This window comes from Crinia signifera, chromosome 4, assembly GCF_055691185.1.
Source record: "Crinia signifera chromosome 4, ASM5569118v1, whole genome shotgun sequence".
Classification (NCBI taxonomy): domain Eukaryota; kingdom Metazoa; phylum Chordata; class Amphibia; order Anura; family Myobatrachidae; genus Crinia; species Crinia signifera.
This window is the reverse complement of record NC_139220.1, coordinates 277,617,263-277,750,286: the sequence shown is the minus strand read 5'-3', so window position 1 is coordinate 277,750,286 and position 133,024 is coordinate 277,617,263. Positions and strand designations below refer to the sequence as shown.

The 133,024-nt window shown below is 45.2% G+C and overlaps 4 protein-coding genes and 1 long non-coding RNA gene across 7 annotated transcripts; 2 read left to right on the top strand and 3 right to left on the bottom strand.

Moving 5' to 3' along the window:
* Nucleotides 1-11,938: 11,938 nt before the first annotated feature.
* LOC146075435 (5'-nucleotidase domain-containing protein 4-like) lies at nucleotides 11,939-58,179 on the top strand. The gene is made up of 18 exons (XM_083184664.1): nucleotides 11,939-12,190; nucleotides 18,780-18,853; nucleotides 19,308-19,425; nucleotides 22,884-22,979; nucleotides 26,938-27,029; nucleotides 27,120-27,177; nucleotides 30,268-30,361; nucleotides 33,558-33,611; nucleotides 35,756-35,839; nucleotides 35,929-35,970; nucleotides 41,394-41,504; nucleotides 41,752-41,818; nucleotides 42,620-42,790; nucleotides 45,006-45,057; nucleotides 46,516-46,576; nucleotides 48,431-48,607; nucleotides 50,535-50,630; nucleotides 53,694-58,179. The coding sequence occupies exons 1-18, from the start codon at nucleotides 12,066-12,068 to the stop codon at nucleotides 53,802-53,804; spliced, it is 1,683 nt and encodes a 560-aa protein (XP_083040790.1). The 5' UTR covers nucleotides 11,939-12,065; the 3' UTR covers nucleotides 53,805-58,179.
* On the bottom strand, nucleotides 56,228-80,528 carry CKAP2L (cytoskeleton associated protein 2 like). Its single transcript, XM_083184663.1, has 10 exons — nucleotides 80,378-80,528; nucleotides 75,303-75,372; nucleotides 66,635-66,695; nucleotides 64,920-66,046; nucleotides 61,990-62,197; nucleotides 61,325-61,480; nucleotides 61,029-61,092; nucleotides 60,750-60,927; nucleotides 59,590-59,954; nucleotides 56,228-58,623 (listed from the first exon to the last, which is right to left on the bottom strand). Exons 1-9 carry the CDS (start codon nucleotides 80,406-80,408, stop codon nucleotides 59,681-59,683), a joined length of 2,169 nt encoding a protein of 722 aa, XP_083040789.1. The 5' UTR covers nucleotides 80,409-80,528; the 3' UTR covers nucleotides 56,228-58,623; nucleotides 59,590-59,680.
* A 5,542-nt stretch (nucleotides 80,529-86,070) lies between these two features.
* LOC146072611 (uncharacterized) lies at nucleotides 86,071-110,367 on the top strand. Of its 3 annotated transcripts, none has more exons than XR_014473213.1 (6): nucleotides 86,071-86,229; nucleotides 89,610-89,668; nucleotides 95,073-95,156; nucleotides 100,313-100,461; nucleotides 103,679-103,798; nucleotides 108,457-110,367. It is a non-coding gene; the product is annotated as an uncharacterized LOC146072611 (long non-coding RNA). The 3 variants fall into 3 exon arrangements; XR_014473214.1 differs by having other exon boundaries at nucleotides 89,563-89,668; XR_014473215.1 differs by lacking the exons at nucleotides 89,610-89,668; nucleotides 95,073-95,156.
* A 157-nt stretch (nucleotides 110,368-110,524) lies between these two features.
* On the bottom strand, nucleotides 110,525-117,338 carry LOC146072610 (interleukin-1 beta-like). The gene is made up of 7 exons (XM_083179819.1): nucleotides 117,257-117,338; nucleotides 117,085-117,139; nucleotides 116,188-116,233; nucleotides 115,638-115,857; nucleotides 113,201-113,380; nucleotides 112,031-112,173; nucleotides 110,525-110,911 (listed from the first exon to the last, which is right to left on the bottom strand). Exons 2-7 carry the CDS (start codon nucleotides 117,129-117,131, stop codon nucleotides 110,696-110,698), a joined length of 852 nt encoding a protein of 283 aa, XP_083035945.1. The 5' UTR covers nucleotides 117,132-117,139; nucleotides 117,257-117,338; the 3' UTR covers nucleotides 110,525-110,695.
* A 4,536-nt stretch (nucleotides 117,339-121,874) lies between these two features.
* LOC146072609 (interleukin-1 beta-like) lies at nucleotides 121,875-128,640 on the bottom strand. Its single transcript, XM_083179818.1, has 7 exons — nucleotides 128,559-128,640; nucleotides 128,388-128,442; nucleotides 127,392-127,437; nucleotides 126,825-127,035; nucleotides 124,509-124,688; nucleotides 123,774-123,916; nucleotides 121,875-122,322 (listed from the first exon to the last, which is right to left on the bottom strand). Exons 2-7 carry the CDS (start codon nucleotides 128,432-128,434, stop codon nucleotides 122,107-122,109), a joined length of 843 nt encoding a protein of 280 aa, XP_083035944.1. The 5' UTR covers nucleotides 128,435-128,442; nucleotides 128,559-128,640; the 3' UTR covers nucleotides 121,875-122,106.
* Between the last annotated feature and the right edge of the window lie 4,384 nt (nucleotides 128,641-133,024).

Below are 133,024 nucleotides of genomic sequence, written 5' to 3'. Positions count from 1 at the left end.
AACTGCTCAAATTTCCTACCCAACCGGCAGTGATGCAGGGCAGGTTAAAAAGAGTTTGGACATCTGGTTCGGACTGAAGGACCTGCCAACGATTGCTGACATGTCTACTGTCGTTGCATACGATGCTGTCACCATTGAAAAAATGGTGGAGGATTATATTGGTGACAGCAACCAATTAGGCATGGAAAAAGAAGCTATATTTTACCTGAGTTGTCACCCCTCCAGTGTGTACTCCATAAGAGTTTTTAGTGCACCCAGGAACCTGATCAGCGAGTGGCATAAGAGGTTGCTTCCGCAAAATGTGGAGAAGATGATGTTCATCGAAATGAGACCAGCCATTGCCTCCAGAGACTACAGAGGGACCTGTGATTGTGGAGTCCAGCGAGGATGAATTGATAATCTGGGAGGATGAGGAAGTACACACTGAAGGGGTGAGGAATTGGAGAATGACGACGACGACATCATGCCCCTGTAGAGCCGTTTGTACAGGAAGAGAGTTAAATTGCTTCTTTTTTTGTGGGGGCCCAAACAAACCAATCATTTCAGCCACAGCCATGTGACAGGCCCTGTGGCTGAAATGATTGGTTTGTTAAAGACAGTGTGCATGTCCTATTTACGCAACATAAGGGTGGGTCCCAAAGAGCATTATGTGCTCTTTGCGGGCTAGTTTTTCAAACTGCCATCCTGTCTGCCACTGCAGTGCCACTCCTAGATGGGCCATGTGTTTGTGCCACCCACTTGTGTCGCTTAGCAAAGTCATCCAGCTACCTCAGTGCAACCTTTTGGCCTAAAAACAACATTATGAGATGTAAGGTGTCCAGGATAGACTGTAAATGCTTAGAAATTAATGTTATTGAGGTTAATAATAGCATAGAAGCAAAAAATAAATAATCCAGATCCTGAACACAAAACACGAAACACAGTGTTTTTTAAAAGATACAGACCCAAAACACGGCCGGAGATACAGACCCAAAGCTCGGCCGGAGATAAAAACATGAAACATGAAAAGTGCCTGGTGCACACCACCACAATACTCATTATTTTCATGTTTGCATCACAAACCACCTGCACATTAATTCAGTAGGCATGATCGTATATTCAGGTATAGAAAAAAGAATAAAAACCGCAGGCACGGCCAAAGCTGCTGTACAGGGAGTGTGTAATTCTCCCAATAATATAAGTGAAAAAAAGGAATGGATGTACAGCGCTAGGTTATCTGAAAAAGTATGTACTACCACATGTTGATATTCATAACATTTATTAATGAAAATACAATTTAATGAGAGCTCTCATAATAATTCATAACAATAGAAATATATAAAAAAAATATAAAAATATATAAAAACATATATTAGAACAGAGGCTCTCTGATATAGGTATCTCCACAGTATTGGCACCAATATGTTTATATTTACCAAGGAGAGACGGGGGGGGGAGGTCTCCTTAATGACCTGGCTGCATAGATAGTGTCCCAATCCGGATGAATGCCCAGTATATCCAGGTAATCCAAGCAGGTATTTTTATGGCAGTCCTTTTGGTATATGTATACCTGGCATGACACTGCTGCTGTCTGCTGGTTAAAAGAGATCCTGGAAGCAATTGATGAACCGGTCCGGATTAAAGTGCGGGATATAGTGCAGTCCTTGGTATTGTGCAAAATAGCAAATGGCAGTTGGGTGCGGTGGAGAGATGCTGGATACTGCTCAATGCGTTTCGACGCTGGCTCGCGTCTTCATCAGGAGCTTGGGTATGGGGTCTTATCCAGGGACCCTGTATAAATACCCTGGTTTGATTGTTCCCATGATTGCAGGTGTGGGAACTTCAGTAATCATTACAATCAATATTAATCAAAATGCATAACAAGTACATTAAAAACAAACATGTGGTAGGTATGCACAAGAGGGGTGCATATAAATCTATTTATTATCTACAGTAAGTAGAAAAAAAACAGGTTTTAAAAAACGACTATATGATCGTGATCATGTCACATGATCGGAGTTAATCACATGACTCCGGGTTTCACAATTTTACTTAAGTGTTATGGGTTCAGGGATAGTCCAGAGAGTCCATTCCTTATGATCGTATATTCAGTAGTATATTCAATATGTGCCCGGATCTTAGGTGGTTTCAACCTAAACATTAGGACATTAGGTATGCCTGACATACAATAAAAAGCTACCCTGACTGCATGCCACTGTGACTCCTGGCTAAGGAAGCAGATAAAGATATATATTATGGGGGTTTGTGAGATTGACACTGCGCTCACTGATGTGATCTCTAGGTAGCTGCTGGTCTCCAAAGGGAGGGGGGCCACCCTCCAAAAACAGTATGAAAACGGGGGTTGCGGAGACCTGCGCTTGTGTATGTTCTCTATATTTGGTGCGATAATGATGTACAGCACTATATGCTGGATGATATCTAAATGCCCCTGTGTGCTGATCCTGCAGGTGAAATTAAGGTGCTGTAACGAGTGAGATAAAAATTAAGTACTTTATTTGCTGGATTGCAAAGAAAAAATAAACAAAAGGAGGTGGTGTGGGACTTGGGCTGAGGACAGGGGTGGAGCGTGAGGGCAGGGGGGGCAAAGTCACTCAGTGGGGCTAATGGAGGAAAAAGTTCCACTGCTGATGAAAAGTTACAATGCTTAGGTACCGTGGCGCGGGAGGCTGGCGTCCCGTCCTCCACGCGGTACACGCTTACCTTGTTTCCTAGGTCCCTCGATGTTAAGCTCTCGTGCCTGTGTCAGTAGATGTTCCCCACGGCTCTCACGGATCAGGAGCGGCTTGCAGAACAGGACGGCGTCATTGGACTCCGCCTGCTTGCTGACCGGATCCCGGGCCGGGTGCTGTGCGCTCGACTCCAAGGATGGAGGATACTTAATCAGGAAGTAGGCTGTGGGCTGTGTGTCTCCTTTTTTAACGCGTATCGACCTTCCGGTCTTCTTCAGGGAGTAGCTGTGTTCTGAATGAGATGGCCGGGGGTGTTTTAAGGGAATCCTGTGGGCGTGTGGTATAGATCTCAGGCGGCCATCTTATTTGTGGGTGAACATGCCCTTAGGTCCGTTGCGGACCCTGCTAAGTCAGCAAAGTCTTTATCATCAACAAAAAATTTTTGTGTATGCGCTTGGTATTGCAACATATATATTGTCTTTTGTATGTGGGACTCTCAGCGATGTTCTAACATGTGTACATCCGATAGGTGAAATCATGATTCTACACTGCTGCGTCCGCCATATTAGTTGTGGGCACCAATGCCCTTTTCCATGTATTGTCATATATGGATGGCTGTCTTATGTACCATATATATTGTCTCTCGTGTGTGGGACTCTCAGCAATGTTCTAACATGTGTTCAGTCTGATAGGAGAACTCATGATTCTACATTGCTGCGTCCGCCGTATTAGTTGTGGGCACCAATGTTCTTTTCCATGTTCAGTCATATATTGCGGGCTGCCTTATGTGGTACTGGATCTTACTTCATTGTCCACATTGAGGCCTCTGGGTGTTAGGGTTCTAAGGTTGAAAATCCATCTGAGTTCTTCCTTATTTATCAGTTTTAGGTAATCCCCTCCCCTCCAGTTTTTGGTTACTGTTTTTATCCCAATAACTGTGAGGCTTTTTGGGTTGCAGTCATGTTTTTCTTTGAAATTTCTAATGATGCTGTGTGTATCAGAACCCTTTGCGATGTTTCGCATGTGTTCGCCCACCCTGACTCTGAGCTTCCTAATGGTCCTCCCTACGTATTGCAGCCCACAGGGGCAGTTGGCCAGGTATATTACCCCTGTGTGGTTGCATGTAATGTGGTTATAGATCTTATATTCTACACCTTTTACTGTTGAGGTGAAGTTGTCAATTTTCTTGGTTGTCATATTATGGCTTGTGCAATATTTGCATGATCCACAGTGAAAGAAACCTTTACTGTCTTGGATCTGTGTTCTCTGTTTTATATGGTTGTGTGTAAGCTGTTGCTTCAAATCTGTAGATTTTTTATAAATGATCTTGGGTTTCTGTGGTAGGATGTCACCTAGGGTTTCATCCTCTAATAGTAGATGCCAGTGTCTTTGTAAGATTCTTTGGAACAGTCTATTGTCATCGTTGTATTTTGTAACGAATGCTAGTTTGTAATCTTCTTTTTGGCTTGTGTTTTTGGTCTTTGGTATAAGCAGGGTTTCTCTGTCTATTTTCTCTATTTTTTTGTAGGCCTCTTGTACTCTCGTCATACCCTTTGTCAGTAAATTGTGTGCTGAGGTCTCTCGCTTGTGTTTGATAGTCTGTCAGGTTTGTGCAGTTGCGTCGTAATCTTTGGAATTGACTGGTGGGGATGCTAGTGAGCCAGTTGGGGTGATGTCCGCTTGTGGATAAAATGTAACTGTTGACGTCTACGGATTTTTGATATGTTCTGGTGTTGATTTTATTGTCCTGTATGAAAATGGTAATAATGTCTAAGAAGTTTATTGATTCCTGAATGCATTCTGTGGTGAAAGTTAGGTTGTTGCTATTGTTGTTCAGGCTGTTGTTAAATGTGTCAAGGTCTTCTTTATTGCCCCTCCATATGTAGACAATGTCATCAATGTAGCGTCGCCAGAGCACCAGGTTCGTCCCGAGTTCCCCCCCCCCTCCATATGTTGTCCTCCTCCCACTTACTCATGAAGAGGTTCGCGAAACTCGGGGCGAACCTGGTGCCCATGGCGGTGCCTGTTGTCTGTCTGTAGTACTTGTCATTAAACCAAAAGAAATTATGTTCCAGTATATATCTGATGCAGTCTGTTATGAAGTTGGTTTGTTCTGTTTGTATGTCATTGTCCTGTTCTAGGTAGTGTTTTATTGCTTGTATGCCCTGGTCGTGTCCTATTACGGAGTAAAGGGAAGTGATGTCGCTTGTGCATAGCCAGTAAATATCTTGCCATTCTATTGTTTGTAGTGTCCTCAAAATGTCGGTTGTGTCTTTTATGTATGATTTTTGGGATTTAACGTATGTCTGTAGAAAACTGTTCAAATATTGCGAAAGGTTTGAGGTGAGTGAGCCTATCGCGGATATTATCGGGCGTCCTGGTGGGTGTTGTGTGTTTTTATGGATTTTTGGCAGATGGTAAAAAACTGGGATGACTGGGTTGAAGTTGTCTATGTAGGAGTGTTCTTTTTCAGTGAGTATACCTAAATTCTTTCCTTTTTGTAGTAATTGTTTTAGTTCTTCTTGATATGTATGGCTTGGGTTGGATGGTAGTGTTTGATATGTGTCTGTGTCAGTGTCATTAATCCAGCAAATAAAGTACTTAATTTTTATCTCACTCGTTACAGCACCTTAATTTCACCTGCAGGATCAGCACACAGGGGCATTTAGATATCATCCAGCATATAGTGCTGTACATCATTATCGCACCAAATATAGAGAACATACACAAGCGCAGGTCTCCACAACCCCCGTTTTCAAAGATATATATTAGCATCCCCGGAAAGCTGCAAGGACCTGTGTGAGGTATCAAGAGAAGGTGGCCGGTGAGATCTCAATAACTCTACCAATTATAGACTTAAAATTCCCAGTAGCCACAAAGGAGCATGTTTTCTTGGAGTATAGGTCCAGCTTGACAAGGTCATACTCATGAAGTTATTACAATTGAGCCCGAAAATCTGTATTACCTCACTATCGACCAATGCGTTCAGCTTCAAACACCCCCTAAGTCTGCGCAGACTCCATGGAACCTGAAGAGCCTACTAAAACTCTCTATCTCCTGGATCCCTTCAGCTTGGTGGTAGAGCCTCAGAAATCCCACAGTGTTCAGCATCAAAGCTACACTTTGGTATTCTGCATGGTGTCATCCGAGAAATAGATGCAACTGCTTGGTCCGCCTCTTATAGACATCATCATTTTGCACACAGCGTTTGTAAGTAGGTGGCTTATTTGAAATTTCTATTTTGGCCCAAATTGGCTACATTTATTCTCACACCCAGCGTATGCACATGATGCGCAGAAATGCTCATTAGCAAAACATCTCTCCCCCGTGCAAACGTTCAGGGGAGCGAGCACATTAGAATAAGGCCCTATGTTTCATAGCATGAGAAGGGTGCAAGATAAGATGACATTGCCGGCATTTAAACTCCATGGCAACAGCACCTCGCACCCTTCGCATTTAATATGATCAACCCCTATGATTGAAAAAAAGACCAAATACGCCCAAGAAAGCAAACACGGACATTCACAAATCTTAGCAAATTTCATGTGTTCCCCCTTAAAAATGGATGTGTTTTTTACAAAGTAGAATTTGCATTTGATGATTTGCATGGTTGTAAATGATTCTGAGTAATTCTGCTATTATGACACATACATGTAGGCTTAAAGAAGATGTCATCAGATTATAGTTATGATTTATGGAGCATGTTCCACTGTGTATTCTAAATAAAACCACTTTTACAAACGGGAAGCCTGGCAGTTCGATGCCTCTTTGAACAGTTTCCCAGGATCTGATTCAGGGATGAATGGATAATGCTGCCCAACTGCGATTCTGTATTCAGTTAAAGTAGGAAGATATGCAAATGGTAGTTTAGGCATTCCCTGCGTGTATGAGTGTGAGCTGGACTGTGTAAATCGTGACATGCCCACTTTTCTTATCTGTGCACCATGCAGATTCATGCTCAATGCACTCTTACATCGCACAACATCAGACAAGTATCGACTGCTTGAGTAAGTCCGGGGACCCGCAGATTCAAATGAACACCTTGCAATAAATATGGCCACTGCGACTGCGGTACTACGAGAAAGAACTCAGCCCCATGCATTAACATGCCCATGACACGCCCTTTATACATCCATGACACGCCCACAACACAGCCTTGTTTTGCATTGAAGTTTGGTTGCCTCTCAGTCTCGACCCAGATATGCAAGTCCTTTGCAGTAGTCTTGTCATATCATTGCAAATTAGTACGCAGGTTACGAGGATATCCGCGCCTGCACAGAAGAAATATATCACCTATTTGCTAAAACATCAGCATTGCCTGAATATTATCCAAAGCCCAGTGCATATGGGGTGTGGTATAGCGGGCCGACAGTCAGGATTCCGATGATCAGTATACTGACATCTAAACAGCATTTAAACAGTTGGGATTCCGATGTTGGAGTACTGACCAACATCCGTGCATAAGAGACAACAAACTATACTGGTAATGTGTTTCTTTTAATTATTATTATTGCTTTTTTTTATAGAGCACAACAAGCGCCTAATAAAGTGAGTAGAGATATGCTGTGCAAACATAACAAGAAACTGATTCCGCAGCTAGCATGAACTGGGGCAGATTTCGATGTTGTGTCCGATGATTGCAACCAAAGATGTACAAAGTGAGATGGCTGCAACTGCAGCTGCTCAAAGTGCTCTACTCAGCCCTAGCACATCCACATGCACCAGAGGAAGGGTATATATATACTAGCACAGTGTCATAGTAGTGTCACAGCAGCTCAAGCAGTGGCGGGAGGCGGGAGCGCCGGTGCCGTGTAGACACATAGTATCGGAAAATTCCATGGGATCTGGTTGTCCACATGAAATCTATTACCTACAGAAAGACCTCCAGTGACTGTCAGGGGAGTTCCTGATTCCAGGAGCACGGGTGTACTGTGAGCACTAAACCCCTGGCAATGAGCATGCAGCCCCTTGACAGCAATCAAGAAATATCTGGCAATGAGCAAGAAACCCCTGGCAACAAGAATGAAACCCCCCCCCCCCCCCATTAACGAGCAAATAAACCCTGGCAACGAATATGTAACCCCTGACAATGAGAATGTAGCCCCTTGGCAACAAGCAAGAAATCCCTGGCAATGAGAAAAAAACCTCTGCCAATAAGCATGTACCCCCACCCCCATCCCGTTAACAAGCAAAAAACCCCTGACAACGAGCATGTAACCCCACGTTAACAGGCATGTAACCCCAGGCAATGAGCATGAAACACCTGGCAATGAGCATATAACACCAACAAGCATGCACCCAGGGATGGATTTGCCATAGACCTCGCAGGGAAGATTCCCAGTAGGCCAGTTCACATGTGAGGCCACTGTCATCCACTGAAAAAAAAGTGTCTCTGTCCAGAGTAAGTTCCCATCTACTGTATATACACTGTGACAACTTTTAAAGGGGCAGGAGTGGGTGCTAGTTGGGGGAATAATCATTTCTGGGTTCCTCTGGGGCAGGAAGTGGGGATATTTGTAATATTTGGGGATCTTTGTAATTAATTGTTTGTCTCCTTGATGGAGGTCTTGGGGTTTGTAGTCAGTCTCAGTGGGGGAAGTAGTGTAGGGTTAGGTTTGTAGTTTGTCACAACAGTTTAAAGGTCTGGGGGCCACTAGACTGCCAAGCATATTGAAACCAGCTGCTTCCACACAGGTGGAGTGATGTATTTATTTTACCTATTTTGCTGTTGTCCCACCTACATTTGATTTGGTGCCGCCCATATGAGACCACTTCTTTAAAAAGTTCCAGGGCCACTTTCAGTTCCCAATCCACCCCTGCATGTATCCCCTGGCAACGAGCATGTAGGTAAAGACAATTATAATTATTGTATGGGAAGGGTGTAGAAACATTTTTGTCAGGGAGGCATGCAATTTCTAGTTACGTCACTGTATTAGCATTAGCATAAAGTAGGGATGGGGAACCTCTGGCTCTCCAGCTGTTGTCTAACTTCACATCCCAGCATGCCCTGCTACAGTTTTACTATTTGGCCATGCTATAAGGTTCCCCATTGCTGGCATAAAGGCACAGATCTACCTACCGCAACAGAGGCTAGTGCGATCAGGTTCTATATTTGCCATTTCATTGTGGTTAGAGACATAACCAAAGTACATAACTCAGCAGGATATACTAAGTTTGTATTCAGCAAATTGATGCTTGTTCTTTCCTCACCCATCACATTGCACAGTGCAAACACAGAAGATGAGGCATATGACACCCATAACCCATTAGATTTAGTTTGCCTGTATCCTGAAGCAGCACCCGACCTGCGGGCCAGATGTATCAAGCTTCCAACAGTGATAAAGCGGAGAGTGATAAACAGCCAGGCAATCAGCTCTAACCTGCTATGTTACAGACTGTGTACAGGTAGGCGCTGATTGGCTGGTTGTTTATCACTGTCCACTTTATCACTTTTTGAAGCTTGACAGGCAATGGTATAGGAAGACTCCCACTGAATTTTTAAAGGCAGTGCTCTGATTTATTTACATTATAATAGAACATAATTTGTATATATTAACACGTTACTATTCCCTCTCCTGACTCCTGTACATAACGCTTCATTATATTATATTGTGCTTTAGCAGATAAAGCTCTGCACACACGGATTGTCGCTGATGAAAATGAGACACTCTGCCGGGGGAAGCCGCTGGTCGCAGGAGCACGCTCCCGACTACAGTTGGCCTGTACGCACAGGGATATGGGGCTTTTCTGCTGGCATTGTAAGCCGCATCACTACACTGTCATTAGGCATAAGCATGCACACGTGTATGTCAGCTGTAAATACTGCGCTGTTTTATTGTCTCGTGTATCTGATTTCACATAAACAAGTAGAATAACGTAATGTCTGCAATAGGCATGGAGTGGGTTAAACATCCAAGACTGTTGTGTGACCTAGGGAAGCATGTGACTCAGTGGTCCAATAAGGACTTAGGGAAGGGCAGTGTTAGCTGGGATATCAGGGCAGGAAAGGGAGGAGTATTTCTCTCTTTCCTGAAAGTTTTCCCGCCCTCCCTCCCTTGTGTTATTATGGTTGGGTGGGTGTTAATCGCGTTGGCTGATAGGCGGGAAAGAACGGCAGGTGAATAGAATTAGTTCTTATTCAAATGATGATGCTACGTATATGTTTGCTTTTCGGTGCGCTCGCCTCTCATTGGCTTAGGCCTTTGCTCGATCACCCGCTCCGGGGGCAGCGAACCCATCAGATGGGTGGGTAGTCAATGCAGTAGGTCGAGCGGATACCGCTTGTTAGGGTAGGCTTGATTACGTATGCAGATTGTGTGGGTGGAGCTTAGTTAATTAGCCTTCCTTTCTGGGCCACCATTAATTAATTAATTATTAATAAATTAATCTAGCTTAAAAGTGCTAAAACAAATCAGCTAACAATTTCTGCCAAACCTAAGTCTCTGAGTCTTTATTTCAGGTTTAGTTTGTAAGTTTTGAAATGTGATGTATATACATGCTAGAGGGCACACACATCAGATGCTAGGATGTTTAAGTATTTATCTTGTGCTTACATCTTTATCTACATATGTTCAATGGGCAAATGCATCAGACTATAAGGCTACAAGTTGATAGCTGTCCAGGTTGGAAACCTGGTAGGAAGAGAGTGTGTGTGTGTGTACGTCTTTTTTTGCTTTAAATGCTTTAGTCATTGATGGGATCAGGGGCATCTTATGAGAGGAGAGGCAGGCCACTGCAGCCCAAGCAGTGGCTGTGGGGGAGCCAGCACTGTGGGGGTGCATGGTCTCTGCAGATGTCTGCCTGGAATCTGCTGATAATGCCCCTACAAAAATGTCCACCCCCTTGGAGGAGAGAGATGCCCCTGGAATATAGATATTGCATCTGGCAATTAACATGTAAAACCCCTGGCAATGAGCATGTAACTCCCTGGCAATGAGCACGTAACCCCTGGCAATGAATAAGAAAAACCTGGAAACAAGCATCTAAGCCCCTGGCAACGAGCAAAAAAACACTGGCAAGGATTAAGAAATACCTGGAAATGAGCATGGAACCCCTATCAACGAGCATTTAAGTAAAGACATTTTTAATAAAGTATGCAGGTAGGTGCCATCATTTTTTGGGTAGGGAGACACAATTATTATTAGTTATGCCACTGAGAGGGTGCCAGTGTCCTTGTGCCAGAGCAGGTGCACTGTGCCAGATTATACTGTACATGGGCATATTGTACACGTTCACTTTCCTTGTTTTACCTGTATTGCATTTGCACAAATCTCTGGGCTGATGCCCCAGCACCATTATCCCGGAGCCGTCTTCAGTACCAGTCACAATGTGAGTATATTTAAAGGATGCAAAGGGTACGGTGTGGGCCCCACCATGCATTAATATACGCTATTGGGTTTGCGGAGTTAATAATTTTACGCATTTTAACTTTGTACACAGTGGAGGAAAATGGCGACTTGCTCTAGTTTTGCATAACACAGGTGATATCTCTGTATGTAAAATAGATCTGTATGTAGGCTGCGTCTAACTAGCAATTGAGATGCCTATATACTCTTGTACAGTCAGATGAATTTTAAACAGCGCATGAAAAGTTTTTAGCAGTTTACTGTTCGAAGCATACACAGCATACACACCTTGACAATCCAAGGGCTGTTTATGTGGGATCGAGAGACCGACCCCACATTTATACGCAGGGCTGCCAATAGGGGGGGTGCTGTGGGTACAGCTGTGCCGGGCAGCTCATTTTGCCCACCGCTACCCCCCTCCTCAGCTGTGCTCAGTTTGCTGAACAAAGTCCCGGAGCACAGGCTGCAGGTACGCGAGCTCTGATTGGCTCACAGTCGGTGCTGCATTTTAATTGGCCACCGGCATTCTGAGTTGAAGAAGCCTCCACTCCAGGACCTCCGGGTTGCAGCTCAGCGGAAGAGGAGATGGGGGAGCAGGAGCTGGGTTATGGTAAGTCAAGTGAGGAGGGGGGCACCTGGACTGGAAATGTGTCCCGGGCTCCAAAATTCCTGATGGCAGCACTGTTTGTACGTGTGTACCCAACTTAAGAAATTAACAGGAAATGTAAAATCCTTGACATCCTTTACTATACAGCAGAGATGGAGCAGTAATAAAACATAACAGTAGTAATGATAGATGCATAAGTAGCAACAGACTCTGGGGATGAGGGAAAGAAGCGGAATGGGTGTCAGGCAGAGAATTGGGAACAGGAGGGATTGGAGGGAGGGGGGCCTGCTAGAAGAGGAGTAGGAGGGAGGGATGAGGCAGCGGCTGTCCTGTTCTGATAACATAATCTGCAGCATAAGATAGACCCTTGGACCTGTAGCTTTAGGGATATGACACTCAGAGCAGGCAGAGATCAGCACTGAACTGGCAGACAGCACAGTAGCCATGGGCAGCATCAGCAAGGAGCATAGCCTGGGCACAGATGGTCTACAGGTGTCTGACCAGCATCCCAGCTCCATAGACCAAAGCACTGAGGATTTCCGAACACTGAGCAGGGACTATGACCACAGGTGAGTAGCAGTGACTGCAAATCTCTACACTCTGATACATATATACGTGTGTGTATAAATCTACAAAGTATGGTGTCTGTAAGTGCTGTGGAATGTGTGCGCTATATAAATAACTGGTAATAAATAAATAATAATATAAGTCATTCTCCTCATGCATAAACTCATTCTGGGCTCTGTACTATCTACTGATGTTGGTATACAGTATTTTGTTTCTTTCACTTCTCTTCCTCGCAACGCTCTTCTTTTCCCGGTTACTGCAAAATGCGCATCTGCATCAGATGCTTTGTCTGCCATTGCGGGTATGGGTAAAAACCCGACCCAGATGCAGAATCCTGGTGTCCTGTCCGGGTCTGTGTAGTGCTGCAGGTGAGTGTGTGGGGTGCTGTTGGTGTGTGCAACAAGCTGATAATGTCTATATGTGTGTGTGAGACAAGCTGCTAGTGTCTGTATGTGTGGGATGCTGCTGGTGTGTGTGACAAGCTGCTAATGTCTCTATATATGTGGGGTGCTGCAGGTGAGTGTGTGGGGTGATGCTGGTGTGTGCTACAAGCAGATAATGTCTATATGTATGTGGTGCTGCTAGTGCGTGCGTGACAAGCTGCTAGTGTCTATATGTGTGGTGCTGCAGGTGAGTGTGTGGGGTGCTGCTGGTGTGTGTGACAAGCTGCTAGTGTCTGTATGTGTGGGGTGCTGCAGGTGAGTGTGTGGGGTGCTGCTGGTGTGTGTGACAAGCTGCTAGTGTCTGTATATGTGGGGTGCTGCAGGTGAGTGTGTGTGGTGCTGTTGGTGTGTGCAACAAGCTGATAATGTCCATATGTGTGGGGTCCTGCAAAGTGTGTGTGTGTGAGACAAGCTGCCAATGTCTGTATATGTGGGGTGCTGCAGGTGAGTGTGTGGGATGATGCTGGTGCATACTTGCCTACTTTTGAAAACTAGTTTCAGGGAGATTATAGTTGGTAATAGAATTTTGCAAGGCGCCCCATTGAGGGGGTGTGTCATGCTCCACCCAAAGGGCGTGTCTAGTTCCATATATGGAGAGATTGTGAAAAGAGATTGTGAACGTGGCACCTAGAAGCGTGGGTGTGTACTGCTACATCTGAGAGGAATCTTGTAAAATGACTTACAGTATATACAAATGTAGATGATCTCCAGAGCAGTTAGTAAGAGATACTATACTAAAGTGCTGGGAAACGGTGCTGATGATTCAATATAACTGTATCTATTTCTCATTCCTTTTTCCCCCAAAAATGTAACAGTGTAATGTGGGCTAGGTGAAATGAGGGAGATTGGTAGACTAATGAGGGAGAGAGGGAGATTGCTGCTATTTCAGGGAGTCTCCTGCAGAATGCAGGAGGGTAGGCAGCTATGTGCTGGTGTGTGCTACAAGCAGATAATGGGCGGGATGTTGTAATATCCGCGCCCATTATCGCCGGCTACCGCATTCTTAATAACGGCATATGCTGTAACATATGCCGTTATTAACGCAAGGGACAGCTCTTGCGATAAGAGCTGTCCCTTGTGATGGGGTGCCGGCACTGGACTTCCGGGTCTGTGACCCGGGATTCCATCTGCGCAAGCGCAGACCCCGGCGCCGGCCGCAGGGCACGCTTGGAGGGATCCGTGACGGATCCCTCAAACAGCGCTGCGGTAAGAAGCCCATAGGCTTCTGCAGGGAATCGCCAGCTTTTGCTGGCGATTCCCTTCGCAGCGCTGGCACTGCGGAGGTGCCATATAGCATATGGAAATGCGGTAAAAACCCCGAAAACTGGGTTTTTACCGCTTTTCTGCTTAACAGAATCTCCCCCAATGTCTATATGTATGTGGTGCTGCTAGTGTGTGCGTGACAAGCTGCTAGTGTCTATATGTGTGGTGCTGATGAGTGTGTGGGATGCTGCTTATGCGTGTGGCAAGCTGCTAGTGTCTGTGTGTGTGTCTGTGTGTGTGTGGGGTGGGGGTGCTGCAGGTGAGGTAATGCTGGTTTCTTTGTGTGTACAGTGCCGATTGTGAGTGTGTGGGTTGCTGTTAGTGTGTGTGTGTGTGTGTTTGTGTGTGTGTGTGAGACAAGCTGCTAGTGCCTGTGTGTGGGGTGCTGCAGGTGAGTGTGAGGGGTGCTGCTGGTGTGTGTGAGGTAATACCATACCTCCCAACTGTCCCGCTTTTCGCGGGGAACTTCACGGTTTTTGGGGACGTTCCAGCATCCCGCCTGGGGCTGGCAGTGTCCTGCGGCACGGTGGGCAGTTGGGAGTCCCCCAAGCCTGAAGGGAATAGAAGCTGTGCCCTGCCAACAGTGAAGTGTCAGAATGATCACTTTCTTCAGCAAAACTTTTAATAAGGAGAGGCAGCACCCAAGCCTTTTTCTGGAGTATACAGTGACAAAATGACTCGTTATCTGCTTGACAAATAAAGCAGATCCAGAAAAACAAAATCATTATTCCTTTAATCTGCAAATCTCCATAACTATGCTGTGGTCTCCCTGCCATGCAGCAGAATACCAGTCAGCCTTATCATAATCTCCCGTCTGCCCACAGAATCACTGATATCCCACAGTATGGCCCAGTCACATGGAGGATTGTACGTAAGGCTGTATTCCCCACCACTGCACGTTGTTATGCAGATATCGTCTCCTTCATTTGTATGCACATGGCTGCGTGTGAGTATTGGGTAGAGTATAGCCTGGCGCAGGGAATACAAGATCCGCAAGCCATTGATCCTACTCATAAACAATCTTTACATATGTTATGTAGATCTGATTTTTCAGTGTATGTCAGAGCAATACATTAGGTCAGTGGTTCGCAAACTTGGTCCTCAGTCATGACCCCACACAGATCAGGTTTTCCAGATCTCCCAGCAGGTGCACAGGTGTATTCATTGGTCACTGACTCATTTTAAAAGGTCCAGCGGTAGAAAATATGAACTGTTTGGGAGCCCAAGGACTGAGGTTAGAAACCTGTGTTTTACCCGATAGTTATAGCATGTTATTGCTAATAATATACAGTAGTCTGGCAGGCAGCACTTTACGCTATTCTTCTATAGCAAAATCTTCACATTATATCAGAGGCACATTAACAACTGGTGAGAGGGAGGGCTGTGTGCAGATTGGTCTGTCAATTAGGATGTACAACATGTAGGCTTACCATACCACGATGTGATACTGTTCAAGGTTCTGGCACCAATCTTCTGATAGCTGTCAGGATGCCAGCATCTGTATCCTGAACAAGCATGCTATGCAGGAATGACCTCCCGTGGGCTCATTCAACATTGGCATTTGTGGTGTCAGACTGGCTGCCCCTTTTTGGTGCGACCCTAAATGGAGATGCTCAAAAGGGGAAGTGGGAAAACCGGACAACACATATACACAAATTACACGAGTAACATGAATATTCTCACCAGATGTTATCCTTCTTCTGGAACCTGCAATAGAACACTGATGTGGCGCTGCTCCACTTCTCATATACTTCTGGCCTGCACATTAACACAAGCTCTTCAATGGGAAACACAGTGCAATAGTTGTTACATGCCATAATTATACAATTCCAACCATAAAATACTCACCAGCGAGGGACACTGACTTACCTCAGCCTTTCTTTTAATGGGGGCCTGACTGCTTACCATAATTCTAAGAGCCTGTCACTTGAAAACAGTGCCTATTGCCTAGCACTGGATCCTAAGATGCCATGGCCTAGCAGCGGCTTACCACACCTGCAGCCTAGCACTGGATCATGTAATGCTACAGACTAGCCCCGAGTTACTGTCACTATAGCTTAGTGACGGATCACATGATGCCATGGCCAAGCGCACCTTCACCTGGGGAGTATCCCTTTTGCAATGGCCACCACCCTTATGCAATTTGCGGCGCCTCTGCTTTGTTCTATCTTCTCTCTTACGGAGCTCTTCACTGCTCCTTCTTGGTCAACAAAATTGAGCTCTCGCATCCCATGTTTCCTAGAATAAGCCATTGCCAGGGGGCAAGGCTATGACATGTTGAGCCACAATTGGCTCATCACTGGATCCAAATGAAAAAAAAGACGCACTGTGATTAGCGGGATCTGAATCCTTTCATATTCCGCCATTATACACGTGGAGCGGTGGAGGTGATCCACTGCTACCTCCACGGCTGCTGGCAAACTCTGCTATCATGGGGGTAAGTGGGGACTGGACCAGCCATGGTCCAGGTCCTAGCACTGCCTGGTGCTCCCACTGGGCCCAACTGCATGAGCACCCAAGTCCAGGTTCCCTATAGTCCCTGTCCTGCTGCCATGTCTGTGGCCTCTCCAGTCATGGGAGGGGAGGTGGCACACAGTATCAAGGCCAGTGACTGTCGCCATGCTATAGTACACTGGCATTTGCTACATATTGTGTGCTCCTCATACTTATTCCAGCTGGCAGTTACTCCAAAAGCTCTACCCTTCAGTGTTGACTATCTTGTTGCTGGACATTAATGAATCAGTCACCAAATTCCAAGTAACTGTCTCTCAGTAGATAGGGGGTTGGAACAGCCCAGAGAGATACAAAAGTCCTTTTAGAGGTGATGTTCTCATAACCTATGGAATTACACTTCTTGACCTGGTCTGAAAGATTCAGTTATTTAGGAGTGTGGAATGAAGCTTTCGCACACAACATTTACAACTGACACAGTATTGTTATCTCATTCCCTGACTCCAAAGAAAAGCATAAACTATCTCTCCCCAGGTCAGATTCAGGACACATCATAATAATAGCCATTTTGATACACAAAATCAAGTGACATCCAGGACAACAGAATACAATTGTTTTATACATACAACTTGTATAAATGATCATTTCTGTTATACCTTACTACAATAATAAATTAATAAATTGATATTGGCGGCTTAATAAATAAAGGATTACACGCAAAATTATAATTTTTTTTAAATCTCTTTATATTTCAAAAATAAAACAGTCACATGTACAGATAATTAAGGATAGATGTACCGTGCTCTATGTTTGTGGCTGCTTCAGTAAATTATAGGTTAATGATAAGTGTTAGGAGCGTTCTGTGAGAAATAACAAATATATCAAAAAGAGTGAACACCTGTGATTTTTTTTTTATGTTTAAACAATGTTTACACTCCTTTGAAGTGGTGGAGTCCCCAGTTGAAGTTACCTGACTGTCCCTATCTCCCGGAAGCACGCGGCACAGCTCGGCGGCGTCCTGGCGTGTTGTCTTCTTTGTCGGCTGTAAATTATAGCGGGGTGTCCTCCTCTGCACCAATGCGTTTTGTGCCATTTGCCACTTTTTCAAAGCTGCAGTTAGATTTTAAAATTAGTCTTTTATTTGAAAAACTTTATTCTCCATACAGGAAGTTGGTCATCCGGATATATTAAAAAAGGTGGGAACCACATGTTTCCTTTTTTTGGTTCCAGTAAAAAAGGTGTCAATATTATTTGATGAATATGATGAAGCTAGGAATCTCAGTATGTATAAAAGGTGTACTAAAAATATCTTTTGAAAAAAAGAGTGTATATTGTGTATTTTATGTTTATTTATTTAATTCTAAAAAGGCATTTACATCAATTTCTATATTAAGTCAACGCGGGGAGAGAGTTTTCGTTTCAAAGATCCATTTTATTTTGTTTATTAACAACTCTTACCAGATCCCCAGATAACGGAAAAGGGGTTTTTAAACTACGCTAAAACTATATACATGCAACAGGTGTTATAGTTATTTTCGAATGTTAATTTATTTAGTATCTTCAGAATAAGACAATTGCATAAAATGAATGACCGGTCAGGGGGTTATTGCTTTGGCCGGGGGGACTTGTATAAAAGTCTCCCCCCGGCAGTGGCATTATCCTGCTGGCTGGTTAGGCCTGGTTCACAAAATACGGGGTACCCCTAATTATTTTGTCCCCCGTATGTTAGGAACCAGGACTGGCCCTTGGGCCTGGTGCAGGTTTTACAAAAAAAGGGGAACCCCTATTTAAATTGTTCCCTGATTTTTTAAAACCAGGACCGGCTCTTTGAGCCCAGGGCTGGTTATGGGGCTGGATCTAAATGATCCGTGTAGGCTTCTGACAAATAGGCCTGGAAAACGAAGTGTATTTTCCAGGCATATTTTACCGGCAATTAGCAGCCATATAAAGAAATAAATAATAAATAAATAAATACCGCCCGTATATTATATACGGGGTGCTAAGTAAATTAGGAATCACCATTCTTTTGAATGTTGATTCCTATTCTTATTCTTTCAATGGCGTATACCATCGTATTCGTAAATACGAATAGGAATGTGCCATGAATACGAACTGCGGTATTTTCGGCATCGTACATGCTGAAAATACTAATGCGCATAAAATACGTGTATTTTTTATACGAATATGCCTATTTTATGCATATTTTTGTTAGTACATTTCCCCCTATTTTTTTCTGTACTGATAGCCCAGATACCTGAAACTGGTAGTTCAGTCCAATCCAGCAGTGTATCATGCTGTTTTATAAACACCTGTATCATTTTGCCTTTAGTAAATTGCGCAGTTTACAAAGCTGCACAAGAAATACTCTTTTGCATATAGTAACTGCACTTTAGTGTGGAAAGTTTTTCAATATTAACTCCATATTTTCCCATAGGATATTTGTTAATCGGAGTTTGGGATTGGAGAAGATAAAATGCTTTGGCTTTGATATGGATTATACATTGGCCAGTAAGTCAAATATCTTTCTCACTTCTAAATGTATTATTGGGAAAAAATTACCTTCAGGACTTTACCTTCAGGAGTGCACAGGGTGATGACATACAGTAGGGGATATTATTAGTGTAATATATGACGTATCCACACCGTTGGTGCAAGTACAGTATTGAAATATTATTTATTTTAAAAACAGTACATGGTCTGCTGCCTGCATGTATTACATGTAGAAGCAGCTTTTACTGTACCATCATATATTGCTTGGTAACGCAATATCTATCATTTACTACATTTAGATCACCTAGATTTTATATTTGTATTGCAATTTTAATATATTAATTAAAATGGGATTGTATTTTATATTCACAGTGGTTGTTGTAAGGGGCTCTGAATTGTTTGCAATATCTTGTTTCTCGGTTATATATATATATGCATATATATTTATACATATTTACTGCACACACTACAGTGTACCGTTCCCCTGACTACGAGCAGCTTGGCTTTGATCTGCTTCTGGATAGACTGGTCTGCATTGGATACCCTCATGAAATCCTTGCATATAAGTATGACCCAACCTTCCCCACAAGGTTTGTCCATTAGACGTACAGTATTTACTGAATAATATACAACTTTATATTATGTGTTTTTAAATGCCTATAACATGCCTATTAATGACTTTTTCAAGATCCACCTGCAGAGATGTGTGTGAAATTAGGCAGACAGGATATTATTCTTATCACCCCGCCCACTGTGGCCAGGCATGGGAATTGGGTTGCCATGCCACCGTGGACAGAAGAAAGTGGTCATGCAAATCACATGGTGTTTCGAAGAGCATGATCTAGTGAACTGTCAGAAGACCCTTTGCCTTCTCTACTGTACATATTTCTGTAGTACTACATTGTTAATATATATTTTTGTAAATAGCACAGCTATTGAATATAATACTGAGGAAAGGTCTGAATGTGAGGATGTGGGTTGGACTGAGTAGCATTGAGGGCATGTGGGGAAGTCTGAGTGTCATGGAGGGAATGTGGGAAGGTCTGTGTAGCATAAGAGAGGATGTGGGGATGTCTGAGTGGAATAATGGGGATGTGGGAAGGTCTGAGTGTCATGGTTGGTATGTAGGGAGGTCTGAGTAGCATGAAGGGGAAGTGGAGAGAACTGAATGACATAGAGGGTATATGTGGGAGATCTGAGTGGCAAAGAGGGGATGTGGGGAGATCTGAGTGGCATAGAGGGTATGTAGGAACATCTAAGTGGCATAGATGATATGTGGGGAGATCTGAGTGACTTCAGGGTGATAGGGGGAGGTCTAAGTGGCATGATTGAGATGTAGGAGGTTCGAAGGAAATGAATGGGATATGGGGAGATCAGAGTAGAATTGAGGGAATATCTGTGGAGCATGGTGATCATGTAGGGAGGTCTGGTAGCATTGGGTAGATGTGGGTAGGTATGAGTAGCATTGGGAGGAATGTGGGAAGGTTGAAGTTGCATGATTTGGATGTGGGGAGGTCTGAGAAGCATTGGGGGGATGTGGGGAGGTCTGAGTGTCATGGTTGGGATGGGGTGAGGTCTGAGTGGCATGAAGGAGATGTGGGGAGGTCTGAGTGGCATGATGTGGATGTGAGAAGGTCTAAGCAGCATTATGAGGGATGTGAGAAGATCTGAGATACGACTCAAGTAAATTATCATTGCGTTTCATTCAGCCTCAATGAGGATACAGACAAGAACAATTTTGTTTGCATTGAAAATTATTCTTAAAGATTAAATTATTCCTTATCTCTGAGTATGTTCGGGATGTCGGAAGATTGGGAGGGGGATGTTGGGAGGTCTGGGTAGCATTGGGAGGGATGTGGGGAGGTTGGGGTGCAGGTGTCAAGGTTACTTTTAGAATATTTTTCTGAATCTTGAATGTAAGTGTAAAGTGCAGTTGTTTTGAATGCTGGAGTACCATACAAGAAGTGTGCTGGTCACTGTTAACATAACATTAATAATATTTTTTTTTTTTGCATAATTAAACAGCAATCCTCCAAAAAAGGTATGTTTTCCCCTATAAATTGGCATACAATAAGAATTTTGGTACTTGTTTCCTAGAACGGCCACAACGATTTAGATCGTTGTGGTCGTAAGATAAAAAATCGGATCGATCGCATCGCATGCGATTTGGTCGCATGCGATGCGACCGATCCGACCGACCGATTTTTCACCCGATTTTTTTTTTTTTCACATGATTATTTTCAATTGCCCCCCCAAATGTTACTAAGTGGGCTAGACCCCACGATAGACGTCAACCCGAAGCGTGGCGAGCGCAGCGAGCCCGCGAGGGGCGGCGGTGCGCGTCCTCCGACCTTTTCATTCCCCTACTATCCACTAGGGCGTGGAGTGAGAATAGAATAGTGTGGCGAGCGCAGCGAGCCACCGAGCCCGAAGCGTGGCGAGCGCAGCGAGCCCCGCGAGGGGACGCGTATAACTTCACACTATTCTATTCGCGTATAACTTCACACTATTCTATTCTCACTCCACGCCCTAGTGGATAGTAGGGGAATGAAAAGGTCGGAGGACGCGCACCGCCGCCCCTCGCGGGCTCGCTGCGCTCGCCACGCTTCGGGTTGACGTCTATCGTGGGGTCATGGCGGGCACATAAAAAATGTGAAATGGGTCATATTGGCCCATTTCACCTTTTTTATCATTTTTCCCTATGTGAGATGGACTTAATCAAGCCCATCTCATCTTGTGCCATTATAATGGCACAAGACCGACCGATTTCAATGTTAAAAGATTTTTTAACATTGAAGTCTATGGAAAAATCGGGTCAATCGGTCGGTCGCATCGCGGCCGATTTTAATTGGTCGCGACCGACCGATTGACCCGATTTCTGTCAATCAAAGGGAAAAAATTGTAAAAAATCGGCCACATCGTGAGGATCGTGTCCCTTAATTAAGAGCCACGATCACTCACGATTGTGGCCGTTCTAGGAAACAAGTACCAGAATTTTGATATTTAGAATTTTCCCTTGTATTTCAGGTTGCTATTAATGATTTATAATACTGGACTACCATGGCACCACAGTTATATTTCACATGAAATCTTGAGCAGAGTGGCTTTGGAATACCCCTCTGAGATCTGTCTGCACTGTGATATTCTCTCACTCCCTCCTCCTCCCATTTGGCATCAATTGACATCCCGGGAGCTGTGTACATCTGTGCAGGAGACTCACAGGGATGAATTTACTAAGAAGGGATATATATTGAAGACACAATGTTGACCATAGCAACCAATAATATTTGACGTTTTATTTATATGTTTAGCACCTTCTAGAAGATAATATATAGAATCTGATTGGATGCTACTGGCAACATCCCATCTTCCATAGAACTCCTCTCTTAGTAAATTTATCCCACTGTGTCGATGTCTGGTATAAATTGTTATTTGCCGTCCAGAAATTTTTGGAAAAAGGAGATAATGATTGACAGGAGGATAGCAAAAATGATCAGATGCAAACTTAAAAAGTACTTAGCAAGCTATTAAAATAAAAAAGGGTAAAAAATGTTATTTGTAGGATTTCTACTTTAATAACAGAGGGTCCGATTCAGATTTGTTCGGAGGGCTGCGGATTTCTGCTACTGGACACAGTAGGAGAAATCATTTGATGGTAAGTTATCTTCGAATGATGTGGCCACATGTGAAAACATGCAGCCAAGTCTAAATCGGGTTCTAGCTGATGGCGGGTGTAGTACTATATCATGCATGCAGATGGTGCTTCAGCTATGAGAAATATACTTTAGTACTAGGACAGCTGACTTTATGTTTACATCACAGTGCATTTCCCACCTGGGCACTTTATGTCCTGCTTACAGCTGATAACGTTAGCCTGCCATGCACATGACGCAGTATTATCTGAGCTTCTCTTCTGGTCATGAGAAGATGCAGCATTATTCTTCCTACCCTATATAATAACCGGAACAGCTGTTTCCTGTTTTGTACAGCTTACATAATAAGTGCAGGTTCTAGAATCTAGAGTAACTGTGTGCTGTGTCTTTGACAGGGGCCTGGTGTTCGACAGCCTATATGGAAACTTGCTGAAAGTGGACTCTAATGGCAATGTACTTGTATGCACTCATGGTCTTCGTTTATTAAAGGGGTAAGTAATGGAGATTTATGCAAAACACTTTAGTTTTCTGACAGAATTTTATACCAAGCTATGAAACGATTTCCAAAGCAAACATATGTGGGGAAAAAAGCACAGCTTTACTTACTAACATGTTGCACCATGATGGAACAGGACAGCTCCAGTCACACTCACAATATAACAGGCATGTCCAAACTGAGGCCCTCCAGCTGTTGTGAAACTACACATCCCAGCACACCTTGCCATAGTTTTAGCATTCCTTAATAGCAAAACTGTGGCAAGACATGATGGGACTTGTAGTTTCACAACAGCTGGAGGGCCACAGTTTGGACATGCCTGCACTATAACCATAAGGAGCACTGTAGACAATGGGTATCCCAGCCACCTACCCTGACTTTGCACACAAGGGTGGTGTTGCGCACTTTATCCATAACTTATAAAGCGCAACGGGCGATGCGACTGGGTTGCGCAGTACTTAGGGTCGCTAGTGGTGGCGTGTGATCGGATCTGGAGCAGGCGCCCTGCAAAAACATGCAAGGAACAGAATTGCTTTCAACAAGGATCCGCCCCTCTTCTTTTAACCCTTTGTGTGCCAAGTAAATTTGTCAAAATAGGTGTTAAAATTGCGAATCAAACATTTTTATTCATCATAATGACCTGTAATGTTTACCCTATATTGGAAATATAATCGTTTTTTACACAACAATTTTTATTTGAATGTATATAACAAATGTGGGTACTTATGTATTATCTGGGCGTCCGATTATTGCATTGCATCGCATCGCATCGCAATATAGTGGCATACAATGCAATGCAATGCAATGTGATTTTTCATTGTAAAGACCCAATTTTTATTTGTATAGTCAACCATGGGTGATTTCATACCCCCACTATCCAACTACGCATGGAGTTGACTTTATATAGTGTGGCGAGCCCGAAGCGTGGCGAGCGCAGCGAGCCCTGCGAGGGGACGCAGAATACATGTAAAGTTATCCACGTCCCCTCGCAGGGCTCGCTGCGCTCGCCACGCTTCGGGCTCGCCACACTATATAAAGTCAACTCCATGCGTAGTTGGATAGTGGGGGTATGAAATCACCCATAGTTGACTATGCAATTAAAAATCAGGTCTTTACAATGAAAAATCGCATTGCATTGCATGCCTTAAGTAGTGTCATGCAATAAAATAATAAGGGAGCCCAGATAATACATAAGTACCCAAATGTGAGTGACGCCGGCATTTTTAGCAGATATTTTGCACATCTCTCACAGAGATGTTCGCAAAGGGTTAACTAGGCATCCAGACTCAAATCTAAAAATGACCATATTACCCTTGTGTAGCAATCCACACTGGGGAATCCCTACTGCATTCCTCTAGAGTGACAGCCTAGAATCAGACATGTTAGCATAATGGTATAAACAACAATTCATTCTTATTTGTGCGTGGTTGGATGGGAATTTGCAAAGCCAGCTGCATACTGCTCTCAGCCGTCCATGACTGGCTATTAAGCACCTTTACCTCCAAGTCCTAACTATTCCCTAATCTCATCCACTGCATCTCTGCAGCTATTTCCCCCTTCCCTCCCTCCTCTCACTTTCCTCTAGGTAGCGCCTAGATCCCCTCCGCTGAAGGGACCTTTTCTATCATGCATTGGGTCAACGTCATCATCTAGCAACTTGGCCCGAAGCGGGATGTTTGAAGAGCATCAGAGAGAGCGTGAATGAGCCTAAATAAAAGAAAAAGAAACTGCAACAAACCTAGATTTGAGATAAAATAATAAAATGCTGTAAGGGCATAAAATAACTTCTGCCCTCATCTGTCACATCTAGGTCTTTTTGGTAAAGGGGATATAGATGCTACTGTAGAGAGAACGGTTGCTGTTTCAGCACAGTTGTGGTTGGAGCACAGTTTAAAAGCCACATAACTGCCATTTCAAATTGAATCACTGGCAGTTGGGGAGCCGCCACTGGTAGAATATTTTTTTCACTCAATCTAGGTTTGTTGTTGTAGGTTATTTTATTTAGGCTACATTTCATTCTCACTGACTCTCTTCACTCACCACGCTTCGGGCCAGGTGGCTTGTTCTGCTTCACATGCCACAATTTGCTAGAAGATGATGTTGACCCACTGCATGATGGGAAAGGTCCCTTCAGTGAAGGGGATCTAGGAGCTACTTTCTCTCTACCCAGTGCAGTAAACTGCACCTAATATCCAATGTCCTTATTGCTAGAAAGAGTAGGTACTGACCCCTCTCTGCATTTAGTTTATCATCCTTTGGACCAAATCGGCCTTTTGTTTTCGTACTGTCTAGCGTAACCAGTCCCACTGCAAGCTCAGCTGCAGGCTGGAAATAAGGTCTGGATTCAGTGGGATGTCTAGGGAATGCTGTCATGATGCTAAATTCTTCCCTGCAGATCCCTGTAGGTTTAATATTTCTATAAATAAATCTATTGTCCAGTGGGCAGAATTCCTCTCCGTCTCCTCTTTGTCCTCTGGAGATTTCATTTGTTGACCTGTGCAGAGCCCTCTCACCCTGACAGTTTAACATGTGTCACCTCTGCTGGGATATACAGAGGCCACCTTGCATACTGTTCTAACTGGTGTTGCACTAAGCAGGAGAAGTGTTGGAATTTGGGGGGAACCAAAACTCATGAATGAGCCAGATCTCTTTTCTTTTTGGCTGTCCTAAGATATACATACTTATCAGCGTGTCAGGTCATAGTGAACATTCAGAGCTACATGGTGCAGCTGCCTTGGCCCTTTTGGGCAACTCAGAATCAGGTGCTTAATGTGTTTACTATGGTGACTAACAGTTTGGGGGAAATAGTACAACGGAAAGGCTCCACCTACGAGGCACAGTGGCCTTAATGTCTGGGGTATTCCAGAATTATAGGGCGATCTCCTTGACCCCCGTCACAGATCCTGATTTCATGCTGACCAAGAGCAGCGGTTTTATGTGGTATAAAAATGACCACAATCACCACATCAATCACTACATTCACGGACCTCCTAATTGTGTATAATATACTTGGTATGATAGACTAATGAAAGACTGAGAGTATACACACGGTGAGATATGCACTATTTTTCTATTCAATTTTGCTTATAGAAGCAAATTTGAATGGGCATCGAATGGTTTTTCTACATTCGGTGCAGATTCGATTCCAATGCATGTCCACTGTAGAGTAAATCGTATAGAAAAGCAGCCAAGACTATATAGTGGAAATCTAATAGTGCAGCATTCCATTCGATATCCATCTCCTGCCTGAAGCCAGTGTTGATCCAATAGCAAATTGAATGCACATCGAATGAAAAATCAAATAGAAAATAGTGGAAATCGAAAAGGAGTAGAAAAAACTTCAGAGCAGGTCGAGTATAGTCCATATCTAACAGAAATTGAATAAAAAAAACGGAATCGAACCATGTGTACGCACCGCTGGGTAGTACACACCTACCGATTTATCTGTCCTATCTGTCTGGTGGCAACAAAAACTGGTAATGAATGAAAGCATATGGACAAAAATGATTATTTGGACAAATATGTTAGATCAAATGGCTCCCACCAGACAAATTGGACAGATAAATCTTTAGGTGTGTACCCAGATTAGAGTATAGTAAAGGCCCATAGACAATGGGCGATTTTGAGCTGAAAGCAGCTCAGTTTTGCCATTTGAGCTGTGTTCCGGCCAGCGCTGAGGCGTATTCTCCCATTATCGCTGGCTGCCGACACTCATCCGCTACTATTTTGAGCCCAGAGATTTTACCCATCATCGGTCTGCATACACGCTGGACAAAAACGCCCAGTGTGTATGCACCTTAATTATCAGTATTTCTAATTAATAATAAGCTTTCCAGATGCTCAATGTTAGTAACATATTTCTATGTGTGTTCCGTGTTATTGAATTGGCTGCTTCATATAATTTCTCTGCACTGATTCCCTCTCTGACTCATAGTAATACTTTCTCCATTCAGGGTAGAAATCTGGAGCAAATACCCAAATAAATTCATCCAAAGAGATGACACAAAAAGGTACCATGTCCTCAACACACTCTTCAACCTGGCAGGTGAGTAATACTAGATTTGTGGGAATTAGCATATCTAGGATCTATGTAAAAGAGAGCCATGTTGGGCATGTGTGCTTTCCCTCTCCACAGAGACATACCTCTATGCCTGTCTGGTGGACTTCTTCACTGATTGTCCCCGCTATGTTAAGTGAGTATCCTCCCTCTCAAAATGTGGTACGGTGTGTAGTATTCAGAGATAGTCCATGATTATTTGGTTAAGAAATAAATGGTAGCTGAGCTTCGAGTTACTGGGCTTTATTACTGCCTATTACTATGCATACTTGTACATATCTGCAGGGCATACATGCACATGCTGACTTTTAAAAACTCCTCTCCGGGAGAAGCCCAGAGAGGATTGAAAGGGGGGTGGGTAGAGGCTTAGTTTGGGGGCGGGGCGAGGCTGCCGTCACCAAGCCCTGCCCCCAGGACAGGCAGCTGCTTCAATTTCCGGGTCTGTGGATGGGGGGAGGGGCTGAAATGACGCAAAATTTTAGCCCTGCCCCCTCCCCGCGGACCAGCGAATTTCAGTTTTATACTGCGGGGAAGGGGGAGCAGGGGCTGTGGCAAAAATGCGGGAGACTTGCCCATTTTCCCAGGGGGCCGGAAGGGGGACCCAATTTGCGGGACCCTTCCTGCCATTCCAGGATGGTAGGCAAGTATGCATCAGGGCTGTGAGAGGAATGCCGGGTCCCGGTAAAATTTTGGGGACGTGGCCTAACCCCAAAATGTTTAAGGTGGGTGAAAAACACTCTAAAGTCGAGGGGTGAGTGTAATTGCCCATCCCCCCACCCCAGCAGCAGCACACACGTACAGCATGTGCTGTGCTGACAGCATGCTCAGCCTGAGCTCTCACGCTGTCAGTCAGATGCTCATGCTGTACGTGTGTGCTGCTGCCCGGGAGGGACGGAGCGGGAAGGTATATGGGGGGGGGGGGGTATTTTGGGGGCAGAACAAGGCCCTACCGGCAAGCGGGTAATTAGTACCAGCCCTTTCGGCAGCCCTGCATATCTTCCAGTGACTTTAGTAAAAAGATGACATGACAAAGTTGCGTTAAAGGTAAATTGTATACAGTTCTGAGGTCAGAGCTGAGTCTTTTTCTGCCCAGGAACATAGAACCATGGTTATTATCATACTGTATAATTGCTAAAGATCAAAGAATATAGAGAAATAGATTTAGAAACCATTGCTAGAGAACATATCATTTAAAGTCCATTGCTGTATAGGGTGTGGATGGGTTGGTCGACCCAAAGATGGTCGACAGTCATTTGGTCAACACTGTTGGGTCGACATACTGCAAGGTCGACATGTGTCTACGCTGACACGGGACAAGGTCGACAGGTGCTAAGGTCCACACAAGCATTAGGTTGACATGGTCTAGGTCGACATTCAAAAGGTTCACATGGGGTTTTTCACAGTTTTTTTACCCGAATGTCAACACAGTTGACATGGACACAGGTTAAAGTGCACCGCATCCCCTCACATGGCTAGCTGCGCTTGCCATGCTACGGACACTATTTTATTCTCCCACCACGCCCTAGTGGATGGTAGGGCATGAAAGTAGGGAAAATAATGGAAACACTATTAAAAGAAAGAATAGTGGAATATCTTAAATTAAACAATTTACAGGATCCAAAACAGCATGGTTTTACTTCAGGGAGATCATGCCAAACAAATCTTATTGACTTTTTTGACTCGTGACCAAAATAATAGATGAAGGGGGGGCTGTAGATGTGGCATATCTAGACTTTAGTAAGGCATTTGACACTGTCCCACATCGCAGGCTGCTAAATAAACTTAAAAGTGTGGGATTGGATTATAAAACAATTAAATGGATAAGAACCTGGTTGCAGGATAGGAAACAGACAGTTGTAGTAAATGGAGTGCATTCTATGGAGGGACATGTTACCAGTGGAGTACCCCAGGGATCTGTACTTGGACCAGTGCTCTTTAATATCTTTGTTAGTGGCATTGCAAATGGTAAGGGAAAAGGGAAAGTATGCCTTTTTGCAGATGACACAAAGATATGCAACAGAGTAGACACACCAGGAGGGGTAAATCAAATGACTGATGATCTAAGTAAACTTGAGAATTGGTCAAGAGAATGGCAACTACAGTTTAATGCTAAAAAATGCAAAATTATGCACTTGGGACTCAAAAACCCAAAGGCTCAATATAGTATCAAGGGTACTATAATGGAAACTACTGAGGAGGAAAGAGATCTAGGAGTCACTATTTCAAGTGACTTAAAGGCAGGGAGGCAATGTAACAAAGCAATGAGGAAGGCTAGTCAGATGCTTGGTTGCATAGGGAGAGGAATCAGCAGCAGAAAAAAAGAAGTAATAATGCCACTTTATAGGTCATTGGTATGGCCCCATCTGGAATACTGTGTCCAGTTCTGGAGACCATATCTTCAGAAGGATATAAATACATTGGAGAGTGTACAAAGAAGGGCAACTAAAATGGTGCATGGCCTACATCACAAAACTTACCTGGATAGACTGAAAGATCTTAACATGTATAGTTTGAAGCAGAGAAGGGAAAGGGGGGACATGATAGAAGTCTTTAAATATATCAAGGGTTTTAACATAGTACAGGTGGGAAATTTTCTTCAAAGGAAAACAAGTAATAAAACACGAGGACATGCACTGAAACTGGAGGGAGGTAGGTTCAGGGGAAATGTTAGAAAGAATTACTTCACAGAAAGGGTAGTGGATAAGTGGAATAGCCTCCCATCAGAGGGGGTAGAGGCTAAGACAGTAGAACAATTTAAACATGCTTGGGATAGGCATATGAATATCCTTACAAAGAAATAAGGATTAAAAAGGGTTGAGTTTACCTGAGGGGTAAAAAAAGGGGCAGACTAGATGGGCCAAATGGTTCTTATCTGCCGTCAAATTCTATGTTTCTATGTTTCAAATTCTATGAAATACCGCCTGCCGGCACAAACCAGTGAAAAACTCCATGTCGACCTTTTGACTGTCGAATTAGAAGATGTCGACCTAACGCTTGTGTCTAACTAAGCACCTGTCAACCTTGTCCCATGTTGACCTGGCAGTATGTCGACCCAACGGTGTTGACCTAATGACTGCTGACCATCTTTAGGTCGACCAAACAACCGTAACCCGCTGAATACTGTAGGTAATTCATGATCATTTAGATTTAACATATTAATATTATTACTTGGTCAGTAAAAAAAAGCTTCAATGACAATGACCACATTTTCTGAATTCCTTCACAGCTATGACACTGGGTATCGCCACGGTAACCTGTTCATGTCCTTTAAGAGCATGTTCCAGGATGTGCGTGACGCGATGGACTATGTGCATGATTCGGTAAGCAAGGCCACACACATTATCTCATTCACAGAACTGCTGGCACAACGTCAGCCACAGCACAATATGCAGGAGATAAGAGCATCTGCTCCCCCACGCCTTTCTCAGCTGATCCTAAATACTGTATGTACTGGGCAGGTCCCTGACAGGGGCCCTGAAAATACGCCAGTCATCACATCTTTGCACTGTGTAACCTCAGACCAGCCCCAAAATTCCCACAGGCAGAGAACGCATTCTCTGACCTCCCCTGCTGTGCAACGTCCTCGAACCATGCAGAGAGAAAGTCACGGACAGCACTCATTTTTATTTTCGAACAGAACATTTAGTTTTGTTTGGCAAACATTGTCAGGCGTGTCCTCCGGGAACGATAAATAAATCCTCAACTTTATACAGGGACAAAAGTCACAGGACTTTCTGGTAAAACATACCGTACAGTGCTGTGCTGGTTGCAATATATGAAGCAGATGACTGTGCCTCAGGTCTTAGTAAATAGATAAAGATTTATAAAGGCTGGTGAAGTAATATATAGTAATATATAGTGCCGATGATAATGCACTAGCCAATCAACTCCTAACTGTCACTTTTCAAACCCAGTCTGTAATTTGGACGTCAGGTGCTGATTGGCTGGTGCGTTGTCACCGGCCACTATATCACTTCACCGGGATTAATAAATCTGCCACATAATTTATAGTGACTGATTCATCAATATTGGTTCTGCCCACAAAATGTCTGCTCTGCTGTGTGATGGTGTTTAGGTAATAGTCAGTTCTCAAAGACATCCTGTTACATGGCAGTTAGGAGCTGGTTGACTGGGTGATTATCACTCTTCACCAGGGCTGTAACTAGGTATATGCCAGTGGAGCCTTGCAACAGCGAGTCTTTACTGTGGGCGCACAGTAAAGTGCACACGCACCGGCACACATCTTGTCTCCTGGCCAAAAGACAGTGACAGCATGTCCCCTCCACACTGCACTATGCTCCCTAGCCAGCTGGTTCTCAGTCGGTCATGGTGCCACCTGCCGAGCATAGGCTAGGACACAGTAGGGGACGTGCTGTGCTGACACTGATCGACAAGAAAGTCGGCTCCTGATTGGCCGCTAGGCGGCCAATGGAATCATTCTGAGGAGAGGCGCCGAGTATGAAATATCTCTGCATCTCTCCTCAGTGCGATGCGGACAGTGCCGGGACCGGCGACAGCTTGAAGATTACCTGGACTACGTAGGACCAAGACAAGACATCTTCAGCACAGGACCAGGTGAGTAGGATTTCCTTCCACAGCTCCAACATGGATTTCTTCGGACCCGGACATCGCCATGGACCTGGAGGACGACACGGACCGCCGACATGGACCTGGAGGACGACACAGGACACCAGGACAGAGGGCTACCTACGGGATCAAGAAAGGTAAGTATCAGTATGTGTGTAATGGATGTATTAAACTTTTATTTTCATTATGTCAGTGTGTGTTTATTGTACTATTTTTATTACTGTGGAACTACAAGTGCCAGCGGGCCCTTTAATGCCCTGAAGGCTGGGACTTGTGATTCTCCAAGTCCCAGCTTGCGGGGGAGGCTTGCTGGGACTCATAGTTCCACAGTTTTAAACAATAGGTTTTCATCTATTCTTTTACACTGTATCAGCCCGGTGGCCACCGCACAGGGCCACCGGGGACAGCACCAGGCTTCAGCCTGGTCAGGTAAGTCCTGGAGGGGGGGGACCCCTTTATTGGGGGGTCCCCACTCCCCCAGGGCCCCTGGCCAGGCTGACTGGTCGGTAGGGTTAATGTTTTGGCCGCGGGACCTTATATAATAAGTGTCCCCCGGCTGTGACATTACCCTGCTGGCTGGTTTGGCCTGGGGCTGGTTCTTAAAATACGGGGGACCATTACTCATTTTGTCCCCCGTATTTTGGGAACCAGCCCTGGACCTGGAGCCTGGGGCTGGTTGTTAAAAATCAGGGAACCCCTATTTGTCGGGTTCCCTGATTTTTAATTACCGGCCCTGGCTCTTTCAGCCTGGTGCTGGTTACAGCTGTGGGGGGACCCCACGCTGGTTTTTTTTAATTATTATTTATTTATTTTTCTATTTTTTTTACACCTTGCAGCCTGCACAGATCTGACTGATCCGTGCAGGCTTAAGCCAAATACGACAGGACAATCAAGGTGTATTTTCCTGTCGTATTTTCGTGCCTGTTTTACACCAATTAGCAGCCGTATTATCAATACGGCTGCTTAGTAAATCAGGAACCACCATTCTTTAGAATGGTGATTCCTGTCGTATCCTATCGATGGTGTAGACATTCGTATTTGTAAATACAAATACGAATGTCCCATAATTAGGAATACGAATTGCTGTATTTTTGGAATAGTAAATCCCGAAAATACAAATGTGTAAAAAATAGGTGTATTTCTGCCTACGAATAGACCTATTTTTACGAATCCATATCAGTAAATTTCCCCCTTTATCACTTCACCGAGCTTAACAAATCTACCCCTCAGTGTCCTGCTCAGTCACTGACTGTGGCGTGGTGGATGGAGCATACAAAGGAGCAGCAGTGGGCACTGGGAGCCCAAAAAAATGGTATAGAAAAATGGGGGAAGGGGGACAGGGATGACACTGTGGGGAAGGGGGACAAGGGTGACACTGTGGGGAAGGGGGATAGGGTTGACACTGTGGGGAAGGGGGACAGGTCTAACACTGGGGGAAGGGTATGCTACTCCTGTGGGCATTGTGTGTACAAGCGGTGTTAGTCCTGCAGGAATTGTGTGTGTGTAAGGGGCATTACTCCTGTAAACATTATTAGTACTATTATGTGATCAGACCCTTCCCTGTGAAACCACGCCCCTACATGTTTGCCGCATGCTTTTGACGCGCACTTTCACTAGGGATTGGGGGGCACCATTTCACTTTCTGGCACACAGCACCAAAATGGCTAGTTATGGCACTGATCTTTACTTTATCACTTTTTGGAATGTTAACCTTAACTTGGGACTGATCATAGCATACACAACACAGTAACTGGCAACTAGGGGCCTGCTTCTAAGTTGTATCCGAGACCATAAAATCTACAGTGACACTGTAGACACTGACTTTGGCACACCCAGAATACTAGGCTAAAACTCCCATCCCGACTCTTTTGTAATACCCCACTTCCTTTTACATTATGTAATTTTCAGTACAATAACATTTTTCCACAGGGCTGCCTGAAGGAAAAAACTCTGCAGGACCTGAATAAATATGTAGTCAAAGATGTAAGTTTTATCATGTTGGTTGTTTGTGTAGGTGATAGTATTGTGCACTTGTACACTCACACCGTCCATATGAATATTATACTTATTAGTCTGCAGAAATTTCATATTACGTTATGGCTAATATAAACACCATGAAGAAGAGCACACTGTAAGATCAGAGGGATTGTTATGAAGCAAAAATTTCCCTAATGACCTCCATACCATAGAAATGTGTATATGTAGAGTAGTTATTGTCTACCATTGTGAAGGAATGTGTGGTAGTTACCCTCTTCCCCTTGTAGGAATGTGTGGTAGTTACCCTCTTCCCCTTGTAGGAATGTGTGGTATTTACCCTCTTCCCCTTGTAGGAATGTGTGGTGGTTACCCTCTTCCCCTTGTAGGAATGTATGGTAGTTACCCTCTTCCCCTTGTAGGAATGTGTGGTAGTTACCCTCTTCCCCTTGTAGGAATGTGTGGTAGTTACCCTCTTCCCCTTGTAGGAATGTGTGGTAGTTACCCTCTTCCCCTTGTAGGAATGTGTGGTATTTACCCTCTTCCCCTTGTAGGAATGTGTGGTGGTTACCCTTTTCCCCTTGTAGGAATGTATGGTAGTTACCCTCTTCCCCTTGTAGGAATGTGTGGTAGTTACCCTCTTCCCCTTGTAGGAATGTGTGGTAGTTACCCTCTTCCCCTTGTAGGAATGCGTGGTAGTTACCCTCTTCCCCTTGTAGGAATGCATGGTAGTTACCCTCTTCCCCTTGTAGGAATGTGTGGTAGTTACCCTCTTCCACTTGTAGGAATGTGTGGTAGTTACCCTCTTCCACTTGTAGGAATGTGTGGTAGTTACCCTCTTCCCCTTGTAGGAATGTGTGGTAGTTACCCTCTTCCCCTTGTAGGAATGTGTGGTAGTTACCCTCTTCCCCTTGTAGGAATGTGTGGTAGTTACCCTCTTCCCCTTGTAGGAATGTGTGGTAGTTACCCTCTTCCACTTGTAGGAATGTGTGGTAGTTACCCTCTTCCACTTGTAGGAATGTGTGGTAGTTACCCTCTTCCCCTTGTAGGAATGTGTGGTAGTTACCCTCTTCCCCTTGTAGGAATTTGTGGTAGTTACCCTCTTCCCCTTGTAGGAATGTGTAGTAGTTACCCTCTTCCCCTTGTAGGAATGTGTGGTAGTTACCCTCTTTCACTTGTAGGAATGTGTGGTAGTTACCCTCTACCTATGGTAGGAATGTGTGGTAGTTACCCTCTTCCACTTGTAGGAATGTGTGGTAGTTACCCTCTACCGTTGTGAAGGAATGTGTGGTAGTTACTCTCTTCCTATGGTAGGAATGTGTGGTAGTTACCCTCTTCCACTTGTAGGCATGTGTGGTAGTTACCCTCTACCTATGGTAGGAATGTGTGGTAGTTACCCTCTACCTATGGTAGGAATGTGTGGTAGTTACTCTCTACCATTGTGAAGGAATGTGTGGTAGTTACCCTCTACCTATGGAAGGAATGTGTGGTAGTTACTCTCTACCATTGTGAAGGAATGTGTGGTAATTACCCTCTTCCTAGGGCAGGAATGTGTGGTAGTTACTCTCTACCATTGTGAAGGAATGTGTGGTAGTTACCCTCTTCCTACGGCAGGAATGTGTGGCAGTCACTCTATTCCATTGTTAGGAAGGCCGATATATCAGTAGTACAGATTGTGTAATGGTTAGCATTACTGCTTCACATCGCTTAAATAATGGGTTCAATCCCCACCATGGCCCTAATTATGTGGAGTTATCATATCCTCCCCTGCATGCTTGGATTTCCTCCAGGTTTACTGGTTTCCTCCCACAATCCCTCAAAAATATACTGGTAGACAGTGGCGGCTCCATAGGTGGGGCTTGAGCACAGTTCATGGCAGTTGGTAGAAGTTGCTGTGCCTCCCCCATAATAATTTTGAACTGTGCTGCAGTCCTCACTCTGGATCCTCCCCTGCTGTTTGGTTAATTGGACGTGAATGTATGTGCGTGTGTCAGCAATATAGAGTGAACGCTCCATTGGGGCAGTAACTGATGTGAATGGCCAAGTATTAACTGTAACGCTCTGCGCAACGTATGAGCTGTATAAAAAAACTGCTAATAAATAATAACATTAAATAATAACATCATTAACATCGCCCTCTTTCCCCCTGCTAGGAGAGAACACCTTTGCTCCTGAGTCGGATGAGAGAGGTGGGAAAGACTTTTCTAGCCACAAACAGTGATTACAAATATACTAATGTAAGTACATACAATCGTCACACTCCGAGTCACCAATGGTATTCCCTCTGCATCCTCCACAGTGCCTCATTAATCTCTCTTTCCTCCAGGTCATTATGTCCTACCTGTTTGCTGATGGAACTGATGATAAGGTTAGTGTGGTCCACAGTCATTGCCCAATCATGCCCACACACACATGGTTGACTGATGTGGGGAACCGGCACTCAGGAAGAGTTGCTTAATCACTTATGATATAACTATGGCCAGTTAGATCTGTGGTGCTAATATATCGTACACCAGCCTGATCTTGCTGCTCAATAGTTTTACCAAAATGGATCTGATTGTTGTCTAAAAGTAGGGGAATGTAGTTGGAGGACGCATGTTCAACTTATATTTGCCCCAACAAGCCCAGACCCCCAGTATAAGTTGTGATCCAGCCTCTAAATGTGACCATGGCTAAGGATATGTGTAGCCCAGAGGTTCCCAAACTCAATTCTCCTCAAGGCCCTCTATTCCCCAAGATTAAAAACACAGGTGACCTGATAAGTACTATAGTCAATTTGAGTAAACCATCTGTGCTCAAAAGATAGGCCGTCCGCTGATTGGCTGAGAGAGATAGAGAGAGTGACTGCACGCCCCGCCGCGACCCTGCACCCACAGCCCACTGGCATTTTTGTGCTGCCCGCCCCCTTTACATAGGTGTATGCCAGAGGTGCTTCACCACTGGCACACACCTACGGATCGGACCAACACATCGTGGGTGCTAAAAAGCACCCACGATGTGCATCTGATGGGTCCGATCCGACAGATTGAACCTGCAGCAGGTCAATCTGTAGGGTCCGACCCAATGTGGACGGGACCGAGCATTGAGTCGGATAAAGTGTCAAACACATCCGATTTGGGCCGATTTCTCTGCCCTATCCGTTGGAATAGGGCGAAATCAGCCCAAATTTGAATAAGTGTATGGGCACCTTAAGTCCTACACACTGGAGAAAACACTGATATCAGGTGCTTTTTAGGTGTAATATAGTAAGAAGCATTAAGGTAAATGCCTCAGATAAGCCTAGCAGACAATGTTTATATAAGGATAATAATGATACTTTGTCTCTTTGGTCAGACCACAAACGTCCACAGAGGTCACATGTACTACAGATCATCTAGATGACTGGAGGGTGATGTACTTACCTCACTGTCACCAATATAGCTCATGTTAAGTAAAGTTGAGCTAAATTTTGAAGCATTCTGTAGCAAAACAACAGGTGGGTGTGTTTGTATCACCTGATTATTTTTAGAAGTGACCTAGGCTCTGTAGGCACGACAGAAGAGTGCAAGAATTCCGCCATAAACCCAAGCTTGGTATCTCTCTGTCCGGACTCCTCCTTTGATCTGTTGTTGATCATTGCTGGGTGAGGAAATGCTGCATATACACTAATGTGCCCTCAGCTGTAGATGTGTCCTCATACACCAATCCTGTTTGCGTCGTATGGCGATAGATGTATGGCGCAAAATAGACGCTCCAGCGCGGCTATGCATTCCAGGACTTTCATACTTTTTCCTAAATTTATTGAGTTATTTTCATCGTAGCAGCATACATAGTCGCTTATACTTGGAACTAGGATCAGTGCTTGTGTTGCAAAGGAATTGGTAAAAAGCCATAGAATTAGCATGGATGGTTCGAGGCATTCAACAGCTCGCTCAGGCAGTTTCAAATCGACTAAGACTCACATTTTGTGGACAAAAAAAAAATCTGTGGCTGGATTAATGGTGTGATTTAGTCACATGATGCCGCAAGCTGGGTTATTTGGTGTGATTCAGAGCCAGATTCAAGGAGGGGCAATAGGGGCGGTCATCCTGGGGCCCCCACACACGTTAGGAGCCCCCACACTCTTCCTCTGAATCGCGCACGCCACTGGTACAGAAATCGGAGCACAACTGCCAGTGCCACCCGCCGAGGTGCTGCTGAAGTCACTGCCAGCCTCTCGCTGGATTTAACAAATGTCCCATTTTCTTTCTTTGTGGAATTGATCACAATCACAATGCTGAGTGATAAATTATACTTCATTTTTATAACCATCATTTTTTGATCTTTATTGATAGGGGCCCCCACAAGATTGTTGTCCAGGGCTCTCACAGACCATAACCCGGCCCTAGCGTGATTTGAGGATAGCCGTATCGCCACATTTGTAGACAAGGCCATCTGCTCTTGATGCCCCTGTGCTGCTCTTCCCCTGTGCTGCTCTTCCCCTGTACTGCTCTTCACGTGTGCTGCTCTCCCCCTGTACTGCTCTTCCCCTGTGCTGCTCTTCCCCTGTGCTGCTCTTCCCCTGTACTACTCTTCCCCTGTGCTGCTCTTGATGCCCCTGTGCTGCTCTTCTCATGTGCTCTATCAGTTGCACTGTGGTAGTTCTTAGAATTAGAATGGTCAAAATGGAACTGATTTTCAGAATTGGTTCAACAGTGGATGTGTTGCCTCCCCCACTCCAAAGAGCACAATGGGAACTTGGGGAGTGTTGGCGGAGCCTCAATCAACCCACTCCTAAATCTGGCTATAATGCCCATAGGTGAGCCATTCCACCAATCTACAGACACTGGGCCTGATTCAGCAAGGCTCACTAAGCAGAGGTTGTTTGCTGCTTAGCGAGCCCTGATATTAGGGATGCCAATCTCGGGGCATTTTTTCAATCCCGGGATTGGCTTCCCTAATCAAAAAATCCGCCTTGTCCGCCCGCATACTTACTTACAGCTGCGTGGTGTGGACGGAAGCCAAGAGGTGGAGCCGGGCGGGTGGGCGAGCCGGTCTGATGGACCCCGGGCTGGTCCGTCGCCTGGTGTGTGCTGCTCCGCTGTTGGATGAGCGGGTGGGAGGCTGGGAGCTAGTCGGTCCACTGCTGGGCGGGTGTTCTGGCCGGTCACAGGACGGAGGTAGCCTGTGCGGCCTGCGCAGCGTGAACTCTGATGTCATCACGCTGCGCAGAGCCGCACTACATTGGAAGGGAAAAGCCGGGCAGCTGCTGAGCACCCGCTCAGACGCTGCCCAGCATTAGACTGCCATGTGCAGTCTAATCATGAAATCCCGGGATTGGAAACTCCGATCCCGGGAATGAAATCCCAGTGTTTTGGGGGCCAAATCCCACCGATCCCGAGATTGGCCACCCTACCTGATATACAACCCGCCCCACCGCCGAATTCCCTCGGCACAATCTCTGCCGAGGAGGGGGTGGGATGTGATGTCATGTGATGTCAACCACCTGCCCACGGCAGGCATTTGCCTGTCTGCTTACCCAGGGGAACGCCCATAAAATGCTAAAATCTTCCCCTGCTACTGCTCCTTCCGCCCCTCCCCGCAATGACCGCACCGGCGAAGTCATTCGGTGCCGGTGTTTGCACATGCGCAGAAATTCGCATGTGCAAACCCGGACCATCAGGGCTGGGACCGAATTCAGATCGCTGCGAGCAATCCTGAATTGTCCCCTCTTTGAGCTGCTCTAGTACGTTAAATGAGTGGAAATTTTTTATTGGAATTTCTAGCTTTTTTTTTTTCACATTAAATTGAATTATCTGTGCTGGGACATTGGGGGCCGATGAGAGATCCAGCTAAGGATATTACATTAGCAAGTGCTGCCTGCCAGTCCCTCAGGCCTCCCCTATTGTGTTCTGTGTTATTCAGAGCAGCTGCACGGGGTAACGCTGATACCCTCATAATTCCATGTAAAGCGCCAGACACATGTAATTAGTGCAGTGTTTGTTTTATAGTTCCTATTTGTTACTGACTTTAATCTCAGATACAATGCTGAAGGTCACATCAACTAAACTTCCAGGTAATTAATTAGTTAGGCCCTTCAAATAGCGTCACTAAGCGTCCCTTGACAAATGTCTGGGCGTATCGCATGACTCTTTTATTTTGTTAAAGAGGGGCTTGGCTGATGTTATTGAATTAGTTTAAATCTACTTTAATTCCGATGTTAGCTTCTAGAGACTGTAAATATATTGTTTACAACCACAGGCCCAAACGTCAAAACACGGTGAGGTAATGCCAAGCACATTATTGGCCAAGGTGAAATGTTCTTGGAACAAGAGATGATATCTCTCTCCCTGTCCTTCATCCTCTTCTCTCTCTTAACTCCTCTGCCCCCTCTCTGATCTGCTTTGGACTGGCTAGCCCGGGGTGTGGAGATCATTGCTGCATTTTGCAGAAGAGTTCCCTGCAAAGCACGCAAGAAGTACCACTAAGAATATATATAAAAAATAATTCCTAATAAAACGATGACTAATGGAGATGAGGTGAAAATGTATCATTAGTTGAACAGGTAATTGGAGACGCTCACATTTGATTGGCTGCTGTACGACACTATAAGACAGTGGTTCTCAACCTCAGTCCTCACGTACCCCCCCAACAGTGCACATTTTCCAGGTCTCCACACAGAATCACAGGTGAGATAATTAGCTCCACCTGTGATCTTTTGAAATGTTTCAGTGAATAATGAGTGCAGCTGTGCACCTGCCGGATGACCTGGAAAATGACCCTGGTCTGAATCTCCAGACCAGCGGCCCACAGGTGCAAGATACATGGATCTCACCCCCGGCCACCCCCCTGCTCCCCGGCTGCCGCGCTCCTGAGTCCCCTGCACAGGGCCAGCACATGCGCGGTAACTTCATACATACTGCCTTTGCAGCAGCCCCCAGTTGCTTGATTGGGTTCCCAGGTCTGGCGCATGCGCAGTATGGTCTGCGGTACTGTGCGTGCACAGAACCCGTTTTGGGGGCTGCTGCGCATTTGCGCAGAGAGAGGCATCCCGGAGGGAGGGAACACCTACCAATGGGATGCCTTGAGTGACTGGCAGGTCAGACTTCCAATAGGAAGTCACTGCCAGTCACAGTGAAGCCAGAGCGTCTCTGTTGCTCCTCTTCCTGTGAAGAATGTCTCCCACCTGCACCTTCTTAAAACCCTTGATATATTTGAAAGTTTCTATCATGTCCCCCCTTTCCCTTCTCAGCTCTAAACTATACATATTAAGAACGTCTTTCCTGGTACGTTTTGTGATGTAGGCCATGCACCATTTCATTCATATAACAACTAGTGGTTATATTTGTTGCATTATGAGTGAGTAGCATTATTTTCATACAGCGCAGGTATGAACACTAAGGAGCCCATTGATTAAGCTGTGAAAATCTTGCTACCACTGTCTTAAAGTGGTAACAATATGACATTGTCCAGCATGTACAGACAAGGGAGAGCAGTGATAACGAGGGCCATGCTGCAGAGGACTCGTTTCCATTGGCATCGGCAAGTCTGTATGCATGTGCTGATCCGGGCTGCCCCACCGGGTCCTGTCGCTATACATATCACTGGGTACATACCTCATGTAGTGTGTACCCCCAGCTTTACAGTACACGGTGGAGACATATTTTGTAAACAAAAAAATCACTGCCGCAATTATTCATATATAGGCCTCTAAATACAGTACTGTGTAGTCTCATCCCATAAATGCTCTATATCATACTGGTCTTTGCTGCATTTTTCTATGTGACATGTATAAACAGATACAATACTCCCTCTGTCTAATCTCTTCTGTAGTTGAAAGACCCTAAGAAAAAATCATGGAGGTCTTACTTTGATCTGATCGTCGTGGATACCAGAAAGCCACTATTCTTTGCTGAAGGAACCGTTCTTCGTCAAGTCAACACGGTAGGAGAGCTATAGTAGACTGATAACACAGAACAATAGCTTCCACCATAATTTCAGTATTCTGTTAATGAATGGGACTTTCAGTGACCACTTAACATAATAATTCGATTTCTGGGTATTCACTTTACACCTGATTCTATTTTCCAAACTGGTAACTGTGAATAAATGGTTGGTAATTATACTTATGGCAGGTAATTATACTTACTGCAGTTACTTTATACTTTAGATTAATTTATTCTATTTACAGGATAATGGTAAATTGAAAATTGGAACATATACAGGCCCCCACCAGCACTGTGCGGTGTACTCAGGAGGTATGTATGAGAGCAGGGGTTCTCAAACTACTTTGCTCGTGGAACCCATAACACAATAAATATAATTACAGGACCCCAGCAAGTTACTGCAGGTGGTCATCACATCACATGTGTGGTCAGCAGACTGCACATACATGGCAGCATTGTGGATTCATAAAATGACGTGAGAAGTCTGAAGTAACAGACAACTCAACAGATATATCAGACTCCTTAAATCACTGACTGAGATTAGAAAAGTCATCAGCCTGATGGTCAGCAACATGGAGTCGCGACCCCATGCAAAGAAGGTCGGGACCCACTTTGGGCCACAGTTTGAGAACCGCTGTATTAGAGTAATCATTCATTCTATACTAAATCAAAATAAATTGACTTTGGAGACCTATGTGGTGAACACAAGTAGCAATATGTACGCCTATACATACACTTATACACACCTACATACAGGCATAGGGCCTTATTTTGGTTCATTCTTTCTGACAAAATCCTTCTTAGATGGACAAAACCATTTGCACTGCAGGGGGGGGGGCAGATGTAACATGTGCAGAGAGAATTAGATTTGGGTGAGTAATTTTGTTTCTGTGCAGGAAAAATACTGACTGCTTTATTTTTACACTGCAATATAGATCTCACTTTGAAGTAAAACCCCACCCAAATCTAATTCTCTCTGCACAAGTAACACCTGCCCCACCTGCAGTGCACATGGTTTTGCCCATCTAAGAAGGATTTTGTCAGAAAGAATGAACCAAAATAAGGCCCATAGTGATTATGCAGCTTGTGACATACGGGCTGGCTCTGTCGCAGGATCCTCGGACATTGTATGTGAACTGCTTGGGATGAAGGGAAAGGACATCCTCTATGTTGGAGATCACATCTTTGGGGACATTCTGAAGTCCAAGAAGAGGCAGGGGTGGAGAACCTTTCTAGTTGTCCCTGAACTGGCCAAAGAGCTGAACATCTGGACTGAGAAAAGTGGTGAGTACCTACGTATTTGGTTATATTAAGCCAGATTTGGGGCAGAGATTTACATTTGTATGGAAGCTCCATAAGTAAGGAATATATTGCTTGGTAAATTGGATATAAGGTAATTATTCTACATATACTAGATCACTTATTGGCCGGGATGTGACGGGAGACGAGCTTTGGTCTTATTTTGTGAAGTGTCCAATTTTTCCGCAGTCAGACATTTAGCAAATTTGGGAAATGTAATAGAGTCCAAGTTCATTAAGAGTCAGAGGATTCCAGCTCCGAATTATAGCGGCCGGTAAAAAGTTGTATCCAGATGTCTTGCAGCTCATGTTAAACATGCAACTTGGACGCAGAGTAAGAAAATTGGACACAAAACAGCCCTATAAAGTCAAACATGATTAAAGCTGTTTTGTTGGGCGGGTGAGTCGTATTCGGCAATGTTCAAATCACTTATAAGTACACAATTGCTGCACATTTGTAACATTGCTGAATATTGCTATTTGAATCAGATGCACAAACAGCTTTTGCTGATTAAATTTATATGTGGCATGCCTATATTTTGTGTGTAATTGGAACTGCATCTGCACACTAATTTGTTACATATTCTGCATATCATTTTAATCAGTAGAAGTTACTTGTGCGTCTGATTCACATCGCAAAGCACATACTGTATGCTGCATTTGGTGCATGACCTATTTTGCCAGATCAAAGTATATTTTTCATTTTTAAGAGTAAAAATAATGTTTTTTTGTTGCAAATGTGCTGTAACTGTGTATTTGTTATTGGTTTACATCATTCCGAAATAACTTATCAAACTTATCAAAAAAATAAAGCAGCTTTACCTAGTTCTGTGTCAGAATGATAACTTGGCCACCATAACATCCTGGTCTGCAACTGTTTTATTATATGTCGCAATTCTGGTTGGTCTGAAAAAGTCAGACTCTTCCTGCTTTAAAAAGACTGATTTCATGCTATTTTTTTCCCAGACGCTAAAATAGGTTTTCACATCCCTGTCATTTTGTGTGTTTGATGTTGATAAGTTTGCATTGTACATCTGCAAATTCCCTTATATCCCCAAATATGTTCTCATCTCCGCAGATTTCAAGAAACCATCTCTTTACCCTTTTTCTAACTACTGCCCTCATTTATCTGCTGCCCTTGAACTACTTTTCTTTAATGACTGCACTCATCAAAGTGACCTTTTAGCTGAATCACCAGCCACTTTCCATTCCCATACTCCGTGTCGTCTCGGCTGCATTAGACACAGTCACTCTCTTCATTTTGACATTCTTTGCACTGGGCTGTCATGACAATGACATCTCCTGATTCATCTTCTACCTCTCCTGATGATCCTGGAATGTCTCTACAGCTGACAACTGCTGCTCTCTTTTTAATCTTTATATTAAGGTCACTCAAGACTCTGTTCTGGGCCTTCTGTTCATCTCTCTCTCTAGAAACTCATATACACCTGCAGCCTCACTACCACCCAAATCTACCACCTCCAACCTCTCACCTTATTTCTTGTCCCATGATGCCTCCCTGCCATATACACCTGGGTGACCAGATCCCACCTCAGATTTAATGGACTGGATGTAAGGAGATCCAAGTTCGACAGCTGTGCAGGATGTTGGACAAACTCAAGACTTTTTAAAGGGGCAAACAGTTACAATGCATGGTTTTGCCTTGTAAATGATTGCCCCTTTAAAAACATCCACACGGCCATCAAACTTGGACTTGATTACATTCTGCCCAATATCCTCAACTCATTATCTTCCCCTCCGTTATGTTCCCTAATCTGCATTAGAGTGGACATCATCATACTCTACTCTTTCCCCAGCCTGCTGCCTCAGCATTATGAAGGTCTCTGTCCTCAACTTTACTGTGAACATCCAAACCCTCTTGCCAATACTTTACGCCCTTCATGTCCGCTATACCTAGTCTCCCAAATATTTCTACCGACTGTCATTACCCCCTGCATTTGATGTCTCATGTCACTCTACCTACAGCTTGTGTCCCTATGTTTATTTTTATATGTGACTTCTATGGTGATTTCTCTGTCATACGAACTGAATTGACCAAGCAACATACATTTATTTATTTATTACAATTCTGCTTACTTTTGTTTTGTATAACGTATTTGTACTAATTTTCTAATATGCTTAATTGTCATAAAACATTCAAATATCTGTGGTGAAAACTATACACTACTGTTATTTTTTAGAGCTTTTCAATGAACTGAAGACTCTGGACATGTTTCTGTCCCAGCTGTACCAGTAAGTTACCAAACATACAGATATTGCCTAATGTTTCTGCACTTCTCAATCAAGATCTTCAGCTGGCTATACAATAGAACGATATCAAGCCTGAACGCACGATTTTGATGGGTCGTGTGATTGATTGAGTGCACATCATGAGGTATTTTGGTGCAATGCGTGGTCCCGCGGGTCGAGAGGTTGCTCAATTGATCATACGTGCTACATGTACGATCGGTCGGAATGGCTTGTGGTCGTAAGCAGATTGTATGTGTTTTATAGTGCGTACAATCGCTGGTTTGATCAATTATACGGCCTGCATACGATCATATGCAGGTCGTTCTAAAGTATGGCCAGGTGCACGGTGATATCGGCAGGCTCTTCCCCATTTTAAACAAAAATATTTCTCTCCCGTCAAACATATGAAATGGCCAAAGAAGAACAATAAGATTTATTTAGCTCAGGTTGGAAAGATTATGTTAGGAAATGCATTTTTATGTCTTCATAGAGGTGGTTATGGTATAGGGGGTCGACAATGTCTAGGTTGATAGTCACTAGTTTGACACTTATAAAAGGTCAACATACCCTAGGTCGACACTGACAGGTCAACATAAGCAAAAGGTCGACATTGACACTAAAAAGGTCAACAGGCGTTTTTCATGGGTTTTTGGTGTCTATGTGATATGGGCACTGTATGAGTGTACTGCTGCACTGACTATGCTTTGGGTATGTTGACAATTTAGTCATACTAGTCATTGTCGACAATTTGGGTGCACCCAGTGACTGTCGCCCTAGAATTTATATAGTGTGGCGAGCGGACGCGGAATACATGTAAAGTGATGCACGTCCCCGCGCGGGGCTCGCCACGCTTCGGGTTAGGTGGCACGTTGCGCTCACCACACTATATGAAATCAACTCCACGCCGACGTGGATAGTGGGGGTATGAAAAGGTCGTAGGACGCGTAACGCCGCCGCTCCCAACGCTTCGGATTGGCGTTCATAGTGGGGGTGGCGTGGAGGTGCATTTAACATTGTAAGCCCCAATTAGGATGCTTATACAATTAAACATTGTATAGGGGCTTATACAATTTAAAATCACATTGCATTGCTGTGCATCGGGTGTATGCCATGCGATGCGAATATATGTTGTGTGACCTAATATCGTGGGCGCCGTGATAATACACAAGTACCCTGGATACCATAGAGGTACATGTGTGACAATGTGAGTGTACAGTTACTATTAGAGTGGAACCCATTGTGTACATACTCTCATCCGCAACTGCACTATGTATATAATGCCCAGGTGGTTTTTAGTGGCCGATGATTGTTATTATTGTATAGAAATGGGTAAGGATGGCACAGAGGAATCTTATTATTTTGAACCTTGAAAATATGTTAATTAATTAGAATAACACGGAGGCCCTGTTATATTTTGTGCCCGTTGCCCGATTGAACATTTAAACTTCTGCTTTCCACCAGACACATGGACAGCGGCAGCATCGATTATCCCGACATCAGCTCAATTCAGAAGCAGATTCAGGTACCGTGATCCAGCAAATCTGTCTCACATCATTGCAGCTGGTTGGGCGGTATCTAAAAACACTATAATAATGTCTTGAAGTACGATTAGATGATCTCTCCAGAAACACAATGTTCCCATGCTGAGTACAGAGGATACAGTTGTGTCACTGGGGAAGAGCTGGATGTTATACCAGATGTCAAGTTTCAGGGATGAGTCCCTAGAACCAGGCTAGTTGTGATCTTTTACTTTTGCAGACAAAGGTGCTCATCGGTACTTGGCTGCCTTTGGTCATAGCATAGGCATGTAGTAATAGGGGCTTCTTCTGGACCAAATCCTGACACTAATAGAGTGATAAAACACTGAGAACAGGAAATGCAGGTACTACCACAGGCCATAGCCCATGCCTGCACTCAGGGCACCGGCGAGTCGGGCTGGGGGCACCCCGGTGCCGGGGGGGGGGGGGGTGTGTGTGTGTGTGTGTGGTAGTAGTAGCTGTCGTTCGGCGCTGTCTATTTAAATCTGGCGGCGGAGGCAGCGGGGGTCCCTGCAGTCTATTAAAAATCACGAGCGCTATCCGCCGGGCTATGCGGAAGCGCTTCTAGTGTGAAAACACTGGCAGCACGCTGATTGGCTGAGATCAGCGTGCGCCATGCTGCCAGAGTTTTCACACTAGAAGCGCTTCCGCATAGCCCGGCGGATATCGCTCGTGATTTTTAATAGACTGCAGGGACCCCCGCTGCCTCCACCGCCAGATTTAAATAGACAGCGCCGTAGGACAGGTACCCGGGCGGCACAAAATTCCGCCCTCCAGTGGCCGGCGCCCTAGGCAAATGCCTAGCTTTGCCTAGTGGTGGCGCCGGCCCTGCCTGCACTGTAGTCAGGTAGCCTCCAATACATTGTCAGAATGCAACTCTGAGCACTGGGGGGGGGGGGGGGGGGGGGTTGCAGACTTAAGGAGTAGTCTGGGTACAAAACTGAGGACAGAACCAGTGGTGATCCAAAAGTAACTAAAGTCCAAAGTCAGGGCAGGCAGAGATCCAGAAAGTAGCCAGAAGCAACCAGATCCAGAATAGGGGCAGGAAACAGACAGCAGCTGTCTCGTCGGTTCAGTATGAATGAATTATAGCAGCTTCTTTGGTATAAAATGCAGGGAGACCGTTTAGATGGCAGAGGTTTTATCGAGGCTTGGGAAAATATTCTAAATTTCTTCGTTTGCCAAGTGTTCCCATACATTACCAGATTCTTGTTTCCATCAGGCAGATCGGATAGATTTATCTTTAGGGAAGTACCCAGCTTAATACTCTAACCCCAAATGGCAGACTGGATCAGTCATGCTGTTACATAGAAATTGATGGCAGATAAGAACCGCATGGCCCATCCAATCTGTTCCCAGAAGTTACAGTATTAGGGGTAGTAGTATCTGTTAGCATAATATGGTTAGTTTAGGGATTTGCATATTAGGGATAGGGTATTAGGGTTGGTTTAGCAGTTTGAGTTAGGGGTTATGGTTAGTGTGAGGTTTGGGGTTAGGATTGAGCTAGGGTCAGAATTTAGGGTGGTAGGTCAGGCAGCAAATTTGTCACTTCTGAAAATCTCGCACTTTAGGGTCTACACTAGGCCTCATCCTTGGTATATTAAACAAACAGTAGGTAACTGTGCACCTAGTCAAAACATACCAGAACGTAGTGGGTATTATTAATAACGCATTGTCTATTAGGAGGAGCCTAACCCTATATTGGTAGCCTGTATGCTGTGGCTTTGGCGCGGCTGCAGGTTACAGTACACATGCTGATAAAATCATATTCTTCCTGATCTTGTCCTGTTCTCTTCTCCCCATGAGTGTGGCTAACTTTTCTCACCCTCTGTGCACAGAAAGTGACTCATGAGATGGACATGTGCTATGGGAAGATGGGCAGCTTGTTCCGCAGTGGCTCACGCCAGACACTGTTCTCCAGCCAGCTCATTCGTTATGCGGATTTGTATTCATCTTCGTTCCTGAATCTCCTGTACTATCCCTTCAGCTGCCTGTTCCGCTCTCTCCCTGTACTGGTATGTATGTGGAAGGAATACGGAATTCACTGCACATAGGGGTTATTCAGACTTAATTGTTACATCTGCCCCATCTGCAGTGCACATGGTTTTGTCCATTTTCTCATAAAGAAGCTTTACGATCAGGCCTGAATAACCCCTATAGTCTGCACAGCCAGGGCTAGCCCCCCCCCCCCCCCCCGACCATCACTGCCCTACTAGGACTCCTAACACTGAACATATCCTGTAGCACCCAGGCACAAATCAAATATTTGTCAGATCATTATGGTTTGTTACAACTTTCATTCCCATTTTGTAATATCTCTTTGTTTCATTTATATTCACATTTTGTTTTCAACCCCTCCATTCAGTGTTTGATGGGAAAAAATGCTGAATAACCTGCCCTTCCTCCACTCGCACTGCTCTGTGATATTATTGCTCTATGATATGCCATGTACACAAGGCCCGACCCGGCGGCCGTCGATACTGATGGCCGCCAGCCTCGTCCAGGAGGGATGGTGTGCGAGAGGAGGGATGCTGCATTGAGCAGCATGGGACTGCTGACGATCTGGCAGATGGAAGCAGAAATAGAGTTGCCCACTCTATATCTGCTTTCAATCCTGATCCATAGGGATAGAATGCAGCCAACACTGTTCGATTCAGTGTCATTTTCGATTCGATAAAGTCCAAATCAAATAAAAAAAATGACACTGAATCGATCCCTGTGTACACAGCAATATACAGATGGATCCACTTTTAACAGGCGAGCCGTGCATTGCCGCGAATGGGGCGCCTGAGCGTCTCACACAGGCGTGCCTCATTCACACTGAATGCACCTTTAAGAAGAAAGCGGCTCCATCTGTACAATAGGTGGAACCCTGGACCTCATTCAGATGTGGTCGCAAAACAGCTGAAGTGAGTAAGTAGATGTTTTTGTACTGCACATGCGTCTGTCGCAGTGCACGTGCATCGGGAGTTGCGGTGACATTGCAGCAAGTAATTAGTGAGTCACAGAGTGACGGGAAGACAGCGTTTGGTGGTGGTAACAGGGAGTGGCCGGATAAACAGGTGTGTCAGCATTTAGAGTTACAATCGCACCTGATACTGAAGAGCCCTTTGGTGCCGATGTATTAAGCCTGAACTAGAGCTGAATGGGAGGGTGATAAAGAGTGATAAACGTCCAACTGACATGTTATAGGCGGTCTGAAAAATGCCAGTTAGAAGCTGATTGGCTGGACGTTTATTACTCTTTATCACCTTCATGTTTATCTCTTTTTAAAGCCCTGTACACACACATCGATTTGATGTTACATTCGATTTTCTATTAGATCTTTCCATTCAATTTGGCATTAGATCTGTACTTTTGCATTAGATATCAAATTTGATATCCATTCATGGAACATTGTACATATTCGATTTACTATCAAATCAATATTTCCTTGGCTACACAGTAGATTTTTCTGTTTGATTTTGTGAAAACGGGAGTGCGCATCGAAAGTGACACAAAAACCATTTGATTTTGTTTAGGATTCGATTTTGCTTCTATAAGCAAAATCGAATAGAAAATCGTGAAAAATCGATGCATGTGTACAGGGCTTAAGGCTTAATACAGCTGCCCCTCGGTGTAACAGATGAGCAGCTCAGAGTTGCCTTGAGGCTCTCAGACTCTGCATGAAGACTCCGCTGATACATCGTTATCATGGTTAGTTGTACACCATCAGACAGAAGTGGGCATTCCGATGCCCAAATTAGCTTGTGCCCATATTAGCTTAATATGGACAGCAAAAAAACACTCAACAATCACATCAACAACCACATCGGAATAATACAAATTTTGCGCTGTGCTTTAGAATAGCGGCATTATGTGTCATAAGGCTGCCTGTAAGAGTAGCAGATAAATATTACTGCTAAGACAGACACTGGGATTTCACATATTTCTGCTTCACAGATGCCACATGAATCCACGACCGACCACTTAAGTGTGGATGGTGCAGATGCTAGGAAGGTTCTCGGGGAACATCTGAAGCACTTCAAAAGAGAACATGTAAGTTTGGAACACCATAGGGCAGTGGTTCCCAAACTGTGTGCTGTGGCGCCCTGGGGTGCCTTGGGCCCCTTGCAGGGGTGCCTTGAGTTGGTGGTTCAGGACCAATTCAAATTAATTATGGTCAATGTAATTGGCTAAACCAGTGCTTGTGGCTGCCAATCATAACATATGTGGACAAATAGAAGCATGCCTGGTCTCACACAGCATAATTAAAGATGACATATGAACAATTTTATTATAGATTTTTTAATTTCTTAATTAGAATATTTTGGCCTAAAGGTGCCGTGAACAATATTCTGGCTTGAATCCAAAAAGTTTGCGAACCACTGCCATAGGGAGTCATTCTGAGCCCTAAGGCAAGCCAATCAGGGCCTTCCTATTTCTTGATTGACTGTTTCTAGCCTTTGATGACGAAAACAGAAACCCTGACTGGCTGTCCAGCTATTGATTTATTGGATGTCAGAGGCAAATTGCATTTGTGATTGTTTACATTTGTTTTATAAATCCCATCCGATTACGTAGTATCAGTCCAGGAACAAGGGAACAGTTAAGTATTAGGGAAGAAAAATAATAATAAAAAAATATATATAATTTAAAAAAATAAAATATATATTTAATATAAATACAGGCACTACATTTTTATTATAAGATGCAACAACACTATTGATAGAGTAAATATTTTATTATAGATTAAAAGGAGACACCACTTTCAATGACAGAAAGGGGGGGGGGGGAGAGGGGAGAGATAATTTCTCACTCATTTTTATTATGGCACCCCAATCAATTATAACTTTTAAAAGGTGTGCATTTTTATTATTACACTTGTACCCACAGCCTAGGGGTACTATAAAGGGCACAGTGCTAGTTGTTACCAGACTAGGTAACTACAAGTAGGGGGCTGCAGAATGGTATAGGCCTGGGGTCGGAGAAAGGTTATGGTATAGAAGATCAGCGATATCTAGATCAGCAATGTTTGCGACTAGCTAGATGCCTAAAAATAGACGGCAGCGTCTAGATTGACAGTAACAGAAAATCGACACAAGCAAAAGGTTGACAGGAACATGGTCAACACTGCATGTGCGCTTGCCATGCTTCAGGCACTCTATTTCCACGAGATAGTTAAAAAAATATATATATATGAACAAAACACTTGTGTCAACCTTCTGTTAATGTCAATCTAGTATATGCCAACCATTTTAAAGGTGTCTAACCAATCACGGTAGACTTTTAGTAATTGACCAAGTCATTGTCAATGTGAACATCGTTGATGTGTCAACCGGATACGAGGAGGGAGTGGGGACTTGCCATTTTCTCTTTTTTTGTTTTTAGCCTCCCTAGGACAGGCCAGATAGCAGCGACTCTGCCATTCAGAGGAACATTTGTTGTTCAGTAAATGTTTGGGGAGACTGGTGTATCCATCGCTTATTACACCCAAGAATTTTTGTATGGGGAAAAAAAAAAAGGTACTTGTGGAGTATCACGGCTCCCATCGTATGGCATCGTATGCCATATGTAGTGGCATACAATGGCATACGATTTTTACCGATTTTTGAGCATTTTGATCAAAAATCGTATGCAATCGCATCGGATGCCATACGATGCGACCCGATTTTGCACTGAAATGCATCAAAATGTGTATTAAACTAGTGAAATGCCCCCAAATGCCATTTTTCATAGTGCACCACCCCCACTATCAACGTCAACCCGAAGCGTGGCGAGCGCAGCAAGCCCGCGAGGGGCGGCGGTACGCGTCCTACGACCTTTTCATACCCCCACTATCCATGTCGGCGTGGAGTTGAGAATAGAATAGTGTGGCGAGCGCAGCGATCCACCGAGCCCGAAGCGTGGCGAGCGCAGCGAGGGGACGCGGATACCTTCACAGCTATACGCGTCCCCTCGCGGGCTTCACAGGGCTCGCCACACTATTCTATTCTCAACTCCACGCCGACGTGGATAGTGGGGGTATGAAAAGGTCGTAGGACGCGTACCGCTGCGCTCGCCACGCTTCGGGTTGACGTTGATAGTGGGGGTGGTGCACTATGAAAAATGGCATTTGGGGGCATTTCACTAGTTTAATACACATTTCAATGCATTCTGATGCATTTCAGTGCAAAATCGGGTGCGATCGCATCGCATGCGATTTGAGCCGTGATACTCCACAAGTACCAAAAAAAATTGTGTAGATGGAAATGGTGGTTTTCTGGCTATTTGTCTGCAAATTAACCAGGAGCAGATGGTACTAAGCCGTGGAGAGAAAGTGCTCACCAGGTAGCTCCTGTCATTTGTAAAACACAGCCTGTAACATGACCGTTCTGAGCTGATTTGATCTCCACTTTATCACTCTCGAAGACTCAAGTGGAGTGGAGTACAGGTTAGACCAGATTTTTTAAACGATATGCACGATAACGATATCTTCATGCATATTGTCTGGTGTGTATGCACTATATCGTTCACGATACACGCTCCCGCAGGTTAATGATCCCGTCATCTGTTCATGCACCAAAATCCTATGTGTCAACGACAGCATGCTCTTGAATGTGGCCGCTGTTTGTAAAATTGTTCAATGCGTATGCAAAATATTGTTCACTCAGGGAATTACTGATGACACCGCTTCTCCCCCACAATTACAAATCGCCCAAAACAAGTGCTGAAAACCAATGACAAAGTCATTCTTCATTACAATGTTGTTGGAAGCTTGTGCTGATATCAATATCATCATATCCGCTGTTTATATACAATGTCCCTCAATGGTACAGGGCGAAACCTGCGGGAATGCAGGGATAACCGATTCTGCAACTACAGATCTTTCATAGCGACTGTAACTAATGAATGAAGCGCATCTGCTACAGTAGTAATCTCTTCGCAAACATGAACCTTTGTATGTTAGCCATGTGGCATATATAGCCAGAGTTAGCAATGTATGCAGCCATAGTTGTTCGAAAGAGAAAAGTTATCCGTTAATGCAATAAGCCGTTCTCTCTCACAGAGGCTTACACAGCTGTTGCCTGCGGCCAGTCAGATGGAAATAGCATGGTAACTCTCTCTGTTCTCCCATTGTAGACACAGGAAGATTGGTTGAAGCTGGTGAACACGGCAAGGTTGAGCCTGGAGGATTCGCCTGCATTAAAGCATGAAACGGACAAACAGAATCCCAGCATAATGCTGTATTAGTGGCAGTGACCAGCCGACAAGTGAACTACAGCGAGGTGCGGTCTGACAAACCAGCAACACTGAGAAGCAATGAAGGGTATATTATGTAGAGAGATATGTAAGACAACAGCATGCTAACAACCACTGCAGCGGCTTTGGACAATTGTTGTAACGCAAACAAAACTTACTCCTCAGAACAAACGTGTCAACATTACACGTATGCACAAAGACAGCACATTCAGCAACACTGACCTCCGTGTTATCACTTCTGGACAGACATGCATAATATATAGAGAGATAAAGCTGCTCTGAGGTCATGTCAGCTAATCAGTACTGCAGACAGTCAAATCAGCGTTTCCCACCACACACCGTTCCTATATACACATTACTGTTCAAAATGCTGATCTCTGGTGTCCAGAAAGAAAATGACATGCTACCAGTATCCTCCCTTTCGTAACAGGGTCTGATAAACATGTCCCATGGATGAGCTACAATGGAATCTATTACTTACATTAATACATGCTATAAGTTTTACACAATCACTTACTTATAATTAATGTTACAAGCAGAGTGGCAAAAAAGCCAGTATATATAATTCATTTATACTAGTACAGAAAAGTTAATTCCGCACCATTAGGATTATTCATAACTGCAAATGTGCAGATGCCAAGTGGAAATTCTCTTTTGTGACATCACATCAGTGCTCTTGCCTCCCAGTAGGACAGGAAATTGCATGGATTTCCCCGGCTGCTGGGAGGGTTTGGCCGCATCTTTGCAGTGAACAGATTCTCATACCGAGGTTAATAAACAAGCACTGCAGTGCTGTATATAACGGAAGTCGCCTTCATAATAGACGAACAATGCTTATTCATAATGTTAGGGCGGGGTCACAACAAGTCTCTATAGAAACAGCATTCACGCCATTTACAGGCAGATTAGTATTTAACCCTTTGCCGACTAGCTGGAAATGTACTTCCCTCTCAGTGCCTATAATGGGGACAGCTGCGTGCCCTAATATGCAACAGTCTGATTTAGGCGGCTGCTTACAGCTGTAAAGTCCTGTGAAGGAGGAGGATCCCTGTCCCCTGCCCCTCCTGTTTCCAGAACCACAAGAACCCTGTGTACCAAGTCCAAAAATGCAAAAGCACATCCACAATCCGTGACAGGAATTGCTGGGTATTCCCAACTAATGACTCCACAAGCTGCTATTATGTCCGGACAATACCAAAATGAATAATGTCTGTGTATTATTACTAAGCGAATAATAATAATAAAAAAACAATGGAACAAGCAAAGGAAGGTAGGAGTATCTCCTTCACTCGTTTACCACATTTCTTTTGTCTGGCACAGGCATTGAGGGCATGAACACAAATGTTACACTCCTTGATGGACACCGTCTTCTCAGGCTAGGTCCTGCCCCTCCACTGCCCCTATTTTTCCCCAAGGTTAGAAATTATGAGCACATTGTTCCCGCCAGTCCCACACACAGCCTAGTATAATATAAAGATGCACGCACAAACTTTGGACCCCGAACTATGACCTTATATAAAGTACTCCTATGTTCTTACAGAGTGCCGGACAACGCTCCGTCAGTCAGCAGCCCGACATTGGAATCCCTGCTGTTAAATGCCAGACAGTCAGGATCCCGACTGACGGGCTATTCTCCCTCGTGGGGAACCACAACCCCCATAGTCCGAATAGAACCTGAGGCGAATGCAATTATTTGCCTTTTTAAAGACCACCATACAAAATAGTAGATATTCTAATATGCCACCAACAAATCCATATCTGCCCTAGCAGAAATAGTGACATGTACACTTGTATAGAGTAAGGAATACGCAGAATATGGCTTCCCTCTGGGAATAGGTTATCTTTTATTTACAACAAAACCAAAATTCCGATTACATAGGGGTGTAGGGATGTAGGGATGATGATACAAATAAATGACAATGTAGATCTGAAAGCAGAAGTCACGACTGGAAAACTGCGCACTTTTGAGAGCCCACAGAGATATAGGGGTAGATTTATTAAGCCTGGTTAAGTGATAAGTGGAAGGTGAGAACGTGGGTTCAGTATGACTTCCCGACATTTAAAATACCGACATTAATTATGCTGACACTTAAAATGCTGACATGTGGAAGAGTCAACATGTTGGGTTGTCTATGCTGACATGGACACTGTAAAGATGTACCATATCCCCTTGCATGGCTCGCCAATGTTTAATTCAATTCTATCCCCACTTGGGACGTGAAGTAAGAACAAGCCAGAAGTCAAAAAAATTCAGGAAAACTCATGTTGATTCTTTGACACGTTAACCATTTCGGCATAATGAATGTCGGTAAATTGACTGCCAATGATTCTGTATTTTGACCGTCGGTAAATTGACTGCATCCAGATAATGCAGCAGCCAATCAGCTCCTGTCAAGTTACAGGCTGGGGGGGGGTCGATCCTACTACACCTGAAGGGTGCGGACGCGCCCGGTGTTTGCGAATTGTCACTCAGGGTTACTATGAGTAAGGCACATCAAGACTGATCACACACAAAGGGAAGTCTCACATGACACTTCTTAGTGAAGTAATAAAATTTTTACCAAAGCACACTCTAATCCAATACAGAGACATGTACACTCAATTATTCAAGGAGAAATAACAACAAACCCAGTGTTTCCCCACCGGTCTTCAGTCACAATACCCTAGAGAGGGCCTGGCCAACCTGTGGCTCTCCAGCTGTTGTGAATCTACAAATGCCAGCGGGCCCGGCCCTTGCTATTAAGTAATGCTAAACTGTGGATGGGCATACTGGGACTTGTAGTTTCACATCAAGTGGAGAGACACAGGTTGGCCAGGCGTGCCATAGAGTATCCGAATTTTTTCAGGGCGCGCCTAGTCCAAAAGATTCTTATTGATAAAAAAAAAAAAAAAAATCTAATTAAGTAAATTGTGCTACCGGTCACCCTCCGGTTCAGTTATGTGGTAGTGTACACTGGTGCTGCAGATTGTCCACATGCTCTATGTGATTGGCAGCTACTGGCACCAGTTTTCCCAATCACTTTTGACCATAAATAATTTCATTTGGTCCTGGACCACACACCTGCAGTACCCCAGGGTGCCTAGGCGCACAGTTTGGGAACCATTGCTCTAAACCACGGGGAAAACAAGGAGCAGCAAAAGCTTCTATATAGAAAAACTATTACTTTATTCTGGAAATATTACAGCATACAGTTCTCCAGGTATAAACTTTTTGCTAAATGTTGTAAAAATATAATATTTCATAAACAAGTTACAGAAACTGCACATATGCCTTACATTGGCCAGTTTATAAAGTGTTTGTTTTTATTTTTTTTTAAATATAAAAAGGTCATTTGTAGTATTTTGTGTGCTGTTTATAAGTTTACTTTGTAACCAATGTTAGTTTTTATTGATCAATATTAGGAATACATTGTGTGTTTTAACTTGCTAGAAGAGTTGTGTTTATACATTAATATAAGACAATACCACAAATACACTGTAAACTGTAATATAACATCTTGTCACAATGGGGGTTATTTTGGTTCACTCTTTCTGACAAATTCCTTGTTAGATGGACAAATCCATGTGCACTGCAGGGGGGCAGATGTAACATGTGCAGAGAGAATTAGATTTGGGTGAGTTATTTTGTTTCTGTGCAGGGATAATACTGACTGCATGATTTTACACTTCAATATAGTTCTCACTTTGAAGAAAAACCCCACCCAAATCTAATTCTTTCTGCACAAGTTACATCTGCCCCACCCGCAGTGCACATGGTTTTGTCCATCTAAGAAGGATTTTGTCAGAAAGAATGGACTAGAATAACCCCCATTGTTCCCTGTTGTTAATGGCAACAGCACACTTTACAGCACAGAATTCATTCAGTCTTGTGTTGTACCATAGTCACATAGCCTGCAGAGGGTGCTGCATAGCAAGGGAATCTGTGACTTAATACAGAGGGGGAAATTTAAGATGGGAATTAAGACTTCACATGTGAAGGTGCTATGGGCAACCAATCAGAAACTACTTCTTATTTATTTAGCACCCTCTAGGAGATAGTAGACAGGATCTGATTGGTTACCCATAGCAACATCACATGTGAAGTCTAATTCCCATCTTAGTAAATTTCCCCGAGAGCATCATTTTTTGTTAGGCTACATGAAATGCAGGCTGCTCCATGGTACTAAAAAACAAGTATTTTTTTTTTAATGGTCTTTTATTTTCAATAATAGTTTGAATGGTAATTATTTGGTGCGGGGGAAGCTTACAGTCTATCTGCTGTGAGGTTTGGAATTCCCTATATAGAACCTATCATTTGTGTATATCTTATCATTATTTTGATTGCTCACACTGTTTTATATTATTAATAAATACATGTTAACTCTTATTTAATAAAAAATACATTTCCTGAATGTGACTTACTTGGGGAGGCCGGCAATGTCTAGACCTGAAGGAAATATATGCCAGTTTGTAAAAGGTCAATTTATAATACTGAAGGTAGACATTTACCTGTAATCCAATAATAGGGATACTCTAACCCCAATGTAAGAATAAAGTCTTTAGAAGTGCAAAGTACGTCAGTATCTCCACTCACTCATGTGCCAAAAGCGTAGCACAAATAGGTCACTCGTGTCATTCATACAGACACATTGTTAGAAGTGTAGAATATAGTAAATTCATAAGCATTTATCTAGCACTGTATAGTTTTAGCTGTGACATGACAACACCCATGACCCACTGTGCACATGATGTATGCCGCCAGCAGATGGGGGTAGAGCTCCTGTATATGCCAGAATACCATTTGTGCTTCTGTTAAGGTGACCACACATAGGCCCTTATTCTGATTGATGCGGACTTTACCGCGTACTTACGGATTGCGTCTTTCTGACGTCTGCGCATGCGTGGAGAACGCTACGCGCATGTGCCACGCCTTGACTCGGTACCAGTTCGGCCAAATCCCGTCCAAAACTGTTCACCGCTATCAGTCGGGAAATAGGGGCGTATTATGGGCGTCATGCGGAATGACACATGGGCGTAGTTTCAAAGTGGGCAAAACGGGGCGGAAACATGGGCGGACACGGGGGAGTACACTTATGTTGGGGGGCGTACATTCGGAAACCACTCCGAATGCACGCGATGAAAAAAGGTCAGAAATGTGCGGTGTCCACAAGTGTACTATTGCTTTGCGGACACCACTCGTTCATGCGGTTGGCGAACGTACGCCTAATGACTACAACCATTAACACCTGAACCCAATAGAATCTACTCCTTTACTCATTACTCACTAATAGGACGCTTGTCAGTGCTTTAATTGAAACCATTGCTGCTTCAATTGCTGTAAGGGTTAATGTGTGCAATGCATGTGTTAGGCATGCTTGTAAGGATATATTGGAATCTAATTGATTCCAATTCCAAATAAGCAGTTTTTTATGAGGATAGGTAATTGAATAAGTGGGTCATGTGATGTCTTGCAGAAGATACTTCATAGTGGGTTGTTTGGCGTAAATCCTCCGCTTACGTGCGGTAGCACCGCTTGGCTCCCGGTCGGATGCGGTATTCCCGAGCATACTCTGTAATACTCTGTAATACCGTGCCGAATCGGAGTGTTTCTCCCGCACACGCATGATTTCTATGTCGTCCGTAAACACGCCCTGTTCTTAAAGAGTGAGTCCGTCCGAATGCGGAGGACACGTGGGCGTTTCTACGGACGATGGCCGCATGCGGCAAAACACCGTGGCGTGCGGACCGCTCCGTAAGAATGCGGGAATTTCCGCACAGATCAGAATAAAGGCCATAGATATGGGCTGTTCTGGAGGTGCAGGGCCTGCAGATCTCACACACAGGTGCCGCTAGGTTTACTCAGCAAAGTAATGCAATCGTGTAACACATCACACGGGTTCCTCGTTTTGGTCCACAGAGATGTCCGGCTTTATCAGTCCAAGTATAAGTTCTTCCCCCTCTGGCAGGGCATCATTTCTCATGAACAAATAGGTATCAGTGTCAGCCAGTTCCAGGAGCTCATCCAGAGAGGACACCACGGGGTCATGTTCCTGCACCACATCAGGGTACTGGGATGCCGAGTGATGGATCCGTACTGACCTCCGCACTGGGGTCAACCTCTTCCATTCCTGGCCACTTCCATCATTCTTCTTCTCCTTCTTGCTGTATGGGTACATGGGAAAGTCAGGCTGAGGAACTGTGAGACATATTTAGGTGTGTGGTGATGCATGTAAACAGCTAACAGTACCTAATGGCAGCCAGGTGTGGATCTATGAGTCACACTAGTAATGCCACATACGAGACATCATAGTGCAGATAATACCCCACAGTGCTCTCACATACACACGAGCGTGGCACAAATAACCAAAACAAAAGTTTGTAGTAGAGGGGCCAATCATATTGCCAATGCGAATCATCCTAACCACTGGATAGCGAGCAATTTTCAGCGACTTCGAGCTAAAACCAGCCTGCGAAAAGTGCAAAATCCGGTGTCTGTGGTGGTGTTTTAAACGCAGCAGAAACGGCACCTTGCAGCCTTTGCAAGTAATAGGATCGACCCCCAAAGTGTCTTTGTACTGTTCCCACAATGCTGCTGTCCAGTCAACAGGACAACTTGACTGCAATGCAAAACTGGCCACACATCTATGTTTCCAGGTTTGTCTAGCCCAGTGGTTCCCAACCCTGGTCCTCAAGTACCCCTAACAGTGCACATTTTCCAGATCACCCGGCACTCATTATTCAGACACATTTTAAAAGATCCACAGGTGGAGCTAATTATGTCACCTGTGATTATGTGTGGAGACCTGGAAAACGTGCACTGTTGGGAGTACTTGAGGACCAGAGTTGTGAACCACTGGTCTAGCCTATAGCCATACATGAAGTGACAGTGTAAAAGCTGACTGGATGTTTTCAGATTAAATAAGAGCCAACCACAATATGAGCTGCCATACAGATTACCTGGACAGGCTTGCAACTTGCAGCTTGACTGCGGATCCCTGGTCACATGTGCTTGTTCCCTGCCCTACAGGTCTTATGGTTGACCATGTCGGGCTACCAAAGCATTGTGCACCTTCATCCTCACATTGATCGCTCTCCACCGACACATCTTCATCTGGCAAAGGCCCAAATGTGACCACTATATACATATATGGAAGACAAATATATACTTATAGAATTTCACTCTCTCCTTGGGAGGGAAGAACCAGAAGTAAAAACACCAATGAGAATATAAATCACCTTTTGTTTTCTTGCTATTTGTCTTCATGATGTCAAAGACGGCATCTCTCAGCTCATCAATGGGCTGAGAAACAGAATGAGTTAATATAAAGGCATAGATGGGTGTTGTATATAAAGATGTCTATTATGGCAAACACAGAAGGTAAAGCAAACACTTGCAGTGCTGTTAATGCACCTGGGTGTGGGTGGAATGTCATTTCTGCAGTTTAGGAGAGCACCTGCTAGGCACGATGTCATATAGTAATTACTCTCCCGCCCGGATACAACTGGATTCTGCATAAATCGATGAGACTCACCTTAGTCCCACACTGGACTCCCTGCTTGTACAGTTCAACAACATCAGAGACGCCGTCTCTCTCCAGGAGCCGGGCCTTACATACCCAATACTTCGCAAACCTCTTTGCTTCAGGGATCTTTTCCAGTGCACCATGAATGTCCTCTCCTGAGACTCCCTTTAGAAACAGTAACGGCCCATTAACACAGGACGAGTCTGGTGTTCAGGTTCACTAAGTACAAGTCTATGCCAGGAAACATTGACGTTATACAGCGTAATGTTATATTAGACCATCAGGGAAACTACTGGTAGATGACAACTTAAAAAAAGGGAATAATTCCACCTTTAGAGACCAATGACATCAGGCTCATCTGCAAAAGGAGGGCCCAATTTTAATCTCTATGATAAATAAGATGTTACTTCTATTACTAGGTTAGTCCTGCACCTATACATAATCTTCTGCGGGTCACCATAGGTCTGGTAAGGGTATCCAGGAGGGGTAATGATTAATATTCTGCAAAATGAACCATTAATGTACATTAAACAATGGTTGGGCACCATCTATTGACACAGAATTTCTATCACACATGACCAGCAGGGAAACAACTGCCAGAAACCAGGCCTAAAGCACATACACAATGGCTGGTTCTCATCTATGGACATCACAAGAACCATCACAACTCTTACCTTCTCAATGAGCTCTAGACACTCTGACAGCGTCTGATTGATCTTCTCGGACAGACACAGCAGTTCCTCCTCATCCTCTATTCCATCCCACAAAGAGTGGTTACAGGTCTCTCGTTTTTGTGCCGTAGATGGCCTTTTAGGTGGCAGTGTCATGGGTGGGCGCTTGTAGGTTTTACCCTTTGAGATTAGCCACTCTTGGAGCTTCTTCCTTACAATTGGGGGAAAAGGAAATGGTCACAATGCAGATATTTGTCTAGCTGTCGTAGAGTCTGTTGCCACATGCGTGGTCACTGTGATGGGCAACCCCCAAATAAACCTCAGCAGTCACATCACTTCTCCCAAAATTCACCCTTACTTGCTACAGAACATCTGCCCTCATCTGACCTCAATCTGCAACATGCACTCAAAGCAAATCATACCTAACATGTACTCCAATATTCCCTCAAATGTCCCCAACACTTCCTACATGGCTACCTCTGTATTTGCTTTATAATAATAATAGTGTTCCCACTATGCTTGTTTTGCAGGGCGCCGTGCCCTGCCCGTTATTGTATCAACTAAATGTGCCCTGCCCTTCCCTGCACTCAGCCGCCCTGGCAATCAATTGCTGTGCCTGCCCCTCCCCTCAATGATTTGTGGCAGCGTTTGAGGGTATTCCTCAGTGGGAAGGAGTGGAAGAGAGGTCCTAGTTGCAGTGGCGGGAGCTAGAGCCTAGAGCTTTTGAAATGTAATTTTGGCAGTTGAGATCAGTAAAGGAGTCTGGGGCAGATTTTTTATGCTTGGTGAAGTGCTAAAGTGGCCAATCATTTGAAAAATGACGAGTTGAGGAAAAATAAATATAGACCTTTGTAACAGAGCTGATTGGTCAGCAATAAAGTACCAGCCACTTTATCACTTCAACAAGCTTAATAAATCTGCTCCTCTGTTTTATGCTAAATTTGCAAACTAAATAGTCATCAGATGATCTCATGCCAGGGCTCGACAAACCCCGGGGGCCAGATCACCACAGCGACTAGATTCTGCTTCTTGTCCACCAGATTTTTTTTAGGGAGCAGAATCTAGTCGTGGTCGGGTGCACTTGTGGTAACAGCCGGGCAGAGCTAAGGACAACTCACGTGGCTGTATGAGTGGCTGAGAGCAGGTCCATCACGGCTATTTAAAAACTTGAGCGGGCATAGTGAGCAAAATCAGAGTGTGCGGTTTGGGAGCCAATCAGGAGCGGCAGAGGTAGCTCCTGATTGGTTGTCAGACCTCGAACTCTTAATGATTCACGATCTGGCACTGTTGACCTGCTCTCAGCCTCTCCTACTGCCGGCTGCATTGTCCACAGCTCTGCCCAGCTGTTGCCATTACCATGGATGGTAACGGCAGGGAGGAGGCTGCCATTTACCCCTGGCAGAGTATGTAACACCATGGCAAAGAGCAGGTTAACCCCTGGCAGAGCATTTAACCCCATGGCAAGGAGAATTTATCCCATGGCAGAGCATGTTACCTCATTGCAATGAGCATGTTAACTCCTGGCAGAGTATGTAACTTCGGATGAAGAGCATGCAACCCCAGGAATTAAACATGAAACCCATAGGAACAAGCATGTAGGCAAGAAGAATTTATAACATAATATGTAATAGGCATTACGGCGTGTGGAATAATATGTAATGGGCATTACAGTCTGTGGCATAATGTGTAATGGCCATTATGGGGTTTGGTATAAAGTGTAATGGACATTACGGCATGTGGCATATTATGGGCATTATGGTGTGTGGTATAATATGTATTACGGTGTGTGGCATAATGTATAATGGGCATTACGGTGTATGGAATAACGTGTAATAGGTATTATGGCATGTGGTATAATAAGTAATGGGTGTGTGACGTGTAATAGGCATTACGGTGTACATTTTTTGCGCGCACAATACCTATTACACATGTCACACAACCAATACATATTGGGGGTTATTCTGGTCCGTACAGGAACCAATGTTTTGCATATGCGCAGCCGCATTTCTGCGCATGCGCATATGCCGGGTGCATGCGGCCACGGCGAACAGATTGTCCACTGGGTGCACGCACCCAAGGCTGCGGTGTTCCCATGGAAATTGCTCAGTGACATGGGCGAGAAGCTGACACCCCCGGATGACAACTGCCCGCCTACTTCCTTCTGAATGCACGTGTGCCTTCCGCATGATTTGGTCGGCGACCATCGAATGATGTGGGTGTTCCCCCACAGCCTGCGGATGGATGTTAATGTTAAACATCCATTCACAGCCCATACGTACAAACGCGGCATGCAAGGGAGGGGCATGCGTATCGGCAATCGCAGGGCAGCATCTGTGAATTTACAGAAATCTTGGACCAGAACAAGGTCCATCATACCACATACCTTTGGCGCTCACTGTCCCTATTTAGTTTGTGTGGTTCCTACACGTTCATCCTGGCTCCTAGATTTTAAAGAAATTTATCAAGCCCTGTCTTATGCCTTGGACAACTTTGGGCCTGATTCAGGATTTCTATTATAGAGGCAGGGAAGCGGATGTGTAGCACCATTAAACTAAAAATGCATAAGCTGGTCAGCCGGGTCCATGAAGACTGCATCTACTGACTCAGATCTCGGGGTGAGCACACCTACTAAGCTGGGGGCGGCACATCAACATGTTGTAGAGCAGTCGCCAAACCCTAAAATGGAGGATTGAGAGTTATCACACCAGCCCTACAAATGTGTAGAGCAGGACCTGCCCATGTGAAGTTTCCCAAACATAGTATTTTCAGCCAATGTATTTTGCAGCATATGCGATGGTATCATTCCACATTGCTCGATTCAAGCCTTTTAGGAAGACTGGAAAATATGCCCCAGAAAAGCCACATGTGTGATAACCAGTCTGGAATAAGGAGGGGAGAGGAGCGTTAGGACAGTGTGTATGTTTTTTACATACTTGCGATCATCTGCAGTCATCCTGGGAGTGTGAGCTGTGAAGTTGGTGTCACCAGCTGCCACATTAGGTGGTTTGGTAAAACCAGTGGCCTCTTCAAGATGATTAGTCACAGACTGCTTTCTCTCTCTTCCATTGGTTCGTTCATCAAGCTGAGGTCTAACTGGTGTTTTATTACAGGCAGGCAACCCCATGCTTTTTGGTCTGATTGCTTGTTTATTCACCAGGTGTTCACTCTGTCTATCAGACATTTTCGTGGAGGAATAACTAAAGCTTCGCGGCCTAATTTTTGGCACAGGATCATAGGTCATCTTTTTGTGTTCTGGGCCGTCAGGGTAAGCAGACTGCATAGTGGAATTGGGTTTGGTAGTACAAGTTGGTTTATCAGTGATGGGTTTAACCTGAACTGCAGCCACATTTGCTGATTGGTTTATATGTGAACACTCAGTCCCAGAGGTTTTCACTGGGAAACTCTTTTCAGTTGCTCTCCTGTTAGATGCAGGCTGTTTAACGATAGAGACTCTGTTGTTATGCCCAGTGCTGGCAACCGGCATATGTTTACCAGTGGTCTTTGGTTCAAGGACTGGTTTTGTGGCGGGAGCTCTGCTTGATAAGCTCTTGTTAGAGGTATCCTGATCTGTCCTCTGCTCTCTTTTACCAGTACACTTGAACTGATGAGTGGCAATGTTCCCTAATGCAGTCGGTCTTCTCTGAGACAGTGATGTCTTGTCTGTGTGACACATTTTAGTCTTCTCCACTTGATGACCGTGGGTTAATATGACTGTCGATCTGCTATCTGGCTTATCACATCTTTCAGTCTCATTCTCACAGGACTCTGAAGCTGCAGAAGAATAGGTCTTCCCTGCTACACTTTCGGTGATGTCCCCAGATTTGGCCTTCACACCCGGGTCCGGCTGGTCAGCTCTCGCTCTGTGTAGACCAAGTTTAGGTGGCACAGGAATTCTGGATAAAGTCTTATTCCCAAATCTACTGTCAGATATGGATTGCTGGGCAGGTATATCTCCTGCTTTTGCTCTATATGTAAGGGGTGCAGATTTTGAAGTTCTATTCTTATTTGCTTGAAAACCAAATTGTGTGCCTTTATGGAGAACATCTTTCTTCTCACAGATCTACAAAATAAAATACACACTATGCATTACAATACAAAAACAATGAAATTACATTTAATGAGCTGTGTTTAGTCATAAATCTGTCCCCGCTTTGAAGTCAAAGAGAGGCCATGTTTGGGGGGGGGGGGGGGGGGGGGGGTGTTTGTTTGTGTTCTCAGGGCCTGATTTGTACACTAATGCTTTCGCAGCTATGATCCCATACTCAGCTGATGTGCGAGAATATACTAATGCTGTGGAAGCCTAGAATTGGAATCAGACTCCCACAGGCAAGCACGCACATATCAGCATCTGCGTACAACCATGCAGCGTTGGTTGTAGAACCTTCGCTAATTGAGCATTTAAGTAGCCCTATCATTGCGCAAAATATTTGCCACAGGAAATGCTGCCACCATGCTTTTTTTTTGTACCAAATTGTAGATGTAGATGCATATCTCTCTGAATCGGGCCCTCCGTTACAATGAAATCTGGAAACATTAGATAACGTATATACACAAACCATAGCAACGACTATGGTGTAGCCTCAGGCACAAAGAAAGCAAAAACTTTTTTCATGAATACAAATGCTTTTCTACAGATCCATCTACTCACCTGTTTAGAAATCTGTCGGGGTCTATTATTTTGTAGGTTGGTGCAATCCTTTAAGTATGGTCTGTATATAAAAGAGACAAAAATCAGAACATATAAATGTGAACATCCAACTTCTTACAATATATCTATATAGCCAGCCATTCTCAGCTTTTTCTCTGACTTCTTAAATGTAAAAACAGGATTTTTGGTCTTACCTGTTAAATCCATTTTTCTGAAGCCATGGCGAAACAATGGAGACCATTTATGGTCTTCAGACCGGACTCCAAGGAGTTAACGGTACTCTTTACCTAGAACGGCGCCCATCGCGACCATCGAATGCACTAAAAAACAGGTGCGATGCGATGCCCGCGATTTCCCATAGGGACCAATGTTAAAAGTCAGATTGGACGCGATTTTAGTGTTCAATGCCTCAATGCCCGCGATTTTTCCATAGGAAACAATGTTAAATGGGCCACAGAGCCCTAATAGTCCCCCTGAAGTCTGAAATGGCCCCCACAATTTTTAACGGCACCCCACGATCAACGTCAACCCGAAGCGTGGCGAGCGCAGCGAGCCCGCGAGGGGCGGCGGTACGCGTCCTCCGACCTTTTCATACCCCCACTATCCACGTCGGCGTGGAGTTGAGAATAGAATAGTGTGGCGAGCGCAGCGAGCCCGAAGCGTGGCGAGCGCAGCGAGCCCCGCGAGGGGACGCGAATACCTTCACAGGTAAGCGCGTCCCCTCGCGGGCTTCACAGGTAAGCGCGTCGCCACGGACACCTGTGAAGCCCGCGAGGGGACGCGTATAACTGTGAAGGTATCCGCGTCCGCTCGCCACGCTGCGCTCGCCACACTATTCTATTCTCAACTCCACGCCGACGTGGATAGTGGGGGTATGAAAAGGTCGGAGGACGCGTACCGCCGCCCCTCGCGGGCTCGCTGCGCTCGCCACGCTTCGGGTTCACATTCATCGTGGGGTGACGTTAAAAATTGTGGGGGCCATTTAAGACTTCAGGGGGACTATTAGGGCTCTGTGGCCCATTTAACATTGTTTCCTATGTAAAAATCGCGGGCATTGAGGCAATGAACACTAAAATCGCGTCCAATCTGACTTTTAACATTGATCCCTATGGGAAAATCGCGGGCATCGCGTCGCACCCGTTTTTTATGTACCCGCGATGCCCGCGATTTTTTACCCCCGACGCCCGCGATGCTAATCGCGGGCGCCGTTCTAGGTAAAGAGTACCGAGTTAACTTCTTTGAGTGCAGTGGGAGAGGCTCCTCCTCCCCAATACCCAGCCTGCCCTAGGCCAATCAGTTAAAACTTCAAAAGAAGGAAAAAGGAAAGAAGAAACCAACAAACAAACACTGCAACCAGAACATCAACAGGCACCTAACAGGGAGACAGACATCCAGCAGTGAAGGAAAAGTGGAAGAGTGAGCCCCCAAGTGTTCCTCCGGGGCTTCAGAAAAACTGATTTAACAGGAAAAAATACATTTTTTTCTTAAGCCTATGGTGTAACATTGGGGACCATGGGATGTCCCAAAGCAATCCTTCAAGGTTGAATATGAAGAACTCCATGAAAGAAAGTCTGTATGACTGAAGACTTTGCAAAGCAGCTTAGAAATAGCACCAATAGGGCAGACAACTGCACCTTAAGAGAGGCAAAACTTAGTCCTGCGTCTAACCCTGACTAGAAAAGCCAGGAGAGGAGAGAGAGAATATTATTGAGGGCCAAACCCCGTGGCAAACACCATCTGAAATAAGTGCACCGGACCCGGTGATAGATGAGAACCGTGGATGGTTTACGTCTCGCAATCATAGTGGCACCACTGAAGAAGAAAATCCTCTGGCCCTCGGGGATGGCCGTTCAATAGCCAACTAAAACCCAGACGTGGAAGTCTGGTTGAAGGCACAGGTCTTGCATCAACAGGTCCCACCACGGAGCTATGATGGCATTTACTAGAAACGCCCCGGGATCCCTTGTTCTTGCCCCTTAGAGCGGAAGTTTGTGATTGTGGTGTGAGGCAACCAAATCTATTTGCAGCTGACCCCAGTGAGCCGCAAGTTGGCCGAGTGGACGTTCTGCTGACTCAGGAAGTCCGCTTCCAAATCCAAAAGACCCAGAAAATACAATGTGGACAGAGCTGGAAGGAACCTCTCCTCCCACTTGAGAATTCGTGTCAGCTACACCAGGGCTGTCCAAGTGCAAGTGCCACCCTGATGGTTGATGTAAGTGATTGTTATCACATTGTGGGACTGCACTTTTACTGGACGGTGGTGAAGATCGAAGAGCAAGGTACACTGCCCGCAACTCCAGGACATTGATGGTCAACACTGCTTCCTCCTTTGTCCAGCGGACTTGAAAGGATTTCTGACAAGTGACAGCTACCCAAACCCAGAGGCTTACATCCATCATTAGGATGACCCAATCCAGAACTATGAAGGGGCAGCCCTTAGAGAGGTTGTCTATCTGAAGCCACAACAGAAGAGAGAGTCTCATTTCCCTGGAGACAAGAATCATATAAGACTTAAGACGTAGCAGGGAATGATTCCAATTCCTGAGAAGCTCCCTCTGGAGGGTCCTGGAATGGAATTGAGCAAATTCCACCTTCGGGAAACAGGATAGCATTTTCCAAAAAAAGGTGCATGAAAAAAAAAAGGTATGGACACCTTCCGAGGGAGAGAAAGTCCCTGACCATAGCCTGCAGGGAGTTCTGCTTGCCTCAGGCAGAAAAACCCATTGAACCTTGGAATCCAGCAGGGCCCCTAGATGAATCATCCACTGCGACGGAACCAGGCACAGCTTTTTGCAATTAATCAACCAATGAAAAACAATTAAAGAACCGACAGGATGAGATGAAGATGACCGATCTGTAGAGCCACAAATTGGTAACTATGTCACCAAAGGAACCATCCGGTTTTGGAACCAGGAGGCAAAGGTTTGAATAAAATTCTGTTCCCCACTGAAAATGAGGAACGGGTTCTATGACCTTTGCTTCTAGAAGAGAGCAGACTGCCTTTTGAGGTGGAGAAGCCCTGTCTACATCTACAGGTAGACCTGTCGAAAAAAATTGTTGGAGATCACGACCCCTGAAGGACATGGTGTAACCCTTTGAAACAATATCCAAGATCCATGAATCTGACGTGGTCGATGCCCAGACCCTGGTAGCATTTGAGGGGAATAGAGAACCGGCAGGCTGTTGGCTTTTCCTGCTGCTTGGGGGCTTACCGACGACCTGTCCAGAACTGGCAGCCTTTGGATTTTTGTGGCGTAGTAGAGGGAGGCTGGAAGCAGGAAAAGGGATGACCTCTAGGCTTACCCTGGGGACAAAAGTAACAAAATACCCCAGATTTGGGCTTCAGAGTGGGCAATGATAAATAAGGCTCTTTGAGGCAGCTATAGTAGCCACAATTGTATCCAGTTCAGATGCAAAAAGGACCTCACCGGAAAAGGAAAGTCCTTACGAGGCCTTTTTAGATTCAGAGTCAGCATGGCATGAACGAATCCACAAGGCGCGTCTGGTCGCCACCGAGGAAGCCGAGATTTTAGAGGCAAATGTACCGAAGTCCATTGCCTCTTCTACCAGATAGGCATTAGCCTCCCTAACATGATCCACAGAAACCATGAGGTCCGATTTAGTGTTCCCGCTAGATGTAAAATGTATCTCTCTCTCTCTGCACGTTACATCTGCCCCACCTGCAGTGCACATGGTTTTGCCCATTAAAGAGAGAGTTTGCTTTTGTGAGCCAACCTGAATTAGGCCCTGAGTCTGATATATGCAGGACTCCCATAATAGCCTTAACTAAAGAATCAACCCTAGACATGGTCATGTGATCCTCTTTGGAATGAGGCTACTACCCTTCAGTATCTGGACAGTCTTGTTCATCTAGTGAGGAATCAACAGACAGGGAATCGTCAGACTAACCGAGGAACAGCTGGGCTCACAGACACTTGCGCCTAGCTGAAGGCCTACTGTAAGCTAGAGGAAAATTGTACCAATCCCTGCACTGACTGTGAAAGGCCCTGAACCCATGGTGGTTCAGTTGCGGATAGCTGGGGTGCTGGGTTCGCCAACAGTACTGGAGGTGGGTGGAGGCTGCTAACTGGGTGGACAAATCCTGCATAGCCTTGATCAATGAAGTGGCCCAGTCTGGTTCTATTACAGCCAGGGCTGTGGAGTCGGTAGATAAATGGTCCGACTCCGACCCCGACTCCTCGTACGCCTGACCCCGACTCCTCGACTCAGTCTCCTCTGTATTAATATGCGAATGTATTTGATACATTCCTTGAAGGAAAGAAAGGCAACATACATATTATTACTACAGAAACTAGAGGGTGGGAAGCCAACAGTCTACTGTATTGAACAGTTTAAACAAAGGACAAACACAATGTTTGTCCGCTGGTTTGCTTGCTCGTCACCGTTCAATTCACAGACACAAGGAACGATTTCTTTACCGAATCGTTGGCGACAAAAAATGGTGCCTGTACATCAATATGAATCAGCGTAAGGAATGGCTTAGCCAAGGTAAACAAACGACCCCGCGCATGAAACAAGATCTTCATCCGCGTAAAAAGATGTTGTGCGTATGGTGGGAGAGCTCGGTTGAATGAATTTTTCGAGGTATTGAAAACCTTATTGAACGTTTGAAATAAGTTGTAAACTACAAGGGAGAATACATATATAAGTATTGGTGCTCCGAATTGTGCGTTGTGTGCCATATAGTGAAGCACATGAAAAGCATGCTTTTTCACGGTCACTTAACGTGTTCGTTTTGCGGTTACGTGAGGCACTGCATGCATTGATCTTTATTCTTACAGTAGATAAGTCATTAATTATCATTTTCGGAGTCGGAGCATTGTTTGCCGACTCCGACCCCAGGTACTCGAAATTTGCTCCGACTCCTCGACTCCGACTCCACAGCCCTGATTACAGCTACGGGTCCTGCCACAGGGGCTGGAGGCACCGCAGAGCCCCACATGTTACTGAGACACAGGAAGAATTTTCCTTGCAGGAAGTACAAGTAAAAGCATGCAGCCCAGCATTTCCCTTTTGGGAAGGCACTGTTCCATAGAAGACAGGACAGTTTGTCAGAGTCAAGGAAAGTAAAAGGTTTTCAGACACAGACCTAATGAGGCTAGTGAGAAAAAATGACAGACAAGGACACTTAGACTAGTGAACCACAAATAAATTAATAAGTGGGTCTGGTAATATACTGTGAGCCCACCACAGAAGTAGCTGTGTTAGGATAAAACACAGGTACCAGGTACTGTAGTGTTCATTCTAACACTCGCCATCTTGTGTCGCTGTCTGCTGTAGTGCTTCTAGCACAGTGTGGTCTGTATATCAGCACTGATGTGGTGTTTTTAGCACAGGTCTGGTTTGCATATCAGTGCTGCTATACAGACGACACTGTTCTAGAAGCACTACAGCAGACAGCGACACCCGAGGCCGGGAAGAGGAACTGCATGGGTTTTCAAAGATGGCGGAGTGCTAGAATGAACACTAGTACTGTACAAAACCGCTAATCTAAGTGCAAATAGACATATGTAAACTACACAGTTCTATGGCACCATGCTCCCAACCACCAACACCATGAGGTGAGGAAGGGGATATACAACCTAACCCTTCAGGTAAAGCTGGTCAGGGAGAGAGACGTCCATCTCCTTCTCATGCAACTCAACTCTCCAAGTGCAGCTTTGTAGCAGAGGTCAGACACAGACATCCAGCCTCTGTGAAATCCCAGGCAGCAATGATCTACGGGGAGAAAATGGGAGGAGTGTAGAGGAAACTAACAGGCCCAGTGGTGGGAGGCTAAAGAAAATGACCTGGCAGCTTGGGTGGGGGCGGAGCTCTGGGATGCGTACACCCCCAATGAAGCCTTCCAAAGGGAACTGTGCTGCGCTGCAGTAATCCCTGGTGGCCTAGCGGTGACTCAGAATGATCTGAGTCCCACTGTCCTAGCCGCTGCCACCAGTCAGCGGCATGTACCGCAAGCGGAGTCCCACCGGTGGAACTCCCTTACCTGGTCTGCACTGCCTGCGGCTCTTTTGGTGCCTGGGAGTTGCTGGAGTGCCTGGCCGTGAAGGTCAGCAACCCAGCTCCAGCGTGGTGGAGAAAGGCGGCTAGCGACTATGTTATATAAAGCAGTGACCACACAGTGTAATAAAAAAAAGCCCTGCTCCTAAAAGTGTACCCTTTTCCTGTGGCACCAAGGAAAAAAAAACTGCGTATTGGGAGGAGGAGCCTCTCACACTGCACTCAAAGAAGGCAACTCCTTGGTGCCTGGTCTGAAGACCGAAGAAAACCCATGGTCCCCAGTGTTACACCATAGGCTGAAGGAAAAACACAGATCTGTAATAAAGTTGTTTGTTACATGCATGAAAGCTAACTGATATAGATAGATAGATAGATAGATAGATACAGATATGCACAAATAATTATTTGACCCTTTGAGTGCCAAAATATCTATGGGAGATGTGCAAAATATCTGCTAAAAATGCCAGCGTCGCTCACATTTGTTATATAAATTAAAAAAAGATTATATTTGCACTACAAATTAGGAGGTCATGGAGTGGACTGGACGTGCTAACACTCGCCATGGCTATACTACTGAGGGACTTAAGTCATTTCAGCAGCTACAGGCAGACTTCCCACCTTTGTAGATATTTCCAGCTCTACCATGCCCTCACAGCGCAGTTTGGGGGAGCCATGCCAACAATACAGGATTCTATTACCAAAAAACTGGTTCTTCAGCTGGGACAGAGACATCTAGTCTCCATATTGTATTCAGCCCTCCTCAGTGCATTCCATAGTGTGGCCTTGCCTAGATTGAGGATGTTGTGGGTGGCAGATCTGGGGGATATCTCAGAAGAGGATTGGCGAGAGACACTAGGGACCACCAATTCATTTCAATGAATACAATTGTTTATGGTGAATAGAATGTATGTGATTCCTGTAAAGCTCTTTTGGTTTGGGGGACACCCTGGGGTCGATCCTATTACCCCAAAGGGTGCGAGTTGCCGCTCGGGTGCCGTTTTAACGCTGAAAATGGCATCCAAATTCAGCCTAACTCGCACCCTTCGCAGGGCCGAATTAGCTGAAAAGTGCTCGCACCCCTTTGGAGATGGGAGCACTTCTCAACGAATTCGGCCCACCGCAAAGTGCGCCTGGTTTCATGATGATTTGCAAATCGTGAATCATCCGCACCATTCGGGGTTAATATGATCGACCCCTCTGACTCCAGTTGTCCCAAGTGCACTTATGCCGAGGGGACTTTTTGGCATTTGCTGTGGACCTGTCCCGCGGTTTCCATATTCTGGACAGCAGTTATTAATGTAGTTGCCTCTACGGCTATTCCCAAAGCCATATTTACCCCCCCCAGTTTGTATTTGGTCAACAATAGAGGAGGAATTGCTTGATAAATATGCCAGACAATATGTTCGTGACCTTTATACCATTGCCAGGACGTGAATGGCTGCCAATGGCCCAATGCTTGCTTCCTGGAAATCCCTGGTCAATTATTGCACTATTGCCCATGAAAAAATGATTTACTTAGCTAAAAATGGGGAACGTTAATTTCATAGCATTTAGGAGAGATGGCTTGACTCCCCACATGTTACTTACATTGAAATTTGGGCCTTAATATATTCCCTCATACTGCTTTCTCTTATTCTTTTTCTGTCTCTTGGCAGTTACACTGAATACACTGAGGGGGTTATTCTAGTTCACTCTTTCTGACAAAATCCTTCTTAGATGGACAAAACCATGTGCACTGCAGAGGGGGGGGGGGGGGAGATGTTACTTGTGCAGAGAGAATTAGATTTGGGTGGGGTTTTACTTCAAAGTGAGATCTATATTGCAGTGTAAAAATAAAGCAGTCAGTATTTTCCCTGCACAGAAACAAAATAACTCACCCAAATCTAACTCTCTCTGCACATTTTACATCTGCCCCCCCTGCAGTGCACATGGTTTTGTCCATCTAAGAAGGATTTTGTCAGAAAGAGTAAACTAGAATAAGGCCCTGAGTCTGTTTGATGGTTAATTATTACGGAATGTGTGACCTTACTCTGATATATACAATTGAGACAATGACCACTGCTGATTAATGACATCTTAATGCTTTAATTTTTTTACAAATTTATATAAACTCAATAAAAAGATATTGAATTTAAAAAATAAAAATAAATTATATTTCCTATATAAGTAAACATTCGAGGTCAATATGATGAATAAAAATGCTTGCGTGCCAATTTTTACACCTATTTTGACAAATTCACATGGCACTCAAAGGGTTAAATGAGGCATCGTGGTCATATAAGTTACCAGGCGACTCACCAGTGGGTCTGCTCACACACAAAGCATAAAGAAACCTGAATATCAAGTGTATTTGCTACATTCAAAACACATACTGTAAGTGAGTCTCTAGATCACAGGCTCTCAAACTCGGTCCTCGCCCAGTGCATGTTTTGCAGGTCTCCTCACAGAATAAGTGAAATAATTAGCTCCACCTGTGGTTCTTTTAAAATGTGTCAGTCAGTAATGAGGTCACCTGTGCACCTGCCGGGTGACCTGGAAAACATGCACTGTGTGGGGTCCTTAGAATCGAGTTTGGGAACCACTGCTCTAGATTATCTGGTGGCCCCTTCACAATCCACTGCCACTGAATTTACCCGGATATACTTACTTTGAGTTGTTTTGGGGTTTCAGTTTCCCCTTAGCTGCAAGGTATTCAAGTAGCTTTATCCGAAGCTCCTCTGTAGAGAAAATGGATTTGTAATCAATGTGCATTTGATGCGATTATATGGAAAGTAGGATTCACATATCCCCTTTTACAGTAGACAAGCCGGGTCGCACCCGGGATTCTGTAACCAGATGCGACCCAGCTTGCTGACCCTTTCCCACTAGTCTCCTGACTCCCGGTTAGGAGGACCCTGCTTGTAAGCTTACAACCTATAGGGAAATAGGCATTGGTACACAAGGATGTGTGTTCTTTCTTGCATCAAGTCTACGAAAATGCAAAGGTTCTTGGTGGGCTGTATGATACGGTGACCCAGCAATTTGGCCAGGGGCCAGAAACGTGTGAAAAAGTAAGAGAGAAGATATGTGTGGTCTGTACAGTGGAGATGTGATTGGATAGTAGAGGTTTCGGAAGGTTATGTGGCTGGTCCTGGTCATACTCTGTCAGACTATCTGCAACCAAACTTGAGAGAAGAATTGACAGACCAGGCACAGGTGTAAACACACTTCTATATTGGTCCATGATTGGTGATTGGGTCTCCTGATTTTCAGCAGTATTAAAAGTCCTTTGACAAGACCAGGTGACCCAGAGTGGATGAGAGTATTTTGTTTACAAGTTATACCCCTTTCACAGGGATACGGTCATTAGGTGTACAGCAACTAGGTCGACAAGCATTGGGTTGACACCACTAGGTCGAAATGCAGCAAGGTGGACATGGGTCAAGGTCGACATGGATCTAGGTCGACACGACATTAGGTCGACATAAGCATTAGGTCAACATGGTTTAGGTCAACAGTCAAAATGGGGTTTTTCACTGATGTTTTGAACCGACATGTTCCAACAGGCGGTATTTCATGCCCTACCATCCACTAGGGCATGGTGGGAGAATAAAATAGTGTGCCTGAAGCATTGCGAGCTATGCGGTGCACTTCAAACTGTGTCCATGTTGACATTCTGGTAAAAAACTATGATAAACTCCATGTCGACCTTTTGACTGTCGACCTAGCCCATGTCGAACTAATGCTTGTGTCGACCTTAACCCATGTCCACCCAATGTTTGTCAACCTAGTTGTTGTCGACCCAATGACCCCAACCCCTTTCACACCAGAAATGCAGAGACCAACCCGGGAATTACATTCCAGGGAACTGCAGGGACATTTCCGGTTTGGGACCCATTCACACATGCTTTTGAAGCAGGGACAACCCGGGTCGGCACTTTTCACACTGAACCTGGGATGACCCTGCATTTCTATGAGAATAGCATTGAAAGTGGTCTTTTTTATGCCCACAAAGATGAGGTAATTAGGAAGAGGGGTAAAGGGAGAGAGGGTGGGCCTTTGCAGACATTGCAGGTTTTCAGGGTTGACCTAGCACTGCTGGCGTCTGTTGTGCCACCGAGCTTGCACAGTGTCTTCCTGTATGCTGTGTGATTGCCAATGCAGACATTCTTGGCTTTCAGGGGGTTAAAACGCACTTCTGGGGTCTGTGGTGCCACAGAACATGCAGTGTCTCCCTGCACGCTGTATGCTGCCTCTGGGCGTGTCTGTGAGCGTCCACCACAACAGGAAGTTGCCTTGCTAGCAAATCAGCATTAGCAGAGGCAACACGGGAAGAAGGGATATGTCCCTGCACCTTTCACCTCATCCAGTAGTCTGGGAAGGACCCGGGAGCAACCCTGCTACCTAGCAGGGTTGAAATGCCGGCAATTTTACCTGGGAATTTGTCCCTGGAACCTTTCACACCAGTGCTAGTCGCGGGTTGTTCCTGGACCTAACACGGGAATTTAGTGGTGTTGGTGGTGTGAAAGGGGTATTAGTACCCAGGCATGCACACATTGCAATTTTAGCCTACTTTCTAAGTGATCTGTCTAGATAAGGCATGTCCAAACTATCGCCCTCTGGCTGTTGTGAAACTCCCACATGCCTTGCCACAGTTTTGCTTTTAGGGAATGCTAAAACTGTGGCAAGGCATGCTGGGATGTGTAGTTTCACAACAGTTGGAGGGCCATAGTTTGGACATGCCTGGTCTAGATCATGTAGATATTAAGCACAGATCACTCTGTGCATACACTCTATTTAGCAAGCGAGTTCAAATCACTGTCTGTACAGAAACAGCAATAGCGATCTACTATTCAAAATAAACGTTTTTATTTGCTTTGCACAAATCTCAACCAATGTATCGCAATCCTCTACCCTAAATTGCTTAGCACAAATCTCAATGTGTATAGTATATGCCCCTTAACCCTGGATTACACACCAAGGGGGTTATTCGGGTTGATTCGAGTCAACCACAACCCGCCCTGTGAATGGCGGTACGCCGGCCCACCAATCACACGGCATGTGAAAGGATGTTTGGTACTTGTGGAGTATCACGGCTCCCACGACCTTCATCGTATGCTGATTGTATGCTAAAAATCGCATCGCATACGATCAAATCGCATGCGATGCGATCGCACCCGATTTTGCACTGAAATGCATCAGAATGCATTGAAATGTGTATTAAACTTGTGAAATGCCCCCAAATGCCATTTTTCATAGTGCACCACCCCCACTATCAACGTCAACCCGAAGCGTGGCGAGCGCAGCGAGCCCGCGAGGGGCGGCGGTACGCGTCCTACGACCTTTTCATACCCCCACTATCCACGTCGGCGTGGAGTTGAGAATAGAAAGTGTGGCGAGCGCAGCGAGCCCGAAGCGTGGCGAGCCCCGCGAGGGGCCGCGGATACCTTCACAGCTATACGCGTCCCCTCGCGGGCTTCACAGGTGTCCGCTCGCCACGCTTCGGGCTCGCCACACTTTCTATTCTCGACTCCACGCCGATGTGGATAGTGGGGGTATGAAAAGCTCGTAGGACGCGTACCGCCGCCCCTCGCGGGCTCGCCACGCTTCGGGTTGACGTTGATAGTGGGGGTGGTGCACTATGAAAAATGGCATTTGGGGGCATTTCACAAGTTTAATACACATTTCAATGCATTTTGATGCATTTCAGTGCAAAATCGGGTGCCATCGTATGGCATCCGATGCGATTGCATACGATTTTTGAGCAAAAATGCTCAAAAATCGTATCGCATCGTATGCCACTACATATGGCATACGATGCCATACGATGGGAGCCGTGATACTCCACAAGTAACGGATGTTTTACATAAACATCCATTCGCAGCTTGCGGGGAACACCCACATCATTCAATGGTCGCCAACCATCGAATAATGTGGGACATGAACGCATATCTAAGGTTGCTCAGGGCAACCTTAGAGGTGCGTGCACATTCTGAAGGAAGAGGGTGGGCAGCTGACATCCCCCCACAAGGTTGGGTGCGTGCACCCAACGAACAGTTTGTTCGCCATGGGCACATGCGCATAAATGACCCTGCGCATGTACAGACGCAAAATATCGGACCCCTTGCAAACTAAAGGATCCGAACAAATGGACCGGATACGGTCCCAACTCCCACAAGTCTGGGGTGTGACGGAGGAGAGGTTGAGGTGCAGATGCTGATGTTTCCACACCACCGGACAACACTTTACACCGTTCAGTCTTAAACTAACTTTACTGGGCACATAAATGCCTGATCATCACTGTGACCATGGTACAGGTTGAGTATCCCGTATCCGAGTATCCGTTATCCGAATTATTCCGAAAACCATACATTCCAGAAAGTGAAAAATTTTTTTGCTAAAAACTCACTGGGGACATTTGTAACAGCACTACTGAGGACATGATATGTAACTGGCACTATATATGTGCAAGAAAATGATTGCTTGGCATTCAAATTCAATATCTGAGATAGTACACAAATTTTGCTTCATGTTTTGAAACCTTGTTTTCTGAACATATAATATATATTTGTGTGTATTTTATGTGGTAATAAAATATATCTGTGTGTATTTTATGTGTTTATACAGCATACATGCAAGATACTTCAAAATACATCATTGAAATATTAAAATATTCCGAAATACGGAATAATCCGTTATCCAAAATTCTCCTGGTCCCGAGCATTTTGGATACGGGATACTCAACCTGTATTGCATTTTCCTTTTATTGATTGCACAATGATACCTCCCTGGCACAAGCATGCATTTGACTTGCTACTGTACTTTGTTAGAATTGCCAGACACAAATTAATATGTCATTAAACACACAGACACTAAAGGTGCCCGTACACTGCCACTTCCCGGTGGCAGGGACACATGCGATCCGTTGTGATGGATCGCATGCGTCCCTGCTTCCCACCCGCCTCACCGCCTGGAGGAACGGGTGGTTGGACGGCCTGCCGGACCGACCACCTGGTCGGTCCGACGGCATGTCAGGAGGAGGAGATTTGGTCCGATTTAACAGGCCGATTGATCGCAATCAGAAATCGGACCAAATCGTATAAAGGTGCCCACACACGCACCGAACCCGGCGGTGCGATGCTATACGATGGGGTGCGCGCTCCCGCGGCACCTCATCGCACAGTACAAAAAGTATGTGCTGCACATACTTTTTGTACTAGCTTTTTCTAGCATAGCATCGCATGCACATCGTATGCACAAGGCATACGATGCGATGCTATGTGTGCTAGTTAAGCCCACAATGCACGTTGGGATCGGTGCGTGTGTGGGCTCCATAAGAAGGTGCATTTGGTCAGACTCCTATCCATTACAAAGGGCTGCCTACCTGGCCCTCTCCTTCAGGGAGAAAAGGCTCTGATCCTGGAGTTCCCTGGTAATGTAGGATTGCCAGCACCTGTGGTGAAACACCTATCTTGTTACCTACTGTAGCTTCCAACAGGTGCTGGCAATCATACATTACCAGGGAAGTCTAGCAACAGAGCCTTTTCTCCCTGAAGGAGAGGGTCAGGTAGGCAACCCTGCCATTTACAAGCACACTACACAGCACAGCAGGACCTGGGGCGGGTGTATATGGCTGCGGTGCGTCAGCTGCATGTCACCTTTTGGCCGGAGAGGAGAGATACATAAGGAGGAGGCGGCAGCGGTGTCAGGTAAATGGTGCGTACAGGGGACAGACGCACTCACCTTGTGCTCTGAGTACCCGGGGCGCCTCCATCTCTCACTGTGACTCCGCTGCACACAACGCCCGCCGACGGCGCCGAGATTCAAAACAAGCAACAACCAATCGCGTTGTCACAGACAAAAACGTGCTTTTTTTTTTACCTCAGAAAAAACTTTATTGACTGCTCAGTAAAACGTAACAGATTGAAAGTATTGGGCGGCGCTAGAATTTCTCTTCTCCAGTTACTGCGCTCTGTACAGTTTGTACAGCTTTGGCACAGCACCTAGGATTGGCCCCGCACCACGCATGACGCTGCGTGACGCTATTGGTCAGTTGTAAATTTAATTGTAGAAACTCACAGTACTGACTTTTGCATAATAATCGACTTGGTGTATATATATACTGTGCAATATTACCAATAATAATGTCCAGGTATGGGTGGAAATCGTTGGGTCAACCACCGTTGGTTAACGATGTTACAACAACTGACGGATAATAACCTGGATGGTGTGGAACAGATTTATATTCCTCCCTCCAGGTATACGTGGACCCAGGGCATGATGGGAAAATTGTCAAAACTGAAGGGGATCTAGACACTACCGATGTGGTACCATCTTTAAATTACAATCGTTGAATTCACTTAGTTATCAATGGTCACCCCTGCTTTACAATACAGCAGGCTGTTGGCCAATAAGAACCTGGGAGCGGAGCTTCGCAATAGTGTGCTGCTTAGGAAAAAAATAAAAGAGAGCATAATTGCTTCTGTATAATTGATTCTCACTATCGATTGCAAAAGTATTCAACATTTATAATAGACCATCAATTATTTTTTTTTGCCATCGATGATAATGGCCATCCCTAATTCCAGGTCCTTTATATATTTTTGGTACTTGTTTCCTAGAACAGCGCCTAGATTTCGTACGTACGCTAACGCATAGTTGCCGACTTTTGAGCTGCCCTCTCTGGGAGAGGGCACCCAGCTCTGTCAGGCAGGGGGGCGGGGCCATTTCCAGGACTGGAAAAAGAGGCGGTCCGGGGGCATGGCCACACAGATGATGCCCTGTTGGGGGCATGTCTACAGCGTCACTGCGTTTTAGCCCCGCCCCCCGCCGTGCAATGCCGGTATTTCAGTCATTGCACTGCGGGGGGCGGGGCTAAAATGCCGCGATCGCGGCATTTTACCTGCGGACCCCCCCCCCGCCGAGGGACACAACGCAGGAGCTGGGGGGGAAATGCGGGAGGATTGCCACCCTTTCCGGGGGACCGGGAGGGGGACCCGATTTCCGGGACCCTCGCGGCCATTCCGGGAGGGTAGGCAACCCTGCGCTAACGTAGGGATTTCCCTACGCAGAATAGCCCACTAAGCAAATAGCTTAGTGGGCGCCGTTTAGGGTGACCAACTCATCCCTTTAATCTGGAAAACATATTAATTACACAGGTTCTGTGGCTGGCTTTCACCTGGTTTTAAACTGCCACACCTCAAGACTCCATTTCACCTGGTTTTAAACTGCCACAGAACCTGTGTAATTATTATGTGTCCTGGATTAAAGGGATGAGTTGGTCACCCTAGCGCCGTTGTAGGAAACAAGTACCTATTTTTTTTTGTCAGTGTTTGGTCGACGGTGACCGTCTTTCTGTTTTCCACCAGGCACTGGAAGCTGCCCAGTCAGTTCACATAATGGTGGCCATTTAAAAGAATACAATGCTGGTGTAGCTGCGATAGGCATAGCTGCAGCTGTTTTCCACTAGTAGAGTAATACAGCATTAAATATTCCAGTCGAAATGTGTTCTAAATCTATCAGGCCTTAAACTAGAAAGAAATTCATTTGATACTGTAAGGTAAGGCCAAGTCGCCACATTTACTCGGTCAACACCTGATGTTACACATCTGCAGTCTAGTGGTGGCGATATACAGTTTTGCTCATAAGTTTACATACCCTAGCAGAATTTGTGATTTTCTGGCCATTTGTCAGAGAATATGAATGATAACTCACAAACCTTTCTTTCACTCATGGTTAGTGGTTGGGGGAACCCATTGTCACACAACTGTGTTTACTTTTTTTAAATCATCAATGTATTAAATTGAAGCATCAGACATGTATGGCAACGTCCAACGTTTTGGGGAGCACTTGTCCCCTTTGTCAAGGAATACGTATGTGTGTGACCTTTGATCCGATCGATGCGCGATCCTGTGCGCATCAGACCGATCAGGTCGGACGTGCAGCATGCACGATGACGTCTGACCTGCAGTGGGCGAGCAGCGGCGGCTCTCAAATGAGTGGCAGGTGGGAGTAGCGGGGGTGCCGGCGAGCAGCAGTGTGGCCACGGCGGTGATCAGAGCAGTGGGGCGGGTGGCAGTGATCATCTGTGCAGCGGGCGGGCAGTGCCGGCTATTAGAACTTTAAAATAATGTGTCAAATGACTGTCCAGCTTTTGATTGGCTGAGATAGAGCACTCTCAGCCAATCAGCGGCCGCAGTCGCATGCGATTTATCACATGTAAAAAATGGCACATCAAGTGCCAAATTGTAGTGAGCCTCCCAGGGAGCTCCCGGGCGGCTCGCAGGAGACTTGGGTCCGACTTGTCCTAAGGACAAGTCGGCCTAATGTATGGGGGCCTTAACTGAAGCCAATCTGTAGTAGCAACTAATTTAGGGATCTCATAGGAACAGGTACAGTGATTATTGCTTGTCCAGGTTATAAGATCAGCTGCAATTATACTCATAGACACTAGATGGCTCACCAAGATTGTTGATGTAACAGTAATCAAGGCTGAAAAATACGTTAATCCATTGAGTTCAACCTATCTAACTTGTAACGATGTATCGCACAGCCTAATTCATCTCTTCAAGCAAAGCTGGTGTTCACACTTGGCAGCGATTATCATCACACTGTGCATGTGCCACAATCACGCTGCACACGCACCAGGGGGATGCAGTTAAAATCCCGGCGGTCGGGATCCCGGCGTTATGAATCCCGACCGCCGAAATCCCGACACTTTCTCCCTCCGTTGGTGTCCACGACACCCTTGGAGGGAGAATAAATTAGCGTGCCGAGCGTAGCGAGGCACCGGGCCCGCTGCGTGGCGAGCGCAGCGAGCCTGCAAGGGGGGGCGATCCACGTCCCCCCCTTGTCGGGATTTAGGCGGTCGGGATTCCGGCGTCGGGATTTTAAATGCCGGGATCCCGACCGCCGGGATTTCATACTGAATCCGCGCCAGGGTATCGTTGTGCACGTTCTGAGATGTTTATTGCAGACAACAACAGGAAGGGAGCATTTGGGGAGGTAATGGGGAGTGGCAGCAAAAACACAAGCATGTCTTGCACGTTTTTGCAGTGTGTATATGTTGTCCGCTGTTATCATGTACCTAGGCGAATCAAATGGCTGGTACGGGGGTGCAAAATAGCCACAGACCTGCTGTGAATACAATGGATTTAGAGAGAGGGATTGGCACTGGTTTGGCGTGATCAGTTAGCAGTTGTACATAGATACTCAATCGAAATAACCAGCATGTTTGCTGCTTGTTTTTTTTTTAAATTTCTTAGCAGTGCTAGGCTGGTGGTGCTCCCAAAAGGATGTTCAGTGATTAAACTGGAAGACAAAAAGGGGGGGGGGGGGGTCACGAAGGTGACCAAAAGGGAACATGCGTGAGGGTTTGGGGCACACTTTACCCCCCCCCCCCTTTCTGCTGTGAATACAGCCTGACAGCCCACTGCTCTCTGCTCTTCTGTCACGGCTTCCAATACTGCCCAGCTGGTGGCTGTCCTCGCATTTTACTCCTCCTGTGGCAATGAGCAGTTCACTTCCCCTTAGCAATGAGCATTTAACTCCATCATGGCAACAAGCATTTAATTCCCCTGTGTCAATGTGCATGTTATCCCCCTTTGCAATGAGCATGAAACCCCCTTGGCAATGAGCATGAAACCCTCTTGGCATCGAACATGAATCCCCCTTGGCAACAAGCATGAAACTCCCTTGGCATTGAGCGTGAAGCCCCTGGCATCGAGCATTTAACCCCTGGAATTGAGCATGTAAACCCTGGCATTGAGCAAGTAGATTAAAGACACTCATGTGGCATAATATGTAATGGGCATCACAGTGTGTGGTACAATATGTAATGTGCATCATGGTGTGTTGCATAAGGTGTAATGGGCATCACAGTGTGTGGCACAATGTGTAATGGGCATCCCGGTGGGTGGCACAATGTCTAATGAGCATTATAGTGTGTGGCCTTATGTGTAATGGGCATTACGGCATGTGGCCTTATGTGTAATGGTCATTATGGTGAAATAATATGTAATAGGCAATACAGCTTGCGGAATAATGTGTGACAGGCATTTTGGCATGTGTAATAATGTGTAATGGGCATTTCGGCATATACCAAAGTGTCTCAAAATGACCCTGGCATTTTCTAACTGTTAATTAATGTCAACCAGGTCAGGAACATATTTTCTGAGCCTGACTGCAATGACTAGCTTTTCCCCAATGGAAATTGCCATGTGCTCCAGCGCCCACCATACTTTCTCTGTGTGGGCAGTGCAGCGGCTGTGTGCGAGTGCGACATGGATGGTGTAGTCATCACGCATGTCACATGTGCGACCATGAAGCACAGTAAAACGCATTCCTGCACATGCTGGCTTTCTGACTGAGTGAGTGTCAGTGAGGAGGAGGTGACCCTGTCACCTTACAGGGGAGTGGCTTGTGGGATCATCATCCCTACTAAGTCATACCCCCTTTTCGTGAGGCTATGCCAGCTTTAGTGTCCCTACTACAGGAGTATTTGAACCTGGGACCACCCATTACTATATTTCTAGATTCACCAGTGATCATGTATGTACAAAACATAGTGTATGCCTTCCTATTGCCGTGTCCAGTCTGCATAGTCATAGGACTACCCTAGCAGTCAATGTTCCTTGTTAGTGCTTAGTGTTAAAACTAGCACCCTGCACCTTTCGAAACCCATATAGTTCCATTTCCTGCCTGGGGTGTCGCTGTACTGTATGTTGTGGTGTCTCTATAGGTGCCCATACATGTGATGTGTGCTATGAGATGCGCGCTCCCACGGCATCTCATTGCACAGTGCAAAAAGTATGTGCTGCACATACTTTTTGTACTGTATTTTTATCGCATTGCATCGCATTGCATGCACAACGCATGCACAAGGCATGCAATGCTCTATTAGCACAAAACGCATGGCAGCATCCGGACGTGTATGGGCACCTTATCACCTTGTGGCCTGTATCTCAATACAGACCAGCAGTGGTGCAAGTAAGGTGGTACGGTGTGGTACGGCGTACCTTCAAGAAATATGTTGCAGGTACGCCGTACCACCTCGTGCCCCCCTGCTGTCATTAAGATTTTTTTTTTTTTTAAATCAGATTGCTAGCGCCATATGTGATGCACTGACTAGGGGATTGTGGGTGAAGTGGTGCGGTCCGCACTTGAAGGGTGACACCTGGGATCCCCTGCAGCTCCTATGCTACAGCTGCCGTGTCACCCGTTAGCCCAGTGGTCTCCAACCCGTTGCGGCAGCGATCCGGGTGGCATGACCACTGCAGCCTGCAGGCACCCGTTCCCGGATCAGTCCGGCCGCCCCTCCCTCCTTCCATCCCCGTCCGCCGCAACTTCCAGTTCTGAGGGGAGGAGAGTGCATCACGCAGCGCACCTCTCCTTCCCCTCACTGAGTATCCCTGTGACTGACTGGGCCGCCAGCCAATCAGAGCTCACAGGCCGGCAGCCAATCAGGAGCCGGCCCGCGAGCTTTGATCTGCTGACGGCTCAGGCACAGGGAGGAGACGGAGCGGACAGCGGAGGAGCCTGCCAGCCCAGCCCAGCCAGTCCCGGACTCTCCCTTCCCAGCAGGAACAACAACAACAGTAAGTTCTGCTGCTGGCACAGTGGACACAGGCCTGGCACACTGGGGACATGCCTGGCACATTGGGGTCAATGGTGGCACAGTAGGGGCATGCCTGGCACAATGGGGGCATCCCTGGCACCGTGGAGACATACAGTGGGGACATATCTGGCACAGTGGGGGCATACTTGGCCCAGTGGGGGCATACTTGGTCGCAGTGGGGGCATACCTGTTTCTTGCACAGTGGGGGCAAACGTGGCAATATGGGGGCATACCTGGCACCATGGGGGCATCCCTGGCACCGTGGAGACATACAGTGGGGACATATCTGGCACAGTGGGGGCATACTTGGCCCAGTGGGGGCATACTTGGTCGCAGTGGGGGCATACCTGTTTCTTGCACAGTGGGGGCAAACGTGGCAATATGGGGGCATACCTGGCACCATGGGGGCATACCTGGTACCGTGGGGGCATACTTGGCACCATGGAGGCATAACTGTTTCTGGCAGTGGGGACATTTTTGGCACAGTGGGGGCATATCTGCACCATGGGAGCATATGTGCATCTGGCACTATTTGGGCATATGTATACCTGCCACTGCACTATTGGGGGCATACACCTTCGGCGTGCAATATTCCAGCCACTCCCCTAGTGTCATATGACCACGCCCCGAACGCGCCCATTTTTCTGAGAGCGGCATAGTACCACTAAGTCATTTTTTCTACTTGCACCACTGCAGACCAGACAGTACTAGAAGCACCAAAGCAGACAGCAACAACCCAGACAGGAAAGAGGAACTGCACAGATTTTGAAAGGTGCAGATGGACAGAACACTATTGCATATAGTATATCTGTCTGCCTGTTTATCTAAACCAAGACACTGCATATAGAGAAATGTGTTAGTGGTGCACTGCTCACAAGAGTATACCCCTGTTGAGTGCCACATATTGCTTATTGCTCTGGCCCGCCATGCTCAGTGGTGCTATATAATCCAGTCTCACATGAATGTTGGTTTGGGGTTAATATGTTGCTTGAATATAAAAAAACAATAAATGTGACTTTTGGGCAGCACAGATGCAGATACACATGCAGTGGTTCCAAAAATGTATGCTGTCAAACCCTGGGGTGCCTCAAGACCCTTGTAGGGGTGCCTCAAGTTGGTGGTCCAGTACCAATGGACATTATTTATGGTAATTGTAATAGCCACAACCAGTATCGGCAGCTGCCAATCATAAACTATTTGCACGAACAGAAGTGAATTCCGTTCCTCTCCCATAATTATACCTGAGGATGACATCCAACACAATTTAAATTTTCTTCTAAATTTCTCAATAAGAACCTTTTCTTCTAGGGGAGCCGAGAAAAAAATTCTAATACTCCAGGGTGCTGTGATTCAAAAACATTGGGGAACCACTGGTGTAATGGTTAGCATTACTGACTCAAAAATGTGTCTGTGGCACACCTAATGGAGCATGCGCAGTGGTTATTACCAGGGAGGGTACTGTAGGAACCCCCTCCTTCACGTGGCATTATCATTAGCTGCCAAACCAAACTCCATAATGTGTTTGCTAAATCTGAAAGCTTTGCAGTCCCTTTAGAAGCACTCCTCCAGGAGAGAAGTGGGTTAAATATCCGAGGTTGTGGATGGCCTTGGGAAGGACATGTGACTCAGCATCCAGTAAGGATGCAGGGTTAGATGAAATATAAAATCTGTTAATACATGTAGAGTCTCCCTTATCCGGAGATCTCTTATCCAAAATATTCCAAAACCTGTGTTTTTTTTTTTAATATTTCAGATCCCCTCAAGCCCCTTTTTTATACATACCAAGTCCCCCAATGTCCACCGTGGCCTTTAGGATCTTCTTCAGTGTCTTCAGCGGTCCCAGGAGTGCATTGCGCGGGTGCACTGTTGACATCACTGGCAACCCTGCAAACTAGCGCATTGCATCCCTGGGACTGCTGAAGAAGATGCTGAAGCTGCCATGGACGCCGTGGGACCATCAGGGGACCAGGTAAGTATGTTAAAAACATTTTTTCAAAAACTGTAAAAATCCCTTATCCGAAATGCTCGTGGTCCCGAGCATTTCAGATAAGGGATACTCAACCTTTAGTGGGAGTCAGCCACTTGTTCCGGATCTTCCCGGCATCCCTCTCCCTTCCCTTTTTTTTAGTGGTGGTGGGTGTTTTTTTGCGTTAGCTGTTTGGCTGGAGAGAACAGCAGATTAACTGGTTTCGGGTCATATTTAAGGTTTGATTGATACATCGTTGTTTTTGGTGCAGTCACCCTCATTGACTATAGGTATCTGTTGGATCACCCTGTCGTTGACCACAACACCGACTGTATGGGTGTATAGTCAAGTTAGAAGGTCAAGTGGATAACGCTTGTTGCTCGACTGTTGTTTAGGTAGCATAGGTTATGGGTGGGGTTAGATGAGAGCCGTTCTTTCTTGGCCACCATTATTTAATTCAAATCAAGCATTGAAGCTTAGAGTTGTTTAAATAAATTACAGATAACATTTTCTGCCAAACCTAAGTCTCCAAGTCTAGTGTTAAATCATGCAAACACAAGGTCATACACCAGTTGCTAGGATGTTTAATCTATTTAAACTGCTGTCTGCAATGCCGGGACCTCCATGGATCATATGGATGATACTTAATAATATTTTCCAGCCCCTTCGTCTTTGGGGAGATATGATGTAAATACAGGGTTGCCGCCTTTTCAGCTGCCCTCTCCGGGAGAGGGCAGCTAGTTCCATCAGGTAGGGGATGGGCCCGGCGGACATGACACAAAAAGGGGCGGATGCGTGGGTGGGACTATCCTAATAAGATTGCAAGCGGTACCCACCACTGCCGCTCCAGCCGCTCCCACTCTCCTCTCTCTGCTGCCAGTCCCACAGAGTCCTGCGGTGGCCGTCACTCACCGCTACTGCTACCACTGCTGCCGCTCATGCTCTCCTAACGGGACAGCGACGCCATGACGCCAGGTACGTCACGATATCATGCTGATCACTGGCACCCACCCCCGGCACTTTGGGACTCGCACATGCACAGTCCAATTTTTCAGCAAGAAGGCTGAAAAACCAGGAGGATGTCGGGACTTTCCGGGGGAGAAAGATTTAAAAAGCGAGAGACTCCCGCTAAAAGCGGGAGGGTAGGCAACCATGCGTAAATATATAATAATAAATAGGTTGCTATAAAAGCAGATTGTGCAGGGAATTGATTATCTTTCTTGAGAGAGTAAACCTATGACTAGTGGAGGCACCTATTGTTTTTGATAATGGCAGTTTATATTTTGCTACAGATATCAGGAGAAGCGAATTCATGTGATAAGGTTTTAATTGTTTATCTCCTGCAAGGTCATTTGTCCAATATTATGTATGATGCCTGGTTCCTGGTATTGCAGATGGTGTAATCAGCGTCTGAAGAGAAAAAAGACCACAGTGAGAAACCAGTAACCTGGCTGTGAGTGTTGTTTAGCAAATAATTTAGTACCTCATTTTCCGTAGGATCCTCTTTTTTTTGTTCTGCATTTTTTTTCTTGTTGTCTGTACATAAGAGGTAATCACTGCCCAGGTTACAACCACAGGGGGCAAAACCTGTGTCCCAGAGCACATAACCACATTTATTACATTGAAATTTGGAAATCTGACATGAATTTGCACTGGACGTTACTTTTAAAGAATGTATTATCACAACTTCCTTCTTATCTAGTGTTGAAACTAAACATGTACAAACACCTACTTCAATAACAAACCCTTACTTAATAAATACAAAAGGATAGATTAAAATAAACACACAGCAGCAGTCTGTCCTCTCTCTCCCTGAGCGGGTGTCCCACCCAACGGGCAGTCGGCCGCCCGCACACGGCCTGCTACCCCTGCTATTTTAACAGGGATGTGGCCAGGCTCGGACTGGCCTGGGGGGGAACCGGGGAATCCCCCGGTGGGCCCCGGTGATTTTGGACGCCGCCCACTTGTTTAGGGGGGCGGGGCTATCACTCTTTATCCCCCCTCCCCGCCGCCGCAATAGCAAAGGCACGGCGACTGCAAGCAGGGCTGAGGAGCTGGAACCCTGTCGCGCTGCGTCATGACATCAGACGCCACAGTGACAGTTGTCCCAACTCCCGCCGGCGCAGCACATCAGGCCACCTGATTCAGACGGGTCTGCACAGGATGGGAGCAGCCACCGCCAGGGCCCCAAACAGTATTAACTTTTTTATATTCTGTGTTTTTTTTTAGGGGTATGCGCTGTATTGTGTATGTGTGTGTGTGTATGTATGTATATGTGTGTGTGTATGTATGTGTGTGTGCACCATATTATCTGTGTAGGGAGGATCTATGTAATGTACTATATTGGGGGCCTATGTGCTGCACTATTTGAGTGGGGGGACCTATGTAATGTATGTTATTGGGGGGCCTATGTGCTGTACTATTTGAGTGGGGGGACCTATGTATGTTATTGGGGGCCTATGAGCTGCACTATTTGAGTGGGGGGATCTATGTAATGTATGTTATTGGGGGCCTATGTGCTGTACTATTTGAGTGGGGGGACCTATGTAATGTATGTTATTGGGGGGGGGGGGTGCTATGTGCTGCACTATTTGAGTGGGGGGACCTATGTAATGTATGTTATTGGGGGCAGAGGCGTAACTACTTTTTTTGCGCCCCCCCCCGCCGGACATTTCGGGCGCCCCCCCCGAAATATTAACCCCCTCCTTACCCACCCGTCCGCCCGTCACCCGACACAGATCTGCGTGTTGGGTTAGAGGCAGAAGCGCCGGCGGCAATGAGGATGGTTAAGGAGGGGGTTAATATTTCGGTGGGGGGGGGGCGCCCGAAATGTCCGGCGGGGGTTTTCCCTCTGGACCGCCGGCAGCCAATCAGGAGCGGCATTGGTGGTATTGGTAGCTGCTCCTGATTGGCTGCCGTACCTCAGTGCGAGAACTGAAAATATCGATGTTACTGCTTAGACTACAGCCGGGCAGCGCACATCGCTCTCTGCCCGGCTGTCATTTATTTCAATTAGGTGAGTCCAGCGGTGTGAGACATCATCCCCCTTGGAAACAAGCAATTCCTTAGACTAAACAGCCGGCTCTCTGCCCGGCTGTCATTTCTTTAGGTGCATCCAGTAGTATGACATCCTCCTTGGCAATTAGCAATTTCCTCCCCACCTTGGCAACGAGCAATTCCCTCCCCCAATGGGCATTACGTTGTGGTCTAAAGTGTAATACCACGCCCCTATGTGCTGTACTATTATCTGAGTGGGGGACCTATGTGCTGTATTATGTGTGGGGACCTACATGCTGTACTATTATCTGTGTGTGGAGGACCTATGTGCTGTATTATATGTGGGGGGACATACGTGCTGTACTATTATCTGTGTGTGGAGGACCTATGTGTTGTAATATCTGGGGGGGTGGTATTTGCTGTATTATCTATGGGACCTATGTGCTTTATTGTCAACGTGGGGGATTAATGGATCAAATGTCACACACCTGTGATTTTGGGCCAATTTTGCCCGATTATCGGCCCAAAGTGCAGAAATCGGATGAAATTGGCCCAAAATTCTATAGTGTATAGCCACTCCTCTCTGGTCAGATGGCCACACCCCTTCAAAAAGACCACGCCCCTTGGTGGGCCCCTGTGAGTGCATTTCCCTGGTGGGCCCTTCGTGCCCCAGTCCGACACTGGATGTGGCCACTCCCCCCTCTGCTGACCATGCCCTGGCTGTATCAGAATTTGAAACATAGAATTTGACGGCAGATAATAACCATTTGGCCCATCTAGTCTGCCCCTTTTTTAAACATGTTACCTCAAACCATATTTGATCCTTATTTTCTTGTAAGGATATCAATATGCCTATCCCAAGCATGTTTAAATTGTACTACTGTATTTGCCCCTACCACCTCTGATGGGAGTCTATTCCACTTATCTACTACTCTTTCTGTGAAGTAACTCTTCCTCAAATTTCCCCTGAATCTTCCTCCCTCTAGTGTCAGTGCATGGCCTCTTGTTCTGTTCTGCTGCTCCTCTTCCTGTGAAGAATGTATCCCACCTGTATCTTGTTAAAACCCTTGATCTATTTGAAAGTTTCTATCATGTCCCCCCTTACCCTTCTCTGCTCTAAACTATACATATTAAGATATTTTAGTCTTTCCTGGTTACTATTTGTTATGTAGGTCATGCACCATTTTAGTTGCCCTTCTTTGTACAGTCTCTAATGTATTTATATCCTTCTGGAGATATGGCCTCCAGAACTGAACACAGTACTCTAGATTAGGTTGTACCAATGACCTATACAGTGGCATTATTACTTCTTTCTTTCTACTGCTGATACCTCTCCCTATGCAACCAAGCATCTTCCTTTAAGTCCCCTGAAATAGACACCTAGATCCCTCTCTTCCTCAGTAGTTTCCATGATAGTGCATTTTATACTATATTTAGTCTTTGTATTTTTGAGACCCAAGTGCATTATTTAGCATTTTTTGGCATTAAACTGTAGTTGCCATGCTCTTAACCATTCTTCTAATCTACCTAGGTCATCAATCATTTGTTTTACCTCTCCTGGTGTCTACCCTGTTGCATACCTTTGTGTCCTCTGCAAAAAGACACATTTTACCCTCAATTCCATTTGCAATATCACCAATAAAGATTTTAAAAAGCACTGGTCCGAGTACAGATCCCTGGGGTACTCCACCTGTAACCTTTCCCTCCTTTGTCTGTATTCCGTTTACTACAACTTTTTGTTTTCTGTCCTGCAACCAAAATCTTATCCATTCAACTATCTTAGAATCCAATCCCAAACTTTCAAGTTTATTCAACAGTCTGCGATGTGTCTAGATAAGCTACTTCTACAGCATCACCTTGATCTATTACTTTAGTCACCCAGTCAAAAAAATCAATAAGATTTGTTTGACATGATCTTCCCTAAGAAAACCCATGCTGATTTGGATCCTGTAAATTGCTGGTTTTGAGATATTCTACAACTCTTTGTTTTAAGAGTGTTTCCATCAATTTCCCTACTACTGATGTAAAGTTCACTGGTCGATAGTTGCTTACCTCTTCCTTGCTTCCACTTTTTGTGCAGTGGGACTACATTCGCTGTTTTTCAGTGCTCTAGGATTACTCCAGTAGCTAGTGACTGGTTGAATAATTCTGTTAATGGTTTTACCAGCTCCCCTTTAAGCTCTTTTAGTATCCTTGGATGTATCCCATTTGGCCCCATTGATTTATCCACTTTCAGTTTTGAGAGTTCTGTGAGGACGTTCTCCTCTGTAAATATACTTGTTTCTCCCTCAGTTTTCTATACTTGCAACTTAACTGTGGCCCCTTCCCCTCTCTTTCAGCATTGAATACTGATTATTGAGTTGGAAAAGCTAAGGGTTTTGTGTTGCTGTGTTACCCTGCAGTATGATTCTCCACCACTAGAGGTTGCCAGTTCTCCTGTTACATGAGTTATCTGAAACTGGCGATAGCCACTGCTTCTCTCACTCACTGCATTCAAGTGTCAGGAAATTGATTATTCATCACCAGTATGGACTTGGACCAGCATTACCTGGCAGCTGCCTATTTAGTGCTGGGTCATCCATGTTTCTTGCAATGTTATTGGGCTTGTTCTATGTGCTACAATTCTGTTCCTGTTGCTCCTGTGTTCTGTGCCTGCCAAGTAGCTTCTGCCATTCGTCATGTCAGTGGTGGATTTAGGGGAGGCACCCGGGCCCGTGCCCCCTTCCCATTTTTATTTTATTTTATTTTATTGAAGCCGCACAGTGAAGCAGCCCGCAGCAGGCCATAACAAACCAGGAGCTGTCAAGCTGTCCCAGATGGTCCCCGCAGACCCACACAGTCTCTCCCCCCTACCCAGCTTTTACTTCCTCTATTGCCAGGGCTTGATGTCACAAATTAGTGACTGCCCGACAAGTAAAACTTGAGCAGCTGCTGCAGGGGTTATGGTATAAAACGTCTACAATCATATGGTCGACCACTAATGGTCAACAGTCACAAGGTCAACAGGGTCAAAAGGTCGACAGGGTCAAAAGGTCGACATTGAAAAGGTCGACAGGGTTCAAAGGTCAACAGTCAAAAGGTCGACAGGTAAAAGGTTGATATGGTTAAAAGGTCGACATAAAAAGGTCGACATGTTCAAAAAGGTCGACATGGAAAAAGGTTGCCATGATTTTTAAAATGGTTTTTAGGGTGTCTGTGGCGACATAGGTCAACATGGACACTGTCTAAGTGTACCGCTTACCCTAGCATGGCTCGGTGCCTCGCTGCGCTCGGTACACTAATTTATTTTTCCTCCACGCCCTAGTGGATGGTAGGGCATGAAATACCGCCTGTCGGCACATGCCGGCTGAAAATTTAGTCAAAAAATGCATGTCAACCTTTTGACCATGTTGACCATTAGTGGTTGACCATATGACTGTCTATCTTGAGTCAGTCTATGATCAGTCCGGATACCGCTGCGAGTGCAACTCTAAGGACAAACCGATGCTTCCAGGAGCAGCCTTATGGGAAATGTTACTCAGGGGAACGGTTGTCGGCCAGGTCGACAAGAAGAGGGGGCCAGGGTTGCCTTAGGTACCTTCTTCTATTGCATAAGGGAAGAAGGGGGCGGGGAGAGGGGAGGGGGGGGGGTCGGTGGGTGGTTTCAAAGGAACCCAGTCACACCTGTACTGGGTATGGGGGGGGGGGGGGTAGGGTATATATATATATATATATATATATATATATTAGGGAAAGGGGTGAGAAACAGCGCTCTCTAGTGTAATATTTTAGTGTTCACAAAATATACTGTGCGTACCGTGTACAAGTGAATAACGTGCTCATCAAATAATTTTTGTGCCTTTGTTTTCTGTGATTACCAGGATCCTACCCGGACAGTGGAGTCTGGACTCCACATGGATGTCTCCCACAAATTACAAAGGCAATCAGGGGCATGTGCCCAAATGGTGTGTTCAAATAAAGAAGAAGAAAACTCCCATTCAAATTAATGGTGTTTATTTAAAGTGCAAAAATAGTGAAAAAAAGGTTAAAACAAAAGGTTGCTCTCAACGCGTTTCGTCACTTAGGCCATATACAAATGGCTGGACTTCATCAGGAGATATATATATATATATATATATATATATATACCCATGTTGTAGGCAAGAAGGTGGCACTCCTGGATTTTAGTAAGTGAAAAAAAGCAATTTTATTGCAGTACAAGTCCCCCGACATGTTTCGGGCACAATCTGCCCGTCCTCAGGGATCCCTGAGGACGGGCAGATTGTGCCCGAAACATGTCGGGGGACTTGTACTGCAATAAAATTGCTTTTTTTCACTTACTAAAATCCAGGAGTGCCACCTTCTTGCCTACAACGTGTATCTAAGGACCAGCTCCTAATAGGAAGGCACCGGGTAAGAAATCATCGGATGGATATATAGGGAGTGCCGGTCATTGTGGACTGTATATATATATATATATATATATGTGTGTATATATATATATATATATATATATATATATATATAGACAGTGATGCCGCTCTCTCTCTCTCTCTCTCTCCATTTCTTTCCGATCTCTCCTCTCCATCTCTTTCCGATCTCTCCTCTCCATCTCTTTCCGATCTCCATCTCTCACTCCTCTCTCCTTTTTCTTTCTCTCCCACTACTTTCTTCATTTCTCTCTTTGTTCTCCATCTCTCCCTGCTCTCCATTTCTCTCTTTCTGTTCTCGATCTCTCTCTCCACTCTCCATCTCTCTGTCATTATTTTCTGTCTTTCCCCTCATTCTCCATTTCTCTCTCTCTCACCCTGCTCTCCATCTCTTCTTTCCATGATTCCATCTCTCTCTGTTCTCCATTTCTCACTCTCTCTGTTCTCCATCTACCTCCACTCTCTCTCTCTCTCCATCTCTCCAGTCTCCATCTCTCTCTCTCCACTCCCCATCTATCTCTCTGCTTTACTTTTCTTACTCCGCTCCCCATTTCTCTCTGTTCTCTGTCTCTCCACTCTATCTCTCTCCACCCTCCATCTCTCTCCCTCCATTCTCCATTTCTCGCTCTCTTACTCTACTTTCCATCTCTCTCTCTCACTCCATTCTCAAATTATCTCTCATTTTCTCTCTCTCTGTTCTCCATCTATCTCTCCGCTCACCATCGGTCTCCACTCTCTCTCAGCTCTCTATCTCTCCCTCCATCTCTCCAGTTTCCATCTCTCGACACTCTCCACCTCTCTCTCTCTCCACTTTTCTCTTCTCTTTCTGATCTCCTTTTCTTTCTTTCCCTCTGTTTGCTTTTTTTCTCTCCACTCTCCTTATCTTACCCTCCCTTTTTCTCTCTCTCTTTCTTCCCATTCTCCTTCCTTTTCTCACTCCCTCATTTAGATCTTCTTTTAAACCCCCATGTTTTTTTCTGTCTGTCTCTACCACTTATACTTTCCCTTTATGTCTTAGCAAGCCCAATAAGCCAATTTACCCCCTGTATACCCTCATATAGAGACCAGAACCCGCTGCCTCTCACACACTGTCACTTACTGCCTCTCCCTTTAATCCATTGTCCACACTCTGTCTCTCCACATCACCCTCTACTTATCATCCTCTCTTCATCACTGTCTACCTCTCCCTTCAACCCACTCATGATCACGCTCTGCCTCTCCCTATTACCCACTGCTTCTTGCTGTCACATCTCTCTCTCCCTGTAACCCTCTCTTTGTCTTCCACAGCTTATCAGTCACACCAGCTCATCATCCTTCCTCTCCCCATCCTCACTATCATTATATATACCTCTGCCATCCATGATTCTGTGAGGCCACGCCCTTTGTCATGAACCCACACCACTTTTTTGAAAGTGTGTGCACTCTGGCACCACTATCCATCCTTTCCCCTATCATGGTGTCTCCCCCCAGTCATTATTTTATGGATCCGCCCCTGCATCAGGTTACCATTGTGTGGTTTGTTATCATTGTTTCTGGAGCCATGTTCCTGTTGCTCCTGTGTGTTATCCTTCTGTTCTGATTTACCTGTTTTCATTGGTATTGTGTATTGGGGATGCTAGGCAACTGCTTTCCACCCTGGCTCAGCAGCTCTGACAGTAATTAAGCCTCACCTGTCCTGATTGACAGCTCCCTGGGCGTCTACTTCACAGCTGCTTCATTAAAATTGATTTCACCCCAGGAAGTGATTTAGTAAAACCCAGTAAAAACCTGCGAGTTTTTAAAGTCCAGTGAGCAGGTAAAGACCGGGCCGGCTCGAAGGGTGTGCTCGAATTCGCATGCCAGTGGGATATTATCACTGGCATGCAAATGGATGTCCTTGTAAAACATCCATTTGCAAGCCTTGCGAATGAATCCCGCTTGCAAATGGGTGGGGTTATTGTGACTCACAAGGATGTGAATTTGCATCCGAGCGAGTCAACCAGAATAAGGGCCCTAGAGTAGATGAGCAGTTTCCGGTATTGTTATGTCCTGCTAATGTGTACAGTTCTTTACTTACAAAATGCGCACTTCCTCAGACAAAGTATTTTGTAATTCAAGTTTCCTGGTTTTGACCTGATAATATACTAAAGATATTTCTTCACCTTGTTTGAATGTTTCCTGTCCTACCCAAGGTGTTTCCCAACCAGACAACGTCATGCAGACATGATCTGTTATTTACTTGCTCCCGCTATTTAAATATGAGTTTTATAGCAGCACTTATAAAACTAGTAGTCAATAGTGACTAGGACAACACCATGAAATGGGCATGCAAAGCGTAATCCCAATAAGCAGCAGACGGGACCCGTGATAACACATGGGAGCAGAAACATACCCAATCTCATGTGTTTTTACCCGATTGCGTGTAAGTTTTTGGGGATAATAAGATATCCCTAACTTACCATATTTACCATATTTATCAATGCTGTCTCCCTATAATTCCTACATCCCCGGCTCTCTGCCTGAGCAATGCATGTATATAAGAGGGAGCATGGGTTCGTCTAGTGGTGGTACTCCAGGAGACAATGGATGCTCCCGCAACCGGGCACCAAGCTTTGAGGGGGCACTTCCCCTCTGCTTCTGTATCCCAGCACCTGAAGCCCCGGACGCAGGCCGGCCACTGGTACTTTCAGTTTTGTAGCATGGGATTCCCTACTATTTCCAGCATCAATGCCTGTCAGCACCGTGGGTGTGAGCAAATGTCACTGGCTCCTGAAAGATGGTGGCGCAGAGTGGTAGTCCCCACCGCCGAACACTGTGGGCAGAGGGGAGATACTGGACCTGCCTGCCAGGGGGGCCGATGCTTACCAGCCGGACGAGAGAAGAACTAAACGGCAGAATCAATCGGATCGTCCAGTAAGAGTCTACTTCTCGTAGCAGGGCAACTTCGGTGAAGTTGCCTCCGGGCAACTTTGACACTTTGACGAAGTTACACTACTGGGTGCGGACATGTGGGACTGTATCAGGTAATTCACCTTTAGCATTCAAAATAACTTGGTCTGTTTCCTATTTAAACCTGCACCTGGAGCAGGCACATTGCCAGAACAACATATGCCTTCCAGGGATTGTTCTTGGCTTATCTTTACCATTGCTTGTTATCCGCTGTGACATTTGTATTTCAACCTGTGTTCAAACATTGCTTTGTGTATCCATGTACATGCACTGTGGTGGAAAGCGCAGTGTCAGACGTAATACCTGGCATAGCAGGATATTACATAATTGCCCCCTGAAATTTTACATGTCCTCATGCAACAGGCAACATGTAAAGTCAACATAGGACATTCTATAACTGTTTCTATGTCACATTTTTGTTTGATAAATGCTTTGCACTTTTACCTAATGTAAAGTTTCTTACAACTTATGCACTTTTATATACTCTATGGTTGGTAGCTAATGGCTAGAAATCCCATTGTGCCTCTTTCCTAAGAGCCTTAATTCTCTTTGCAGAATTTGCAATACTGTACTTGAATCTATAAAAGTAAATTTGTACTCTGGAACCTTATACTGTACATCGCTAGAACAGACATTATGGCATACTTGCCTACTTCTGAAAAGTAGTTTCAGGGAGATTGTAGATCACGGGTGCCGGACGCGTTCCCGACAGTCGGGATCCCGACAGTCATTTACCCGACATCGGGATCCCGACTGTCAAAACGCAGACAGCCGGGTGCCCGACGGCCACCCGCTATTTTCCCTCGTGGGGGGCTACGCGAGCCACCGTGCCCGCAAGGAGCTTTTTTTTGTGCTCGCCATGCTGTCTAAGTCTGGGCAGTCGGGATCCTGACTGTCGGAACCCCATACCACACCCGTAGATCACAGTCTAAAGGCAAGCAGCAATCAATCACAGGAAAAGAGCCCAAATTGCAGATGACTGACAGCGGGTTCGATGCAATGCCCGGTCCAGTGCTGCAGAAGCAATCTCTGGGATTGCATGTAATATATCACATGCTAAAGGACCGCATGCTATTTATCAAGCTACATTGAGTTTGACTTATCCAAGGGGAGAAATCGCTGCTATGGGGGCTTTAGCGTTGTTTAGGGGGTGCATCACTTTCTACCCAAGGGGCGCGTCTTGCAGTGGCAAGTACAAAGTGCAGTACTGGCTACACACTGACATCACAGCTACATTATACAACAGGGCAACACACTGACACCATGCCAACATTACACAGTAGGGCTACACATTGACATCACAAGGTAGGCATTCATTCATACATATATATAGAGAAAAAATGCTGAACCAACGCGAGTCTGAGTGGATTTACAAACTGAATACCCTTGCCCCCATTGAGCTAAACGAAAAAATCGCTTGGAATGCCTTTATTTGAAGCTAGATGATACATTAGTTAAACAAGCTGTCTTTCGATATATGACTTCATGCTGTTATACCCTATGCCTCTTTCTTTGGCTCAATAAGCGGCACCAGAAATATCAGTGCCTAATGTAACCCTATTGATCCAATATTAGATAACATAAAGGGTATTTATATAAAGGAATGTGTTTACATATACTGTAGGTCTATGAAGGCATTACCGTAAGTGCATCCTCTATAGCGCACTATATAGCACAAGTAGCCATACAATAGTTTTTGTTATTATCACATACACATGTATCCAGTGAGTTAAAACACTGGTCTTATCTGTTTTTGCACACAGGAACCCCGGAGTCGAAGTGGAGCGCAAGCTTCCAGCGTTGCCTAGCAACGGCCAGAACGGAAGTGAGGTGGAGCAGCGGCATCAGGAAGCCGCGCACACAGACGCCGGGACTCCTTTGGTCACGCACATTAGACAGATGGCTACTTAAGGTAAGATAACACACTATGTGGATTCTTTGCACAGCACTTTATTTGGTACTTGTGTAGTTTCACAGCGCCACCGCGCGCACAGTCTGTGTTTGAAACTTGGCAGCTTGCCAGACTATGTGTTTAACTGTGCGCGTGTCGCTCTAGCTGTTATCAGCGCAGCGCGTGCATGCTTTACATATGTAATCTACGTTATCAGCGTAGCTCTGGCAGCAGCAGCGCGTGCTGCCCAGCGCTGACAGGTCATTATGGTACTTGTAGTTCCATAGTGAAATAGACAGTCCTGCACACCGCTGACAACGGGGGCATGTAAACTGGACACCCCGGCACACCGCTAACGTACGGGGCTTCTAAACTAGACACCCCGGCACACGCTAAAATTTAGACGCTTTAGCGAATGGTACTAATACATAAAAAGTGATGAATAAAATAGCAGCGTGGTAGTGTTTTTGAGGTAGGTGATACGATCCTGAACGCAAGGTTGGAGAAAACTGTCTAAGAAGATTGACACTGGCTGGTAGAGCGACCCCCGGGCAGAGAACCTTGCGTTCAGGATCGTATCACCTACCTCAAGGACACTACCACGCTGCTACTAAAGTTGCAGGCTCTGGGGCAAGTCCCCCCTGATTGCATATTGTGTACCGTAGACGTCAGGAGTCTCTACACGTGTATTCCTCACGTGGGGGGACTCGAGACGGTGCGGACACTGATAACTGACAATCCGCTTTACAAAGGACCAAATGTTTAATTGTTTCTGCAACTCTTGGGTCTAACCCTACAACGTAATTTTTTCATGTCTAATAATAAGTTTTACCTCCAGCGCTGTGGATGCACGATGGGGTCCTCAGTGGCCCCATCGCTCGCCAACAGCTATATGTTCGGTGTGGAACATCAACTTCTCATCGATGTACCCGAGATCAGCAGGCATCTTGTGCTATATACGCGGTACATAGATGACCTGCTGATCTTATGGTCCGGTTCACAACAGTTACTTGAACAGGTGTTTGATAAGCACAATTTGACAGCTTCGCCAATTAAATTCACCTACTCTATGAGTAAAGAATGCATTAACTTTCTTGATGTAAACATCAGAATCTCTAAGGGCATTATCTCCACTGGGCTGTTTTGTAAACCTACAGACCGTAACAATTTGTTGCACTCTAAAGGCCCCCATACATTAGGCCGACTTGTCCTAGGGACAAGTCGGACCCAATTTACCTGCGAGCCGCCCGGCAGCTCCCCGGGAGGCTCACATACAATTTGGCACTTGATGTGCCATTTTTTACATGGGATAAATCGCATGCGATTTATCCCATGTAAAAAAAAACCCCGGGGAGCTGCAGAGCGGTGAGGAGTAGTGGGGGCGGGCAGCGGCAGTAGTGGGGGCGGGCAGCGGCGGCCAGCGGTGGTGGGGGCGGGCGGCGGGTGCGGTGAGCGCTGCTGACCTGGCCGGGCAGTGTACTTACACATAGCAGCAGCGGGGACGGGACGCGTAGTGGCGGCTATTAGATTTTTAAAATACTTGTCAAATGAGAGCGGCCGGTCATTTGACAAGTATTTTAAAAATATAATAGCCGCCACTGCGCTGCCCGTCCCCGCTGCTGCTATGTGTAAGTACACTGCCCGGCCAGGTCAGTCAGCAGCACTCGCCGGCGCTCAGGGACACGCTGCCCGCCCCACTGCTCCCCCGGTGTCTGCATGCATATGCCTGTCAGGTGGCAGGCATATGCATACAGGGAGGTCGGACGTGATCGTATGTACAGAGCGTCCGACCTCCCTGATCCGGTCCGATGCGCACGGGACCGCGCATCGGATCGGATCAGATATCACACACATACGATTTTGGGCCGATTTCACCCGATTATCGGCACAAAGTGCAGAAATCGGATGAAATCGTCCCAAAATCGCATAGTGTATGGGGGCCTTAACAGCCATCACCCGCTCCCACTGAAAGCAGAGTTACCATACTTACAAATGCTGCAAGCGCGCGGGATTGTGACTGACCCTAGAGAAGTAGAACCTGCACTAACATCTATGATTGAAAAATTCAGTGAGCAGGGTTATCCTTTAGCGGAGTTATTAAAGTCCAAACAGAGAGTCTTGTCCCTTCCTCGGGAGCAGGCACTGGTACCATCCTCCAGAGCCCAGGAAGAGAAAGTAGTCTGGGTCAACGCCTACCATCCTAAGAGTACGGCCATCAATCGGATGGCGAAATCCCATTGGCCAATTGTCAACACTGATAAAGTGTTTTAAGCACTTTATCAAAAGAAGCTCATGTGCGCCTACACCAGGGGTAAAAATCTTAAAGATTACCTTGTCAAAAATGATGTGGTGGAATTAGTGCAGTCCCCCACATACTTTTTAGGCACCCCGAGAGTTGGTTGTTACAAGTGTAGCGGCTGCACAACTTGCAGCTACATGGTGACGGGAGACCAATTCTGTCACCCATATTCTGGGAAACCATTCAAAATTAGACAGCGTGTGTCCTGTACGTCTACCAATGTAGTCTACCTGATCGGGTGCCCATGTGGTCGACATTATGTCGGCAAAACCACACGGGCATTCAAGGAGCGAGCTGCAGCGCATCGCTCTGCTATCAAACATGCGCTCATTGCAGGGGTTGGGGATCGACCAGTATCCAGTCATTTTGCTTTGGCTAAGCATCCTCTCTCATCCTTAAGGTACAGGATAATTGAACAGATTCCCAAACCCAAACGGGGAGGAGACAGGGATTTGTTATTGTGTCGCGCAAAGAGCATATGGATATACCGGCTTGATACATTGGCCCCAAGGGGCCTTAATGAACATGCGGGGTATTCATATTTTCTTTAGGGGTATCTCAGGTTTGCAGCCTGCAGGTACTATCCATCTGCTCTCTGCACATTAATTCAACTGATGTGTTGCTATTAGTGACGTATACTTATGATTGCAGTGTCCACACGTTTTAATTGCCCCTTTATACAGTCTAAATGTTATGGTGATATATTATGCAGTTGACTATCACTATACATTATTGGAAGCCGTCATTCTGACGGGCGAGTATTCTGGACGTTTTTTAATCCTCTTGTATTTTTATTGTATTTTCATTTCTATTTTATTCTTCACTTTTTATGTATTAGTACCATTTGCATCTGAGCTCCACTAGTTCAGTCTTATTATTATCAATGTACGGCTGGATCCAAAATACATTGTCTTAATCACATGTTTGTTTACTTTGCAGTGTGGGCAGTTCTGTTTGCCCTTCGCGGCTTCAGCGACGTTCCGTCGGGAATGACGTCATGTTACTGCGCCGGGCAGGACGCCAGGGGAGCGCGCAAATGGAGGCAGATTCTGCATAAAGGTATGTGTGTCACTGTTGTTCTTTTGTCTTCTGCACCTTGATAAAGGGCCCGGAAGGGCTTGAAACGTTGGGATAACCCCTGGCAGTCTGTGTTATTGATTCGAGTGCCGCCGTCACCATTTGTTTATATATGTATATATATATATCTTATATATTTAGCCAGATCTGTCACTTATCCCCTGTGTGTATAACGTTCCCGCCCAGCGTTCTACACAAACCCGCCCCCCCTAGGGAAAAGACACTCATCCCCTGTGTGTGTATAATGTTCCCGCCCAGCGTTCTACACAAACCCGCCCCCCCTAGGGAAAAGACCAGTGTAATACACACCACCACCCGCTTGACATCACATCCCCCCGCCCAGCCAGGGCTACAGTACACGCCCTCCATCCACCATTACTCCACAGCCACCAGGTGACACCCCCCCGCGCCACCCCCCCACGATTCACGGCACACACAAACCTGCACCAACCTCCCGAGATTCACGGCACCCCCCTCCCACGATTTGCAGACCCCCGTGACCCCCCTCCCGCGATTCACGCCCCCCCCCGCGCGCCCTCCCACGATTCACGGCACCCCTTGCACCCCCCTCCCGTTATTTGCGGACCCCTGCGACCACCCCTCCCGCGATTCGCGCCCCCCCCCCCCCGCGGCCCCCCCGCGCCCCCCCTCCCGTGATTCAAGACACCCCCCTCCCGCGATTTGGGGACCCCCGTGACCCCCCTTCCCGCGATTCACGGCACCCCCCTCCCGCGCCCCCCCCCCCCACCCCCGATTCACGGACCCCCACAACCCCCCCTCCCGCAATTCGCAGACCCCCGCGACCCCCTATTATACAGCCTCCTGCTCTCATGCACCCTCACTCCCTCCCAGTGGGAGGAGACGCTCACCCACTGCCGGGAGCTGCATACTGCCCCCCACCCTCCTCCAATTCTAGGGATGTCCATCGACCATCAATGATTTCAAATCATCGATGGTTTATGGCCGATTTTGAATACTTTTGACATCGATGTGGGAGGACCAGATGGTTTCCCTACATCGATGGCAAAGGAGAACCGATCAAGTTTCACATTTTTTTAACCCCTTCCCGACATTTGACGTACATGTACGTCATGGCTTTAAACTGTCACCGCGTCTATAGACGCGGTGACAGTTTGGAGATGTCTGCTGTCCCTGACAGCAGACATCCCCCCTCGCCGCCCAGGGGGGGCAGGGATGCCCCCCCCGGTCGGCGATCGCTGCGATTGGCTGTTCAAAAGTGAACAGCCAATTGCAGCGTTTTCTGTGTTACCGGCGGCTAAGCCGCTCGGTAACACAGAGATCGGTGGTGATCGGTGCTGTTAAGTACAGCACCGATCACCACCGATCGGCAGCCTAACCTCCCACCCACCCGGCAGCCTAACCTCCCACCCACCCGGCAGCCTAACCTCCCACCCAGCCAGCAGCCAGCAGCCGCAGCGCCAGCCCCCCTCCCACCCCCCACCAGCCGCAGCACAGCATAAAATTACAGTATGAAATTACTGTATGTAAAATAAAATGAACTATATATATATATATATATGTGTATATATATATATATATATATATATATACATATATATATATATATATATATATATATGTGTATATATATATATATATACACACATATATATATATATATATATATATACAGTGATCGGTGCTGTTAAGTACAGAACCGATCACCACCGATCGCCAGCCCCCCCCCCCCCCTCCCACCCGGCAGCCCCCCTCCCACCCACCCGGCTGCCGCAGCGCCAGCACCCCTCCCACCCCCCCACCAGCCGCAGCGCCAGCACCCCTCCCACCCCCCCACCAGCCGCAGCGCCAGCCCCCCTCCCAAAGCTGGTGAGCAAAATGGGGTCACATGTGGGGGGGTTCCACTGTATTGGTGCTTCGGGGGTCTTGCTAATGCGACATAGCACCCACCATTCATTCCACCACCAAATATCACTCCTTCCCTTCTGAGTCCTGCCATGCACCCAACTGGTATTTTGTGGTCACATATGAGGCATTGCCGTACTCGGGAGAAATTGGGGCACAGATTTTGGGGTGCTTTGTCTCCTTCATTCCTTGTGAAAATTTTTAGCCAGAACTGCATTTTTGTGTAAAAAATTACATTTTTTTACACAAAAATGCAGTTCTGGCTCAAAATTTTTCATTTTCGCAAGGAATGAAGGAGACAAAGCACCCCAAAATCTGTGCCCCAATTTCTCCCGAGTATGGCAATGCCTCACATGTGACCAAAAAATACCAGTTGGGTGCATGGCAGGACTCAGAAGGGAAGGAGTGATATTTGGATTTTGCAGCACAGATTCTGGTTGAATGACCCCTGAAGCACCCATACAGTGGAACCCCCCCACAAGTGACCCCATTTTGCAAACTACACCCTAGTGTACATTTCAAACCCCCAGGGGTTTCACCAATTTTGATACAACTGAGCTGTGAAAATGAAAAATTTAATTTTTTCATTTTCACAGCCCAGTTGTATCAAAATTGGTGAAACCCCTGGGGGTTTGAAATGTACACTATACCCCTAAATGAATTCCCTGAAGGGTGTAGTTTCCAAAATGGGGTCACTTGTGGGGGAGGTTCCTAACTTTTAGCATCTTATGGTGCCTAGAAACCTACATGTGCCTAAAATATAATCTCATAAAAAGGAGGCTCCAAAATCAAGTAGGTGCTCCTTCTATTATGAAGCCTGTGGTTTGGTCAACGTGCACACTAGGGCCACATATTGGATATTTATGAAAACAAAAGAATTGGGGGAATCAATTTTTAGTCACATTTCTCTCGTAAAATCTACTGTGTTCCTTAGAAAAATGTATTAAAATAGAAAATCTGCAAAAAAAATGAAATTTTGAAATTTCACCTACACTTTGTTTTAATTCCTGTGAAACACCTAAAGGGTTAACAAACTTCCAAAATGCTGTTTTGAATACTGTGAGAGGTGCAGTTTTTGAAATGGCATCATTTATGGGGGTGTCTCACATACAAGTGCCTCAAAGTCACATCAGAACTGAACTGGTCCCTAAAAAAATCAGTGTTTGAAATTTTCTTGAAAATTTGAGAATTTGCTATTCATATTTTAAGCCTCCAAGTGTCCAAAAAAATTAAAAGGAGGTTGAAATAATGATGGAAACATAAAGTAGACATATGGTCTATGTTAGTTATTAACTATTTTGAGTTGTATGATTATTTGTCTCACAAGCAGAAAATTTAACATTTTGCAAATTGCTAAATTTTCAATTTTTTTACAACATTTTGGTATTTTTCACAAAAAAACACAGACTGTATCGACCAAAATTTACCACTAACTTGAAGTACAATGTGTCACGAGAAAACAATCTCAAAATCACTGGGATAAGTAAAAGCAAAAAAAAGTTATCCCCACTTAAGTGATACATTTCAGATTTGAAAAAAAGGGCTCTGTCAGGAAGGCAAAAACTGGCTCTGTCAGGAAGGGGTTAAGGTGCCGGGACACGGAGCATAGCTCCGCCCCCCCCCTCCACACCCGGAAGTCCCGCAACCGAGTTCTGATTGACCCACGGCCTATTCAGTCAGATATAATGGATGACCATCGATAGCTACAACAATCGATGGTTATCCAAGTAATATTTTACTACTATCGATGGCAGGGTGCAAAATTGCCGTCAATGCCAACCATCGATGGCATCTGCACCAATGCCTATCCCTACTCAGCAACAGCCAAAAACCTTTACTACCCCTCATGCCCACACACCTCTATCACTGCCCTGCCTCCTGTTCTCCTGCCCCGTAACTTCCGCCAGTGGGGACCCGCTCACCCTGTGTCGCCCACATTCCTCTATCATGCTTTACCGCCCAGCCTCCTGCTCTCATGCACCCTAACTCCCACCCAGTAAGAGGAGACACTGACTCACTGCCACGCTGGACCCTCACCCACTGGCAGAAGCCTCCTCTTTAGTCCCCCTTATGCCCACAAACCCCTATCACTACCCAGCCTCCTGTTTTCCTGTGTCGTGACCACCGCCAGTGGGGATCCGCTGACTCAAAAACACCCTACTATACTATTGCACACACACCTAAACAACACGCGCACACACCCCTACACCCACAAATGTCACTGTACTCTCCAGACTATCAATGTTCATCTTACTCTGTAACCACTTTTTAATTAAACAAAACAATACACCCCCCCCCCCCTTCCACATCATATGCTCTCTATTTAACACATTTCACCTATAACTCAAGTTGCAATACAGGCATCTTACATACAATTCCAACCATCTTTCTCATATACAAATGTTCACAAATTTAAGGGGGCGCAGCCCCTTACGACGGTGTGAAGAGCGCCTGTAGGGAATCACCATGTATATATATATTTTATGTTAAATGTTTATTTTAGTGAGGGCTGGTAGGTGTAGAGAGAACTGGCATATGTGAAACCTGCTTATGTTTATATGTGCGTTCAGTTTGCAAGCAGAATCAGGTTTGCACGCACAGGTGCTAATTAATGATGACAAGTGAACAGATGTAATTATAGGAGCGATATGAAGAAAGCAAGATATGAAGGCATACAGGTTTTGATATAGTAAGTGCAGCATGAAATCAGGCTAAAAAGGAAAAAAAATTGCAATGTTTTTCTACTTTGTTTACAGATGCGTCTTATTGCAGTAGGATTGGCTCCGTGTGGTCTGTATCCTATGGTCACACAGCGATATTGGCCTGGGATCATAAGGGTGTGAAGGTTAAGAGAGAGAATATATGTAAGAATATGTGTGGACTGTACAATGGGGATGAAACTTGGACCAGAAAGTTTATACAGTATGTGCATTTCTTTCATTTGATAAGTTGAAAATGTGAGTTTTGGAGACTATGGCCCTGATTCTGATCGGTGCGGTCCCTGGCTTGTGGGGACCGATGTTTAAGCACTGCGCATATTTGCTTATGTGAATGAGCAAGGCTTCTGTATGGGCACCTTCGGCCACCAAGTTTTCGGACTTGGACGATGCAAGTCTACGTCAGCCCAGACTGAATTCGATTTGTTAGCAGGGTAGAAATCATTCGATGGTCTCGAACATCGAATGATTTCGGCTCTGCATGCTACCCTGCAAATGGATGTTTATGCAAAACATTCATTAGCAAAGCGGTGGCGATATTAGCTGGGCGGGCACTAGCTCGCCCGGCAAAGGCCGTTAGAAGGTTCGCTAAGCAGCAAAGTGCCGCTGCTTAGCGAGCCAACCAGAATGACCCCCTGGCCTCATTCTGTATTCAAAAACCTCTTTCTTGAGAAGGAGAATGTAGCCTTAGATCCTAGGAGGAGATAGTGTCTGGCTAAGTGATGGTGGCATGATAGGTTAGAAGAAGTGAGTACTGACAGCCTTGACTAGTTTGGTTCCACCACAGATCTTGGAATAAGGAAGCCCACATCTGGTTCTCTGTAGCCAACAACCAGGCAGCGGAACAATGACACCCACCCCTTCCTCCTTCCCCCTCAGGTGGCTACTCCGCGAGGCAGATTCCCAAATTCCCCTGAAAGAGGGAGGCTGATGCAAGCTGCAGGTGTTATCACCTGACTTGCCCATGATGCTGCTGGAATCGTGGAAACACACTTTCCACCTCAGAAGAGTGCAAGCAGAAATGAATGGTATGGGAGGCGAAAGACCTCTGACTTCTCTGCCATTGCTGTTACTATAATTGGCAGATGTCTCTCAAAGCAAATTCTCATTAAGTCAAGTGGTTCCACTCATTAGCTGCCCGTTCTTTCTTCCGCCACCATACTGTTATTTAAATAATAAGCTTTACCAATTTTCATGCCACTAATAGGTTGTTCATATGTATATATGTATTTATATAATGTTAAAGTCTAATGGATAGGCACTATGCATTTAGAACAGAAGCTGTAATCAGACGCTATGGTGGTTATATTGCCTTACTGGGAGTGTTGTCTGTAGTAATCAACTACTTTGGGGTGCATCTAGTTAGGTCTGAAAATTTTGTGATTGCAGAATGGGTTTTGGCGATTTTTTTTTAAACATTTCACCGATTTTCTTATCCGGCCTATCCAATTATTATGGCTGAAAAAAAGAAAACCCATTATCCATGCGGAAACATGTAAGCTCCTCAAAAAGCCATGGACATATGTATTTCCACATCACTGAAATAAAAGCCCACTTACGACAGATTTGGCTTTGCCTGCCTCAGCAAACCTCCGATGAGTGCCAGCATCGTGGGTAATTGGATAACCCCCTTTATGTGTCTACTTGCTTGCTACACCATTGAATTAGCACAGTGTGTTCCTTATAAATGGAAAGATGTGTGATTCATAACATTTGTTTTTGGAATGTGATTGTCGCTTTTATATGAATTTGATGTTCATTTTTACGAACATTAAAAAACGCATGTAGGCATATAAGGTTTGGGGAAAGGTATATCGATGATATTCAATATTTCCTTTTAACACAAAACCGCTCAATCCAGAGGACTCTTGATAAACCCACCAGAAATCGAATTGCCAAAAACCACAAGAATGATTGTTACGTTCATCATATTTACTGAGTTCTACTACTTCAAACCATGTAAACAAAACTGTATTTTTTCTATAAATAACTAATAAATACAAATAAACTAACATAAGATTACTATACAAAGCAACCATTTCTAATTGCAATATTAAATTAATAAATAGAAATATATATAAATATATATAAACCTCTTGATAGAGATGTTTGTTCTCTGAATGAGAATCTGAACTTTATGAAAGTCATTACAATAACACAGACTCTGTTACATCTGAGAAATGACTGCTGGTCTCCAGGTCATCTCATGTCAGACATGTAACAGAACAGACACTGGCTCCTGCGCTGTACATAGTACATATGTAGAAGTGGTTGGATCTCATACGTTTTCTGGATCAATCACAAAGTCTGTTATAAACTTGTGATCTTCCTGAGGCTTCATTTGCACAAACTGGTGCTCCTGCTGGGACGTGCTAATATACCACCCAGGGAACGCCACAGATTCAAAGGTGGTGTTGTAACTGGAGTTTTGTGTCTTGTAGAAGAGGAACGGTAGTAAGTCATTGTTCTTTTTTCCTTGAATGTTGGTGACCTCCTACGAGAGACAGATAAAAGAAAAGTTTAGCAGAGACTCAGGAAAAAATAGACCTACACCAAACAACTGACAAATCAAACTGTTGCCTCATTATTTCCTACTTATAATAATAAATGAAGTGATTGTTGCGTCATCGGTCTTTCCGAGCAGAAGCTTACACTGTAGGCCAGTTATCTAAGCTCTTTTTAGCCTCATTCGCTTTCTACCATGGGTTCTTCCCATTGTTTGTCCATAACCTAATTACAGCTATGAACCAACTTTGCTGCGAGTCATTCAGTCTTGCAGAGATAATGTGCTTGGAGTTTTTAATGACTTAAAAGGGGAACACCACAGTTATTTCACATTAAAATATTCCTAGTTGTTTTTTTATGTTTCTTTCCGTTTCAAAATTCAAATATAAAAATACGCAATTATTTAAAGAAATCATATTCTCCGTACATAGGTGATCTGAAATAGGCTGGTTGTGACCCTGTGGGGGTCACTAGGGGGTGCCAGTCTTACCAAGGTGTCACCTGCTAAGGGGTGGCACCAAAATGCACTGTAATATTACTTGCAGCGCCCGGCTCCTGTCACTGGGCCCAATACAGACTTGATTGCAGGGTAAATGGGCAAAACCATAATAAGCACTGCAGGTGTGGCAGATATAACATGTGCAGAGAGAGTTAGATTTGGGTGGGGTGTGTTCATACTGAAATCGAAATTACAATGTAAAGCAGCCAGCATTTACCCTGCACAGAAACACAATAACTCACCCAAATCTAACTCTTTCTGCACAGGTTACATCTGCCCCATCTGCAGTGCAGCATGGTGTGTATCAGGCCCACTGTGTGGGATCCAGAAGTGCAGCCACACCACATTTCCTTGGATTAGCCCACACCTTCTGGAACCCAGGAGTACCAAACACGGGTTCGGGCAGTGAGGCTACATAAAGCCACACCTCTCACATGAGGCCACGCCCACTTTCACTGCAGCTTTATCCGGTGTCATCATAGCAAGTGACACCCCTGTTGTGACCCTGATAGTCATGCCTTGTTGTGTCACTTCTATCTGGTAATTCCAACATCTCTCCACCGAGCATTAAACATAATGATAAGCAGGACCCTGCAACCATATATTCACCTTTAGAGATAGTACTGGAGTACTGGTTCCATCTTCTCCAGCAACGCAGGATAAAAACAAATTGCGGCCAGCAAGACCTAATGTGACTGGGCTTTTGTTTTTCACAATGGGTGCTGACATGTAAGTGCCCACATTTATCTTTGCTGAAAAGAAGATGAAAAGATTTATAAATAATTGTATCATGTAATTTTGTTGTGTACAGAATAATATATATATTACAGATGTCTAGATGATTTTATCCAGATACTAAAAATGTAAATAAAGAAACAGAAATGAATGAATACATCTCTTCCAGAACCTAGGCAGGGGCGTAACTATAGCACCGCAGCCCCCACGACCACGGGGGGGGGGGGCGCTATGCATGTGCGGGCGCCGAAGGCTGCAGTGCTATAGTTACGTTACACCCCGCCGCCCGCCGCACCAACCCCCCCATCCCCAGTCTTTACCTGTGTTCAGTATGCGCTGGTCCCGGCTCCCTTCTTCTGCTGAGGACCACCACAAAATGGCCACCCCATATAGCACACAGTTCTCTGAAACTGTCTGCTTTATGGGGGCGGACATTTTGTGGTGGTCCTCATAGCAGAAGAAGGGAGCCGGGACCAGCGCGTACTGAACCTAGGTAAGACTGCGGGGGTTGGTGCGGCGAGCGGTGGGCGGCGGGGCGGGTGAGTGGCTGGGCGCCCTCCCTTTAACGGCGGGGGGGCGCCCAAAATGTAGTTACGCCACTGGACCTAGGGGTGTATTCAGATATGGATGGAGCTGCTACAGTGGCTGGTAGCTCTATATGTATACACAGCAGGAGGCATCTAATACATATAGACGCCTCCTGTTAAAGTAGCGATCTGAGATGCATCCTAGAATGCAGATATCGGACACCATCAGGTAGCTGGTGGCACCCATGGGGTTGTACAAGACGTCAGTCACATATCCTTGCAAAATGCCAGGAAATTTCCAGTCAGTGGAGAACCTTGCCTCTTCCATCCCCCTAAACGGCAATGACACGCCTCCTTTTCCACAAATGGAGGCCTTTGCCGCACCCTCCCCTCCAAACTGTCAATGACTGCATCCTGTATTGTAGTAACCATTTGAGCACACATCAGTACTTTGCGACATGGGACACCGCACTGACCGGATCTGAATGAGGCCTCTAATTTGTAAGTGAGGACTTACCTTCTAGCTCAAGGTTGTTCCCTTGTAAAAACAAGGCCACAAGATGCGCGCTGCCCGACTCGTCTTGCAGCGCCAAACACTTCTGTCTGCTGTCTCTAATAATGTGAACAGTTGTCCTACTATATCGGAAAGTAGGTGTTGAGGCATCTAATTTCTCTGTATTGTTGAAGGTAATTTCTCCTGTTGAATGAAAAATATAAAGTTTAAAATGTTTGGCATTTAATTAGTTTCTTGCACATAGACTATATATATATATATATATATATATATATATATATATATATATATATATATATATATATATGTATATATATATATAAGACTATATATATATATATATGTATATATATATATATATATATATATATATATATATATATATATATATATATATATATATTACTGTATATGTTGTAAAGTAGGATATAACTTGGGGTAAATTTACCAAAGTGTAAAGTTTGCAGAGGTGGAGAAGATTCTTATTTAAAACAGATTTTAATTCTATTTTTATTTCTCAGTGTCTAGTCTAGATCAGGGGTCCTCAAACTATTTTGCTCTGAGACCCCATCAGACAATAAAAATAATGACAGGACCCCAGCAAGTTACTGCAGAAGGTCATCGCATCGCATGTGTAGTCAGCAGACGGCACATACATGGCAGCATTGTGGAGGCACAAACTGATGGGAGGAGTCTGAAATAACAGACAACTCAACAGATTATTCAGACTCCTTGAATCACTGACTGAGATTATTAAAGTCATCAGCCTGATGGTCAGCAACATGGAGTCACAACCCCATGCTGAGGTTAGGACCCACAGTTTGAGAACCGCTGCTCTAGAGGATAACCGCTAGAATCTGATTGGTGCTATGGGCAACATATTCAATGAAGAATTGAATTAATGGCTATTTCACACAATTTATATTCTTATAGCAGTTTTCTAGATAAATACTATTTTCCAGTGATTGGATTCATATAGCGCTCTAAACAAATGAAACCATTGAATGAAGTGACATTTGGTGTGTTGTGTAAAATAAAATGTAAAGATATTGGTAGTATACAGTAGATTTGCAAATATGCAATTAATAATGGTTAATCACAGTAAATGTCAGCCTCTTTCAAGCTCAGATTAAGCACAGACAGGGCCGCCGAGAGGTATGCCAGGCCCTGGTAAAATATGGGGGCGTGGCCTAATTACGTGAGGCGTGACCACCAAACGCAATTAGGCCATGCCCCCAAAATGTTAAGGGGTTGAAATAATACTCTAAAGTCGAGCAGCAGCAGCACACACCTACACCATGTGCTGTGCTGACAGTAGGCTCAGCATGAGCTCTCACGCTGTCAGTGAGATGCTCATGCTGAGCCTGCTATCAGCACAGCACATGCTGTAGGTGTGTGCTGCTGCTGCTGCCCGGGAGGGACGGAGGGGGAAGGGGGTCAGACCAGGGCCTCCCCGGGTCCCTCCAGCAAGCCCGGGTAATTAGTACCTGCTCCCCACCTCTCGGCGGCCCTGAGCACAGAGGCGTAAAAAGTAACAATTCTCAGCTCAAGATTAGAAAGTCACCAGTGTGTTACAGTCCTGAGTCAGATATTAGACTTCCAATACCATCTATTATTCAAGACAGCGTCGGATTAAGAGAGTAGGGGTCATGTGCAGCACACGCACACGTTCCTGGTGATTTCTATACTACACATACTGAAATCCCCAGGAAAATTGCAGCTGCACCATCTTCACAGTGATTCATCATCCCTGATGCAGATTCCAGAGAGGTAAATACTCTAATGGGTACAGAGCTTGTGTCATGTCCCAGGATGCATTGCACATCCACATACGTTTCCGATTTAAATATCAAGGGTGGTGGCACTTGGGAGCCTGGGATTGCAGCACAGTCCAAAACATTGGAGCCACACCCAATGCACCCCAAATGATGAAACATCACTGGCCAGCACCGGTGATAACTTGTGCCCATTAATGTTGCAGGTATTTGAGGCAGCGATGGGTGTGGCACCACTACTTTAGCTTTGTACTGCACTGCAGCCCCAGGCTCCCATCCATCCAGGGACGTCTTAAGAGAGGAAAAGGCCCATGTGCAGCCTCCACTGGCCCTGGGCACCCTCCTCCCTGCTGGAGGCAGCGACGAGAGCAGTAGGGTTTGAGCACTAGAGCGCTCCGTCCCTGCTATGCAGATAATTGCAAAAATGGGCTGATTCCGACAGAACTCCTGCTGCCACTGTGGACTATGGAGGGTAAGTATTACAAAAATGGGTGCAGTGTGCATGGTGCAGGCCCCTCTGGGACTCAGGGCCCCATGTGTACTGTGCACATTGCACCCATTATAGATACCCCACTGCAACCACCCTGATCATTGGAGTCCATTTTTTACTTAGTGCCCCATAAGTTAGATTGTGTAAGGAAATGAATAACTGCAGGTGATCTTACCCTCTACCAGGATGTGATCCAGCAGGTCATTGTCATCGAAAAAGGATTGCTCGTCGCCAGTTTTCCTTCCCTTCAGCTTTTCCACAACCACCACCAGCATTATCACCTTCTTGAAGGAGTGCAAAGGCTTCCCATGCTTCCTTTTCTCCGGTTCTATTCCAGATCTGAATTTCGGATAACTGGTGCGACATGGGGTCCACTCGAAGGACTTCCGACTGGTCTATGCAACAGAATTGACCAATTTTAGGATGTTTTGGATGTTGGGTATGTTTGTTCTTTCAGTGTGATCATGACACAAGTATTAACATTCTGATGGTGAACACACTAACACACACATACTAACATACACACACCAACACACACACACACACTAACATACACACACACTTTTTCATTATCAAATTATCTAATCATGACAGCAGTAAATTAAATTAGTATTTTGTTTCCAAAGAATCACTTTTGCGGATTATGTTAATTTTACGGGAAACTATTAAAATAATATACATTTTTACTGTATTAAAATACATAGTAATAAAATTGTGGAATTTACCTTCATTTCACAACAGTAGTCAGGATAAAATTGTTCTTGAGTTTCACTAAGGAGAAAAACAAAATAAAAAATGATTAAAAAAATTATAATTTAATTTTCAACCATGAAACACAAATATTCTCTCATAACCCTTATTGGCACACATGCGCATGCCCGGGGTTTGGGATGCCAGAGGTCAAAAGGAATCCTAATGCGGAGGATCCTGACAGGGGCTCCGTAAGTACCCTCACCCTCTCCCCCTACTCTGCTGTCTAGCAACTGGATTGTCCCATACACAAACTAAAGGCCCCCATACATTAGGCTGACTTTTCCAAAGGACAATTTGGACCTGATTTGCCTAACAGCTCCCCGAGAGGGCTCAAATACGATTAGGCACTTTATGTGCCAAGTGTTGCATGTCATAAATTGCATGCGATTTATGACATGCAACTCCCAGGGAGCTGTAAGTGGAGGGAGCCGGGCGGTGGGGTTTGTGGAGAGCTAGGCAGGGGGGGCTGGGAGCCAAGCTGCAAAAAAAAAAAAAACAACTAGCACCTACTGATCAGTAGGTGCCCATTCATTTGTATTTTTTTTTAAATTCGCCTGCCCCCGGATCCCCCTGCACTCCTCTCTGCGCCGGCTTGCGGCATCCCCCACCTGCCTCTCTGGGTCACCTCGCCGGCTCCCAGCACCCCCCCTGACGGGCATTGGTTGCACATAAGATTTCCTACAGATGGAGCGGGTCTCTTCTTTGCAGGGGAAGGCGATGGCGATGCCAGCCGCCATCTCCCGCCACCTGTTAAAATGTGCAAGACTCTGATTTTAACTTTGTAAGAATTTTGCTCCTTTCCATATTAAGCTCCCTCATAAATGTTTAATTTAAGCTAACCCTTTCTAGAGAAGAATAAGCTGATTTACCTATAATCATCCATTGAGATTTCATTAAATTCAGGTACTTCTGCCATTCTTATATCTGTAGAGAAATAAAATGAATTATAAATGAATAAGAAAATATAACCATATTTGTCTCCATAACTCTCATAACCTATAATACAAGTAAAAAAATAGGGGTGAGAAAGTCAGTTATTACCTTTTCTCTAAAAAAAACAGCAACTCCTGTAGTGTCCCTCTCTCCTGCAGAGCGAATGTTATCTGCTTGTATAGCTTGTTCCACCTCCCCTCAGAGGTCTTTATAGGCAAATAGGGACGTGACAACACAATGCCTTAAGCAATTCTGGATTTCAAATCTCCTCCCACAGGCACAAGACGTGATAAAAGTTTATTGTCCGGATGTGGGAGTGACGTGGAATTTCTACAGTGAAATCACAGTAGATGGCATCAACCAAAAGCAATACACACATTTTGAATATGATTAAATCCTGACTGTATTTTCTGATAAAGAGACTCAAAAAAAGTCTCTGTCAACATTATTTGCTGCTTTTTTTGTATTTTTTAGTTGTCCTGTGTTTTATATTATGAATTAGGTATTCATTGTATTGATTATTGAATACACTGCACGCGAGTCCCCACAGACTGAATGGTGCATACACACTGGGCATTTTTGAGCAACGTGTATGCAGAGCGATGATGGGGAAGATCACTGGGCTAAAAATCGCTCAGTGCATAAACAGTGAGCAATTTTCATCCATCCATATAATTTTCCTTAACATGCTAATTAGTTTTGGTATCATTCACACAGACAACAGTTTTGCATAATAGAGATGTTAATTTGTTCTGTTACTTGGGTAATTTCATTATACAAGGACAGACAGAAGAAAAGTCAGGGGTGTGTTTGTTGCCTCAGGGTACTTACTGGAATGATTCAAGGCTCTCCCCCTCCCGCGATTCGGGGACCCCCACAACCCCCCTTCCCGCAATTCACGGCACCCCCCTCCCGCGCCCCCCCCCCACCCTCGATTCACAGACCCTCACAACCCCCCCTCCCGCAATTCGCAGACCCCCGCGACCCCCCCCTCACGCGATTCATGCCCCCCTGCGATTCACGGCACCCCCACGCCCTCCCGCGATTCGCGGCCCCCCGCAACCCCCCCCTCCAGCGATTCACGGACCCCCACAACCCCCACTCCCACAAATCCCGCCCCCCCACCCCAACTCCCGTGATTCACGGCACCCCTGCACCCCCTCCCGCATTTCACGGATCCCCGCATTTCACGAAGAATGGGGGATCCTGTACCGCCGCAAGAAGGTGCCGCCCTTAGGTGGGAAATCCGGCCCTGGCTGCCGCGCTGCAAGTTCCCCAGAAGCCAGAAGTATCCTCACGGTCCTCTGCACCGGCGCCACAACTTTTATCAATGTCTTGCCCACATACCACTATTATACAGCCTCCTGCTCTCATACACCCCCTTACTCCCTCCCAGTGGGAGGAGACGCTCACCCGCTGCCGGGAGCTGCATACTGTCCCCCACCCTCCTCCAATTCTAGGGATGTCCATCGACCATCAATTATTTCAAATCATCGATGGTTTATGGCCGATTTTGAATACTTTTGCCATCGATGTGGGAGGACCAGATGGTTTCCCTACATCGATGGCAAAGGAGAACCGATCAAGTTTCAAATTTTTTTAAGGTGCCGGGACACGGAGCATAGCTCCGCCCCCCCACACCCGGAAGTCCCGCAACCGAGTTCTGATTGACCCACGGCCTATTCAGTCAGATATAATGGATGACCATCAATAGCTACAACAATCGATGGTTATCCAAGTAATATTTTACTACTATCGATGGCAGGGTGCAAAATTGCCGTCAATGCCAACCATCGATGGCATCTGCACCAATGCCTATCCCTACTCAGCAACAACCAAAAACCTTTACTACCCCTCATGCCCACACACCTCTATCACTGCCCAGCCTCCTGTTCTCCTGCCCCGTAACTTCCGCCAGTGGGGACCCGCTCACCCTGTGTCGCCCACATTCCTCTATCATGCTTTACCGCCCAGCCTCCTGCTCTCATGCACCCTAACTCCCATCCAGTAAGAGGAGACACTGACTCACTGCCACGCTGGACCCTCACCCACTGGCAGAAGCCTCCTCTTTAGTCCCCCTTATGCCCACAAACCCCTATCACTACCTAGCCTCCTGTTTTCCTGTGTCGTGACCACCGCCAGTGGGGATCCGCTGACTCAAAAACACCCTACTATACTATTGCACACACACCTAAACAACACGCACACACACCCCTACACCCACAAATGTCACTGTACTCTCCAGACTATCAATGTTCATCTTACTCTGTAACCACTTTTTAATTAAACAAAACAATACACCCCCCTTCCACATCATATGCTCTCTATTTAACACATTTCACCTATAACTCAAGTTGCAATACAGGCATCTTACATACAATTCCAACCATCTTTCTCATATACAAATGTTCACAAATTATGGGGGCGCAGCCCCTTACGACGGTGTGAAGAGCGCCTGTAGGGAATCACCATGTATATATATATTTTATGTTAAATGTTTATTTTAGTGAGGGCTGGTAGGTGTAGAGAGAACTGGCATATGTGAAACCTGCTTATGTTTATATGTGCGTTCAGTTTGCAAGCAGAATCAGGTTTGCATGCACAGGTGCTAATTAATGATGACAAGTGAACAGATGTAATTATAGGAGCGATATGAAGAAAGCAAGATATGAAGGGATACAGGTTTTGATATAGTAAGTGCAGCATGAAATCAGGCTAAAAAGGAAAAAAAATTGCAATGTTTTTCTACTTTGTTTACAGATGCGTCTTATTGCAGTAGGATTGGCTCCGTGTGGTCTGTATCCTATGGTCACACAGCGATATTGGCCTGGGATCATAAGGGTGTGAAGGTTAAGAGAGAGAATATATGTAAGAATATGTGTGGACTGTACAATGGGGATGAAACTTGGACCAGAAAGTTTATACAGTATGTGCATTTCTTTCATTTGATAAGTTGAAAATGTGAGTTTTGGAGACTATGGCCCTGATTCTGATCGGTGCGGTCCCTGGCTTCTGTATGGGCACCTTCGGCCACCAAGTTTTCGGACTTGGACGATGCAAGTCTACGTCAGCCCAGACTGAATTAGATTTGTTAGCAGGGTAGAAATCATTCGATGGTCTCGACATCGAATGATTTCTGCTCTGCATGCTACCCTGCAAATGGATGTTTATGCAAAACATTCATAAGCAAAGCGGTGGCGATATTAGCTGGGCGGTGGAGGGCGGGCACTAGCTCGCCCAGCGAAGGCCGTTAGAAGGTTCGCTAAGCAGCAAAGTGACGCTGCTTAGCGAGCCAACCAGAATGACCCCCTGGCCTCATTCTGTATTCAAAAACCTCTTTCTTGAGAAGGAGAATGTAGCCTTAGATCCTAGGAGGAGATAGTGTCTGGCTAAGTGATGGTGGCATGATAGGTTAGAAGAAGTGAGTACTGACAGCCTTGACTAGTTTGGTTCCACCACAGATCTTGGAATAAGGAAGCCCACATCTGGTTCTCTGTAGCCAACAACCAGGCAGCGGAACAATGACACCCACCCCTTCCTCCTTCCCCCTCAGGTGGCTACTCCGCGAGGCAAATTCCCAAATTCCCCTGAAAGAGGGAGGGTGATGTAAGCTGCAGGTGTTATCACCTGACTTGCCCATGATGCTGCTGGAATCGTGGAAACACACTTTCCACCTCAGAAGAGTGCAAACAGAAATTAATGGTATGGGAGGCGAAAGACCTCTGACTTCTCTGCCATTGCTGTTACTATAATTGGCAGATGTCTCTCAAAGCAAATTCTCATTAAGTCAAGTGGTTCCACTCATTAGCTGCCCGTTCTTTCTTCCGCCACCATACTGTTATTTAAATAATAAGGTTGACCAATTTTCATGCCACTAATAGGTTGTTCATATGTGTATATATGTATTTATATAATGTTAAAGTCTAATGGATAGGCACTATGCATTTAGAACAGAAGCTGTAATCAGACGCTATGGTGGTTATATTTCCTTACTGGGAGTGTTGTCTGTAGTAATCAACTACTTTGGGGTGCATCTAGTTAGGTCTGAAAATTTTGTGATCGCAGAATGGGTTTTGGCTATTTTTTTTTTTACATTTCACCGATTTTCTTATCCGGCCTATCCAATTATTATGGCTGAAAAAAAGAAAACCCATTATCCATTCGGAAATATGTAAGCTCCTCAAAAAGCCAGGGACATATGTATTTCCACATCACTGAAAAAAAATCCCGCTTACGACAGATTTGGCTTTGCCTGCCTCAGCAAACCTCCGATGAGTGCCAGCATTGTGGGTAATTGGATAACCCCCTTTATGTGTCTACTTGCTTGCTACACCATTGAATTAGCACAGTGTGTTCCTTATGATTGGAAAGATGTGTGATTCATAACATTTGTTTTTGGAATGTGATTGTTGCTTTTATATGAATTTGATGTTCATTTTTACGAACATTAAAAAAACGCATGTAGGCATATAAGGTTTGGGGAAAGGTATATCGATGATATTCAATATTTCCTTTTAACACAAAACCGCTCAATCCAGAGGACTCTTGATAAACCCACCAGAAATCGAATGGCCAAAAACCACAAGAATGATTGTTACGTTCATCATATTTACTGAGTTCTACTACTTCAAACCATGTAAACAAAACTGTATTTTTTCTATACATAACTAATAAATACAAATAAACTAACATAAGATTACTATACAAAGCAACCGTTTATAATTGCAATATTAAATTAATAAATAGAAATATATATAAATATATATAAACCTCTTGATAGAGATAATGTTTGTTCTCTGAATGAGAATCTGAACTTTATGAAAGTCATTATAATAACACAGACTCTGTTACATCTGAAAAATGACTGCTGGTCTCCAGGTCATCTCATGTCAGACATGTAACAGAACAGACACTGGCTCCTGCGCTGTATATAGCACATATGTAGAAATGGTTGGATCTCATACGTTTTCTGGATCAATCACAAAGTCTGTTATAAACTTGTGATCTTCCTGAGGCTTCATTTGCACAAACTGGTGCTCCTGCTGGGACGTGCTAATATACCACCCAGGGAACGCCACAGATTCAAAGGTGGTGTTGTAACTGGAGTTTTGTGTCTTGTAGAAGAGGAACGGTAGTAAGTCATTGTTCTTTTTCCCTTGAATGTTGGTGACCTCCTACGAGAGACAGACAAAAGAAAAGTTTAGCAGAGACTCAGGAAAAAATAGACGTACACCAAACAACTGACAAATCAAACTGTTGCCTCATTATTTCCTACTTATAATAATAAATGAAGTGATTGTTGCGTCATCGGTCTTTCCGAGCAGAAGCTTAAGGTGCCCACACACTAGAAAGATTTTTGGGCCGATTGGCCGATTTTCGATAAATCGACCAATATATCGGCCGATATTTACCAATAATCGGTCGAAAATCGGCTGATGCTCGCTCCCGTGGATCTTTTGCTAAATCTTCTGATCTTACGTGCTGCACAAAAGATCAGAAGATTTAACAAAAGATCCATAGGAACGCACACGGGATCTTAAGAAAAATCTTTGGTGAAGATGTGCGCTTGCCTGAAATCTTTTGTCCAGATCGGACAAAAGATTTGAAGGCTAATTTATGCGCACATCTTATGATCGCAGATCTTTCTAGTGTGTGGGCACCTTTACACTGTAGGCCAGTTATCTAAGATCTTTTTAGCCTCATTCGCTTTCTACCATGGGTTCTTCCCATTGTTTGTCCATAACCTAATTACAGCTATGAACCAACTTTGCTGTGAGTCATTCAGTCTTGCAGAGATAATGTGCTTGGAGTTTTTAATGACTTAAAAGGGGAACACCACAGTTATTTCACATTAAAATATTCCTAGTCTTTTTTTTTATGTTTCTTTCCGTTTCAAAATTCAAATATAAAAATAAGCAATTATTTAAAGAAATCATATTCTCCGTACATAGGTGATCTGAAATAGGCTGGTTGTGACCCTGTGGGGGTCACTAGGGGGTGCCAGTCTTACCAAGGTGTCACCTGCTAAGGGGTGGCACCAAAATGCACTGTAATATTACTTGCAGCGCCCGGCTCCTGTCACGGGGCCCAATACAGACTTGATTGCAGGGCAAATGGGCAAAACCATAAGCACTGCAGGTGTGGCAGATATAACATGTGCAGAGAGAGTTAGATTTGGGTGGGGTGTGTTCATACCGAAATCTAAATTACAATGTAAAGCAGCCAGCATTTACCCTGCACAGAAACACAATAACTCACCCAAATCTAACTCTTTCTGCACAGGTTACATCTGCCCCATCTGCAATGCAGCATGGTGTGTATCAGGCCCACTGTGTGGGATCCAGAAGTGCAGCCACACCACATTCCCTTGGATTAGCCCACATCTTCTGGACCCCAGGAGTACCAAACACGGGTTCGGGCTGTGAGGCTACATAAAGCCACACCTCTCACATGAGGCCACGCCCACTTTCACTGCAGCTTTATCCGGTGTCATCATAGCAAGTGACACCCCTGTTGTGACCCTGATAGTCATGCCTTGTTGTGTCACTTCTATCTGGTAATTCCAACATCTCTCCACTGAGCATTAAACATAATGATAAGCAGGACCCTGCAACCATATATTCACCTTTAGAGATAGTACTGGAGTACTGGTTCCATCTTCTCCAGCAACGCAGGATAAAAACAAATTGCAGCCAGCAAGACCTAATGTGACTGGGCTTTTGTTTTTCACAATGGGTGCTGACATGTAAGTGCCCACATTTATCTTTGCTGAAAAGAAGATGAAAAGATTTATAAATAATTGTATGATGTAATTTTGTTGTGTACAGAATAATATATATATTACAGATGTCTAGATGATTTTATCCAGATACTAAAAATGTAAATAAAAAAACAGAAATGAATGAGTACATCTCTTCCAGAACCTAGGGGTGTATTCAGATATGGATGGAGCTGCTACAGTGGCTGGTAGCTCTATATGTATACACAGCAGGAGGCATCTAATACATATAGACGCCTCCTGTTAAAGTAGCGATCTGAGATTCATCCTAGAATGCAGATATCGGGCACCATCAGGTAGCTGGTGGCACCCATGGGGTTGTACAAGACGTCAGTCACATATCCTTGCAAAATGCCAGGAAATTTTCATTCATTGGAGAACCTTGCCTCTTCCATCCCCCTAAACGGCAATGACACGCCTCCTTTTCCACAAATGGAGGCCTTTGCCGCTCCCTTCCCGCCAAACTCAATTACTGCATCCTGTATTGTAGTAACCATTTGAGCACACATCAGTACTTTGCGACATGGGACACCGCACTGACCGGATCTGAATGAGGCCTCTAATTTGTAAGTGAGGACTTACCTTCTTGCTCAAGGTTGTTCCCTTGTAAAAACAAGGCCACAAGATGCGCGCTGCCCGACTCGTCTTGCAGCGCCAAACACTTCTGTCTGCTGTCTCTAATAATGTGAACAGTTGTCCTACTATATCGGAAAGTAGGTGTTGAGGCATCTAATTTCTCTGTATCGTTGAAGGTAATTTCTCCTGTTGAATGAAAAATATAAAGTTTAAAATGTTTGGCATTTAATTAGTTTCTTGCACATAGACTATATATATATATATATATATATATATATATATATATATATATATATATATATATATATATATATTACTGTATATGTTGTAAAGTAGGATATAACTTGGGGTAAATTTACCAAAGTGTAAAGTTTGCAGAGGTGGAGAAGATTCTTATTTAAAACATATTTTAATTCTATTTTTATTTCTAACTATTTTGCTCTGAGACCCCATCAGACAATAAAAATAATACAGGACCCCAGCAAGTTACTGCAGAAGGTCATCACATCGCATGTGTAGTCAGCAGACGGCACATACATGGCAGCATTGTGGAGGCACAAAGTGATGGGAGGAGTCTGAAATAACAGACAACTCAACAGATTATTCAGACTCCTTGAATCACTGACTGAGATTATTTAAATCATCAGCCTGATGGTCAGCAACATGGAGTCACAACCCCATGCTGAGGTCAGGACCCACAGTTTGAGAACCGCTGCTCTAGAGGATAACCGCTAGAATCTGATTGGTGCTATGGGCAACATATTCAATGAAGAATTGAATTAATGGCTATTTCACACAATTTATATTCTTATAGCAGTTTTCTAGATAAATACTATTTTCCAGTGATTGGATTCATATAGCGCTCTAAACAAATGAAATCATTGAATGAAGTGACATTTGGTGTGTTGTGTAAAATAAAATGTAAAGATATTGGTAGTATACAGTAGATTTGCAAATATGCAATTAATAATGGTTAATCACAGTAAATGTCAGCCTCTTTCAAGCTCAGATTAAGCACAGACAGGGCCGCCGAGAGGTATGCCAGGCCCTGGTAAAATATGGGGGCGTGGCCTAATTACGTGAGGCGTGACCATCAAACGCAATTAGGCCATGCCCCCAAAATGTTAAGGGGTTGAAATAATACTCTAAAGTCGAGCAGCAGCAGCACACACCTACACCATGTGCTGTGCTGACAGTAGGCTCAGCATGAGCTCTCACGCTGTCAGTGAGATGCTCATGCTGAGCCTGCTATCAGCACAGCACATGCTGTAGGTGTGTGCTGCTGCTGCTGCCCGGGAGGGACGGAGGGGGAAGGGGGTCAGACCAGGGCCTCCCCGGGTCCCTCCAGCAAGCCCGGGTAATTAGTACCTGCTCCCCACCTCTCGGCGGCCCTGAGCACAGAGGCGTAAAAAGTAACAATTCTCAGCTCAAGATTAGAAAGTCACCAGTGTGTTACAGTCCTGAGTCAGATATTAGACTTCCAATACCATCTATTATTCAAGACAGCCTCGGATTAAGAGAATAGGGGCCATGTGCAGCACACGCACCCGTTCCTGGTGATTTCTATACCACACATACTGAAATCCCCAGGAAAATTGCAGCTGCACCATCTTCACAGTGATTTATTCATCCCTGATGCAGATTCCAGAGAGGTAAATACTCTAATGGGTACAGAGCTTGTGTCATGTCCCAGGATGCATTGCACATCCACATACGTTTCCGATTTAAATATCAAGGGTGGTGGCACTTGGGAGCCTGGGATTGCAGCACAGTCCAAAACATTGGAGCCACACCCAATGCACCCCAAATGATGAAACATCACTGGTCAGCACCGGTGATAACTTGTGCCCATTAATGTTGCAGGTATTTGAGGCAGCGATGGGTGTGGCACCACTACTTTAGCTTTGTACTGCACTGCAGCCCCAGGCTCCCATCCATCCAGGGACGTCTTAAGAGAGGAAAAGGCCCATGTGCAGCCTCCACTGGCCCTGGGCACCCTCCTCCCTGCTGGAAGCAGCGACGAGAGCAGTAGGGTTTGAGCACTAGAGCGCTCCGTCCCTGCTATGCAGATAATTGCAAAAATGGGCTGATTCCGACAGAACTCCTGCTGCCACTGTGGACTATGGAGGGTAAGTATTACAAAAATGGGTGCAGTGTGCATGGTGCAGGCCCCTCTGGGACTCAGGGCCCCATGTGTACCGTGCACATTGCACCCATTATAGATACCCCACTGCAACCACCCTGATCATTGGAGTCCATTTTTTACTTAGTGCCCCATAAGTTAGATTGTGTAAGGAAATGAATAACTGCAGGTGATCTTACCCTCTACCAGGATGTGATCCAGCAGGTCATTGTCATCGAAAAAGGATTGCTCGTCGCCAGTTTTCCTTCCCTTCAGCTTTTCCACAACCACCACCAGCATTATCACCTTCTTGAAGGAGTGCAAAGGCTTCCTTTTCTCCGGTTCTATTCCAGATCTGAATTTCGGATAACTGGTGCGACATGGGGTCCACTCGAAGGACTTCCGACTGGTCTATGCAACAGAATTGACCAATTTTAGGATGTTTTTGATGTTGGGTATGTTTGTTCTTTCAGTGTGATCATGACACAAGTATTAACATTCTAATGGTGAACACACTAACACACACATACTAACATACACACACCAACACACACACACACACAAACACACACACACACACACACACTAACATACACACACTTTTTCATTATCAAATTATCTAATCATGACAGCAGTAAATGAAATGAGTATTTTGTTTCCCAAGAATCACTTTTGCAGATTATGTTAATTTTACGGGAAACAATTAAAATAATATACATTTTTACTGTATTAAAATACATAGTAATAAAATGACATGTGGAATTTACCTTCATTTCACAACAGTAGTCAGGATACAATTGTTCTTGAGTTTCACTAAGGAGAAAAACAAAATAAAAAATGATTAAAAAAATGATAATTTAATTTTCAACCATGAAACACAAATATTCTCTCATAACCCTTATTGGCACACATGCGCATGCCCGGGGTTTGGGATGCCAGAGGTCAAAAGGAATCCTAATGCGGAGGATCCTGACAGGGGCTCCGTAAGTACCCTCCCCCTCTCCCCCTACTCTGCTGTCTAAGGAAGCAACTGGATTGTCCCTTACACAAACTAAAGGCCCCCATACATTAGGCTGACTTTTCTGAACCGATGCGCGTGGGGCAGCATGTCAAACACATGAGATTTGTTCCGATTTATCGGCCTGATCCGGCAGAATCGGGTCAAATCTGACCAAATCTCACTGGTGTATGGGGGCCTTAATAAGCATGTGCATTATTGTCACTTTAGTTATGCTTATCATATTCCAGAACCCCACATAACCCTCAGTATCTAACTGCACCCCATCAGGACTGTCCTGTAATCCGGTGGGACTGCCATGCTATGGAATCCTCTCCTTATGTATCCCTCCTATTATCCCTATAGATTGTAAGCTTGTGAGCAGGGCCCTCCTACCTCTGCGTTAGTTTGTTACTACTCAGTTTGTTTTATCACTGTTCCAATTGAAAAGTGCAACAAATATGCTGCACTATTAGTATTATTTTTATTTATTAACAGATTCTTATATAGCGCAGCATATTCCGTTGCGCTTTACAAAGGGGACAGTGATACAACAAAACAGGGTATTTACAGACAGTCAAAACAGGGTATTTACAGACAGTCAAAATGTAGGAGGGCCCTGCTCGCAAGCTTACAATCTATAGTATATAAGAAACTGTAAATAAATAAAAAAGTAAACATGTGCAAGACTCTGATTTTGACTTAAGCTCCCTCATAAATGTTTAATTTAAGCTAACCCTTTATAGAGAAGAATAAACTGATTTACCTATAATCATCCATTGAGATTTCATTAAATTCAGTTACTTCTGCCATTCTTATATCTGTAGGGAAATAAAATGAATTATAAATGAATAAGAAAATATAACCATATTTGTAACATAACTCACATAACCTATAATACAAGTAAAAAAATAGGGGCGAGAAAGTCAGTTATTACCTTTTCTCTAAAAAAACCAGCAACTCCTGTAGTGTCCCTCTCTCCTGCAGAGCAAATGTTATCTGCTTGTATAGCTTGTTCCACCTCCCCTCAGAGGTCTTTATAGGCAAATAGGGACGTGACAACAGGATGCCTTAAGCAATTCTGGATTTCAAATCTCCTCCCACAGACACAACGTGTGATAAAAGATTTTTGTCCGGATGTGGGAGTGACGTGGAATCTTTAGAAAATCCACGTCATTCCCACATCCAGTTGATCACAATGCAAATAATATAGATGGCCTCAACAAAAGCAATTGAATATGATTAAATCCTGACTGTATTTTCTGATAAAGAGACTCAGAAAAAGTCTCTGTCAACATTATTTGCTGCTTTATTTTTAGTTGTCCCGTGTTTTATATTATGAATTAGGTATTTATTGTATTGATTATTGAATACACTGCACGCAAGTCCCCACAGACTGAATGGTGCATACACACTGGGCATTTTGCAGAGCGATGATGGGGAAAATCACTGGGCTAAAAATCGCTCAGTGCATAAACAGTGATCAATTTTCATCCATCCAAGCGATTTTTTCAGGGAGGAGGGGGGGAGGGGGGGGGGGGTGTTGTATGGCTTTCCATAGCAGGACTCTATGGAAAGCCATCTACCCCTTCACTCGTCTGCTGGTATTACTATTTTGTTCTAACATGCTAATTAGTTTTGGTATCATTCACACACTTTGGAAATATAGACAACAGTTTTGCATTATAGAGATGTTCATTTGTTCTGTTACTTGGGTAATTTCATTATACAAGGACAGACAGGAGATCAGTCAGGGGCGTGTATGTTGCCCCAGGGTACTTACTGTAAGCCAGCATTCCACAGATAAATGACATCATTGTTAAGACCTCTATTATGCCTGAGAGTTCTATATGTGAATGAATACACCTGGGAAAGTCAGTTTTGTAAAGTTAATACACAAAAGACCCAACTAAACAAATTCCTACTAAATCAATTAATTAATTAAATTTTTGGTGACATAATTTTTGGTTCTTGTGTAGTTTCATGGCGCCAGATATATCGGATGCGATATCGCCTGATATATCGATGATATCCGAGGCGATTTTTTACCTGTTAATAACCCCACTATCCACTACGCATGGAGATGATTTTATATAGTGTGGTGAGTGCAGCGAGCTACCGAGCCCGAAGCGTGGCGAGTGGACGCGGATTACTGCGCTCGCCACACTATATAAAATCAACTCCATCTGTAGTGGATAGTGGGGTCTGAATCAGGCCCTATATATTATATTTATTGTTGTAGTGTGTTATGTCTATATTATGCTTCTTATACCCTTTTTACATCCGTGTCAGCGGCGGGTCAGACCCGGATCATCGGCGGTGTAAAAAGGGTATATCCGTGTCCATTTACACGGGTCCTCTACCCAGGTCCTGACCTAGTACTAGTTCCCATGCGCCAGAGGGACCCCCGCAACTGACTGTCCATTCGGCGCAGGAACTTTGCGGCTGCGGGGGGAGGTACAGCAGCGGCGCACATCATCCCCTCCAACCTCAGGCTGACAGGTACCCCCCCTCCCCTCAGCAGCCGCAGGGACTCCCAGCACCCGGGGACAGCTTCCCCCATCTACCCCCTCAAAAATGTTATTCAAGTAGTAGTAATATATATATTTTATACCCCCTTGGCAATGAGCAAGCATTTTTAACGACATCCACGAGGAAAGGCAGGGCTGACCCAGGTTAAGTGTAAACGGTGCAGACCCAGGTCCGACCCAGGTCGAAGTGCTGTGTAAATGGGGTATAAAGCAGGGTCAGACCCTGGAAACTCCAGCGTTCAAAGACCAGGGTCCGACCAGGGTTTTTTTTGGTGTAAAAGGGGTATTAGTTAATACACTGTTTGGAAATAGTATTTTGTAGTATACTTATTTTTATGACTTGGATATACATTTATGTGTTCTCTGGAAGTTTGTATTATGAATATTATCTGAGTTTTGCATGTCAGTCATGGTGTAACACATGTGACTGGCAATATGGGTGTACAGTATATACCTGCCCTGGAGCAGGGCCGGATTAACCCAGAGTTAAGCTGGATACACATTTATACAATCATCGGGCCGTTCTTTCGATCTGGGACAAACAGCCGTTCAATTGTATAGGTGTGTATGCGGTCCAGATTCCTGCTGTACGATCGATAAACGGTCTTGTCTTTCCATAACGGTCTGTTGAAGGTTCCGTGCTGTTTAATATTCATCTGACCGGACGGGCCCATATCGGAACAAAAGTGCAGTGTGTACGCATGTTCGATTGATATGCTGGCCGGTTTTGCGATTATACTCCCAGAGCTGTAACGCCCATGTGGGCGTTGACTAGCTGCATGATCTCTCCTACAGCACAGCATGTAAACAAGAAGCGTTCACCTCTCCTTAATTATATTTTCCTCCCATCTTTATAGTGGTTTGCCGTACGTCTGTCCCTAGTCACCCCATCGGCTGTCTACATGTTGATGCACACCTCATCCTTGATCACAATGCAAATAATATAGGTGGCATCAACAAAAGCAATACATACATTTTGAATATGATTAAATCCTGACAGTATTTTCTGATAAAGAGTTTTTGGTACTCTTTACCTAGAACGGCGCCGCCGATCAAAATCGTGGTCATCGCGGGTAAAAATCGCGGTGATCGCGGTAATCGCGGGCATCGCGGGTAAAATTGGATGGTCGCGATGCCCGCGATGACCGCGATCACCGCGATTTTCCCATAGGAAACAATGTTAAAAAGCCTGATTGACCGCGATTTGACACTTAAATGCCTCAATGGACCCGATTTTGGCATATAAATCAATGTAAAATGGGCCACACAGCCCAAATAGGGCCAATGAACCGTTAAATGTCCCCCCAAATTTTTAACGCCACCCCACGATCCACGCCAACCCGAAGCGTGGCGAGCGCAGCGAGCCCGCGAGGGGCGGCGGTACGCGTCCTCCGACCTTTTCATGCCCTACTATCCACGTCGGCGTGGTGTGAGAATATAATAGTGTGGCGAGCGCAGCGAGCCACCGAGCCCGAAGCGTGGCGAGCGCAGCGAGCCCCGCGAGGGGACGCGGATACCTTCACAGGTAGACGCGTCCCCTCGCGGGCTTCACAGGTGTCCGGGTCGCCACGGACACCTGTGAAGCCCGCGAGGGGACGCGTCTACCTGTGAAGGTATCCGCGTCCCCTCGCGGGGCTCGCTGCGCTCGCCACGCTTCGGGCTCGGTGGCTCGCTGCGCTCGCCACACTATTATATTCTCACACCACGCCGACGTGGATAGTAGGGCATGAAAAGGTCGGAGGACGCGTACCGCCGCCCCTCGCGGGCTCGCTGCGCTCGCCACGCTTCGGGTTGGCGTGGATCGTGGGGTGGCGTTAAAAATTTGGGGGGACATTTAAGGGTTAATGGGCTCTGTGGCCCATTTAACATTGATTCCTATGGCCAAATCGGGTTGATTGAGCCATTTAACACTAAAATCGGGTCCATCGCGACTTTTAACATTGTTCCCTATGGGAAATCGTGAGCATCGCATCGCGGGCATCGCGGGTGCATTTATGTGCGGCCGCGACGCGACCGACACGATTTCCCTGTTTAACATTGGTTTCAATGGGAAATCGCGGGCATCGCGTCGGTCGCGTCGCGGCCATACATTAATGTACCCGCGATGCCCGCGACGGGCGCCGCACTAAGTAAAGAGTACCGAGTTTTTTTTAGTTGTCCTGTGTTTTATATTATGAATTGCGTATTCATTTGTATTGATTATTGAATTCACTGCACGTGAGTCCCCACAGACTGAATGGTGCATACACACTGGGCATTTTTGGGCAACGTGTATGCAGAGCAATTATGGGGAAAATCACTGGGCTAAAAATCGCTTAGTGCATAAACAGTGAGCAATTTTCATCCATCCAAGCGATTTTTCCAGGGGGGGGGGGGGTTATGGATGTTGGATGTTTTGTTCTAATTTAATAAAGTTTTGAGAATATTGTAATACTGGAGCAGATATACGTTTTGCAATTATAAAGAGCAAGGGGATAGAACTCTGCTATGTAAGTAAACATTAATTGTAAATGTAAGCAATTATATTTTGCCAATTTAATAACCAATTAAAAACTAATTATATACCATTGAACTCTAAACAGGAAATACAATTCCTTTATAAACATAAATGCATATCCTTAAAAAGATGCAGATCAAAGGTATTTATATTTGTCCTTAACATGCTAATTAGTTTTGGTATTATTCACACACTTTGGAAATATAGACAACAGTTTTGCATGATAGAGATGTTCATTAGTTCTGTTACTTGGGTGTGAGTCTACTACAGGTAAATCATTTCATTATACAAGGACAGACAGAAGAAAAGTCAGGGGTGTGTATGTTACCTCAGGGTACTTACTGGAAGCCAGCATTCCACAGATAAATGACATCA

What these genes read in the sequence shown, in the direction of transcription:
- LOC146072609 (XM_083179818.1), bottom strand. Translation starts at nt 128,434, where the DNA reads ATGGCAGAAGTAACTGAATTTAATGAAATCTCAATGGATGATTATAG. An exon ending in ATCTCAATGGATGATTATAG is followed by an intron (nt 127,438 to 128,387) that starts GTAAATCAGTTT and finishes TTTTCTCCTTAG; the next exon opens with TGAAACTCAAGAACAATTGT. An exon ending in CTCCAGTACTATCTCTAAAG is followed by an intron (nt 122,323 to 123,773) that starts GTGAATATATGG and finishes TGTCTCTCGTAG; the next exon opens with GAGGTCACCAACATTCAAGG.
- LOC146072610 (XM_083179819.1), bottom strand. Translation starts at nt 117,131, where the DNA reads ATGGCAGAAGTACCTGAATTTAATGAAATCTCAATGGATGATTATAG. An exon ending in ACTACTGTTGTGAAATGAAG is followed by an intron (nt 115,858 to 116,187) that starts GTAAATTCCACA and finishes TCTGTTGCATAG; the next exon opens with ACCAGTCGGAAGTCCTTCGA. An exon ending in GGATCACATCCTGGTAGAGG is followed by an intron (nt 113,381 to 115,637) that starts GTAAGATCACCT and finishes TTCATTCAACAG; the next exon opens with GAGAAATTACCTTCAACAAT.
- LOC146075435 (XM_083184664.1), top strand. Translation starts at nt 12,066, where the DNA reads ATGGGCAGCATCAGCAAGGAGCATAGCCTGGGCACAGATGGTCTACAG. An exon ending in GATTGTCCCCGCTATGTTAA is followed by an intron (nt 27,178 to 30,267) that starts GTGAGTATCCTC and finishes ATTCCTTCACAG; the next exon opens with CTATGACACTGGGTATCGCC. An exon ending in CTGTGCGGTGTACTCAGGAG is followed by an intron (nt 41,819 to 42,619) that starts GTATGTATGAGA and finishes GCTCTGTCGCAG; the next exon opens with GATCCTCGGACATTGTATGT.
- CKAP2L (XM_083184663.1), bottom strand. Translation starts at nt 80,408, where the DNA reads ATGGAGGCGCCCCGGGTACTCAGAGCACAAG. An exon ending in AAACCCCAAAACAACTCAAA is followed by an intron (nt 66,696 to 75,302) that starts GTAAGTATATCC and finishes TTTTATATACAG; the next exon opens with ACCATACTTAAAGGATTGCA. An exon ending in CCCGACAGATTTCTAAACAG is followed by an intron (nt 66,047 to 66,634) that starts GTGAGTAGATGG and finishes TTTATTTTGTAG; the next exon opens with ATCTGTGAGAAGAAAGATGT.